General features: G+C 45.5%; 2 protein-coding genes across 2 annotated transcripts; one reads left to right on the top strand and one right to left on the bottom strand.

The window, feature by feature from the left end:
- Positions 1-13,864: 13,864 nt before the first annotated feature.
- On the bottom strand, positions 13,865-75,590 carry LOC137422939 (1-phosphatidylinositol phosphodiesterase). The gene is made up of 4 exons (XM_068109615.2): positions 75,536-75,590; positions 35,390-35,510; positions 34,368-34,418; positions 13,865-20,895 (listed from the first exon to the last, which is right to left on the bottom strand). The coding sequence occupies exons 2-4, from the start codon at positions 35,487-35,489 to the stop codon at positions 20,042-20,044; spliced, it is 1,005 nt and encodes a 334-aa protein (XP_067965716.1). The 5' UTR covers positions 35,490-35,510; positions 75,536-75,590; the 3' UTR covers positions 13,865-20,041.
- Positions 75,591-86,470: 10,880 nt separating this feature from the next.
- On the top strand, positions 86,471-117,026 carry LOC137422938 (LIM/homeobox protein Lhx4-like). Its single transcript, XM_068109614.2, has 6 exons — positions 86,471-86,537; positions 89,281-89,422; positions 94,191-94,362; positions 114,227-114,426; positions 115,699-115,859; positions 116,095-117,026. The coding sequence occupies exons 2-6, from the start codon at positions 89,365-89,367 to the stop codon at positions 116,227-116,229; spliced, it is 726 nt and encodes a 241-aa protein (XP_067965715.1). The 5' UTR covers positions 86,471-86,537; positions 89,281-89,364; the 3' UTR covers positions 116,230-117,026.
- The last annotated feature ends 27,153 nt before the right edge of the window (positions 117,027-144,179 follow it).

Here is a 144,179-nt window from a genome sequence, read left to right on the forward strand (position 1 = left end):
GGCGCAAAAGTGCACGCAATATAAGGTAATGCACACTGGGGGCACATGGGAACCAGGTGAGACAGGTACGTTCCTATCGTACGCCCCCCCCCCACCAGGTAACCTACATGGCCCCTCCCTTACCCCTTACTGTATCCACACAACACAACACTACCCATAAACATCTACTTTACAAATCAACAAACATCCCTACTGTCTTCCCCGTTCCTCCCATAAACCAAATTCGTCTTCTCTCCCTCCTAACCAATCAAATTTGCCATTTTCAACTCTCATCAAAATTTGCCATTTTCAACTCAACATCAAAATTTGCCATCACCAATTCATCATCAGTCCCTCCTAGGGAGGGAGAGATGGAATCACCCCAATGTCTCATCCACGTCGTGATGCGTCTCACAAATCCAACAGCAATTCTCATTTCTGCAACACAAACAAAGAAAACACAGGTGTGGAGTCATCATCATCACCACAGGTAAGTGGCTGCGTATGGTGCGACAGGTTCATCAATCCTAACTATTTCCTAAATGACTTTAACAACTTTACACTACCCGGGGTCTCTCTCCGGCCAAACCATTGGCCCTCTTACACTATGGGTTCTAAAAACCAATTCCCATTGACCAAACTGTGGCGCTCTTCAATTTGGGGTCTCACTCCCCCGATTCATCTCCCGGTGCCCTCGTACAATTTCTGGGCTGCGACGTGTACCTCTCCCAGTGGGTCTACCCACCTGCACACCTCCACCACTGCAGTTGCCTCCGAGCTTACCTGCTCCTTACCCTAACCTAACTACCAGGGGAAGGCCCTCTGGCTCTCTCCCCACTCCGTGCCCTCTCTGGCACTGGGCTGCCCGATCCACACCCGGGATCCTCAGGCACCCACTCACAACTACCGGCTCCCAGAGCCCACCTGCGGCCTCACCTGGCCGACATCCTCACAGTGGTGGAGTGCCCAACCAACTACACACACTAACAGGCTACACGCCCAGCCATTTCCACAACACTAATGCACCCATCCACAACACCATTCTGCAACCCCACCACAAATGCCAATATCCAACCACAATTTACCTGCACCCTCTACCTAACACTTACACTACCCGCCCCGGGTATCCGTGATGGGGGTCCACTCTTCCCCCATCCACACCTTCGCACCATGCACACCACTCCGTACCACTTACTCCAACTTTCTCCACACACCTGTACTTGCACACCTGTGCTCTCACACCTGGTGCCACCGGCACCCTTCTCTCCCCAAGCGCATTCGCGCTGATCCACAACACTCACTACTCATACACTGCTCCACACACCTGTCCAGTTGCACACCTGTGCAATCACACCTGTTCAATTCTCACACACACAGCATCATCTCAGCTAACTACTCCCTTCTGAAACTTGCGCTTCCCAGTCGTCCCTTTAAACTATTGCGCTCCCTCGTCATTATCATCCATACTAATCTACCTGCGTCCCCACTACAGGTATCAGTCACTAACTAAACTTAACGTTACCTAATGTCAATCTCTTCTAGATCCCTACACACCATATCCTAACCCACCCGGGCTAGTTTTCACTGCCATACACCCCATAAGCTATTGCTCCTTTGCCCCACTCATGGGAAGGATGGTGGTTTTGCCATCCCACCACATCGGGGGTCTCTCATTACCAATTTCGCTCGTCCAAATCCAACAATTCAAAAATTTTCCAATCACTGCCCATCATCTGCCAATCACTACTGCCAATCCTTTGCCAATCATCAAATTTTGTTTTTCTCTAATTTTGGGTCCAAAACACTAACCTCATCACCCAGTCGACTCACTAATACCTCTCGGTGCGCCAATCCCTGTCCAAAGCCCGGCTTCGTAAAGCCAAGCAATGGATGCTGGTTGTTTTGTGCCAGCGGCTGAATGCGTCCGGCACTCGGTGCAGGGACGGGGGCTTACCCGGGCCGAGATCCCACGCATCACCTCGGCGCGGAGCCATCCAATGTCCCGATCTCGACCTGCCGGCACGTCTCAACAAAACGTGGTCGCCATAACGACCCTTCCTATCGGGCTGCCAGCTCCGCCTAGTGGAGCACGGACGCGGCCGTCCAAAGCGAGGCCCAGCACGCACCGAGGGCCCGATTCGGCTATAAGTCGTTCTAAACTCTACCCCGTCTAACGTCGATGCTTCACCTGCATGCTTACACCCCGCAGCCCGTTCCTTGCTCACACATCCAGCCGTCTCCATGCTCCTCGTCGTACCTTTCCTTACACACCTCGGTACTCTCATTCCACTCACAGCCTTGGTCACACACCTGACCACCGAACATTTTGGCACACATTCGTTGGTCGCACACCTCACCAATACACCGCTTCGCGCCCCCTCCTCGGTCACCTCCTCTGTGACAATCACAGGTGTGCCCTCATTCGCACACCCAACCACGTGCCTCACCACCAACTCCAGCGTGCATTCCCACTCACGCTCTACCATTCCAGGTGCGCATCCTTCCATCCCAGGTGTACATCCTCGCTCACCTGTCACAACTAACTCACGCTCCATGTCACTCTCACTACTTTCACCTCCATTCCTGACAGCGCACTCACCCTTACTCTTGACAGCGCACTCTTTCCTCATGCACCTGTCCGTCACACACCTTTCTCGCGCACACTCTCCCGTTACACCCTCTGTAACACTCACCACAGGTGGACACTCTTCCTTACTTCTGACAGCGCACTCTTTCCTCATGCACCTGTCCGTCACACACCTTTCTCGCGCACACTCTCCCGTTACACCCTCTGTAACACTCACCACAGGTGGACACTCTTCCTTACTTCTGACAGCGCACTCTTTCCTCATGCACCTGTCCGTCACACACCTTTCTCGCGCACACTCTCCCGTCACACCCTCTGTAACACTCACCACAGGTGGACACTCTTCCTTACTTCTGACAGCGCACTCCTTCCTCATGCACCTGTCCGTCACACACCTTTCTCGCGCACACTCCTGCGCACACTCTCCCGTCACACCCTCTGTAACACTCCCCACACCACGCTTCCATGTGCTCCCTCGCACACGCGCTACGACCGACTCATTCTCGCCAACACCCTCACTCCTTGGCACACACTTTTTCCTCACACACCCCAGAGTCGGACTTTCTCGCACACCTCCTCTTTCGCACACCAGACCTGTCGCACACTTCACCAACGGCCTCTCACGAACACCCGGGTCCATCTCGACCCCCAAGCTCCTTAAATCCCCTGGCGCATCATACGCACGACCATATTGGTCACCACTTACACCGGGTCCTCTTCCTCTTCGCTTCTCCTCCATCACCTGCGAATCCCTCATCCGGTTAATGAGCACATCATCACGATCCAAACACAGACTTTGGACCAATTCTTTTATCTCCTCTTTTATCTCCTTGTTATCCCCTCTCCGTCGCTCCTTAATTTCGCTCACCCCCTCTTCCACTTCTTTCCGTGTCGCTTTCAACCCTCCTAATACCGCAGTGTTCCTTTGAACCTGCTCCACTAACTCCGTCTGTCCCACCGTCAGCTGCTCCACCTCCTGCGTCAGGTCCTCTATGCCCCCTTGTAACTTTACAGTCCCCTTTCTCACCTCCTTCTCCATGTGCTCCTTACAGTGCCTCACCTCCTCGCGCACTCCTCCGACCTCCTCACTCACACCTCTTCTAATCTCCTCTCCCTCTACCCCATTTTTCACTCCCTCTATCTGATTCTCCTGGGCAGCCATTCTATTTTCTACCCCCATTAACCCATTTTTCACCTCCTTTATCCCGTTGTCTAACCCCTCTCCGGTACCCCTCGCTTCGTCCCTCATTACCTCCAGTTGGCCCTCCAATCGCTCACTCCGAGCCCTCATTCGGTTCGTTATTTCTTCAATTTGGTTTCCCAATCGCTCACCCTGAGCATCCATCCGGTTCCCCAACCGCTCACCCAATCGCTCAATCTGGCTCCCCATACTCATCTGTACAGCTGCCTGTAACTGCGCAATGAGGGCCTGCATGTCAATCGGCTGCATGTTAAAGCCCGCTGATACAGCCGGCTCGGCTACCGCACGCTCGTGCGAGGCGCCTTTTTGCGCGCCCGCTACTTCGTGCGTGACGGCGCTATTTTGCGAACCTGCCGCCCTCACTGCTTCGCTCTCCTCTTGTCCCTCAATTTGGTCCTGGATCGACCCTACCTCACTCTCCTTTACCGGACCCCAGCCGTCTTGATCCGCCATAGCGCGACTTTCAAAACTCGGTTTTTATTTTTTTTATTTTCGTAAAACAAATTGAAATTTCGCCGTTATAATTTCGCGCGGGAAACGCGCTCCGAATCGATTTTCCCTCCCAAAATTTGGGCCTAACTAATTTAGTCCCGGGTTCGAATCCCACTCCTGACACCAATTGTTACAGATACGTCTTTGATGGTATGGTGGGCCGAGCGGGATGGCCGCCGTATCCGTACAAGTTACCCCGATTGCACCCGGGGTTGACTAATCGCGCTATGCTGGCTCAATAAGAAAAAGAAGACACCCGGCTGGATTACAATCACACAATACGACACCAGGGATACGGTTCTCAAAGGTTGTTATTACAATTGCGGAAGGTTTAGATTACAGGGACAAGAGGGAAACATAGGAAGGTGGGCACTTAAACACACTTATATTATCCCCGGACAGACGACAGGTAAACGCGGGACAAGGCTCACTCACACGGGGTTTGATGGCCAGGAAAGCGGGTAGCGATCGCTCCAGGTGCACCTGTGCTCAGGGCAGGATCACGTACGGTGGTGTCCAGAGATGCGTGCAGGTATCACAGCGCTTGTGGGTCGCGACTTTGGTCTCAAGCTGGGGAGGTCGCTCAGCGCTCGGGAGGGTGGCGTCTTTTCCTTCCAAGCTCGGGGCGCATCTCTCACGTCACGTCCGGCGCGGGGCCGCGTATATCCGGCGGGGAGTCACGCCCTCGCTCGTTAGCTCCGCCCCATATGGCATCGGCCCATGGCTTCTCATTGGGTGCGGGGGTTACCGGCTCCGCCCTTGACGAGGGGCCGACAGGGAGCCCCCTTCTGGGTAACCCCGTCGAGCACATGTTCAATGGCGGCCAACCGAGCCGGAGTGAGGACGCAAAGCCGCTGTTGTTGTGGTTGTTGTTGGAGCTTGAGATGATGGGAAGAGATGCGGGGAGGTATGGGAAGGTCCTAAACTCCTACTGGTGCCATATCATCACATTCTGGTGCAACGAAGAGTCATAATTAATGGAAACAAGTCCTTAACTGACATAGATTAAGAATAACTAGCAAGATGTCCTATAATTGTCTACGTGTGGTGCGGGGGACCTGGGCACGACATTTAATGGGGGAATGAAGGGGAAGATCGGCTCTAATGGGTGTTGTTTACAGACAATGGGACTAGGGAATGGGGTAAGGGGAGAGTTGGGGAGTATCGGAGAAGATAGGGGAATATTTACAAGCGGATATGGAGGTCAAATTCCATATTCGCAACAATATCTTAACGGAAAAGCAAAAGCGAATTTTTAATATATATGTCGACACGTTGCCGTCGGTGTCATGTTGGGCGGTGTATGATACACCATGACGCGATTTTAAAAAATATATCTGCATTTTCCCGCGTGTGTGGAATGTTCTCAATTATTGCTGACACCGACTCTAAAACCATCGATAAAAATGAAATCATATGGTGAGTTAGATTGGAGATAAAGGCGTGAGAGAGACTCAATGGCCTTGAAGTTACAGGCATTTGAGAATTCATTTCGTTCTATAAACGGCAACTTTCATCGGATTTTCTTCTCGTTTTTTTTCAACCGAGTCTAAAACTATGTTAGCGACTGTGACAAATGAAATGATATATCGAATTTAAAATAGATATCGACACATTGCCGTCGGTGTCATGTTGGGCGGTGTATGATACACCATGACGCGATTTTAAAAAATATATATCTGCATTTTCCCGCGTGTGTGGAATGTTTGTGGAAAATTAAAGATTTCAAATAAACCTATTTAAAGTGTATGCGCACATAACTAATAAAAAAAACGAAGAAATATCTCTCGGTAATTTCCTGAAACATATTTTACTTCCGGCTAATATGTTGAATGAAATAAAAACGAAGAAATATATGTCGGCATCATTGTTGACGTTTTTGTGACGACTATCATCAAACGAAATAGTAATATATCATAACGGAAAAGCAAAAGCGAATTTTTAATATATATCGACACATTGCCGGCGGTGTCATGTTGGGCGGTGTATGATACACCATGACGCGATTTTAAAAAAATATATCTCTGCATTTTCCCGCGTGTGTGGATTGTTCTCAATTATTGCTGACACCGAGTATAAAAGTAAAACCATCGATAAAAATGAAATCATATGGTGAGTTAGATTGGAGATAAAGGCGTGAGAGAGACTCAATGGCCTTGAAGTTACAGGCCTTTGAGAATTCATTTCGTTCTATAAACGGCAACTTTCATCGGATTTTCTTCCCGTTTTTTTTCAACCGAGTCTAAAACTATGTTAGCGACTGTGAAAAATGAAATGATTTATCGAATTTGATTTGAAATAAAACTGGGGGAGAGCAAGACACCACGGGCCTACAAAACAGGACTCAAAGCTATGCGAGTTAATAAAATGGTGGATATTTGTTTATAGCCACTCCCAGAATGGGTGGAGCTATGGGTGGAGCTACTCTGCAAACCGAGTAAGCCACACCCCGGACAGACACCCAACAGATAGACAGACAGACAGACAGAATCATCTACGGCTATTATAATATAGATGTATATACAACAACAATAGCAGGCATTTTAAGGCCATTTTCCCTGCTAGAGCGGGGGTTAGCCTTGCGGTCCCCATGACAATCTTCTCCATTTTCCCCTATTTTCTGCATCTCCCCTTGTTTAACTCCCTTGCCCACATTTCTTCTTCCACCACCTTTAGCCAAGTCTTTCTCGGTCTTCCCCGTCCTCTACTTCCTTCTACATTCATTTCCATCACTCTTCTCAACCAGTCACTTTCATCGTTCCTCAACACATGACCAAACCATCTCAACCTGTTCCTCTTCACAGCATCCATCACAGGCTCTATTCCCATCATCTTACGCAATTCCATTAGGCCATATTTATTTATGTATATCCTGTATATTTAATTTTAAAGCAAAAACTCTGGCACTTAGCTGGAATTTGCTTTGAAAGCCATTAATTAAATGTAATGGCTGATGCATATTCCAAGTTTCAGCTATTTTCAATGTATAGTCCTTGAGTTATGACCGCCAACACATTTTGGGTGGACGGACGGACGGATGGACAGACACGAACGTAAATTCGAGTGTTTTATTAATATAACTCAAGAATGCGGAAACGGACGTTGCTGAAATTTGGAACATGTTACCTCGATGTACAAAGCATTCACTTCTGTAATTTGCAGCCGATTTCGTCCTGTAGAAGCCGAGAAACGTATTTTCAGTCCCCATGTTAAAGCTGCATACAGAGAAACTGTACCATATATAAAGGGAGGGGTGCTTTGTGCCTCCCTCGATTTATTCTGTTAGATAATGGGAAATCGGCGTGACCCAAAGAGCACAATTGCATGGTCAGCGCAAGGACACAAGGCGCCCCGGGAACATGCCGATATATGGACATCTGTCGAGTTCAAGGCCATCGGACGGGATAGTAAGCAAGCTCATCTGTCCATGATGTGGAATTTTCCTTATTTTTCAGCCAATGGGCACGCTCCATCAATCATCATCTGTTAGGCTGCACCGGCCAATGAGTGTACGCCATGAATGGTTGGATTGGCTCCAGGGCACATAATAAAAGCACAGATCATGGTTCTTTGCTTCATGGGTCTGTGGTGTGCGGTTTTTGATGGTCCTTCACTTCTGGGTTGAGGGTTTGTGTTGATTCTGTACTGCTTGTACTCCTTCAGTCCCGGGGCCCGAGTTGGTTGGTGGCTCACTGCGGTTCAGTGTTGGAGAGTTCTGGAGGTTCGGGTTCGTGATACAAAGAGAACTTGTGTTGTGATCAGGAGCGAGCTCCATAGCGCTTAGCGAGAATTGGTTCATTCAACCGTTAGACGAGCAGAATGAGTCTCCACATGGAACGCCGACAAGCTCTGCTCGGCTATCGTGTCGACATTGTTGGACAGAATTTTGGTTTTCGCCCGAGTTATCATGGCTGAACAGTGTGCAAATACAGGATTTCTAAACAGGGGGAGGGTGTTGAGGACTTTCGTGAAGGGGGTGGGGGAGTTGAGTTGTTGTGGAGGGTGTTTGGAGGCTTGGAGTGGGGAGGACATTGAAACCTTTGGGTTGGAAGAGGGAGGTTGAGGACTTGGGGGTCTAGAGGGGAGGGGGCAGACCCGGAAGTCACATTTTACATTCCGTGGATGTTCCGCGGGTCTCTGCTGGTTCTTGGCTCAATAAAGCTTGTTTTGCAACAATCTTTTTATGGACAGTTAGTGATGAATCACCAATGCACGACTTTCAACATGACGTATGAATGCTAAACGAGGCCTTTTGCGCATGTGCTGTGTTTGCGTTTTCCTGCCATTACTAGCGCCAAATCTGTAATTCAAATCGTCTTTTGAATATAATTTTCATCATTTGGACAAAAAAGTGGCAATTGCAGAATGGTTATCCATAATTGTTCTGTTCTTGAATGCAAATCAGACTCGAGGAAATATAGGAATATGATAAGTATCTGTAGATGAGTGGTGTTGGGTTTGCACCATTTCCTAGTGGAGGCAGTGAATTTAACACAAACACACACACACACCCACACACACACACATACACACACACACACACACACACACACACACACACACGACTGATGCTTCTCCTTTCACCAATAGATGCAAAAATCTAATACAACTTGTGGCCCTGAAACCAAACAAAAAAAAAATATATATATATATATATTTGTAAGGGTATTCACAGCCCATACACCTCTCATTCCAACCCCTCCCTCTCCTCCCCTCCTCCCAAACATGATTAGTAGTAACTAACCCTGTGCACTGACAAGCCCCAGATATGGCCTTTCCATCGGTGCTAAGAAGCAACCAAAACAAATACGGTGGCTCCCTCTGGGAAGTCTACATGAATATTTGTAATGACGGCATCGGCTTTCCCATTGCAGACATCCATTAAATATATCACCAAACTTGCCATCTTCGCATGAGGTAATCTCGCAAGACTCAAAGTCCACTCAGGGCATGGATGTTCGGATAAGTTGGGTAGAACGTGCCGGTTCACAGCCCATCCACAAGCCTTGCACGGGCCCATATCTTGCACCCAGTTTTTGCAGTACGGGCCACAAGGTATCAACTTTTTGGACGAGTTGATCAGAAGGTTCTTCAACTTTTTCGTTGTGCAGATGCACACCCCTTTCTCGCAAGTCCGTTTCCGAGCATTTTCGGGATTAAAAAATAAGAAGCTTTGTTAGCCGTTTCATGCTACGATCCTTATCTGGCACACAAGAAATACTGTACGTTCGGCCACCGTGATGGACTTCGTTGATAGGGATTCTGTGCATATGCACCAAGCATTCTGGGGCGGATTACATCATTTTGAAAGCAGTGTATTCAAAAAAACCTTTTATTACCGTCGCCAGAGAAGAGGGTGTTGCATTTGAGTCTGTTTATGTTTGTTTCTTGCAAAATGGAAAAAAGCACTGTTTGGAGCGCTGTTTGAGGCTTGTCATGAAATGAAACCGAAATCAGGAATCATCTTGCACTGAACAACAGAAGAATTCACAGTGAATGCCCAAGTTGCACATAAAAACAATAATGGTGCAGAAAAAATGCAGTTATTTTAATTGTTTTTTTTACATATATTTTTTGTATACAAGATCGAGGCTCGTGTAAGAGCCAACATTAATCACAAGAAAACCAAACAGACACACAAACCATACAATAAAGGAAGCGGGAGAAGATGAGGAGAGAGAGGGAAGCACACAAATACAACAGCAGAGAACAGGGACATCGGAAGATCTGTAGGAGGGAGGGGCTTGGGGGGAGGAGGCATGGGAAGGAGGGTAGGGGGTGGGAGAGGTATAAAACACATGGACACTACGAGGACTTTCAGGAAAGAAGTTGGTATTTCAAAAAAGTTGATCTGGGGTGAATTAACGGGGGTAAAAAAGATCAAGGTTTTGGATGGGGGAAGATAAGAGATGGTGGTGAACAGCTGTTTTAAAGACCTGGAGGGAGGAGTGCGATTGAAGAGAGTGAGGGAGTTTGTTCCAGAGGCGGGATAAAAGAGGAATGAATGGGTGAAGGTGGGCAGAGAGTCTTGATTTTGGCAATTTCACCAGAAGAGGGTTGCTGGCAGATCTTGTGCGACCTGAAGGAATATTTTGGGGACAGAGCACAGATAGAGCTGGGGGAGCAAGGCCGGAGAGGAGTCGGTAGAAGACAGAAAGACCACCAACCTGCCTGCGGTGAGAGAGACAGAAAGGCCCTCGGAGTTGGCTTCATCGCGGGAGATTCCAATGATTCTGAAAGCCTTGGTTTCAACAGCGTGAAGCCGAGCTAGGTGTGAGGCAGGAGCACCAGCCCAGAGGGGAGGGCAGTACTCCATCAAGCTGTGGATGAAAGCTTTGTATGTGGTGAGGAGCTCAGGTGTGCCAAGGAAGGACTTCGCACGACGGAGGATGCCCAGTCGGCAACTGGCTTTGGAGGCCAGCTTGGAAATGTGGTTTTCTCAGGAAAGATCATGGCAGATAGTGAGACCCAAAAGCTTGAGTGACAGAACTTCTTGGAGAGGATTGTTGAGAAAGTAGATGGGAGGGTTGTCCAGTCGGTCTTTTCGGAGAGATATAGTGAGAGTGAGATTTGTGAGGATTGAAAGACATGTTCCACTTGTTTGACCAGTTTGTGATTTTGTCCAGGTCTGCAGAGAGTGAGGAGGCTGCAGACTGCCGATCTGAGGGATGAGGAATGGAGCGGCAGAGAGTAGAGTCATCAGCAAAGAGATAGAGAGGATTTCCCAGAGAGTCGGAGAGATCATTGAAAATCAGTGGGAGAGATAATCATCAGATCAGTTTTACAATATGTGCAGATTTATATCTTTTTTTTTGTTATTTTGATTGCTGATATGATTTGTATTTTCTTGTTGATACATGCTTCCAGAAATGCAAAATGTGCTGTACTATGATGCGTGTTCACAAATCGGAGATCTGTATGACATAGAAGTGGTACACCTGAACTTACATCCGAAGTTCATATTTCTAGATGTAAATGGTACTGTAGACATGCACTAACCTGGGTTACTTAACATGTATTGATTTGCATCTCATCCAGCAAGTAATTTCGAAGACTGAAGACAAAGATATGAACTGTACGAGAACCATATATTAGTAACGTATCTGGTATTAACACTTTCTGGAGTATAAGTTAAACTTTAGAGTTCTTAGATGGGATTAGATTCCTCAACATTAAATCTGTTGATGTTTTTGATTTTTCCACCTTGTAAACAAATTTGGATTTGGCACTGGTTGAGGATGCACTATTTATTGTTATTGATAATAAGGTTTTTAAACTGCTTTTTAAACTCCTCGTTAGCTCACCTGGAACACCGCTGATGGGATTGTGACCAAACTCGGCACTCTCTATTCACCTTCACTCCTTCATTCCTCTTTTCTCCCACCTCTGGAACAAACTCCCTCACTCTCTTCAATCCCACTCCTCCCTCCAGGTCTTTAAAACAGCTGTTCACCCCCATCCAAAACCTTGATCTTTTCTACCCCCGCGAATTCACCCCAGATCCACTTTTTTTTAAATACCAACTTCTGTCCTGGAAGTCCGAGCAGTGTCCATGTGTTTTATACTTCTCCTACCCCCCTCCCCTTCCCGTGCCTCCTTCTCCAAAGCCCTCTCCCTCCCACAGATCTCCCGATGTCCCTGTTCTCTACTGTTGTACTTGTGTGCTTCCCTCTCTCTCCCCATCTTATCTCCCGCTCCCTTTATCATATGTTTTATGTGCCAGTTTGTCTTTTTGTGATTAATGTTAGCTTTTACACGAGCCTCGATCTTGTTTACGAAAAGAAAAAAAAAACAAAAACGACATCAAAGTGGATCCAGGTTTGAACCCCCGTACCCCCCCCCCCCCCCCGGAAATAGGAATTTGCTTTTTCCTCTGAAACTACACACACTATTTCGATGAATCTTGAGCACAACCTTCATCACCCGTGTTTGGAGGGGAGGGCGCAACTTGCCGCAACAGCCTGATAGTGGGTAACAGTAGTAACGATGATAGGGTTCGGGCATATCTGAGTGAGTTAGAGTTGGAAAGTTGTTTTAGTACAAATGTGTATTGGACTCCCCAAGGAGAATATTTTATTGCTAACTCTGACATCATAGGTCACATGGTGCGGCAGTCATATTGGATTAAAAGAAAAAAAATTGGACATCCTTTAATTCTGAAAACCGCTCAACGAAAAAAATTTAAACTTGCCATATGTCATCAACTCCCCATGTGGTTTTAGGGTGAAAATGATGACATCATCATGAAGTGGTATTCCAGCCATAATTGGTTGAATTGAAATCTTTATCTGAAACTTAATATATCTGATCTATGGCCTGATGTGAGGGAAGAACTAAATTTATGACGTACATTACCCATGCCGAGAAACTATGTGACATAATCAGCTGCGTGGATGATACGGGTATATGGTCCATAATAGTGGCCTCTTCAGTTAACGATGGTGTTTTTGTTCAAAATGAACGTGCGAGTTGAAACTGTGTGCTCCACGAGTACCGGTCTAGTTTGAATAAATAATTTGAGACTTGTGCTCACTTTGCTTTTTGAAACACCAACAGCAGAGTTGAAGGCCAATATAGAGGCAGACTTGGACAAACAATGGGTGTGGGGAGGAATGGGGCAAGGAAGAGGACACATGGGATGGACAAGATGGATAGAAAAGGAAACTCCACTGAGGGAAAACTGGAAATTTGGAAGGAGGAGGGATTTGGGTGGTGTTAACAAGGGTAGAAAAGATCATGGTTTTGAAATGGGGGATGATCTGAGATGGTGGTGAACAGCTGTCTTGAAGACTTGGAGGAAAGAATGAGATTGAAGAATGAGTGGAGGCGAGCAGTGATCTTGGATTTAGGTAGTTTCAACAGAAGGGGGTTTGTGGTACACCATGTGAAATGGGAAACCTGCAGAAGCCTGGGGTGGGTGGGGGAACAAAGCACAGAAAGACCAGATGGTGCAAGACCAAAAAGGAGGTGGTAGAAGGCAGAGAGACCACCAACCTGTCTGCAATGGCAAAGTGATAGGCCACAGAGTCAGCATCATCGTGGGATATTCCAATGATCTTGAAGATCTTGGTTTTCACGGCGTCAAGCTGAGCAAGATGGGAGGCAGGAGATCCAGCCCAGAGAGGAGAGCAGTACTCCATCAAGCTGCGGGTGAAAGCCTTGTAGGTGGGTAGGACTTGGAGTTCAGGTGTGCCAAGGAAGGACTTTGTACGATGAGGATGCCCAGTCGGCAGCTGGCTATGGAGGCCAATTTTGAAATGTGATTTGCCGAAGAAAGATCATGGCTGATAGTGAGACCCCGGAGTTTGAATGACTGAACTTCCTCAAGAGGATTGTTAAGAAAGTAGATGTGAGGTTTTGCCAGACGGTCCTTTCGGAGAGTTAGTGAGAGAGTGAGATTTGTTAGGATTGAAAGACATATTCCAAGTGACCGTCCTTGTATTTTTGTCAGGTTTCCAATCATGATTTTAAGGATTCTTATGCTACAACAGTGTATACATTAATGGTTGCCACCATTGCTCGGGAAAAGGAAGTCCTTAGCAACCAAGTTTCACTTTTCTTTGTTTATAGCCATTACTATGTAATGCTCAATTTTCACATTTGGGAACATTTCATGAATGTTTATTAAACATGTTGAGCACATTTGTAAGTACAGTACTTCCCAGATGGAGACTGCGGATTTCAAAAATTAGACAAGAAAATAGACAACCTACTTTCTTGTGCCATCCTCATCCCATACCCAAAGCCTCCAGTCTTTAAAGACAACGTGCCACAGATTGTGGATGAAATGTCCTGAGGACTCCAAATTTTATTTGTGAGAGACGTAATTATTGGGTAGGTGAAGAGGTGGGAGTCAGCCCTTTCCACCTGTCTGACTGTTTGCATCCGCAACCTGCCTGTTGTGGCCAGGAGAAACTAAAATAAGGTTAAAAACTTCCCCGAGATGGTCAATGGAACCTGCGTTACCATGTTGCACCCCAGATTACATGCTATTCTGAATACCTTGAAGCACAGGCTCACTGCAATCCTAGCCTAATGCAGATTTTGAAAATTCCCATTATTTTAGGAGCTGATGGTAAATTTGAGGAAAAGTTGGAAAATTGTCACATCTTACGGTTTTGGGGGTACCGAATCAATTTCTGCCACATGCAAGTTTTGTATCCGTCACGGTTAACCTATTACAGGCCAAAAACAAAATGTCCGCCAAGTTATCTGAAACTACTGGCAGTGTGTTCAGTACAGTTGTTTTGAGATGATATGAGTATGGTTTCACCTTGGGATTACTATATGTTGTCGCAAACTTTCATGTTCGTGACATGTTAAGCCTTTGATTTGCATCCAAGATGTTTGCCAAAAATGTGGGACTACGGAATAATATAACCCAGATTATTGGATACCATTTTCAAAATGACAAGCTGCATGCAAGTTTATATTCTCATGTGTACATTGATTATATTGGAGGGAAACATGTGCAATTAGACAACACTCCAACCCGTGGATCAAAACTAAAGAAAGTTTCAAACTATGAAATTTTGAGTCTGCTGTTAAATTACCATTTGATCACCTGACTTCTTACATTATTGTTCTGTACTGCTTGATATTGTTATTGCCTTTAACAGGCAACCTTTATTTATTGTTAAAGGTTGTGCAAAATAAACTTTAAACAATAACATGTTTAAACTGCATGCAACTGCTCACTACACTATCAAGTCAACCATACACTGCTTTATTTTTGTAATACAGGTGTCAATGTCCATGGAGGAGCTAAAACACAAAATGGACCAGGACGCAACAGAATGAATAGAAGAGTGGAAAGAGGTGCGTGGGCACACACACCAACAGCAGGGTTGAGGGACGAAATAGAGAGAGAGAGAGATTATAAAATTCTGCTTTTCACAACCATCAAAACTCAAGTGGGTCATATTGTGGCGGCTCGCTGGCGCAATGACATAATTCCACGCACCAGTGGGTGTCGGCCACGCCCCAGGTGAGGCGTGGCCTCCGGATATACACACGGGCTCACAGCCCCGAGCACGGCAGTGCTGACGAGTGAGCAACGAATAAAGAGTTCGAGTTAACCCAAAGCGTTGTGGCCTACCTTTGTTTAACGTGTGTGCCCAGCACCACACTGGTGACCTCCAACTGGTTCAGCCGTTGCTGTTCCCCGAACGCGCCATGGCCATCAACGCTGTCGCGATCAAGCTCCCGGAGTTCTGGGAGGCCCAGGCCGACACCTGGTTTCTACAGGCCGAGGCCCAATTCCAGCTCCGGGGCGTCACGGCGGACGACACGAGGTACTTTTACGTGGTCGCTGCCCTTGGATCCGGCACGGCCGCCCGAGTCGTGTCCTTCCTCCGGCACCCGCCGGACGAGAGCAAGTACGCGGCGCTCAAGCGGCTTCTCCTCGACACGTTTGGCCTCACAGAGGCCGACCACGTTGACCGTCTTTTGGACCTTCCCGTCCTCGGCGACACACGACTGTCCGCCCGCATGGATTACATGCTGTCCCTGCTCGGCGACGGCCACGCAGATTTCCTTTTCCGTGCTCTCTTCCTCCACCAGCTACCCGTACAGGTGCGGCTCGTGCTGGCCGGTTCGACCATTACGGAACCGCGCGCCCTGGCAAGGGAGGCGGACAAGTTTTTCACAGCCCACGACGCACGGCCGGCATATAGCACGGCCGTCATGGATCCCGGCGCCGCGCACGGCGCAGGTTTGGCGGATCCGCGTTTGCGTTCGGATCCTCCCGAACACGGCGCAGATTTGGCGGATCCGCGTTTGCGTTCGGATCCTCCCGAACACGGCGCAGGTTGGGCGGATCCGCGCGTGGCCGCCGCCACGCCCCGCCCACCACCGTCGTCATGACCGGCGCGACAACCACCACCGGGCCAGACCTGGTGCCACTTTCATACCAGGTTCGGCCACAAGGCCAGATCCTGCCGCCCGCCTTGTACTTTTGGCAGGTCGGGAAACGGCCAGGCTGGCGCTTGCTTCCTGCCATGAGCGTCGGCCATACTGGCAGCCTTCTGTTCATAACAGACACCTCCTCGGGTCATCGCTTCCTGTGCGACACGGGAGCGCAGGTGAGCGTCCTCCCTGCCTCCGCGTCCGACAAGCAAGCTGAGGGCCGGGGCCCCGCTTTGCTTGCCGCCAACGGCACGCCCATCCGCACGTTCGGGAAGCGTTGTCTCTCGCTGCGGTTCGGGGGGCAGCGCTTTCAGTGGTCGTTCGTTACCGCTAGTGTCCCCATGGGCCTACTCGGGGCGGACTTCCTCTGTGCGCATGGGCTGCTGGTGGACGTGAGGCACAGACGCCTTGTCCAAGCCGAAACCTTCAGCTCGCTTGCTTGCGCGCTGAGCAGTTCGTTGAGCAGCTCCCTGGGCGGCTCACCGAGCGGCTCGCCAAGCGGCTTGCTGAGCGGTTCGGTCCCGGCGAGGTTGGTCTGCACGCTTCCGGCAGCGGACGAGTTCACCCGCCTCCTCGCCAGTTTCCCGGCCCTCACGTGGCCCACCTCCTCGGCGGTGGCCGTCAAGGACGGGGTGGAGCATCACATCCCCACGGTCGGGCCACCGGTCTACGCCCGGGTGCGCCGCCTCGACCCGGCGAAGCTCGCCGTGGCGCAGGAGATGTTCGCCACGCTGGAGCGACTGGGCATCGTCCGGCGCTCCAACAGCGCATGGGCATCGCCGCTGCACATTGTGCCCAAGCCCGGCGGCGGGTGGCGGCCGTGCGGAGACTACCGCCGCCTCAACGATGCTACCACCCCCGACCGCTACCCAGTCCCTCACATCCAGGACTTTTCCGCCCGGTTGGCGAAAATGTCCCTCTTCTCCAAGGTGGACCTCATCCGCGGATACCACCAGGTCCCCGTCAGGCCGGAGGACATACCGAAGACGGCCGTCATCACACCATTCGGCCTCTTCGAGTTTCTGCGGATGCCCTTCGGGTTGAAGAATGCGGCCCAGGCATTCCAGCGGCTTATGGACAGCGTCTTGCGCGACTTGGACTTCGTGTACGTCTACCTGGACGACATCCTCATCGCAAGCGCGTCCTGTGAGAAGCACCTCCGCCCTCTCCGCACGCTCTTCGAACGCCTGGGCCGGCATGGCCTGATCATCAACCCCGCCAAGTGCCGGTTCGGCGTCACCAAAATCGACTTTTTGGGGCACCGCGTCACCAGGCACGGGGCCATCCCCTTACCGGCCAAGGTGGAGGCAGTCAGGGGTTTTCCGTGCCCCCGCAGGATCAAGGGGCTCCAGGAGTTTCTGGGCATGGTTAACTTTTATCACCGTTTCCTGCCCCGCATCGCCCAGCTCCTGCGCCCCCTGCATGAGGCCCTCCGGGGGAAGCCGGGCAAAGGCGACGTGGCCTGGACCGAGCCGATGGACGCGGCGTTCGCGGGCGCGAAGCTCGCCTTGGCTAACGCCACCATGCTCGCGCACCAGGCGCCCGATGCACCGATCGCCCTCACCACCGACGCGTTGGATTACACGGTGGGCGCGTTGCGACAAATGGGTGCAGGGAGCTTGGCAGCCGCTGGCGTTTTTTAGCCGGCAGCTCCGCCCGCACGGACGACGGTACAGTACCTTCGACCGTGATCTGCTCGGGCTCCACCTGGCGGTCCGGCACTTCCGCCATCTGCTCAAGGGCCGCCCGTTTGCGGCCTTCGTCGACCACAAGCCCCTGGTCTTCGCGATGGCCAAGGTCGCCGAGCCGTGGTCGGCCCGGCAGCAGCGTCACCTCTCGGCCGTGTCCGAGTACACGACGGACATCCAGCACGCCGCGGGGAAGGACAACCCAGTGGCGGATTGCCTTTCCTGGTCCGTCGCCCACGTGGTCCACCTCGGGATCGACTATGCCCGGATGGCGGCGGACCAGTCCGCCGACCCCGCCGTCCAGGCTTTTCGGACCACCATCACGGGCCTCCGCGTCACCGAGGTACCGTTCGACGGCGCGGGCGCGGCCCTCTTGTGCGACGTCTCCCTCGGCAGGCCTCGCCCCATCGTGCCCGCTGGCTGGCAGCGCCGGGTTTTTGACGCCATCCACGGCCTGTCCCACCCGGGCACGAAGGCCTCCCAAAAGCTGGTCGCCGACAAGTTCGTCTGGCATGGCCTCCGGAAGGCCGTCCGCGATTGGGCCAGGACGTGCCTCGCGTGCCAGCGCGCGAAGGTTCACCGCCACACCCGGGCCCCGTTGGCCCCGTTTACGGTGCCCGAACGTAGGTTCGACCACGTTCACGTGGACTTGGTGGGACCTCTGCCCCCCTTGCGGGGTTTCACCCACGTCCTCACCATGGTGGACCGCACCACCCGGTGGCCGGAGGCCGTGCCTCTGGCAGCAACGACGGCGGCGGACGTCGCGCAGGCGTTCATTGCCACTTGGGTTGCCCGGTTCGGTGCCCCCTCGGACATCTCGTCCGACCGCGGCCCCCAGTTCACCTCGGAGCTCTGGGGGGCGGTAGCGCAGGGGCTCGGCGTCCAGCTGCACCGCACCACGGCCTACCACCCCCAGGCCAACGGCCTGTGCGAGCGCTTCCATCGCGCCATGAAGGCCGCGCTCCGGGCCAGCCTCCGCGATGGCGGCTGGGTCGACAGGCTCCCCTGGGTCCTGCTGGGCCTCAGGACGGCGCCCAAGGACGACCTGCGCGCATCCGTGGCGGAGTTGGTCTTCGGACAACCGCTGCGGGTGCCGGGCGAGTTCCTCCCCGACTCCACGGCACCATGGTCCGCGGCGCAGCCGCGCTCCGCCCTGCAGGAGACCGCCCGGAGGTTCGCCCCGGTGCCGACGGCGCACCACGGTTGCTCGCCAACGCACGTCGCCCCGGAGCTTCGCACGGCGGAGTACGTGTTTGTCCGCCACGACGCCCACCAGACACCGCTGCGGCCCCCGTATGACGGGCCCTTCTGTGTGCTGGAGACCGGGGCGAAGCATTTCACCCTGGACATCGGCGGTACTCCTGACCGCGTCTCCGTGGACCGCCTCAAGCCGGCCCACCTCGACTTGGACCACCCCCCCGCCAGCGGCTCTGCCCCCGCGTCGGGGCCGCCCCCGGCACCGCCCAACCCCACTGTCACGCCACCCCACTGCCCTGCACCCATCCCAGATGCCGCCAGAGACATCCCAGATGGCATCCCGGCATCCCAGACGCCGCCAGCCGCCAGAGGGCGCTACGGCCGGGTCATCTGGTTGCCCCGCAAACTGACCCTTCAGGTGCGTGGGAATTCTGGGGGGGCGCGTGTGGCGGACACGATGGCTCGCTGGCGCAATGACATAATTCCGTGCACCAGTGGGTGTCGGCCACGCCCCAGGTGAGGCGTGGCCTCCGGATATACACGCGGGCTCGCAGCCCCGAGCACGGTAGTGCTGACGAGTGAGCAACGAATAAAGAGCTCGAGTTAACCCAAAGCGTTGTGGCCTACCTTTGTTTAACGTGTGTACCCAGCACCACAATATCAACTAACGTGAGCTATCAATCTGGGTTAAATTTCCTTACTCATCTGGTTCTTCGTTACATGTGCACAGAGCCTGTGGGATTTGCGATAATAAGCTTAGAACCATCAAGACTACCTCGAGCCTTCAATGTGACTGAAATAAATACGGTATCCCTTTCGAGAGAAGCAAAATCTGAACTCAATTTATGATTATGCAGCAAAAGTTTCAGCAAGGAAGAAAAACAATCACACAAGTCATGTAATTAACCTTTGCAACAATCCGAATCATCATCTAAATGAAGTAATAAACATTTTGCATTGATGCGACAATTGTGAATGGCTATAACAAAATCAGTTCAAATCTATGATCATTTTGATGATCCAGGCAGCAGGAAAATCCATGATGATAGTTCCCAGGCGTTGCTTTTGGCTGCTTCTGTGGTTCAGAAAGTTAAAAAGGTTCAAGTTCATGTGTTCTGCCACTTGTTTTGGATAGGCCAGAACCCCTACTCCCGATGTGAAGGTCAAGTACATAATTTCCTTGTCGCCAACGATGGCATCTTCGAAGTGCTGTTCGACACCATCCCATTTACGGGGGATATCAAAAATCGTCGGGATCTTGTAGTCATCAGATATAGACATATTGTCTTCGCCATATCTGATCCCAAGCAGTTCACCATCGAATTCCTGAAGGATGACGAGTTTCCCTCGAGCCTCTCCGACGCTGGGAATGTAGTGATTCTTCCACACTCGGTTCCAGTCGCCAAACTCTTTCAGGTATCGAACTACAGTTTGGTACATTGTTTCCGTGTTTCCTTCTGATTTGTACTCCTCTTTCAATCTCATGAGCAGCACCTCCTTTGGGTGATCCTCCAAGAAGGCCATCGTCACGTTGACGACGTCACGGAAGCTTGCATGTTGGTAACAAACCCCATGGTGTATTGGAAGCTCGTTGTAGTAATGGCGTGCCCGGATGTCCAAAAAGCGCACCCCGGCCTCCAGATGTAACCGAAGAGTCCAAGACTGGCACTGGACAACAATTCCACCGTACAGGGACATCGTGTCGTGCGTTCCGGGAAGGGAGATCTCAGCAATGGACTTTTCATCCGAAATGTTCCCCATCCAGTTGGGAGTTGTAAATTCCGGCTTGTTTGTGTTGTCAAAGTAATGGTTCTGAGTCTTGTAAACGCTTGTGATCACGTGTTCTGAAAAGCAAACATGATTCATAGTGTCTTGATAATGAAAGAAAGTCCATCACAGAAGGTCTATCACAGAAAGACTCACAAGCAACAATGTGTTTGATTTTTCTATCACACTTCTGTCTTCCACACTCACCGCCCCCTTGCTCCCGAGTTGTACAATAAGCGTATTACCGGTGAGTTGTATACAGACAAATAGCAAAACAAGACAGAGCGTCGAACGATGCAGTCTCGCTGGGATATTTGTCTAGGGGCGACCCCTTTCACACATCAGACTTTTGTTGTACGCAGATGCAGATGCAGATACAGAGCAGATCTGTTTGGTTGTAGAAACATATGTACGATACTCTTAGACAATCCATCCCGTTCAAGCAACATCCTCACAATAGTGGTGAGTGCAATCTTCCAGCAGATTTGAAGTAGGCTATAGCATCCCGATTTTAAAATGCTAATACTAACATCTATTTGATATGTAACCGTTCTAAGTCACGGGTTACTGGGGTTAGGCATATATTGCAACGACCACCCGGTATCAGTTGGCCTTCTCGGCCATCTTGTGTTATTGCCGGAAGTCGCAAGGACCTTTCGCTACACCAAATCGCAAGGAATAAACCAAGCGGTTTACTCTCCCCAAAGTCGGATCAGCAATTTTATGTTATTTTATTCAACCTATCAAACAAATGGATGCACCCGGTTCACCAGTCATAGTTATTCCAGTTATTCCAAGAATAAGCCCATTTATTATCTATTGCCTAGAAAACAGAGAGTCGGTCTCATACAGTGTTCACTATTGCTCTTTTTTATTCAATGATGTCTCGCCTGCACTGAACGGTACTTCTCCCCTCACCCTCACACCCGCTGAACTCCAAAATCCTTTCTTCCTCCTCACAGTGACAGTGCCAAGTGTGATCCCCCATTTAACCCTTGAGCCTGATATTTCCTCTCTCCCCAATGAAGCAAACAGACAAAGCGGATGAGCAAATTGACGGTGCAAACTTCGCTCCTTCCTTTAGACCTAGGGTATCCACTGTCTTGCGGGCCAAAATGAAGGCAAAATCCCATGTTCTATGTCTACATTTCCAAGATGGCTGGAACGAAAGACCTACTGAAGATGCTTTGTGAGATTGTAAGAATACACTTTGTGGCCATTCATTTGATTTGAGGTTTCCTTCTTATGCAAATAAAGGGTTGGGCCCATAGTCATTCTTAATGACTTGTAACATGTGATGGGAAGAAGCTAATAAGTAGATTTGCATCATGGGTAGCCCAAACTAGGTAGAGTTAAGCTACAGTTAAAATATATTGCTCAGATGGGAGAGCTAAAATGAGAAATATGCTGATTGAAGCGTGAAAGGTGAGGTGTTTGTGAGGATGGAGAGTTGACCAAGGGAGAGGTAAGAAAAGGGAATAAATGGGGCATGAAGGTAGGTGGGGAGGGTCAATAATTATTTTACTTGCATGCATCCTGCATATCTTTGCTGTGGTCTTGGGGGAGGGAGAGTTTGAAAAATCTCTATGTAAATGTGCATTGTGTAACGCCACCTCCAGGTGGGAGAGAGTATTACAAGTCCCAACCCTTTACAGTGCTGCATTCCTTTCTCCACCTTTTCCAGTGCAGTGAGGTGTTTTAAATATCAGATCTCGTGAGATCTTGGTTAAGTAATTGTTCACAATTGTATTTTTGTCGAAACTGTATTTATCTTTTGGTGTATGTACCTATAGTGTGTCCTTCGGAAGATTCTCAGTGTTAATCTTTCAGAAATTAATCGTTTCTGTTTGCCCCGCGTGTGCGGCCTTGTAGCCTGAGGCTTGCCCCGTCGAAGTTTGTTCACTTAAGTTCCTTCCTTCGCTGTTTTTGCTTGGTTCTTAGATTTTTCCCTTCTCCCCCGTACTTCCCCGAACATCTACTCTTTGTCTAACGTTTTAAACCCCCCCCCCCCAAAAAAAAACCCAAAAAACAAAGAACAACAACAAAAAAAAAACATTTATTTCCCTATCTCCACGTGTGGTGTGTGCTGTTGTCTAATCGTGTGCTTCTGTCCACGTGCGCAATGTCGCCCCGCCCTCATTATCTCCTTGCCTTCCACCTTTTGCCCTGTTCACGTGACTCGTGGTTGTCCCTCTAGGCCCTCTCCCCATTGGTATTTTTGTGAATGTAAGATTGTTCGTCACGGTTCTGTTTAAATATGTTTAAACTTTCCCCTGCAGTGTTTTATTCAGTGGTATATTACAACACGCTGTTTTTCTTCTTATTTAAAAGGCTTTTTTCAATTTCCTCTTCAATTCATTCCACTTCAAAAAAATATTCAATCTCTTACAATTCTTCCTCACTACATGAAGTCCGGCAGCCCGGGGGGGTGAACCTTGCACTGGAGTACCTACAAAATGTTTTTTCAGATTATGCATCTATGGACCCTCCATATCAAGATTCCGAGTGATGCCAAGCTGGCATCATTGAGCATTTTGAGAAAATGGCCCGTTTCCATGGCAACCATTACTAAAATATAAAAATACAAAAACCCAAATATCTCAGGATGTAGATGAGCGATTTTCACAATTTTGGTGTCGAAACATATATTTGAGAGGATGGTCTATAGATTGGGGTCATGACCTTAATGTTTCAAGGTCAAGGTCATTGCGAAAATCCAAGGTCAAACTAAAAAATTGATTTGTTTTCTAGTAAATTGCCGTGAAATAGCGATTATTGGCTCCGAAGATTAAAACAGACCTTCGGCAAATCCTGACAAATTCAAGGGTTGTTTCATTTAGCTGCGAAATCACATTTCACATTGTAAGCCATTTTATAAATGCCAACTTTCTCATTATTGCCTAGCCTATAGACCGTCTATGTTCCTATGGCAAGGCCTACTTTCATGTAACATTTCTATTTCATCTCATTATTTACTAACGTTGGCCTTAGCCTAGGCCTAGGCCTAGAGACCTTCTACCTCGATAGGCCTAGAGCCGTGTTTCAGGAAGAAGAAGTCAAGAACACACATTCGACAGAATTCAGTCATTATGTTGACTGGTGTGTCAAACTGTGTGGGTTTGGTAAATTACGGCTTGTGATTTGTGACAACATGTAACGACAACCACTCCGATTTATTTCAGAGGCAAATCAGACGGGAGGGAAAAGAAAAACCCCAAGTTTTCTGGGACTTAGTCGTTCGTGTGGGAGAGCGCCGCCCCCCATCCCCGCGATCGTAACACATATATTGTTAATGCCATAAATTATGATATTGGCATATGTCTAATGCTCTGTCTCTCTTTTCTTTTCAGATGTGAATCATGGAGGAATGTGTCTTTTCCAAGGTGAATTCTTGCGGAAATCCGAGGAAGCCATTGTCTGATGCGACACCCCGGAGAATTGCTTCTATCGTCAATGCTAGTAGGATCAGGGATGATGGACTATATTGTCACCTGGAAGGAGAACTGGCTACAGATACGAACTTCAGCGTGAAGTTCCATAGAGACTGTGTCTTTTTCTGTCTTTTACGCCTGGCAGAAGTGTGCTGAAGAAGTCAAGCAGTGTGTCGCTTACATATTATTGGGCTATGTCCGCATTCATCCTGCACTGATAGCTATCCTTGTTTAAGGGAAGTGATTTCAGTTCTTGTTGTACATGCTTTGCAAGCCTACCGATAAAAAGTTCAATATCACCCTCATCCTCACTAGCTACCACTTTGAAGACTTCTTGAGCTCCACTACGAAACGCTAGAATACTTGCACAGCCTGCTGCTCTGAGAACAAGAAGCTCGTCGCCGAAATGGTTTGACAAGTCAGAGATCTGCGTCCTTCTGGAAAGAACTTTCCCCCCAAAATGTTTGTATAGTTTGTAAGTATCGATGGAATTTCTGATTTGCATTTTGTCCTCATTTATGGCTTTTACAACCTTAGAGAATGCTTCGTCATTGCTGTCGGATTCCTGGGCTTCACTTCTCCTTGAAGCGGCAAATTGGGTGGCCCTTGGAGCCATAAATGTTGTTCTGCAATCAAAATGGTAATGTCCATCGGCTGCATGCAAGTCACTAACAGCTCCCTCGACTCGCAAACGGACCTCACCAGCTAACCTATCTCCGCGTGAATCACAGGTATCTAAGATAATGTCTTTGAACGTTTTTTGTGCACCGCGTTCTGCTGTTCGACACAGCACAACAGGTCTCCAGCGAGAGGGATTTTTATTGTCCTTTTCAAGTTCACAAACTTTACCACAAAATATACAATGGCGGAGAAAGTCAAACGGAAGGAGTTCAGATCGCCTCAGCCTTTTTGCGTCATGACTGGATGAGTGTGCAGAAACAGCCCTCTTAGGCAATCTCTCGAGGTGATGTTTTGATGTATATGTTGATACACAGTCTCTATGGAACTTCACGCTGAAGTTCGGATCTGTAGCCAGTTCTCCTTCCAGGTGACAATATAGTCCATCATCCCTGATCCTACTAGCATTGACGATAGAAGCAATTCTCCGGGGTGTCGCATCAGACAATGGCTTCCTCGGATTTCCGCAAGAATTCACCTTGGAAAAGACACATTCCTCCATGATTCACATCTGAAAAGAAAAGAGAGACAGAGTGTTAGACATATGCCAATATCATAATTTATGGCAGTAACAATATATGTGTTACGATCGCGGGGGTGGGGGGCGGCGCTCTCCCACACGATCGACTAAGTCCCAGAAAACTTGGAGTTTTTTTTTTCCCTCCCGTCTGATGTTGCCTCTGAAATAAATCGGAGTGGTTGTCCTTGAATGTTGTCACAAATCACAAGCCGTAATTTACCAAACCCACACAGTTTGACACACCAGTCAACATAATGACTGACTTCTGTCGAATGTGTGTTCTTGACTTCTTCTTCCTGAAACACGGCTCTAGGCCTATCGAGGTAGAAGGTCTCTAGGCCTAGGCCTAGGCTAAGGCCAACGTTAGTAAATAATGAGATGAAATAGAAATGCTCCATGAAAGTAGGCCTCGCCATAGGAACATAGACGGTCTATAGGCTAGACAATAATGAGAAGTTTGGCATTTATAAAATGGCTTACAATGTGAAATGTGATTTCGCAGCTAAATGAAACAACCCTTGAATTTGTCAGGATTCGCCGGTCTGTTTTAATCTTCGGAGCCAATAATCGCTATTTCACGGCGATTTACTAGAAAATAAATCAATTTTTTAGTTTGACCTTGGATTTTCGCAATGATCTTGACATTGAAACATCAAGGTCATGACCACAATCGATAGACCATCCTCTCAAATATATGTTTAGACACCAAAATTGTGAAAATCGCTCATCTACATCCTGAGATATTTGAGTTTTTGTATTTTTCTATTTTAGTAATGGTTGCCATGGAAACGGGCCATTTTCTCAAAATGCTCAATGATGCCAGCTTGGCATCACTCGGAATCTTGATATGGAGGGTCCATAGATGCATAATCTGAAAAAACATTTTGTAGGTACTCCAGTGCAAGTTTGGGCCAAAATCCCAGTTTGGCTGCTGGACTAATGCTCTAAATTCACATTCATTCCACCCCTCCTCCATCGTTCTTAAACGGATCGCTAACTTGAAAATCACGAAAAATCCAATTTGTTATAAATGTTCATCTTTCATTAATCATCCACTTTCTAAACTCCCCCTTGCCCCTCCCCTCCAAATCTCCCCCCTTGCCCCTCCCCCTCCTAAACACCCCCCCTTGCCCCTCCCCTCCTAAACTCCCCCCTCACCTTCAAAACTCCCCCCCAACCCTTCCCCTCCAAATCTCCTCCCCCATACCATCCCTCTCCAATTCTCCCCCCTCCCCCTCCTCCTCAAAGCTGCCTCCTCCCCACTTTGTCTCCCTTCTATCTCATACCTCCACCTCCCCCAACCTTCTACTTTCCTCTGCCCCCCCCCCCCCTCTCAAACAACCCCTCACTGTGCCTCATCCCATCACCATCAAACCTTTCGTCCTCCTCATCCTTCCCTTTCTTGTAACTCTTCTGTAATCTCTGACACACTATCAACTGCTCTCCCTACCTCCCCCTCTCATCCTTCATCTGACCCTACCCCTTCCCTCCCCTGTCCTGCACCCAATGCCCCCCCTCTCTCCTAATTAACGGTATGGACCTCAAACATCCGGGGCCTTCGTTCAAACCTGATTGATCTCTCCATTCAGGTTGCGTCTGACAATCCAGACTTGATCTGCTTAACAGAAACTTTATTCCTTCAAGATGTCTCTGATTCCTTAATATCTCTTCCTGGTTACTCTCTCCTCCGGTATGATAGACCTGAGCCTCGTCCTGGTGGTGGGGTGGCTATCTTTATCAATAACTCTCTTCCTCACTCTCCTTGCCCTGCCCTCTCTCCACACCACCCCCAGGAGTACCTCTGGCTACGGCTTCCTCTCCGCTCCCACCTTTTGTTCATATATGTTCTGTACCGTCCTCCAAACAGTGATGACTCCATTTACATTTCGTTGTCTGACAACATGGACCAACTTCGATCAACTCATCCAAACTCTCTCTTCCTCATATGTGCCGACTTCAACTGTCATCATGCCAGCTGGCTGGGTGTGGGTTCCTCTCTTACCAGCCATGGTACCTCAGCAAAGGACTTCTGCGACTCATTGAGACTGACACAATCTGTCAATTTCCAGACCCGAATCTCAGTCAATGGAGTATCTTCTCTTCCAGACTTGTATTGGTTATGACAAATTTCCATGCAAATGTCTGCTGCTCTTCTTCTGCTCCAATCGGTTCTTCTGATCATATGCTTGTTAAAGTGGACATCTCTCTGGCCATTCTCAGAGAGCCTCCTCAGCGCCGACGAGTCTGGCATTTCACTCAGGCTGACTGCCACAGTCTGCAAGCAGCCATCAATCATCTGGACTGGTCTCCCATCTCTACTGCCTCTGACATCAACTCATCCTGGGAATTCTTCCAAAGCAAACTGCTCTCTCTCATGCACAGATTTATCCCATCTCGTCTTCAGTTGTCTTACCCTTCCTCCCGTCCATGGCACACTGAATCTTGTGGTGAGGCAGTGGCCCTGAAACAACTTGCCTTTGCCTCTTGGAAGGCAAATCCAACTGAAGGCAATCTCAGTTCCTTCCACCAAGCTCGGAACAAGTGTGTGTATACCCTCAGGAGTGCCAGGAAGCACTATCTCTCCACACTCAAGAATTGAACTCTCAAACCTGTCTCCGTCCTCCAAATCCTGGTGGTGTCTGGTCAAATCCGTTTCTGGTGTTTATTCCCCCTCCATCCCCTCCTTTACCTCAAATGGCTACACACCGCACGTGACAAAGCCGAATGCCTCAACACTGTGTTTGCCTCAAAAAAAATCTTGTGTCCCAAACCCATCTCTCTCTGTTCCCACCTCACCCAGTCAAACCCAACTGCTCCTGGATTCTGTGTCCTTCTCTCCTGACAAGGTGGAGAAGTTTTTGTGAAACCTCGACTCTGATTCTGCAACTGGACCAGACGGCATCAGCCCACTGGCATCATCCTGAAATCCTGCTCTCCCGCTCTATCTCACCCCTCTCTCTGTTCTCTTCACCCTCTCTTTTGCTCAAGGTCATCTGCCAGCATCTTGGAAATCAGCCAACATCACCGCTTTACACAAAAAAGGTGCAAAAACAGATCGTTGCAACTACAGACCAATCAGCCTGCTCCTAATTATCAGCTAAGTCATGGAATCCATCATTGCTTTGGATATCAAATCCTTCCTCTTCTCCAATGGCTTGATCTCTGATCATCAATATGGATTCAGACCATGTCATTCTACCCTGGACATGTTGCTTCTGCTGTCTCAACAATGGATGGAGGAGGTCCTCAATGCCAAGCAGGAAATCAGAGCTGTCTCCCTTGAAATATCACGTGCCTTCGATACGGTCTGGCACCCAGCTCTGCCCACCAAACTCTCCTCCTATGGTATCCATGGAAATCTCCACGCATGGCTTGCGGACTTCCTCTCTGGTCGTAGTCAACGTGTGGCCCTGAATGGATTTCTCTCATCTGCCCTTCCTGTTAAGGCTGGAGTTCCCCAAGGTAGTGTTCTGGGCCCTGTGCTATTTCTGGTCTTCATCAATGATCTCTCCGACTCTCTGGAAAATCCTCTCTATCTCTTTGCTGATGACTCCACTCTCTGCCGCTCCATTCCTCATCCCTCAGATCGGCAGTCTGCAGCCTCCTCACTCTCTGCAGACCTGGACAAAATCACAGACTGGTCAAACAAGTGGAACATGTCTTTCAATCCTGACAAATCTCACACTCTTACTATGTCTCTCCGAAAAGACCGACTGGAAAACCCTCCCATCTACTTTCTCAACAATCCTCTCCAAGAAGTTCTGTCGCTCAAGCTTTTGGGTTTCACTATCTGCCATGATCTTTCTTGGGAAAACCACATTTCGAAGCTGGCCTCCAAAGCCAGTCACAGACTGGGCATCCTCCGTCGTGTGAAGTCCTTCCTTGGCACACCTGAGCTCCTCACCACATACAAGGCTTTCATCCGCAGCTCAATGGTATACTGTACCCCCAGCTGGGCCGGTGCTCCTGCCTCACACCTAGCTCGGCTTCACGCTGTTGAAACCAAAGCTTTCAGAATCATTGGAATCTCCTGCGATGAAGCTAACTCCGAGGGCCTTTCACTCACTCACCGCAGGCAGGTTGGTGGTCTTTCTGTCTTCTACCGACTCCTCTCTGGCCTTGCTCCCCCAGCTCTCTCTGCGCTCTGTCCCCCAAATATTCCTACAGGTCGCACAAGATCTGCCAGCAACCCACTTATGGTTAAACTGCCAAAATCTAGGCTCTCTGCTCACCTTCACTCTTTCATTCCCTTTTCTCCCGCCTCTGGAACAAACTCCCTCACTCCCTTCAATCCCACTCCCCCCCTCCAGGTCTTTAAAACAGCTGTTCACCACCATCTTTTATCTTCCCCCATCCAAAACCTTGATCTTTTCTACCCCCGCTAATTCACCCCAGATACACTTTTTTGAAATTCCAACTTCTTTCCTGGAAGTCCTTGCAGTGTCCTTATGTTTTATACCTCTCCCACCTCCCCCCAAGCCCTCTCCCCCTCCACATTTCTCTCGATGTCCCTGCTCTCAAATGTTGTGTTTGTGTCCTTCCTCCTCTCTCCCCATCTTGTCTACCGCTCCCCTTATTTTGTGTTTTACGTGTCGGTTTGACTTTTTGTGTGATTAATGTTAGCTCTTTCACGAGCCTCGATCTTGTATGCAACAACAAAAAAAATAATTATAAGCAGTCGGCATGTTTTTGCTTCATGCACGTAACCTGGGTTAATGTTTTTTTTATTTTTGGAAGTGATTCAGGCAGCTAGCTGTCAGTTGCCTATACACTGCCCAAATAAATGTGTGTTCGAACTTGTTGCAACAAATAAAGGTGTGTTAGAACTTGTTGCATGCTGAGAACAAGATCACCCATAGGGCAGGTACACTGTTCGAAATAAATAATAGCTCTGATACAAAAACAATTTGAAAGCAACCCAAAATATTTTACAAAAATGAGATTTCTGTATTTTATTGTGATGTTTAGCATTGATGGATTGGACTGTTGATGATGTACAATAATTATTGTTATGAACTTTAGAATTGAATACATGTGTGATTATTTTATGGCCTTGGAGACATTGGCAGCCATACGAGTGGCCCTTGTGTTGTTTCTGCAAGGCTTCGGATGTCATGTCGGGCTGTGTATCCTTCGATGCTGATGTCCTCTGTCTAATCTGGCACGCTTTACGAGAAGACACCAAATAGACGTTTCTTCGTGTCTACTTCTGCGAATGCTTTGTCTTCTACTTCACAATCGCCTCTGTCATATAATACGTGCAACGGCCCAAACTGCTCACTGCACCATCAAGTCAACCATACACTGCTTTTTTTTTGGTCATACAGGCGTCAAGGTTCGTGGAGGAGCTAGACCACAGAATGGACCAGGACGCAACAGAATGAAAAGTGGAAAGAGGTGGGTGGGCACACACACCAACAGCAGGGTTGAGGGACAAAATGGAGGATGGCTAGGTAATTCTGTCCCCCTCCTGTCAATCAGCTTTTCACAACGACCAAAACTCAAGTGGGTGATGTCAACTAAAGCGAGCCATTAAGGGTGTAGTACTGGTGAAAAATTGAGAAAACTACATAGGTACCTTTGAGAGGCCTTTACACAAAAACAAAGTCAAGTTAATATCTAATTTTCCGTTTTTCTTGAAAGATATAATCTTGGCTTTAACTCAGACCAGTTTCAACGCTTCTTTGTCATATTACATGCATATAATTTGCATAAATTAGACCGTCAATAAAAAACAAGGAAAAACAAAGAACACATTTCTACTTCTATCTTCTATGTCACCTGTCATTCTTTTCACACAAAACTTGGTACATGTATTATACATGTGTTACTCTACTACCTGATGAGAGGATTTTGTGAAATTATGTCAAATGTTCACTAAGTAGCTAATTATGCCAATTACCAGATAAAACTTGGTTGTCCTTCAATAAATCCACAATGGCTACTCCTATAAACAAAAGCCTTCATCATTTTAAAGGAAGTGATATTCTGAATATCCTGTCCCAATTTCAGCCCAAAAGAATGATGCAAATTAAAGTTATAACAAATTTCATGCAAAGTATTATATTTCTTGTAAATTGCGTGTAAAGATAACAATAATTAGGGGTACTTCTATGACCTCTAATAGCATGGTTCTTGTTTATAAGACTATAAGGAAACTGTTCAGCTAAAAAAAAATAAAAAAAATAAAAAATCACCTGTTCACCAGTACTACACCCTTAATCAGGTTAAATTTCATCACTCATCTGATTCTTAGGTTGGGTGTTGGTGTTGGGCTAGCGTTGTTGGGCTAGCGGGCTAGTTGGGCTAGCTGTTGGGCTAGCGGCTAGGGTGCCGGCTTAGGATCCTAGGATCCTGGGTTCGAATCCCGGTCGATCGCTGAATTAATGCCAGGGGGGTTGACTCAGCCTGTCATCCTTCCGAGGTCGGCAAATTGAGTACCAGTTCACTGGTAATTCCCTGTTTGTCGTTAAAGGCGACAAAAAGGGTTGGCATCAGGAAGGGCATCCGGCCGTAAAACATTGCTTCAAAAAGGGGACCGAAAAACAACAACAACCACGGCTCCCGAAAAAGGCCAACCCCCGCTTTGCGGGGGAAAATGGCCTCTAAAGGTGGTTTTTTTACTCATCTGATTCTTCATTGATTCAGAGGATTGCTGGAATGCCTCCTGTTTAAGTGGAAAGTACATGAGAATGGTTGGGCCCATAGTCTGACTTGTAACATGTGATGATGATGAGAATAAGATAATAATCTGATTTGCATCATGGGTAAAACAAACTAGGTGGAATTAATCCACAGTTAAAAATTAGGAGTTAATAAAATTTGAAAACAATTAATTAATGATTTATCAGAATTCACCGACAGCATTTGAATTGCTGAGATACCATTGCTTAAACTTTCACACATGGAATCCAGACATGCATTCAAGTACAGTATGCAAAGAGGAAGGAAGTAAGTGGGTGGTGTTAGAAAAACAACTGAGATGAGGAAGAGAAAGAATTTGGGAGAAAATAGAAGTACATGGATGCGAGGGAAATGAGCTGCATGTGCCATACATGAGTTGGAGAAAGGAATTTTTAAATCCGGTCATTTCATGTTTGGAGGTTTTTTTGTGGAGCGGTTAGGTGGGTGAGTGGGTAAAGCGTTGTTGCATTAATCTGACTGATGTGGGTTCAAGTCCAGCCATGACGGAGTGACTGGATTGGACTGGACGTGACGTCATGCCTAACCTGTCCAGGATTGGTTCTTAGCCACAGACACATTCACTCGTCATGTGTGTGACGCTCTATGAAGAGTATGGACTTATACCACTTTCACCACCACCAAAATATTACAGTGCATTCAGAAATTCTTCCTCTTCTGGAAGTCTGGCGGACTTCCTCTCTAGTCGTAATCAACGTGTGGCCCTGAATGGGTTTCTCTCATCTCCTCTTCCTGTTCAGGCTGGAGTTCCCCAAGGCAGTGCTCTGGGCCCTGTGCTTTTTCTGGTCTTCATCAATGAACTCTCTGACTCTCTTGAAAATCCTCTCTATCTCTTTGCTGATGACTCTACTCTCTGTTGCTCCATTCTTCATCCCTCAGATCGGCAGTCTACAGCCTCCCCACTCTCTGCAGGCCTGGACAAAATCACAGACTGGGCAAACAAGTGGAACATGTCTTTCAATCCTGACAAATCTCACACTCTTACGATGTCTCTCCGAAAAGACCGACGGGACAACCCTCCCATCCACTTTCTGAATAATCCTCTCCAAGAAGTTCTGTCACTCAAGCTTTTGGGTCTCACTATCTGCCATGATCTTTCCTGGGAAAACCACATTTCAAATCTGGCCTCCAAAGCCAGTCGCCGACTGGGCATCCTCCGTCGTGCAAAGTCCTTCCTTGGCACACCTGAGCTCCTCACCACATACAAGGCTTTCATCCGCAGCTCAATGGAATACTGCTCTCCCCTCTGGGCTGGTGCTCCTGCCTCAAACCTAGCTCGTCTTCACGCTGTTGAAACCAAAGCATTCAGAATCATTGGAATCTCCTGCGATGAAGCTAACTCCAAGGGCCTCTCACTCACTCACCGCAGGCAGGTTGGTGGTCTTTCCGCCTTCTACCGACTCCTCTCTGGCCTTGCCCCCCCAGCTCTCTATGGGCTCTGTCTCCCAAATATTCCTACAGGTCGCACAAGATCTGCCTGAAACCCTCTTATGGTTAAACTGCCAAAATCAAGACTCTCTGCTCACCTTCACTCCTTCATTCCTCTTTTCTCCTGCCTCTGGAACAAACTCCCTCACTCTCTTCAATCCCACTCCACCCTCCAGGTCTTTAAAACAGCTGTTCACCACCATCTCTTATCTTCCCCCACCTAAAACCTTGATCTTTTCTATCCCCGCTAATTTCACCCCAATTCCCCTTTTTCGAAATACCAACTTCTGTCCTGGAAGTCCTTGGTGTCCTTGTGTTTTATACTTCTCCCACGCCCCCCCCTCCCCCCGCCTCCTCCCCCCAAGCCCTCTCCCTCCCACACATCTCCCTGCTCTTAAATGTTGTGTGCTCTCAAATGTTTGTGTGCTTCCCCTTCTCTTGTCTTCCGCTCCCTCTTTTTATATATTTTGTTTGTCTGGTTGATTTGTTTCTGAAGTAAATGTCAGCTCTTTCACGAGCCTCGATTCTGTATACAACAAAAAAAAAAAAAAAAAAAAGTATTCAGACCCCTTCACTTTTTTCACATTTTGTTATGTTGCAGCCTTATGCTGAAATCGTTTAAATTCATTTTTTCCCTCATCAATCTACACTCAATACCCCATAATGACAAAGAGAAAACAGGATTTTAGAAAGTTTTGCAAATCTTTAAAAAGAAAAAACTGAAATATCACATTGACATAAGTATTCATACCCTTTGCTATGACACTTGAAATTTAGCTTAGGTGCCTACCGTTTCTCTTGATCATCTTTGAGATGTTTGTACACCTTGATTGGAGTCCACCTGTGGTAAATTCAATTGATTGGACATGATTTGGAAAGGCACACACCTGTCTATATAAGGTATCACAGGTGACAATGCGTATCAGAGCAAAAACCAAGCCATGAGGTCGAAGGAACTGCCTGCAGAGCTCAGAGACAGAATTGTGTCGAGGAACAGATCTGGGGAAGCCTACAAAAAAATTTCTGCTGCATTGAAGGTTCCCAAGAGCACAGTGGCCTCCATAATTCTTAAATGGAAGAAGTTTGGAACAACCAGGACTCTTCCTAGAGCTGGCCGCCCGGCCAAACTGAGCAATCGGGGGAGAAGGGCCTTGGTAAGAGAGTTGACCAAGAACCCGATGGTCACTCTGGCTGAGCTCCAGAGATCCTGTGTGGAGATGGGAGAAACTTCCAGAAGGACAACCATCACTGCAACACTCCACCGATCTGTGCTTTATGACAGAGTGGCCAGACGGAAGCCAAAGTTCAATCTTGGTTTCATCAGACCACAGAATCTTGTTTCTCACAGACTGAGAGTCCTTTAGGTGCTTTTTTGCAAACTCCAAGCGGGCCTTCATGTGTCTTTCACTGAGGAGAGGCTTCTGTCTGGCCACTCTGCCATAAAGCCCAGATTGGTGGAGTGTTGCAGTGATGGTTGTCCTTCTGGAAGTTTCTCCCATCTCCACACAGGATCTCTGGAGCTCAGCCAGAGTGACCATCAGGTTCATCAGGTTCATCAGGTTCAGGATGAGGGAAAACTTGAATTTGAACGATTTCAGCATAAGGCTGCAACATAACAAAATGTGAAAATAGTGAAGGGGTCTGAATACTTTCTGAATGCACTGTATGTGGATGTCCCCATGAGAATTCAAAATGAACAAAAGTTTGAGAAAGGGAACGCAGCTTTATATAAGGAGTGGATCAGGGAAAAGTAACTCCTGATTTAAGCTTCACACATGTTGGTTATGGAAAAGTGAAAGAAGGATACATTACCCGGGTTATGCACTGCCGGTACACCAAGCGAAGATCCAGTAGTTATTGCAAGAACTACAATTGTAACCATCATGAATTTTCTCTTGCAGGACTGCTCCATGCTCTTAAATCCAAGGATGACCTGGAAATATCCAAGGAATTTCACTAATTAGTGACTTTGGTTTATTTTCACCATTTTTCTTTTGACATAGGCAAATCACCATTAGAGTTACACAGGCTGTCGATTCAAACTCGATTGTCCAATGTATTGGTGTTATGGTCTGACTATAATTCCACATTAATCACAATAAAATCCTGAATTATTTTTTTTAATACAAAGTTGAGGCTCGTGTAAGAGCTAACACATGAAACACAAAAACATAAATGGACACATAAAACATATAATAAAGGGAGCGGGAGACAAGAAGGGGAGAGGGGTGGAGAGAGGGAAGCACACAAGCACAACAGAAGAGAACAGGGACATTAGGAGGGGAGATCTGTGCAAGAGAGAGGGCTGCCCGGTGGGGTACATGGGATAAACAAGACGAAGCTCTGATTTTTTTTTTTACATTTCCCTCTGCGTTGCTTTTTTTATTTCTTTTTATTTCCTTCTTCTTCTTCTTCTTCTTCTTCTTTGGGCAGCCAGTATGATGCCAGTATGATGAATTATTATGATTATTTTTTTTGTTTTGTATTCAAGACATTTAAACAAAGGGTAAGAGGTTCGGCGTGAGTAGGGGGTGGAAAGAAAAAAAAGGTACTACTGCGAAAGATTGAACGTAAATAAATAAAAGAATGTCGAGGAGACTTGGCAGGCTTCACCAGGCCCATAACACGCCCGAACAATCCGACTAATCATACTAAAATACTACTACGGTTTTGAGATGTGTAAAGTGAGCGTAATAAAAGTTAAAGGTTTGCCCCCCATAGATAGTCACACGTGCAACATGTTGCCTCATTTGTAGTATAGTTATGTCTTAGTATATGTGAGAATAGTGTAGGAGCTGTGCTCCCACGTCAATCGGAAGAATGGACGCGACAAAAAGCGGGAATTCGTCCGAGTTTCTTTATTGTCACAAAACAACTCGGGTACTCTGAAAAGCCCGTTTATCGGGCAGCAATATATATACACACATTATCCCGGAGCGTTTGCCCGGGAAAGGCGAGAGGGGGCGTGGCCGGGCGTCCTGGCCGCGGCCTGGCAAGTCGAGGGCGGGCATGTCCGGGCATGCCCGGGCGTCCCGGACGCGGCCTGGCAAGTCGAGAGCGGGCGTCCCGGCCGAGGCCTGGCAAGTTGAGCGCGGGCCTGCCCGGGCATCCTGGACGAGCCCGGCATGGTGATCGCTCCGCATCCTTGGGAGGTGCAAGGCGATTGTGTAAACCCAGCGGTAGCCGCTACACACGTCCCCCCAGAATCGACTTGCACCGGCAGGGTCAATTTGAGGGGGGTCCTGATGACCTGGCCGAAGCGACCCCTAGCGGGTCGTGGGGGGGAGGGGGGGTCCGGTGTGGTGGTGGGCGGTCGAGTGGGGGGCACCGTGGACAGGGGGCGGCCTCGCCGCGGCGGAAGGGCCAACTGTGGCGGTTGGTCGATGTCCACGTGCGCCGGCTTGAGGCGGTCCACTGCAATCCGGTCCGACCTGCCGCCGATGTCGATGACGAACGACTTGTCGTCCCGTCGCAGGACCCGGAAGGGCCCGTCGTACGGCGGCCGGAGTGGCCCCCGATGTGCGTCATGACGCACGAAAACGTACTCCGCTGTGCGAAGCGCTGGGGGGACGTAGGACTGGGGGTCACCGTGGTGGGATGTTGGCACGGGGGCAAACCGTCGGGCGGCCTCCTGGAGGTCCGAGCGCTGGTGAGCTGTGGACCAGGGACTGGTAGCGTCAGGCACGAATTCGCCCGGGAAGCGTAGCGCCTGGCCATAGACAAGCTCGGCGGTGGATGCCCGGAGGTCCTCCTTGGGGGCCGTGCGGAGGCCCAAAAGGACCCACGGCAGCCGGTCGGCCCAACCGCCGTCCTGAAGGCCGGCCATGAGCGCGGCCTTCATGGAGCGGTGGAATCGCTCGCACAACCTGTTGGCTTGGGGGTGGTAGGCCGTAGTACGGTGGAGCTTAACCCCCAGGTTGTGGGCGACCGCGCCCCACAGCTCGGAGGTGAACTGCGGTCCACGGTCCGACGAGATGTCCGCCGGTGCGCCGAAGCGGGCGACCCAGGTGGCGATGAAAGCCTGCGCCACGTCGGCGGTGGTGGTGGAGACGAGGGGAACGGCCTCCGGCCACCTGGTGGTCCTGTCCACCATGGTGAGCAGGTGTGTGAACCCCCGTGATGGGGGGAGGGGGCCCACCAGATCCACGTTGACGTGGTCGAAACGTCGTTCGGGCACGGTGAAAGGTGCCAGCGGGGCCTGGGTGTGTCGGTGGACCTTGGCCTGTTGGCAGGCTGTGCAGGTGCTGGTCCAATCGCGGACGTCCCGTCGAAGGCCGTGCCAGACGAATCGCGCTGACACCAGCTTCTGGGAAGCTTTCCGGCCCGGGTGGGAAAGGCCGTGGAGGGAGGTGAAGATGCGGCGTTGCCAGGTAACGGGCACGATGGGGCGAGGCTGGCCTTGGGAGATGTCGCAGAGCAGGACAGTGTCCGCAAAGGGGATGCCGGCCAGGCGGAGGCCCGTGTCCGCCGCCCGGAGGGCTTGCACCGTGGTGTCGGTGGTTTGGTCCGCCGCCATAAGCGCGAAGTCCACGCCGAGGTGGACCGCGTTCGCACTGGCCCGAGAAAGACAGTCGGCCACGGCGTTATTTTTGCCGGCGACGTGCCGGATGTCCGTGGTAAACTCCGACACGGCGGAGAGGTGGCGCTGTTGGTGGGCCGACCACGGCTCCGTGACCTTGGCCATTGCGTAAACCAACGGCTTGTGGTCGACGAACGCTGTGAAGGGTCGGCCCTCCAGGAGGTGGCGGAAATGGCGAACGGCCAGGTGTAGACCGAGGAGCTCACGGTCAAACGTGCTGTATTTGAGCTTGTTCGGCCGGAGCTGCCGGCTGAAAAAAGCGAGTGGCTGCCAAACCCCGTTCAGCCATTGCTCATGTACGGCGCCCACCGCGTAGTCGGAGGCATCCGTGGTGAGGGCGATGGGAGCGTTGAGCACCGGGTGAGTGAGCAGTGTTGCGTCGGCGAGGGCCCACTTTGAGCTTTGGAAGGCCGCGTCCATTGCTGCGGACCAGACGATGTCGTGCTTGGCTGGCTTGCCCCGGAGGGTTTTGTAGAGGGGCCGCATGAGTTGAGCAGCACGGGGCACGAAGCGGTGATAGAAATTCACCATTCCCAGGAATTCCTGCAGGGCCTTTATGGAGCGGGGACGTGGAAACGTGGTGATGGCCTCGACCTTGGTTGGCAGCGGCACGGCCCCGTTCTTGGTGATGTGGTGGCCCAAAAAATCAACGGCCGTCGTGCCGAAGTGGCATTTGGCCGGGTTGACGATGAGGCCGTGCTCGCTGAGGCGCCCGAACAGTGTTCGGAGGTGGAGGAGGTGCTCGGCCCGGGACGTGCTGGCGACGAGGATGTCGTCCAGGTAAACGAAGAGGAACGGCAGGTCACGCAGCACGCCGTCCATCAAGCGCTGGAACGCCTGAGCCGCGTTCTTGAGGCCAAACGGCATCCGTAGGAATTCGAATAAGCCGAACGGCGTGATGACGGCCGTTTTAGGGACGTCGGCCGCCCTGACAGGTACCTGGTGATATCCCGTATGAGATCGATTTTTGAAAAAATGACCCGTCCTGCCAGACGGGCGGAGAAGTCTTGGATGTGCTGGATCGGATACCTGTCGGGGGTGGTAGCGTCGTTAAGGCGGCGGTAGTCGCCACATGGGCGCCAGCCGCCCCCTGGCTTTGGGACGATGTGTAGTGGCGAAGCCCACGCGCTATCGGAGCGCCGCACGATGGTGAGGTGTTCCAAAGCGTCGAACTCGGCTTTGGCCACGGCGAGCTTGGCTGGGTCGAGGTGGCGGGCTCTGGCGTAGACCGGCGGGCCCGTGGTTGGTATGTGGTGCTCGATCCCATGTCGTACTGCGACGGCCGAAAACGTCGGCCACGTGAGGGCCGGGAACTCCGTGAGCAGGCGAGCAAACTCGTTCGCCGCCGGGAGGGCGCATGCCAGCTCGGTCGGAGCGGAGCTGCTCAATGTGCATACCAGGGAGCTGAAGGTCTCGGCGTTGATGAGGCGACGCCGTTGGACGTCCACCAGCAGTCCGTGGGCGCAGAGGAAGTCGGCGCCTAGCAGAGCCATGGGCACGTTTGCGGTTACAAACGTCCAAGTAAAGCGTTGGCCGCCGAAGCAGAGGGTGACGTTGCGCGGGCCGAAGGTGCGGATGGCCGATCCTTTGGCCGCAACCAAGGAGGGGCCGCAAACCGCGGACTGCCTGTCCTGATCAGAGGCGGGTATGATGCTCAGTTGGGCGCCGGTGTCGCACAGGAAGCGCCGTCCGGACGCTTTGTCCGTGATGAAAAGTAAGTTGCCCGTGTGGCCGGCGCTCATGGCTGGTAATGAACGCCGGCCCGGCCGTTTCCCGGCCTGCCGAAGGTGCACGGGGGTCGGCATGTCCGGGCCTTCTGTCCGAACCTGGCATGATAGTAACACCACGCTTGGTCAGGTGGAGGCCCCGGTCGTCGTGCTGGAGGTGGTCGGCTCGGCGTAGCGGCCGCCAATTGCGTCGGCAGTTCTGTCGTCGACCGTGCCGGGTGCTCGGGCGCCATGGGCGTTGCGTCGGACGGCGGTAGGCCCCAGGTCGCTGCTGCAATGCGTTGGCCTGCCGCGGAGATCTTGTCGGCTTCCCTGGCGGGGGCGCGGGGAGCAGTGATCGTCGTGCTTGCCAGGGCGAGGCGTACCGGGCTAGGCAGCTGACGGAGGAACAGCTCCCGGAACAGGAATGCCGGAGAGTGCTCGCCGAGCAGCGAAAGCATGTAGTCCATTCGCTCGGACGGGCGCGTGTCGCCGAGCTCGGGCAGGTCGAGCAGGCGCCGTGCGCGTTCCGACGATGGGAGGGCGAAAGCGTCGAGGAGGAGCTTTTCAATCGCGCCGTATTTGTCAGCGGCTGGCGGGCTCTCGAGGAGGCTCAGGGCGCGGGCCGCGGTGGCTGAACCGAGCGCTGCTACCACATGGTGGAAGCGGGTGTCGTCGGCCGTGATGCCTCGCAGGGCGAACAGGGAGTCCGCCTGGGTGAACCAAACCACCGCGTGAGCCTCCCAGAAGGTAGGCAGTTTAAGGGCAACTGCCGTGTCCATGTCGGTAGGTCACCAATGTAGGAGCTGTGCTCCCACGTCAATCGGAAGAATGGACGCGACAAAAAGCTGGAATTCGTCCGAGTTTCTTTATTGTCACAAAACAACTCGGGTACTCTGAAAAGCCCGTTTATCGGGCAGCAATATATATACACGCATTATCCCGGAGCGTTTGCCCGGGAAAGGCGAGAGGGGGCATGCCCGGGCGTCCTGGACGCGGCCTGGCAAGTCGAGAGCGGGCGTGGCCGGGCGTCCTGGACGAGCCCGGCATGGTGATCGCTCCGCGTCCTTGGTAGGTGCAAGGCGATTGTGTAAACCCAGCGGTAGCCGCTACAGTAGGCCCCTTCCAGTGTTAATCCTGCGTTGTGTAAAGACAGGAGAATAGGTCCTACTTCGGCAAACCATTCCACCTCTGTGGGCGCAATCCAGTTTGTTAAGCATTGGTTGTTTATTAGTCGAGTTAACACGAGGTAGGCCTAAAGAGGTCGGGGCGGAGTCGAGGCAGAGCGGCAGAGGCGATGACAGTAAGCATGAGCCACCAATCAGAGCTCCGAGGTGGTGGCGTCAGAGGGCGTCGTGAGAAGAGTCTGGTGAGTTCCAGAAGGCTCGCGGGGCGGGGCTATATAACCCGATACGCAAAGCCCTCAACAGGACTTGAACAGGACTGCAGCGTTATGAAGGACTTGCAGAGGATAAGCGCGTTGTGAAGGACTCGCGTGCACACAGCAGTTGCAGAGGACTCGCAGAGGGGGACATGCGGCAATGAGGACTTGAAGAGGATCTGCGTCACTCGCACCGTATGAACTTGACTATCGCTGGAGGTACGTGGGCGCAGCCAGGGCGTTTATAACCAACTTGCGCGGTTCAGCCAAGCGAGTGAACGAAGCTGCGTAACCGCCCTTTGCCATAAAAGCCGTCCCTGCCGTTTGCCCCGATATATCACCCTTGCTTGAGAGACGTGCGGCGTGGCCTTGTCTTTGCCTACCTCCATCATCGCGGGACGTGCTGTGACCGAGGAGCGCCGGACGGGGCCGTTCCTGGACGACCAAGCCGGCGCGTTTGGCCTGAACATCATCCTGCCCATCTGCAATCCCCGTGTGAGTGTGTCAGATGGGCCCGTTGTCCTTGGGTATTAAGAATAATACTGTATAAGGATTTCCCTGTGTCTCTTCGTCCTGAACTGTAAATACGTGCAATAATCATCAAATCTATTTGTTCCTGCTTTTCTTCTGAATTCGATCGTTCCCATGATTTCTCCATTGACTAAGCGTGGCATGAATAAGATCGCTCCAATCGGGTTCCACTATCTATAAGGGCGCATATCACGTGTACGCAAACCGCTCGGCGTATCACCATCACACGTGGTTCGTGCGAGGCTTGTTTCCTCGCTTCCAGTGCAGCGCGAGTACATAGGTACGAGCGAGAATTTGGTCCCGAAACCCTATTTTGCGCTGTTCGGAAGGGACGTAATAGGTCTCGGGTCGCGCCAGGTCAGTAAAGACAAGGGGATTAATCCCCCCTTGATAAGGGGAGAAGGCCGGCGACAGATCCGCAACATTTGGTGTCAGGAGTGGGATAGGACCCGATGTGCGCTTCACGCACTCCAAATTACGAGCGACCAAAATTTCGTTTTAAAATCCAAAAATTTTAATTAGTGCCATGGCTATCCAAAGCGATCGAATGCCGGTGGGGGTAGAAATAAATGAAGAATTAATAACCCAGGACCGAGAGGGACAGTTGGTAGTAATGGAAGCAGAAAAGGGTGCGGCAGCTGGCAAAGAAATTGGCGGCGCCTCGCACATGGCAGCGAGGGCCGAGCCCGCGGTGCCAACGGTTTCGGACCTGTATGCACTCATGACGCAATTCATGGAAAAAATAAATGGGAAATTGGACGCCCAGGGTAACAAATCCACGAAATAAATAAAAGAAATGAGGGACTAAGCAAGGTGTCTATTTTGGGCGAATATATAAGGGCAAATTGATAGAAACCATTAATGCCCAAAAAGACGAAATTTGGGGACTAAATGATAGCATGGATAAAATAAATGAAAGAATGGATACCCGAGGGGAGTTAATCAAAGAAATAGGGAGGACATTGGGCGCAGGTTGAGCGGGGACGTCGCATTGGTACGCGACGAGGTAACGCGATGTGAGGAACGCAGGAAGAGCGAGCTTGGGCAGAGCGCGGCCGGGTTGACCGAGGGTATAGAAATCGCGACTCGGGGTGTAGAAAAGCCGACGGCCGCCGAATTGGAAAAATAAATTTTATTGGCACCGGCGGTCGTCGAGGAAATAGAAAAAATTAATGAAATGGTTTTAATTGAAATGAAGAGACGGCAGATTCAGAAATAGGAGATATAGTACAGAGGGAAGAAATGGAATGCACTCAAAGTCTGGATTTGCATTGTGATGTCGTGCTTCCTAACAAAAATGAAGGTTTGCAGGTGCTGGCGGAGAAGAGAATCCCGAAGGTGAGCAGGAGTGTGTATGGCGGGAAAAGATTTTTGGCGCACTTGGGATCGAGACAGAGCCCAGGCGCTCGTGGAAGGTCCGTGGTGCGATGTGTGAAGGTGACTGGCGCACGTGTACGAAAGAAGTGTGCGCCGGAGCGAAAGTGTGTAATGGAGTGTATGAGAGGCACTGGAGCGCCGCGTTGTGTGAGAGAGGAGCAGGTCGCGTGGGGTGAAAACGCGGCTCGAGCATCGACGCAGACCGGGGCAGCGTTTAGCGTGACGTATAGCCAACGCAAGCCCTCGGTGCGTGGTGTGCTTTGTGTGCAGCGGGGGATCAGTGGGGATCGTTGCCGTGGCGGTCTCGCAAGGATCGGCATGCACGATTCGTGCCGGGCACCGCCCTGTATGGTCGGTGGCGCGCCTTGGCGGGAAAGGCGATCGGCACGGTTCAAGGGGGAGTAGGAGAGGTCGGAGCTTTGCCCCCTGGCGGCCGCGGTACTCCGACCGTGGGCGGTTGGGCCATCGTGCATGGGACCGCAAGGCCCCGCACAGGGATGGAGCCCTGAACCTTGGCCCAACAAAACCTCCTCCCCTGAATCGAAAATGCCGGACGGACCCAACCTACAGGAGACAAACCACCCGCATGCATCGCTCGGCTTTTCGAAGCCGAGCTGTGCAAATGTATTTCCGCACCGAGAGGCTGAAGTGGCGTGGACGAATGGCCATAGTGTTGGCGAATGGTACCCGGCGTAGAGGAATGGTGGCTTTACCATTCCTCACACTTTGGGCACATGAGCACTAGATTATGGGGTGGCAGTGTAAGCTAGCCGAGGGCGGGCTAGGTTAATTGTTAGGGATTTAGAAATGACGGTAGAGGACAAGATTTAAGTAGTGACTTTTGTACAGGTAGAGGGGACGTAGTTAGATTAGCTGGTTGATAATGACGAGGGAGTGCTTAGTGTAAGGGAATACGGGGAAGCACGAGCTTTAGGGGAAGTAGTTAGTTAGATGATGCCGTGTGTGTGAGGATGGTATTGAGCTTGAGTAAATGAGGAGTTGGTTGGGGATAACCAGAGGTGGTGTATTGAGGACGAATGGAGTGTGTTGAAGTGAATTGACTTGCATGGTGTGCAAGTGGGGAACAGGTGTGTGAGCACAAGAGGTGTGCAAGAGAACTTGGTGTGTGTGAGATTATTTGGTGTGGAATGCTTGGTGTGAGATAGAAGGTGTGATATGCATGGTGCGAAGGAGTGAATGGGGGGAGATGGACCCCTTCACGGATACCCGGGGTGGGTAGTTTAAAGTCAGGTAGAGGGCTTAGGTAAATTGTTGGATATTGACACCTGTGGTGCAGGTAGTGGCAAAGAAGTGCTTGGATGGGTGCATGAGTATGTGAAATGGCTGGGCGTGTGGGCTTTGTTGGTGCGTATGGTTATTGGAGCACTCCGCCACTGGTAGTTTGTCGGCCAGGTGAGGCCGCACGTAGGCTCTGGGAGCCAGTTAGGGTCATGAGTAGTGTTCAACGGGGCCCGAGGATCCAGGAGAAGGACCCGTGTAGCCAGGAGGGCCCTTCCCCAATTTAGGTAGTCGCAAGGAGCAATGTAAGCTCGGGTGGCGACTTCAGTGGCGGAGGTGCGCAGGTAGGTAGACCTGCTAGTGGAGCCACACGACCCAGCCCCGAAATTGTGCAAAGGCACAGTGTGAAAAATTGGGGAGTGAGACCCAAATTTGGAAGGCACCAGGTGGTCAATGGGAATCAGGTTTTTAGAACCGCATAGTTTAAAGATGCCAATTGGCAGGGTATGACCCTGGGGTAGTATAAATGAGTTAATGTCATTAGTGTAGTTAGGATTTGAGGAATTCCCTTCGCGCCATCCACATTCATTCACCAAGGTGACAAAGCTCCGCACCCGCACCAAGTGAATGATTTGAGTAAGTAAGACGCATCACGACCGAAAGTGACAATGTGTTGGCTCCATTCCTTCCTTCCTGGGAGGGATTGGAAGACGAATTTGGCTTAGAGGGGGATATGGGGGACAGGACGTAGAGACGGATTTGTAAGTTGTAAATACAGGGAAGGTGAAAGGGTAGTGTAAGCTGACATTGGGGGGCACGAACGGTTAGGGACGAGCTTGCTCTACTCGCTCTCCCGCGCCCCTCATGCTGCATTACCTTGTTTTGATGTGTACCTATGCGCCCTTTCCTTTGCTGACTGTGCTTTGTCTTCCTCCCCACCCATGGAACCACTTTGGAGGAGGAGCTGTGCAGCAACCTCGAACTGTGCAGCTGCACCCTGTTACACATGTGCAGCTGCCCATGCCTGCACATGTGCAGCACCCCCGGCTGCACATTGCTACACCCATGCAGATGAACTGCATGGCACTTTGCTGCCGTATTCTTTATTATAGCTTTGCTGCACATGTACAGCATACTTGTTGCCACAGACTCTTTGCTGCACCACATTACACATGGACCACACATTTTGTGGCTTTACACTATGCTGCAAACTTACCTTGCATCTTCGGACCACGTATTTTGAGTGGCATCAATGCCACGCAGTTGGACCAGATAAGGTTGGCCCTGCCTGGCCGTGAATTAATAAAAACGAACACGGGTTTTTGTACATTTTATTCTTGGTTTGCCAGGAAAGAAGAACTTTAAGTTTTTATTGCACACAGAAGATGAAGCAAGAAGAAGATGCGGCCCAGCAGCAAATGGTGAACAGTGAACTTTTTGAACTGTGTTATGTGTCTTGGTGCTATGAGGTGCTCTTTCTCCCCTCCAATTTTCATTCAAAAAAAAAAACAACAGGTCCTGGGTTATAGAAATGTAAACAATTCGGTTTTGTGATTGTAAATAAGATGCTACCCACCGGCTTTATGTTTAGTTTGAAATTAATTCCGCAATTCGGTTAGCTGTGGGTGTGAATCTGATAGTTAGTTACACAACGCAGTAGGTGGGACATATCTAGTGTTGTAAAACTGTCACATACACGGGTTAGAGTAAATGCTAGGGGGACCCACACCTAAGTGTCACACATAATTAAAAGCCAGTCCCAAGTCTTTCTCAAAACCAGTCGTTCCCACTTGTGTGGGTTCGACTCGGGGATGAGTCTGACGAGGGAGGGGGGCAGTGCTACGGTTTTGAGATGTGTAAAGTGAGCCTAATAAAGTTTAAAGGTTTGCCCCCCATAGATAGTCACACGTGCAACATGTTGCCTCATTTGTAGTATAGTTATGTCTTAGTATATGTGAGAGTAGGCCCCTTCCAGTGTTAATCCTGCGTTGTGTAAAGACAGGAGAATAGGTCCTACTTCGGCAAACCATTCCACCTCTGTGGGCGCAATCCAGTTTGTTAAGCATTGGTTGTTTATTAGTCGAGCTAACACGAGGTAGGCCTAAAGAGGTCGGGGCGGAGTCGAGGTAGAGCGGCAGAGGCGATGACGGTAAGCATGAGCCACCAATCAGAGCTCCGAGGTGGTGGCGTCAGAGGGCGTCGTGAGAAGAGTCTGGTGAGTTACAGAAGGCTCGCGGGGCGGGGCTATATAACCCGATGCGCAAAGCCCTCAACAGGACTGCAGTGTTGTGAAGGACTTGTAGAGGATAAGCGCGTTGTGAAGGACTCGCGTGCACACGGCAGTTGCAGAGGACTCGCAGAGGGGGACGTGCGGCAAAGAGGACTTGAAGAGGATCTGCGTCACTCGCACCGTATGAACTTGACTATCGCTGGAGATACGTGGGCGCAGCCAGGGCGTTTATAACCAACTTGCGCGGTTCAGCCAAGCGAGTGAACGAAGCTGCGTAACCGCCCTTTGCCATAAAAGCCGTCCCTGTCGTTCGCCCCAATATATCAGCCTTGCTTGAAAGACATGCGGCGTGGCCTTGTCTTCGCCTACCTCCATCATCGCGGGACGTACTGTGACCGAGGAGAGCCGGACGGGGCCGTTCCTGGACGACCAAGCCGGCGCGTTTGGCCTGAATATCATCCTGCCCATCTGCAATCCCCGTGTGAGTGTGTCAGACAGGCCCGTTGTCCTTGGATATTAAGAATAAGACTGTATAAGGATTTCCCTGTGTCTCTTCATCCTGAACTGTAAATACGTGCAATAATCATTAAATCTATTTGTTCTTCCTTTTCTTCTGAATTCGATCGTTCCCGTGATTTCTCCATTGACTAAGCGTGGCACGAATAAGATCGCTCCAATCGGGTTCCACTATCTATAACGGCGCGGATCACGTGTACGCAAACCGCTCGGCATATCACCATCATACGTGGTTCGTGCGAGGCTTGTTTCCTCGCTTCCAGGGCAGCGCGAGTACGTAGGTACGAGCGAGAATTTGGTCCCGAAACCCTATTTTGCGCTGTCCGGAAGGGACGTAATAGGTCTCGGGTCGAACCAGGTCAGTAAAGACAAGGGGATTAATCCCCCCTTGATAAGGGGAGAAGGCCGGCGACAGATCCGCAACATAGAGTTACACAGGCTGTCGATTCAAACTCGATTGTCCAATGTATTGTTGTTATGGTCTGACTATAATTGCACAATAATCACAATAAAATCCAGATTTTTTTTTTTAAATACAAAGTTGAGGCTCGTGTAAGAGCTGACACATAAAACGTATAATAAAAGGAGTGGGAGACAAGAGGGGGAGGGGTGGAGAGAGGGAAGCACACAAGCACAACAGAAGAGATCAGGGACATTAGGAGGGGAGATCTGTGCAAGAGAGAGGGCTGCCCGTTGGGGTACATGAGATAAACAAGACGAAGCTCTGATTTTTTTTTTACATTTCCCTCTGCGTTGCTTGTTTTTTTTTTTCTTTGTTTTTTTTTCCCTCTTCCTCTTCTTCTTCTTCTTCTTCCTCTTATTCTTTGTGCAGCCAGTATGATGGCCAGTATGATTATTTTTATTTTTTTGTATTCAGGACATTTAAACAAAGGGTAAGAGGTTCGGCGTGAGTCAGGGGTGGAAAGAAAAAAAAGGTAATACGGCGAAAGTATGAACGTAAATAAATAAAAGAATGTCGAGGAGACTTGGCAGGCTTCACCAGGCCCAAAACACGCACGAACAATCCGACTAATCATACTAAAATACTTTTACGTTTGTGGGGGTAGATGGAGGAATCCCATCGTAAGGATAGAATTGTATAATTACAGCCTTGGCCAAAAATATTGGCACCTTTGCACTTTTTTCAAATAATGCACCATTTCTTCCAGAAAATTGTTTAAATTAAAAAATATTTTGGTATCCACAAATGTATTTCTTTGGTTTGCAGTGGAACAAAACCAAAAAAGCTGAAAAAATGCTAAATCTTAGCTTATTCCACACAGAAATCTTTAAATGGCCCGGACAATATTATTGGCATCTTTTAGAAGTTGTTAGAAATAATACGATTTCAAGCAGGTGATTCTCCTTTACTTTGGAATTGAACTCACCTGTGGTGAGTTGCAGGTGTCTGCAATATAAAAATCACTCATTAAACCAGTTTGAATAAAGAAAAGGAGTCATTCTGCTGTTCTGTGTCACTGTGTGTACTGCAACGAGCATGAAGAAAAGAAAGAAAACCAAGGAAATGTCTGAGCAGGTCAGACACAAGATTGTAGCCAAGCATGGACAATCTCAAGGCTTCAGGTCCATCTCCAGAGACCTTGATGTTCCCGTGTCCACCGTACGGAATGTTATCAGGAAGTTTAAGGCTCATGGTACTGTAGCCGATCTCCATGGACGTGGCCGCAAGAGAAATCTTGATCGAAGATTGCAGGGAAGGATTGTTTGAATGGTGGAGAAAGCACCATGATCAACTGCCAAACAGATTCAAGCTGACATTCAGACGCAAGGTACAACAGTTTCAACTCACACCATCCGTCGCCAACTCAATGAAAGTGGGTTCTATGGTAGGAGACCCAGGAGGAAATCACTGCTGATAGAGAGAGACACAAGAAAGCCCGACTGGAGTTTTCCAAAACACACATGAACAAGCCAAAATCCTTCAGGGAGAATATCCTATGGACAGATGAGACCAATTTAGAGCTTTTCGTAAAGCACATCATCTCTATGTTTACAGAAAACAAAATGAAACCTTCAAAGAAAAGAACACCTTCTCTACAGTCAAACATGGAGGAGGTTCAGTGATGTTTTGGGGTTGCTGTGCTGCCTCTGGCACTGGGTACCTTGAATGTGTGCATGCCATCATTAAATCAGGAGATTACCAAGGCATTTTGGAGTGCAATGTTCAACCCAGTTTCAGAAACCTAGGTATCCGTCGAAGGTTGTGGGTCTTACAGCAGGACAATGACCCCAAATACACTTTAAAAGGTACCCAAGAATGGTTCAAGACAAAACACTGGACTGTTCTGAAGTGGCCAGCAACGAGTCCAGATCTAAAGCCCATTGAACACCTGTGGGGAGATCTGAAAACAGCAGTTGGGAGAAGGCACCCTTCAAATCTGGGAGAACTGGAGCAGTTTGCACAAGAAGAGTGGGCTAAACTGCCAGCAGAAAGGTTTAGGAAGCTCATTCATGGCTATAGAAAGTGCTTGACTGCAGTTATTTTGTCCATAGGCTGTGCTACCAAATATTAAGTCTTGGGTGTAAATAATGTTGTCAATGCCATTTCTTTTTATTTTCTGATTTAAATGGATATACAGTGCATTCAGAAAGTATTCAGACCCCTTCATTTTTTTCACATTTTATGTTGCAGCCTTATGCTGAAATCGTTTAAATTCATTTTTTCCCTCATCAATCTACACTCAATACCCCATAATGACAAAGAGAAAACAGGATTTTAGAAAGTTTTGCAAATTTATTAAAAAGAAAAAACTGAAATATCACATTGCCATAAGTAATCATACCCTTTGGTATGACACTTGAAATTTAGCTCAGTTGCCTCCCATTTCTCTTGATCATCTTTGAGATGTTTCTACACCTTGATGGGAGTCCACCTGTGGTAAATTCAATTGATTGGACATGATTTGGAAAGGCACACACCTGTTATAAGGTCTCACAGCTGACAATGCATATCAGAGCAAAAACCAAGCCATGAGGTCAAAGGAACTGCCTGCAAAGCGCAGAGACAGGATTGTGTCGAGGCACAGATCTGGGGAATCCTACAAAAAAAAATCTCTGCTGCATTGAAGGTTCTCAAGAGCACAGTGGCCTCCATAATTCTTAAATAGAAGAAGTTTGGAACAACCAGGACTCTTCCTAGAGCTGGCCGCCCGGCCAAACTGAGCAATCGGGGGAGAAGGGCCTTGGTAAGAGAGGTGACCAAGAACCCGATGGTCACTCTGGCTGAGCTCCAGAGATCCTGTGTGGAGATGGGAGAATCCTCCAGAAGGACAACCATCACTGCAACACTCCACCAATCTGGGCTTTATGGCAGAGTGGCCAGACGGAAGCCTCTCCTCAGTGAAAGACACATGAAAGCCTGCTTGGAGTTGCAAAAAAGCACCTAAAAGACTCTCAGACTGTGAGAAACAAGATTCTGTGGTCTGATGAAACCAAGATTGAACTGTTTGGAGTAAAGAAGAAGAGTCGATGTCTCTCTCTCGCGTTTTTGCACAAGAAAGCGGTGCCATCTTTTCGACTTGGTGCTGACTGAGTTTGGTGCGAGTTTTTGGAGGGTGATGAGCTTTTGCCAGCGTCGGCTGCAATTGGGAGAGGTTTCGACTGTTGGTCTCACCATGAAGTTGAAGGCCGCGTAGTGCTCGTCCAGGTAGTAGAGGAGGAAGGAGGCAGTCCTCACTAGCTTACCACAGGCTCGACAGTGAGAGCCTTCGACGCACGGCATTGCCGCCATTTTGAGCTTCCCGCGAGGGAGGCTTTTGGCATCGGGCTTCAACGGCCGCGAACCTCCTCAAAAAGGTGTCATTTTGAGGCCACAGTTACACACATGAACAAGCTGGCACAAAAAGGACATTTTATTTTTATTTGATCATTCCCCTGTGTATTTTTGAGTCTGAGAATAGGATCCTCAAAGTAGGGAATTAGTTTTTACCAGAACTTTTATTTCGTCTTTAAATTTATTTTCATTAAATTATTTGGTGAATTTTCTGTCATCTTTACTTGTTTGTGGTTTCGATTTAAACCCGTGTTTTATCGTGACAAATACCTCGCATCTCTTCCATCCCGCATGCGCCAAAAATAACCGCTACGTATTCGGCTGGTCGCCTCCGAGTTAAAGCAGTTCAGTTATCCGTCATTCAGCGGTCCTAATCGCTGGTCACAGGACAATACGCAATTTGGCGTCTCTCTGTCTGTCTCATGATTTTTGACCGCGATACATTCCGTCGTTACTTTTCAAATCTCAACCAAACTTGACAGGATGACTAAGGGTTACACAATGAAGGCTGTAGCACATTCATTTGCCCCCCTAACAAAGGGGGTTTTCTCGGCCATTGCTGCCAATGAGGTTGCGTGTTGAGGAGTATATCCATGTTAAGTTAGTGTTACGGATTCGTCACTTCCGTTGTTGTGGTTTTCATCCACTTGAAACATTTCTGGTTCCATGTATTATTATTATTGTTCTTTGAGGGAAATAGCAATTATTATTGTCAAAATGTAAAAAGGTTAATGTTTTAAATGAAACAGGAACCGGATGGCGACGAAGAGGAAGAGGAGAGAAAGAAGGCGGAGCGAGTGAGTCGGACAAGAAAGCCGAGCTGCTCCGAGTTCTGAAGCGAACGTTGTCGAACGGGAGTCACTCGCGAACTTTCGTGTTTCCCGGGAAAGGGATTCCTGCAACAGAGTTGTCATTGCTGTGACCGATCAACCTGTGTGTCAGGTTTTTGGCGGTGGATTCCGAGGAGAATGATCGTCGGGCCGTTACGTCTCAAGAACGGGTCGTCGGCCATTTTGACTCGAGCGCTTCGCGCGTCGAGCAAGGTTTTTTTCCTTCGTCAGCCGTTTTCACCGCTTTCAGATGTATCCGGTGTGTGTGTGTGCACCGTGGCTTTTGAAGATTAATTTGCGGTTCGCTGACTGTGAGCCGTGAAAGTCCATACCCGAGGGTGTGATTTCCCAGTCGTCTGGAGGGCGCCTTTGGATTTCCCAGTCGCCTTGAGGGCGTCTTTGTGCAGCTTTGGCTGAGTGACTGTACTTTCCATCTGCACGGGATTCTTTTCTCGATTGGACATCGTTCTGGCGATCGCTGGAGCGAATCAACTTTGGCTTGAAGCCGGGAATAAGAGACATTGGGGAATGTTCTTGGTTCACTCACTTGGAGCACAGTGAGTTATATATTACGAAACTGATGGTACCATCATAGGACATATTGATTGTACTTTTGATTACTATTATTGTTGTATTGTTATTGTTGTGTGATCTTAATACAATATTTGTTTGTGAGTAACAATTGGGGTGGCTTCTCCATTGATCTTTGACATAGAGAATAACACATTTTTCTGCCGTGACTCCTCTCGGGGCTCGGAGGTACACCCTGACCAGGGGGTCGGGGAGGAGCACGTAACATTAGCTTTATCGTGGCATTTTCCCAAGGCCTCTTCGAATAACAAAACTAACGATGATAGCATAATAATGTTATTGCAAAACAATATTAATACTAGTAATCCCACCTCCCCAACGGGGTTTTCCTCCTTGAACAAACGTCGTGTCAACGTTTATAAATAGCTTATCCTGGCATTTTCGTGGGAGCAACGATCCAACGGCCTCGACCAGAGGTAAAAATATTATAAACCACAAACACACATGATTAGCTTTTTAAACAGTAGCTAATGCTGTTTATAACACTAAACAAAGAAATTTGGAGGAATCCAGACATCACTCAATGCTTATCACATCTCCGAATGCATCCAATCATAGATCTACTGTAGTCTATATACCCCACAAGGATTAATAACACGATCCTTCCTGCCGCTAACATGGAGTTCTTCTTCCAAGGCGTTTTTTAGGGTGTTTTTCTAAAGCCGCTTCTCATTACAAATGTAACAAGAAAAAGAGCAATCAGAGATTGCAAACCCTCGCCAGGATGTATTTTCAGGTTTTTAAAAAGGCTTTTGTGTTAAAGGCCCCTGTGCTGTCTTTCCCTCGCGGTCCCCCTGTACTGTCTTTCCCTCGTGGTCCCCCTGTGCTGTCTTTCCCTCGTGGTCCCACTGTGCTGTCTTTCCCTCGTGGTCCCCCTGTGCTGTCTTTCCCTCATGGTCCCCCTGTGCTGTCTTTCCCTCGTGGTCCCCCTGTGCTGTCTTTCCCTCGCGGTCCCCTGTGCTGTCTTTCCCTCGCGGTCCCCCTGTGCTGTCTTTCCCTCGCGGTCCCCCTGTGCTGTCTTTCCCTCATGGTCCCCTTGTGCTGTCTTTCCCTCGTGGTCCCCTTGTGCTGTCTTTCCCTCGCGGTCCCCCTGTGCTGTCTTTCCCTCGTGGTCCCCCTGTGCTGTCTTTCCCTCGCGGTCCCCCTGTGCTGTCTTTCCCTCGTGGTCCCCCTGTGCTGTCTTTCCCTCATGGTCCCCCTGTGCTGTCTTTCCCTCATGGTCCCCCTGTGCTGTCTTTCCTTCATGGTCCCCCTGTGCTGTCTTTCCCTCATGGTCCCCCTGTGCTGTCTTTCCCTCGTGGTCCCCCTGTGCTGTCTTTCCCTCGTGGTCCCCCTGTGCTGTCTTTCCCTCGTGGTCCCCCTGTGCTGTCTTTCCCTCGTGGTCCCCCTGTGCTGTCTTTCCCTCGTGGTCCCCCTGTGCTGTCTTTCCCTCGTGGTCCCCCTGTGCTGTCTTTCCCTCGTGGTCCCCATGTGCTGTCTTTCCCTCATGGTCCCCCTGTGCTGTCTTTCCCTCGTGGTCCCCCTGTGCTGTCTTTACCTCGTGGTCCCCCTGTGCTGTCTTTCCCTCGTGGTCCCCCTGTGCTGTCTTTTCCTCGCGGTTGTCAGCTCTTTCATGAGCCTCGATTCAGTATACAGAAAAAAAAATCAAAAACAAATGGCGGCCGAACCTCGTGACTGATGACATCATTATATTTTTTTCTAAACTAATTTATTCCTACATTATACTCAAAAAATTACATCTTGATCGGATGAAGTTTTGTACTTGTCGAATTATGATGTCATAATGGAAGTACCTATGACATCATCATTAACATATTTTATTCCGCATGGAGCGTTCTTTACAATGAGCCATGTCTCAATTTTTTCTATTCAGTGCTTTAAGAGATATAGAGGTGCAAAATTTTTCGATTTTTCCAAGATTGCGGCCGAACCACATGACCTATGATATCATAATTATCATAAAAAAATTATACAGGTGGAGTTGCACCTATGGTGAATATTTCCTGTCAATCGGACCAACGGTTGCAGAGAAAATCATATTTATTCTGTGTGGACAAACAAACAGACAAACTAGAAATCGGTCAGAGACTGAGGACATGCCAGAATTAAAAATATTGCGGCCGAACCACATGACCGATGCCATCATCATTATTTGTTTTCTAAACTAATTTATTCCGAGATTATGCTCAAGAAATTCCGTCTTGATCGGATGAAGTTTTGTACTTGTCGAATTATGACGTCATAATGGAGGCACCTATGACATCATCATTAACATATTTTATTCCCCATGGAGAGTTCTTTACAATGAGCCATGTCTCAATTTTTTCTATTCAGCACTTTCGGAGATATAGAGGTGCAAAGTTTTTCGGTTTTTCCAAGATGGCGGTCAAACCACGTGACCGATGACGTCACCATTTTTTTTTTCTCCACCAGTTTAGGCCGACATGGCGCTCAACAAATTGCATCTTGATTGGATGAAGTTTTGTACTTGTCGAATTATGACATCATAATGGAGGCACCTATGAAATCATCATTAACATATTTTATTCCCCATGGCGAGTTCTTTACAATGAGCCATGTCTCAATGTTTTCTATTCAACGCTTTCCGAGATATAGAGGTGCAAATTTTTTCGACTTTTCCAAGATTGTGGCCGAACCACGTGACCTATGACGTCATAATTATCATTAATAAATTATACAGGTGGAGTTGCACCTATGGTGAAAATTTCTTGTCAATTGGACCAACGGTTGCAGAGAAAATCATATTTATTCTGTGTCGACAAGCAGACAGAGAAACAGACAAACTAGAAATCGGTCAGAGACTGAGGACTTGCCGGAATTAACAATATGGCAGCCGAACCACATGACCGATGACGTCATCATCATTTTTTTTCTCCACCAGTTTATGCCAACATGGCGCTCAAGAAATTGCATCTTGATTGGATGAAGTTTTGCACTTGTCGAATTATGACATCATAATGGAGGCCTTGGGCCCAGAGAGTTAAAAATTGGGCACAGTCTATTCCAGGGCAACTAGATTATGCTCAAGAAATTTCATCTTGATCGGATGAAGTTTTGTACTTGTCGAATTATGGTGTCATAATGGAGGCACCTATGACATCATCATTAACATATTTTATTCCCCATGGAGAGTTCTTTACAATGAGCCATGTCTAAATTTTTTCTATTCAGCACTTTCGGAGATATAGAGGTGCAAAGTTTTTCGGTTTTTCCAAGATGGCGGTCGAACCACATGACGTCATCATTATTTTTTTTCTCCACCAGTTTATGCTGACATGGCGCTCAAGAAATTGCATCTTGATTGGATGAAGTTTTGTACTTGTCGAATTATGACGTCATAATGGAGGTCTTGGGTCTGGAGAGTTAAAAATTGGGCACAGTCGTCTATTCCAGGGCAAGGCAAATGTGTGTAAAGTATGGCGATTCTATGTGCAACGATGTAGACGTAGTACTGCGTACAAACAGGCAAACAGACAGGCAGACAAACAGACAGACAAACCAACCAACCAACATACTTGCCGGAATCTTTTCCGGCAAGTAACAAACAAACGGATCCAAATGCAATACCCTCTCCTCTGGCGAGGTTAACAAGAAAGAGCATTCAGAGATTGCAGACCCTCGCCAAGACGTATTTTCAGTGTTTTTTAAGGCTGTGTTAAAACAAATATGGCGGCCGAACCACGTGACCAATGATGTTATCGTTATTTTAAAAAAATCTCCACCAATTTATCCCTAGATGATGCTCAAGAAATTTCATCTTGATCGGATGATGTTTTGTACTTGTCCAATTCTGTCATCATAATGGAGGCACCTATGACATCATCATTAACATATGTTATTCCACATGGAGAGCTCTTTACAATGAGCCATGTCTCAATTTTTTATATGCAGCGTTTTCAGATAATGAGGTAGAATTTTTTTCGGTTTTTCCAAGATGGCGGCCGAACCACGTGACCGATGACATAATCATTATTCCCCCCTCCCCCCCCCCCCCCCCCCCCACCAATTTATCCGGAGATGAGGCTCAAGAAATTTCATCTTGATCGGATGAAGTTTTGTACTTGTCGAATTATGATGTCATAATGGAGGCACCTATGACATCATCATTCACATATTTTATTCCCCATGGAGAATTCTTTACAATGAGCCATGTCTCAATTTTTTCTATGCAGCGCTTTCGGAGATATAGAGGTGCAAAGTTTTTCGGTTTTTCCAAAATGGCGGCCATACCACGTGACGTATAACGTCATATTTATAATTTAAATTTTTTTAAAGTGGAGTTGCACCGATGGTGAAAATTTCCTGTCAATCGGACCAATGGTTGCAGAGAAAATCATATTTATTCTGTGCGGACAAACAGACAGACAGACAAACAAACGGACTCAAATGCAATACCCTCTCCTCTGGCGATGGTAATGATAATAAGACGATTGATAATGGCATAATAGTAATATCTTTTCCATGACCTGATCTCACATGTTATAGTGTCATGCATGTTCTGATCTAACATGTTATAATGTCATGCACAGTCTGATCTTTTCACTGACCCGATCTAACATGTTTATATCATGCATGTTTTGATGCTTTCAATGACCTGATCTAACATGTAATGTCATGCATGTTCTGATCCTTTCAATGACCTGATCTATCATGTTGTAATGCCATGCATGTTCTGATCCAACATGTTACATTGTCATACACACTCTGATCTTTTCAATGACTTGATCTAACATGTTATATATCATGCATGTTTTGATGCTTTCAATGACCTGATCTAATATGTGATGTCATGCATGTTCTGATCCTTTCAATGACCTGATCTATTATGTTATAACGCCATGCATGTTCTGATCTAACATGTTATCATGTCATGCACAGTCTGATCTTTTCAATGACCTGATCTAACATGTTTTATATCATGCATGTTCTGATCCTTTCAATGACCTGATCTAACATGTAATGTCATACATGTTCTGATCTTTTCAATGACCTGATATAACATGTTTTATATCATGCATGTTTTGATGCTTTCAATGACCTGATCTGACATGTAATGGCATGCATATTCTGATCCTTTCAATGACCTCATATATCATGTTTTATATCATGCATGTTCTGATCCTTTTAATGACCTGATCTAACATGTAATGTCATGCATGTTCTGATGCTTTCAATGACCTGATCTAACATGTAATGTCATGCATATTCTGATCTTTTCAATGACCTGATCTAACATGTTTTATATCATGCATGTTTTGATGCTTTCGGCGACCTGATCTAACATGTAATGTCATGCATGTTCTGATCCTTTCGAAGACCTGATCTATCATGTTATAATGCCATGCATGTTCTGATCTAACATGTTATAATGTCATGCACAGTCTGATCTTTTCAATGACCTGATCTAACATGTTTATATCATGCATGTTCTGATCCTTTCAATGACCTGATATAACATGTTTTATATAATGCATGTTCTGATCCTTTCAATGACCTGATCTAACATGTAATGTCATGCATGTTCTGATCTTTTCAATGACCTGATCTAACATGTTTTATATCATGTATGTTCTGATCCTTTCAATGACCTGATCTAACATGTTTTATATCATGCATGTTCTGATCCTTTCAATGACCTGATATAACATGTTTTATATCATGCATGTTCTGATCCTTTCAATGACCTGATCGAACATGTTTTATATCATGCATGTTCTGATCCTTTCAATGACCTGATATAACATGTTTTATATCATGCATGTTCTGATCTTTTTAATGACCTGATCTAACATGTTTTATAGCATGCATGTTCTGATCCTTTCAGTGACCTGATATAGCATGTTTTATATCATGCATGTTCTGATCTTTTTGATGACCAGATCTAACATGTTTTATATCATGCATGTTCTGATCCTTTCAATGACCTGATATAACATGTTTTATATCATGCATGTTCTGATCTTTTTAATGACCGGATCTAACATGTTTTATATCATGCATGTTCTGATCCTTTCAATGACCTGATCTAACATGTAATGTCATGCATATTCTGATGCTTTCAATGACCTGATCTATCATGTTTTATATCATGCATGTTCTGATCCTTTCAATGACCTAATCTAACATGTAATGTCATGCATGTTCTGATCCTTTCAATGACCTGATCTAACATGTTTTATATCATGCATGTTCTGATCCTTTCAATTACCTGATCTAACATGTAATGCCATGCATAATCCGATCCTTTCAATGACCTGATCTAACATGTTTTATATCATGCATGTTCTGATCTTTTCAATGACCCGATCTAACATGTTTTATGTCATGCATGTTGCGATCTTTTTAATGACCTGACCTAACATGTTTTATATCATGCATGTTCTGATCCTTTCAATGACCTAATCTATCATAAGTAACAGTAATAATAATTGGCAATATTAATAAGGATAATAACATGACTCCCCTTGTCACTCCCGAAGTAAACGAGTGTACGAACTAGTGGTAGAAAAGCAGCGAAGTAAACCTCATTTGCATATTCCCGTCAAAAGGGCATTCAAATGTGCGCGTGAAATTCAAACCGTCACCACCACCACCACCACAATCAGCCGCATCACCACAACTAACCGCTGCCAAACTACCAACCACCTTTGCACCACAATATAACAACCGCCTTCCTCCACAACAAGAATCAACAACCAACATCGCGCTTTTATTGATCACCACTGCCTAACCACCACAGCTCAACCACAATGCTACCACCAGCAGACATTCACCACTCACCCACCGCAACGCTCCACGATGCACGAACCTCCCTGCACCTTCAGCCCGCCATCGGCATCATCAGCCATCATCAGCTCGCACTGTATGGGAACGCCATGGTGCTTACGTGCACTGTATCGTGCGCGACCAGCAAGCCTCGCTCCAGGTAACAAGCCTAATTCCGTGATCAAAACGACCACACAAGATCGAAGCACAAACGGGTTGTCTTGGCCAACGGCCAATGGTCGCACAGCGACAAGACTAAAGAGGGTGGGGCGTGACCATTCTCCCTCCGCCAGCCAGCCACGCCTAGAAGGGGCGGGGCATAACCCCCGACCCTCGTCGAGCCCCTTCAGGCAGATAAAAGGATGTGATCAGTCAGTAGGTAGTCTGCGTTAAGCAAACAATGATCTGAAAAACTATTCCAAATTCTATGTAAATCTACCGTTGTCACTTCTTTTGACACAAAAACATAATCTAACCTTGACCTCTGTGACCCCCCTGCATTAGTCCACGTGCACCCTGGGTCTTCGCTGCACCAGTTGCGAAAACGCCTTTCAACTTAAAGATATCCAGTAACTCTATTATCCCTTTTGCCGCAACGCGGCGGCCAGAAAGTCTTCCTTTAAAAAAGTTAGGAAATCCTTGTTGCTTCAAGATGCTATCGGGTTCAAGAGAAGAATTGCTCAAGCTCAGGGGGCAATTAAACGTGCCAAGTCAGAGTCTTGGCGAGCGTTTTGTGCGTCTATTAATCCGGACACCTCCATTAGTTCTGTTTGGCGCAGGGCTAGAAGTATGTATGGTAGGAATGGTGGAGGGTGGTCGATAGCTTGGCTGGTCAGCAATAGTGCCCCTGTTTACTCGAGCCAGGAGAAGGCCTCTGCTTTAGGGTCCTTCTTTTCAGATCAGTCAGGGGATGATCCTGTCGACTCGGAGTCAGGTGAGGTCAAGCGTCAGTTTGTCTCCCAGCATAAAGACATTCTCTGGGATGTGAGCCCGGACAACTCCCCAGTCCCCACTTAACATGGATTTCTCTCTGGGTGAATTAAAGCATGTCATTTCTAAGTCCAAGAATAGTGCTCCTGGCCCTGATTCGCTCACTCACTCTATGTTCAAGCACATGGATGATAGTGTCTTGGAAGTGTTTCAAGTGTTGATCAATAAGGTCTGGGAATCAGGAAGGCTCCCTGGTGCGTGGAAGCATTCCATAATCATTCCTGTTCTAAAGCCTGGTAAGGATCCTACAGATCCATCCTCTTACCGCCCTATAGCTCTTATTTCTGTTGTTAGCAAACTTATGGAGAAGATGGTTAATGAACGCCTGATATTTTATTTAGAAAAGAATTAATCTGCTTAATAGATATCAGAATGGATTCAGGAGGGGTCGGTCCTCTTCAGATCAAATAGTCTCTCTGGCGAATGACATCAGGAAGGCTTTCATCGTCCGCGAGTCGGTGCTGGGGGTTTTCCTTGATATTCAGAAGGCCTATGATTCTGTCTGGAGGGACGGTCTTCTGTTTAAGATTCACCAGTTAGGCATCAGGGGCAGACTTTTCTGGTGGGTCCGTGATTTCCTGTCTGGCAGATCTTTTCAAGTGTGTGTTGGTGCTGCGCTGTCCTCCGTGTTTCTCACTAAAAGGGGTATTCCTCAGGGTAGTTGTATTAGTCCCACCCTTTTTAACATAATGATAAATGATGTTGCCTCTCTTCCAGGGGTGCGGGGCAATTTGTCTTTGTTTGCCGATGATATAGCTATCTGGGTTCGGGGCAGGAACTGTGCGTTCATCTCCAAGCGCCTACAGGCTGAGGTTGTCAGTATTGAGCAGTGGGCTGCAAAATTGGGTTTTGCCATCTCTGGGCCAAAGTCTAAGCTCGGAATCTTTACCCTCAAGAAACAGGTTGAGGACGTCAGATTAACAGTCAATGGCACGGCTCTAAAAGTCTCTCCGGTGGTCCCCTTTTTGGGGGTGATCTTTGATAAGGGCTTAACCTGGAATGCCCATTGTGCCAAACTTGTAGCTAAGTGCTCGAAGGGTCTCAACCTTCTCCGTTGTATCTCGGGAACTTATTGGGGTGCCCACCAGGATAGCCTCCTTATCTTGTACAGAGCTCTAATACGTTCGCACTTTGATTACGGGTGTCAAGCCTTTTGGGACATGTCCCTGTCCATCCGGAGGAGGTTGGAAGGAGTTCAGTCCAAAGCTCTCCGCATATGTCTTGGTGCCTTTAAAAGCTCTCCAGTGAGCGCTCTCCTGGTTGAAGCGGGCGAGTTGCCTTTGTCACTTCGATGGGAAGTGTCTATTCTCAAATACTGGTCCAAATGCATTTCCTTCGGGGTAAATCATCCTGGCAGTTCTCTATTCCTGGATTGCTGGGAGTATCATGCTCTCGGTAATCTCCGTCGGCCTCCCCCCTTTTGGTCTCAAGTGTGTTAGGGCGGTTAAAGGGTTGGGGTTGGACCTCCCCCCGGTTAACTCAGCCAATAAAGTGTCCCTATGGCCGCCTTGGACCCTCGTGGTTCCAAGAATTCACTTGGATTTACAGAGTATGACAGACAGGGACAATCCCGTCGTGACAAGTAACATGGCTGTTGAATTCATTCACAAGTTCTGGAGTCAATCTCTCCATGCTTATACAGATGGCTCCAAAGATCCGGGTCTTGGCCGTACTGCGGCTGCCTTCTGCATCCCTGATGTGAAGGTGACCAAGGCTTTCAGGCTTTCAGACCACCTGTCGGTATTTTCGGCAGAACTTTATGCAATTGTTTTGGCTCTTGAATGGATTATAGACTTTTATCCCCTCAGCGCGGTCATATTTTCCGACTCTCTCTCGGCACTGATAGCGCTTAGGTCGTTCCAGCCTGGCAGTAGGAACGAATTGGTTCTGGAGGTAATTCACCTCGTAAGTTTGGCCCATTGGAGGGGCACGGTCGTCGATCTATGTTGGGTCCCGGCCCATGTGGGCATTGCAGGCAATGAAGTGTGTGATCAGGCGGCCAAACGTGCCCTCAATCTGGACCTCGAAACCCGGGTTCCGCTAGGCCAGGCAGACCTCTCTAATTTAATTAAACAGAAAATTAATGTTATATGGCAAAGTCAGTGGAACTCCTCCCCTAAGGGGAGGTGGTGTCACAAGGTGCATCCATCGATCGTGTCCTTAGGGTCGTCTCCCCGGCTCCCTCGCAGGGAGCAGTCTATCTTATCTCGACTTAGAATTGGACATTGTTTTCTCAATTTTTATCTACACAGGATCGGGTGCCATCCCTCGGGGTGGTGTGACCATGTTTTTTCTTTTTGTCCGCGTTATAATAATGCTATATCTCGTCTTCAGCTTTCTGTCCGTGGAATGGGGATCACATGGTCAGGTCTGCCGGAAGCCTTTTGCTGGCTGGATCTGAAACATCCTGGGTTTTGTAGATCAGTTTTAAATGTTCATCAAAGATATGGGGTTAGCAGTGTGAGTCTCTAGTTTTTCTAGTGTAAACCTCCTGGTTTGGTTTTGTTTGGATGTTAGGGTGCATGGCGTATATAGAGCCTCGCGGCTCTGAAAGCGCCATTAAACCTTAAAAAAGAAGAAGTAGTTAGTCTGTCTATCTGGTTCTTGGTCCAACAAAGTTGTGTAGTTCAGTTCTTCAAGACAAGATAGCAGTCCGGGGTTCATCAGACAACGTTCATGAGGAAGGCAGGAGAACGAGCCATTATGAGAGTGCTCACCTGGGTGATAAACGTGCATGAGTACCGGAGCGGAACGAGCGCCAGGACAGGTGCCAAATCAGCAACCAACAAATAACCAGATAAACTGAAAGAGCTCAACCAGTAGCCTATCCCTATTACCCCTTCCATAGTGTGGGGAAGCAAAGGGCCAGACCCAGACAGCCCTCCATAGGGGTGAGATCGAGGTCGCACCAGTCTTACTCTCTCTCAACCCTTTCAAGTGTGATGATGAGTTGGCGCCAATGTTATGTTCTTATGAATGTAAAAGTGGTTTAAATAGTCAGGTAATAATTTACACCGTCTCCTTTGTTTTCTAAACGAGGGCATGCCCGTACTATATATATATCTAAAATTATATCCCCCCCCCCCCTCTATTTACATGAAATGGTTTGGTCCAAAGCGAACGGCTTGCGAGTACGGTGACAATCCCCCCCCTCTATTTACATGAAATGGTTTGGTCCAAAGCGAACGGCTTGCGGAGTTTGGTAAAGAAATCGCCATAGCGTGCACAAACGCGCAGGAAAGCGAAAGAATCGCAAAGTAGTTTTAATTAGTTTTAAAACATAGTTTAACGCCAACATAGTTTGCCAACGTGAAATAAATGAATACGCTCTCAAATGTGCCGTCCGAGGCAGAGTCTGTTCGCCACGTTCGGCACACGTGATAGCTCGCTGCTCTCTGATTGGTTGAATCGTTTTTTGGACATAGCTCGCTAACTACTTGTCCGATTAATATGAAACCTTGAAAAGGCACATCCTCGGGTCCCCAGCAATATACCTGGCAAGTTTAAAGTATATCGGACCCGTGGTTGTCGAGAAACAGCGGTCACAGACATACATACATACATACATACATACATACATACATACACACAGAGATTACTGGAATTATAGATAGATAATGTCGGACCCTGACATTCACGGGTTCTGCGTATTCACAGTTGATAAATTACGACCTGCTTCTACATTCGTGCTCCTGTGTCCCGCGTATTCACAGTTGATAAATTGCGACCTGCTTCTACATTCGTGCCCCTGTGTCCCGCGTATTCACAGTTGATAAATTGCGACCTGCTTCTACATTCGTGCCTCTGTGTCCCGCGTATTCACAGTTGATAAATTACGACCTGCTTTTACATTCGTGCTCCTGTGTCCCACGTATTCACAGTTGATAAATTACGACCTGTTTCTACATTGGTGCCCCCGTGTCCCACGTATTCACAGTTGATAAAATGTGACCTACTTCTACATTCGCACGCCATGTGTCACGCGTATTCACAGTTGATAAATTACGACCTGCTTCTACATTCGCACGCCATGTGTCACGCGTATTCACAGTTGATAAATTACGACCTGCTTCTACATTCGTACTCCTGTGTCCCGCGTATTCACAGTTGATAAATTGCGACCTGCTTCTACATTCGTGCCTCTGTGTCCCGCGTATTCACAGTTGATAAATTACGACCTGTTTCTACATTGGTGCCCCCGTGTCCCACGTATTCACAGTTGATAAATTACGACCTGCTTCTACATTCCTGCCCCCATGTCCCACGTATTCACAGTTGATAAATTACGACCTGCTTCTACATTCGTGCTGCCGTGTCCTGCGTATTCACAGTTGATAAATTGCGACCTGCTCCTACATTCGTGCCGCCGTGTCCCATGTATTCACAGTTGATAAATTACGACCTGCTTCTACATTCGTGCTCCTGTGTCCCGCGTATTCACAGTTGATAAATTGCGACCTGCTTCTACATTCGTGCCTCTGTGTCCCGCGTATTCACAGTTGATAAATTACGACCTGTTTCTACATTGGTGCCCCCGTGTCCCACGTATTCACAGTTGATAAATTACGACCTGCTTCTACATTCCTGCCCCCATGTCCCACGTATTCACAGTTGATAAATTACGACCTGCTTCTACATTTGTGCTGCCGTGTCCCGCGTATTCGCAGTTGATAAATTGCGACCTGCTTCTACATTCGTGCCGCCGTGTCCCATGTATTCACAGTTGATAAATTACGACATGTTTCTACATTCGCGGCCCTGTGTCCCGCGTATTCACAGTTGATAAATTACGACCTGCTTCTACATTCCTGCCCCCATGTCCCGCGTATTCACAGTTGATAAATTACGACCTGCTTCTACATTCGTGCCCCCGTGTCCCACATATTCACAGTTGATAAATTACGACCTGTTTCTACATTCGCGCCACTGTGTCCCGCGTATTCACAGTTGATAAATTGCGACCTGCTTCTGCATTCGCGCCCCTGTGTCCCGCGTATTCACAGTTGATAAATTGCGACCTGCTTCTGCATTCGCGCCCCTGTGTCCTGCGTATTCAGGACATATTTATGACCTGCTTCTACATTCACGCCCCCTGTGTCCCACTTATTCACAGTTGATAAAATGTGACCTGCTTCTACATTCGCACCCCTGTGTCCCGCGTATTCACAATTGATAAATTACGACCTGCTTCTACATTCACGCCCCCTGTGTCCCACTTATTCACAGTTGATAAATTGTGACCTGCTTCTCCATTCGCGCCCCTGTGTCCCACGTATTCACAGTTGATAAATTATGACCTGCTTCTACATTCATGCACCCTGTGTCCCACTTATTCACAGTTGATAAAATGCGACCTGCTTCGACATTCGCGTCCCTGTGTCCCACGTATTCAGAGTTGATAAATTGCGGCTTGCTTCTACATTCGTGCCCCTGTGTCCCACTTATTCACAGTTGATAAATTGCGACCTGCTTCTACATTCACGCCCCCTGTGTCCCACGTATTCACAGTTGATAAAATGTGACCTGCTTCTACATTCGTGCCCCTGTGTCCCGTGTATTCACAGTTGATAAAATGTGACCTGCTTCTACATTCGTGCCCCTGTGTCCCACGTATTCACAGTTGATAAAATGTGACCTGCTTCTACATTCATGCCCCCTGTGTCCCACGTATTCACAGTTGATAAAATGTGACCTGCTGCCACGTTCGTGCCCTTTTGTCCCGCGTATTCACAGTTGATAAAATGTGACCTGCTTCGACATTCATGCCCCTGTGTCCCACGTATTCACAGTTGATAAAATGTGACCTGCTTCTACATTCGTGCCCCTGTGTACCACTTATTCACAGTTGATAAATTGCGACCTGCTTCTACATTCGTGCCCCTGTGTCCCACGTATTCACAGTTGATAAATTGCGACCTGCTTCTACATTCGCTCCCCCGTGTCCCGCTTATTCACAGTTGATAAATTACGACCTGCTTCTACATTCGCGGCCCTGTGTCCCACTTATTCACAGTTGAAAAATTACGACCTGCTTCTTCATTCGCGCCCCTGTGTCCCACTTATTCACAGTTGATAAATTGCGACCTGCTTCTACATTCGCTCCCCCGTGTCCCGCGTATTCACAGTTGATAAATTACGACCTGCTTCCAGATTCCTGCCGCTGTGTCCCACTTATTCACAGTTGATAAATTGCGACTTGCTTCTACATTCGCACCCCTGTATCCCACGTATTCACAGTTGATAAATTGCGACCTGCTTCTAGATTCGTGCCACTGTGTCCCACTTATTCACAGTTGATAAATTGCGACCTGCTTCTACATTCGCACCCCTGTATCCCACGTATTCACAGTTGATAAATTGCGACCTGCTTCTACATTCACTCCCCCTGTGTCCCACGTATTCACAGTTGATAAATTGCGACCTGCTTATACATTCGTGCCCCTGTGTCCCACTTATTCACAGTTGATAAAATGTGACCTGCTTCTACATTCGTGCCCCTGTGTCCCGCATATTCACAGTTGATAAATGGCAAACTGCTTCTACATTCGTGCCCCTGTGTCCCACATATTCACAGTTAATAAATTGCGACCTGCCTCTACATTTGTAGCCTTGTGTCCCACCTATTCACAGTTGATAAAATGCGACCTGCTTCTTCATTCGTGCCCCTGTGTCCCACATATTCACAGCTAATAAATTGCGACCTGCCTCTACATTTGTAGCCTTGTGTCCCACCTATTCACAGTTGATAAAATGCGACCTGCTTATACATTCACGCCCCTGTGTCCCACGTATTCACAGTTGATAAATTGCGACCTGCTTCGGCATTCGCACCCCTGTGTCCCACGTATTCAGAGTTGATAAATTGCGACCTGCTTCTACATTTGTGCCCCTGTGTCCCACGTATTCACAGTTGATAAAATGCGACCTCCTTCTACATTTGCGCCCCTGTGTCCCACGTATTCACAGTTGATAAATGGCAAACTGCTTCTACATTCGTGCCCCTGTGTCCCACATATTCACAGTTAATAAATTGCGACCTGCCTCTACATTCGCTCCCCCGTGTCCCGCTTATTCACAGTTGATAAATTACGACCTGCTTCTACATTCGCGGCCCTGTGTCCCACTTATTCACAGTTGAAAAATTACGACCTGCTTCTACATTCGCACCCCTGTGTCCCACTTATTCACAGTTGATAAATTGCGACCTGCTTCGACATTCGCTCCCCCGTGTCCCACGTATTCACAGTTGATAAAATGCGACCTCCTTCTACATTTGCGCCCCTGTGTCCCACCTATTCACAGTTGATAAAATGCGACCTGCTTCTACATTCACACCCCTGTGTCCCACATATTCACAGTGGAAAAAATGCGACATGCTTCTACATTCGCGCCACTGTGTCCCACATAATCACAGTTGATGAATTGCGACCTGCTTCTACATTCGCGCCCCTGTGTCCCGCCTATTCACAGTTGATAAAATGCGACCTGCTTCTACATTCGTGCCCCTGTGTCCCGCGTATTCATAGTTGACAAATTGCGACCTGTTCTACATTCGTGCCCCTGTGTCCCACGTATTCACAATTGATAAATTGCGACCTGCTTCTACATTCACGCCCCTGTGTCCCACGTATTCACAGTTGATAAAATGTGACCTGCTTCGGCATTCGCACTCCTGTGTCCCACGTATTCACAGTTGATAAATTGCGACCTGCTTCTACATTCATGCCCCTGTGTCCCACGTATTCACAGTTGATAAAATGCGACCTGCTTCGACATTCGCACTCCTGTGTCCCATGTATTCAGAGTTGATAAATTGCGACCTGCTTCTACATTTGTGCCCCTGTGTCCCGTGTATTCACAGTTGACAAATTGTGACCTGCTTATACATTCGCTCCCCCATGTCCCGTGTATTCACAGTTGATAAATTGAGACCTGCTTCTACATTCACGCTCCTGTGTCCCGCTTTTTCACAGTTGATAAATTGCGACCTGCTTCTACATTCACGCCCCTGTGTCCCGCGTATTCACAGTTGATAAATTGCGACCTGCTTCTACATTCACGCCCCTGTGTCCCGCGTATTCACAGTTGATAAATTACGACCTGTTTCTACATTGGTGCCCCCGTGTCCCACGTATTCACAGTTGATAAATTACGACCTGCTTCTACATTCCTGCCCCCATGTCCCACGTATTCACAGTTGATAAATTACGACCTGCTTCTACATTCGTGCTGCCGTGTCCTGCATATTCACAGTTGATAAATTGCGACCTGCTCCTACATTCGTGCCGCCGTGTCCCATGTATTCACAGTTGATAAATTACGACCTGCTTCTACATTCGTGCTCCTGTGTCCCGCGTATTCACAGTTGATAAATTGCGACCTGCTTCTACATTCGTGCCTCTGTGTCCCGCGTATTCACAGTTGATAAATTACGACCTGTTTCTACATTGGTGCCCCCGTGTCCCACGTATTCACAGTTGATAAATTACGACCTGCTTCTACATTCCTGCCCCCATGTCCCACGTATTCACAGTTGATAAATTACGACCTGGTTCTACATTTGTGCTGCCGTGTCCCGCGTATTCGCAGTTGATAAATTGCGACCTGCTTCTACATTCGTGCCGCCGTGTCCCATGTATTCACAGTTGATAAATTACGACATGTTTCTACATTCGCGGCCCTGTGTCCCGCGTATTCACAGTTGATAAATTACGACCTGCTTCTACATTCCTGCCCCCATGTCCCGCGTATTCACAGTTGATAAATTACGACCTGCTTCTACATTCGTGCCCCCGTGTCCCACATATTCACAGTTGATAAATTACGACCTGTTTCTACATTCGCGCCCCTGTGTCCCACGTATTCACAGTTGATAAATTGCGACCTGCTTCTGCATTCGCGCCCCTGTGTCCCGCGTATTCACAGTTGATAAATTGCGACCTGCTTCTGCATTCGCGCCCCTGTGTCCTGCGTATTCAGGACGTATTTACGACCTGCTTCTACATTCACGCCCCCTGTGTCCCACTTATTCACAGTTGATAAAATGTGACCTGCTTCTACATTCGCACCCCTGTGTCCCACGTATTCACAATTGATAAATTACGACCTGCTTCTACATTCACGCCCCCTGTGTCCCACTTATTCACAGTTGATAAAATGTGACCTGCTTCTACATTCGCACCACTGTGCCCCGCGTATTCACAGTTGATAAATTGTGACCTGCTTCTCCATTCGCGCCCCTGTGTCCCACGTATTCACAGTTGATAAATTATGACCTGCTTCTACATTCATGCACCCTGTGTCCCACTTATTCACAGTTGATAAAATGCGACCTGCTTCGACATTCGCGTCCCTGTGTCCCACGTATTCAGAGTTGATAAATTGCGGCTTGCTTCTACATTCGTGCCCCTGTGTCCCACTTATTCACAGTTGATAAATTGCGACCTGCTTCTACATTCACGCCCCCTGTGTCCCACGTATTCACAGTTGATAAAATGTGACCTGCTTCTACATTCGTGCCCCTGTGTCCCGTGTATTCACAGTTGATAAAATGTGACCTGCTTCTACATTCGTGCCCCTGTGTCCCACGTATTCACAGTTGATAAAATGTGACCTGCTTCTACATTCATGCCCCTGTGTCCCACGTATTCACAGTTGATAAAATGTGACCTGCTGCCACGTTCGTGCCCTTTTGTCCCGCGTATTCACAGTTGATAAAATGTGACCTGCTTCGACATTCATGCCCCTGTGTCCCACGTATTCACAGTTGATAAAATGTGACCTGCTTCTACATTCGTGCCCCTGTGTACCACTTATTCACAGTTGATAAATTGCGACCTGCTTCTACATTCGTGCCCCTGTGTCCCACGTATTCACAGTTGAGAAATTGCGACCTGCTTCTACATTCGCTCCCCCGTGTCCCGCTTATTCACAGTTGATAAATTACGACCTGCTTCTACATTCGCGGCCCTGTGTCCCACTTATTCACAGTTGATAAATTGCGACCTGCTTCTAGATTCGTGCCGCTGTGTCCCACTTATTCACAGTTGATAAATTGCGACCTGCTTCTACATTCGCACCCCTGTATCCCACGTATTCACAGTTGATAAATTGCGACCTGCTTCTACATTCACTCCACCTGTGTCCCACGTATTCACAGTTGATAAATTGCGACCTGCTTATACTTTCGTGCCCCTGTGTCCCACTTATTCACAGTTGATAAAATGTGACCTGCTTCTACATTCGTGCCCCTGTGTCCCGCATATTCACAGTTGATAAATGGCAAACTGCTTCTACATTCGTGCCCCTGTGTCCCACATATTCACAGTTAATAAATTGCGACCTGCCGCTACATTTGTAGCCTTGTGTCCCACCTATTCACAGTTGATAAAATGCGACCTGCTTCTACATTCGTGCCCCTGTGTCCCACATATTCACAGTTAATAAATTGCGACCTGCCTCTACATTTGTAGCCTTGTGTCCCACATATTCACAGTTGATAAAATGCGACCTGCTTATACATTCACGCCCCTGTGTCCCACGTATTCACAGTTGATAAATTGCGACCTGCTTCGGCATTCGCACCCCTGTGTCCCACGTATTCAGAGTTGATAAATTGCGACCTGCTTCTACATTCGTGCCCCTGTGTCCCACGTATTCACAGTTGATAAAATGCGACCTCCTTCTACATTCGCACCCCTGTATCCCACGTATTCACAGTTGATAAATTGCGACCTGCTTCTAGATTCGTGCCGCTGTGTCCCACTTATTCACAGTTGATAAATTGCGACCTGCTTCTACATTCGCACCCCTGTATCCCACGTATTCACAGTTGATAAATTGCGACCTGCTTCTACATTCACTCCCCCTGTGTCCCACGTATTCACAGTTGATAAATTGCGACCTGCTTATACATTCGTGCCCCTGTGTCCCACTTATTCACAGTTGATAAAATGTGACCTGCTTCTACATTCGTGCCCCTGTGTCCCGCATATTCACAGTTGATAAATGGCAAACTGCTTCTACATTCGTGCCCCTGTGTCCCACGTAATCACAGTTGATGAATTGCGACCTGCTTCTACATTCGCGCCCCTGTGTCCCGCCTATTCACAGTTGATAAAATGCGACCTGCTTATACATTCGTGCCCCTGTGTCCCACCTATTCACAGTTGATTAAATGCGACCTGCTTCTACATTCGTGCCCCTGTGTCCCACCTATTCACAGTTGATTAAATGCGACCTGCTTCTACATTCACACCCCTGTGTCCCACATATTCACAGTGGAAAAAATGCGACATGCTTCTACATTCACGCCACTGTGTCCCACGTAATCACAGTTGATGAATTGCGACCTGCTTCTACATTCGCGCCCCTGTGTCCCGCCTATTCACAGTTGATAAAATGCGACCTGCTTTTACATTCGTGCCCCTGTGTCCCGCGTATTCATAGTTGACAAATTGCGACCTGTTCTTCATTCGTGCCCCTGTGTCCCACGTATTCACAATTGATAAATTGCGACCTGCTTCTACATTCACGCCCCTGTGTCCCACGTATTCACAGTTGATAAAATGTGACCTGCTTCGGCATTCGCACTCCTGTGTCCCACGTATTCACAGTTGATAAATTGCGACCTGCTTCTACATTCATGCCCCTGTGTCCCACGTATTCACAGTTGATAAAATGCGACCTGCTTCGACATTCGCACTCCTGTGTCCCATGTATTCAGAGTTGATAAATTGCGACCTGCTTCTACATTTGTGCCCCTGTGTCCCGTGTATTCACAGTTGACAAATTGTGACCTGCTTATACATTCGCTCCCCCATGTCCCGCGTATTCACAGTTGATAAATTGAGACCTGCTTCTACATTCACGCTCCTGTGTCCCGCTTTTTCACAGTTGATAAATTGCGACCTGCTTCTACATTCACGCCCCTGTGTCCCGCGTATTCACAGTTGATAAATTGCGACCTGCTTCTACATTCGTGACCCTGTGTCCCACGTATTCGCGGTTTTTCGTGGGCACAAAAAAGCTTTTCCGCCCACCCATGGACTTACTTGGTATTTGGTTATTTGTCCCTTTCACTTATGGGTGTGGATCTCAGGTTAATATAGTTTGTATTTTTGTGCAATAAAGGAAAAAGCCTGGTTCACAGAGACGATCACAAACTCTCAGCACGGGGAGAAGAGAGAGGACGGAAGACGATTATAGATGGGATATGACATGGGGAGTGCGGTTGCTTGGTTTCTTAAATAATTATTTTATCATTTATTTTTGATCGGAAACTGCGAGTGATTATTTAATTCTCATGATTCCGTTATTCTGCACACGATTAATGTGTAACCCACTCCCCTGTAATATGATGTAAATCTAGCGCCAATCAGGGAGGCTCATTCATGGAACGTAAGTAAAAAGTGAACTTTTATTATAGATCTAAAATAAAAATAAATTATAAGACAAGGCTATGATACCAGTACATTTAAAGTTATGGAATTTAAAACCAACGTCTATCTTTGTACAGGTATACAGAATATCATATCATCCTTCAAGCATAAACTCTGAGCAGTTAAAATAGCAAATATTTCCGGGATCAAGATGCGCTCTGGCGATCATACAGGATCGAAGTACAAACGGTTAGTTTTCGATAAAGTACAGTAACATGACACTCGCAGCAAAATAGTGAGCTAACCTTTTGGAATTTTATTTGTAAGCATTTTTTAAAATGTAATTATGTGCATATAATATTCGTGTTCGAAAAATTGTAACTTTTTTTTTTTTTTTTGTATACAAGATCGAGGCTCGTGAAAGAGCTAACATTAATCACACAAAAAGTCAAACCGACACATAAAGCACAAAAATAAGGGGAGTGGTAGACATGTTGGGGAGAGAGGGGGAAGGACACAAACACAACATTTGAGAGCAGGGTCATCCGGAGAAATGTGGGAGGGGGAGGGCTTGGGGGGAGGTGGGAGAGGTATAAAACACATGAACACTGCAAGGACTTCCAGGAAAGAAGTTGGAATTTCAAAAAAAAAGTGTATCTGGGGTGAATTAGCGGGGGTAGAAAAGTTTTTTTTTTCTCCTTTATGAACATTCTCCTTCATGAAAAAAACATTTCCCACTAGGCACGCATATGACACTTATAAAAGCATCTTCCACATGTCATGCATAAATAGCTGGACGTGTGCATAAACCACCCCCCACCACGCCCTTCGACATTTGTGGTTTTTCGTGAACATATTCGCGGTTTGCTTTTGACATTCACCGTTTTTGCAGGCGCATTCATGGTTTTTACTGGATTTGTCACTTTCCCTTATAAATCACGAAATGCTTGGAACCTATCCTCACTTTTTTCCATTGAAACAATGCCCCCACATTCACGGATTCAACATTCACAGCATTTTCCAGGAACATATCCCCCTCGAATGTTGGGGTCCGACTGTATTGCAGCACACAGATACGCCTATTGTTTGTTTATTCCGTACCACACAAATAGCTGTCTCTGCCCTGCTGTACTACCTTGTGAATAAACCCTGATTGTTAAACGTACCACATTCCTTTCCTTGCTCCAATGTAAACAATTACCCCCAATACACATTTATTTCTAATGTACCTGTGCATGTCATTACCTTCGTTCTTTTAGTATAATCCGTACTAGTTGTTAGCAAGGACATTTTTTCCCACCGATTGGCTCCATGTTAGCCGGTGTGTACTGGTGGTTTTGCTCGGCTGCACCTGATTAAAATAAGATAAGATCAGTACCCACTGAAAGCATTAAACTCTATTAGACAGCCACGTCACCCACAGGTAAGCGGTAATTAGACGGAGAATCCTGGGAGACCTGGTCGACTAATTGGCGTTCATGGTTGATTAGCAACCCACCAGATTACAGAGTTATCCGCGCTCAGTGGCCTCAGGTCCGGTAGTCCAGGAGAAACTGAGGATCCCCTTGTGGTAAACCTCGAAACCCGCGACCATAACAATATTTTAAACAAAACAAGAAGAAAAATACATAAAATGTCATAGCCCCCGCCATGGTATTAGTAATTTTGCTGTACGGAGTTAAACGTTGTCAGTTGGCCATCTTTGGTCGGATGGCAAAACAAAATCTTCTGCATATGTATACTCATGTATTGTCTTTGTGGCAAATTTGAAGACAACTGGCCCATGCAAGTCTGAGAAATGGATGGGGACACGTTTAAGTAACAAAATGGCCACCAGTCCGCCATATTGGAACTGATCTTTAAAAAATGGTATGCATATGTAAGCCATCATTCATTTATCTGTGTGCCAAATTTGAACAAGATCAGTAAATGCATGTCGGAGAAATAGTTGAGGACGTGTTCAATATCGGGGTTTTTTTTTTACAACTGAAATGGCCGCCAGTGTACCAGTCAACCAACTTTGATTAGATTGCAAAATAAAGTGAGTTGCACGTGTATTCCATCATGTACTCTGCTTGTGCCAAGTTTGAACAGAATTGGACCATGCATGTTCAATTAATGGTTGGGGACATGTATGGGTAACAAAATGGCTGCCAGTCGGCCATTTTGGATCTGATCTCGAAAACCAATGACATGCATATGTAAGCCATAGTTCATTATCCGTTTGCCATATTTGAACAACATCAGTAAATGCATGCCCAAGAAATGGTTGATGACATGTTCACCATTGGGTTTTTTATAACTAAAATGGCCGCCAGTCGGCCATCGTGAATCACATCCTGAAACAATGATGTGCTTATATGTATACCGTCATGTCTCGTCTTTGTGCCAAGTATGAACAAAATCGGTCAATACATCTCCGAGACATGGTTGCGGACACACGGAGCATGGACGGGCGGGCGAGAGCAAATCCATAAGCCTCCGTCTCGGACTAAGTCCAACAGGAGCTAAAAACTCCAGAGGACACTCTCTTGATTGATCCAGAATATTTTTTACAATGTCGGTGCTGATGCAGCAGTCTCTTAGCAAGGCTTATACTGAATCATTTGTTATTGCCTTCCCAGCAGTCGTCAGTCAGGGCAGGAATTTGTAACTTGTTCAGGGTGCCGGAGATAACTCGTCTTCGCTTGGCGAAATATACCGTTGGATCTTTAACGTCCGCCAACGACAAGACGGGTCATCCCACTTAACGTTGTTCTGACAGGTCGGGGGACAACACATTGATTCCTCACTCGAAACACTAGTGTGGCAGTTTATACCTGGGTCGAGATTCAAACGAATACATCTCTAAGCTATCCTGCCAGTCCAATAATAACTGTAAGCAAATTATAAAAAGTTTACTTTTTTCAAATGAAAGTGACAATTGTTCAAAGCATGTATAAAAGAAAGGAGACTGGATATGAAATGGAGACAAACTTGTGATAGAAGCACTGAATCAGTAATGCTCAGGGTAGTTAAACATCACTTACCACAATGGGGAACAGGCTGGTAACAGATGTTCTCCACTGCAGATGAACAGGCTTGTTATCTGTTATACCTGAACTTCCCGAAGTATAAGTATCTGAACTACAGCCGGATAAGGAGGAGCTGAATATTTAATAGTTGCTTGTCTTTTTTTTGATTGGTGCGATGAACTCAAGTAAGTGCATCAGGTTGTAATAAAAGTTCGTTCGTAATTTTGAGGCATATTGCGGTTATCAGAAGAGGTGGGCATTCCTTTGTTGGAGTTTGTCTCTATAAAACTTAATTATTATCTGTTCTTTCTGGGACTTTAAGTGTGGTCATTGTGGTGGTTCTGATCCCATATTATCGTACAATAAAATCCAGATTAAGTAAAATGTCCACTTTCTGGGTTGTTGTTATGGTCTCTGCTTCTTTGGAGTAGTTGCTATGGAATCATCTGGTTGTTTTTTGGAATCCATGGTTAAGAGAGGAGCACAGTTATAGTCCGGAGTAGTGTGGAAGCGCTTTGCGGGAGGGGTTAAGCAACAATGGCACACTGGTGCCTTGGCCGGGCAGTGATCGGGGTCGGTAGTGGCCAACTCAGAACTACAGGGAGACAAACAAATATTTATTATCTGAATATTTCTAGTTTCTTTGTTAACAACGTTTATTTTTCAGGGAAAGGGTATTTTTGGAGAAACGCCGTTACGGTAGAATGGGATTTAGCTGTATGTATATGTATGCGCACACGCACACACAAACACACACACAAACATAAATACACACACACACACACACACACACAGAGAAAAATACACATACAGAAAAACACACAAACACACACATACACACACACACACACAGAAAAATACACACACACAACAATACACACATACGCACACACACACACACAGAAAAATATAAACACATACACAAACACACAGAAAAATACACACACACACACACACACAAATACACACATACGCACACACACACACACACAGAAAAATATAAACACACAAACACATACACCACACACACACACACACACACACACACACACACACACACACACACACACACACACACACACACACACACACACAAAAACACACACACAGACACACACACACACAGACACCCACAATCACACACACACACACACACACACACACACACACACAGACAGACACCCACAATCACACACACACACACACAAACGCACACACACACACAAACAATCACACATACACACAAACACACACACACACACACACACACACAGAGAAAAACACACACACACAGAAAAATACACATACAGAAAAACACACAAACACACAAAAACACACATACACACACAGAAAAATACACATAAACAGAAAAATATACACACACAAACACACACACAAAAAATAGACATACAGAAAAATATACACACACAAACACATACACACAAACACAGAAAAATACACACATACACAGAAAAATACACATACAGAAAAACACACAAACACACAAAAACACACATACACACAGAAAAATATACACATACACACACAGAAAAATATACACACACGCACACACACACACACACACAGAAAAATACACATAAACAGAAAAATATACACACACAAACACACAGAAACACACACAAAAAATACACACACAGAGAAAAATATACACATACACACAAACACACATAAAAATACACACATACACACACACATAAAAATACACACACACACACACACACACACAAATACACACATACGCACACACACACAGAAAAAACATAAACACACAAACACATACACCACACACACACACACACACACACACACACACACACACACACACACACACAGACACACACACAGAGACACCCACAATCACACACACACACACACACACACACACACAGACACCAACAATCACACACACACACACAAACGCACACACACACACAAACAATCACACATACACACAAACACACACACACACACACAGAGAAAAACACACACACACACACACAGAAAAATACACATACAGAAAAACACACAAACACAAAAACACACATACACACACAGAAAAATACACATAAACAGAAAAATATACACACACAAACACACACACAAAAAATAGACATACAGAAAAATATACACACACAAACACATACACACAAACACAGAAAAATACACACATACACAGAAAAATACACATACAGAAAAACACACAAACACACAAAAACACATACACAGAAAAATATACACATACACACACACAGAAAAATATACACACACGCACACACACACACACAGAAAAATACACATAAACAGAAAAATATACACACACAAACACACACAAAAAATACACACACAGAGAAAAATATACACATACACACAAACACACATAAAAATACACACATACACACACACACAGAAAAATACACATACAGAAAAACACACAAACACACAAAAACACACATACACACAGAAAAATATACACATACACACACGCACACACACAGAAAAGTATACACACACACACGCACACACACACACAGAAAAATATACACACACAAACACAAACACAGAAAAATATACACACACACGCAGATAAACATAGAAAAATATACACACACAGATAAACACAGAAAAATACACACACACAAACACACAGATAAACACACACACAAACACAGAAAAATACACACACACAAACAAACAAACAAACAAACAAGAAGACGTCATGCGTAGCATGATACTTGCAAAATACCCCCCCCCCCCCCCCCAAAGTTTTCCATTGATACAGCAAATTGTCCATTTCATGAAGATTACAATTTACAATCTTGATCAAAACTCGGGTCAACAGGATGAAAATTGACGATTTTTCAGATGAAAAATGACGATTTTGGAAGGTTGACCTTGAGTTGACCTTTGACCTTTTGACCTCAAAACTAGTTAGTTTCCCTATTTAGTGACTCGATGTGCAAATGCTGTTCAATTTTCAAGTTAATCGGATGAAAATTAAGGATATTAAAAATTTGGCCTATGTTGACCTTTTGGCCTATGTTGACCTCAAAAATAGATGGTGGTTGAATTCAGTGACCATATATATAAATCCTCTAAGAAGTTCAAGTCAATCAAATGAAAATTGGTGATTTTAGAAATGTGGCCCATGTTGACCTTTTGGCCTATGTTGACCTCAAAAATACTTGGTGGTTGAATTCAGTGATCAGATATGCAAGTCCTCTTCAAATTTCAAGTCAATTGGATGAAAATTGAGGATTTTAGAAATTTGGCCTATGTTGAACTTTTGGCCTATGTTGACCTTTTGGCCGATGTTCACCTAAAATATAATTTGTGGTTGAATTCAGTGACCAGATATGCAAGTCCTCTTCAAATTTCAAGCCAATTGGATGAAAATTGAGGATTTTAGAAATTTGGCCTATGTTGACCTTTTGGCCTATGTTGACCTCAAGAATACTTGGTGGTTGAATTCAGTGACCAGATATGCAAGTCCTCTTCAAATTTCAAGTCAATTGGATGAAAATTGAGGATTTTAAAAATTTGGCCTATGTTGACCTTTTGGCCTATGTTCACCTAAAATATAATTTGTGGTTGAATTCAATGACCAGATATGCAAGTCCTCTTCAAATTTCAAGTCAATTGGATGAAAATTGAGGATTTTATAAATTTGGCCTATGTTGACCTTTTGGCTTATGTTGACCTTTTGGCCTATGTTCACCTAAAATATAATTTGTGGTTGAATTCAATGACCAGATATGCAAGTCCTCTTCAAATTTCAAGCCAATTGGATGAAAATTGAGGATTTTAGAAATTTGGCCTATGTTGACCTTTTGGCCTATGTTGACCTCAAGAATACTTGGTGGTTGAATTCAGTGACCAGATATGCAAGTCCTCTTCAAATTTCAAGTCAATCGGATGAAAATTGAGGATTTTAGAAATTTAGCAAATTTGGTGACCTTTGGCCTATGTTGACCTTTTGACCTATTGACCCAAAAACAATATGCTTCTGGCTTTTGACCAACTCTACCGTTTGGTGAAGTTTGGTGAAGATCGGTTGAAAATTGTGACCTGTAGGGCGGTGACAAACAAACAAACAGACAGACAAACAGACAGACAGAACCACAAACACAACCGACCAATATAGCTACTTGAAAAATCTTCGATTTTGCAAGTAACAAAGACAAACTCACATACTCGTCTGTTCGTATGGAGCTCAGGACTGAGGAGTAGCATCATTGGCTGAGGGCACAGCTGTGTCGTTGATGTAGTGTCCCATATAGTGTAGGGAATCGATTTGTAATTTGTTCATGGTGCCGGCGATAACTCGCCTACTCTTGCATGGGATCTTTAACGTCCACCAACTAATGTCGGCAGACGGGAAGTCCAGTTCAACGTGCATACGAGAGACGGCAGACACGTCGATGAATCACTCTACCTGTGCAACATCGGGATGAAAGATTCCAGCTGAGTCGGGATTCAAACCCAGGCTAGACAGCTCGAGGCAGGTGTGCGACACCTTCGGCCATCCTGCCAGCCCACACACCAATAAAATACGTCATAAATAACCTTGCTTCAAGTTAATTTGTTTACCCACCTGGAGTTATCCCACAAGGTCCTAATATTACAGGTTACAATTTACCTGTCATGTCGGTCCAACATGGAATATTTTAACCTTGGTGAGCGTTATTGAATTATTTGGGTTTGGCAGACAACTATAACTTTAAATGAGATTATGGAAAGTTCTAGAGTCCACAAGGTACGTTGAGTCTTCTTTTCAAATCAGAGAAGGTGATCTGCAACGAGCTGCTCTTTCTTCTCCTCTGTCTGCACTCCGAAGCCTCGCCTCGTTTGTCCGCCTCTTGACTGCCTGGAAGTCAGCAAACATCACTCCAATCCACAACGAGGTGTAAAGGAAGATTCGAGAAGTAAGCAATGACTTTCAGTTACACGTCAACCCTGGTGGGTGAGTCGGGGTTGCGTTCCTGGAAAATGTGACTTAAACCGAAACAACTAAAAGCGAATTCATTTTTTCCCAAAGGAACAGATGTATATGGGCTGGTTACATTCCTTGGGACAAAACTGGGGAATATGTCCTTTAATAAAAACAATGTAAATTTATTTATTTATTTATTTATATATATGTGTCAGAATTTTGAACGAGGTACAAATCCCCAAAAACACACATTGATTGCTTTAAACCTATATAACTTTGTCCCAAATGTTCTGAATTAGTACATTTCGGTGTCATCTTGTAGAAGACAATCACGGCTTTCAGAAAATGTATAGTTTTATATACTTTTCATCAATTATCTACATGTTATAAGCCTCTGAACCTCAAAAAATGGTGGAAAAGGGCATTTTTTTTTAGTATTTCGTTACCCTTCAAAGCCATGCATTCATTATAAAAGCCTTTTTCAGATACTTTTCACAGCTGGAATAAAAGTAGATCTATATAACTACTCTACGGAATGTGTTTTTGTGTTACTCATGTCAGTTCCTGAGTCACAGCTCCTCCTCATATAGGATGAAGCAGATGAACCGTAACGTAAGAGATATTTATATAAGCCCTGTTTTACACATATCAGGGTGTTCCATAGTTCTTCTTTAGGGCGCAACAAACAGCACTTATACGTATGTATTAACTCTGTAAAAATCATTGACCTCCTTTGTTTCTCTGAGACACAACAAGCTTGAGTGTGAATTTAGAAACCATAACGGTCTCTTACGTTACGCACCGGTCATGGTCCCTGTAAGCCAGGTAAGTGCATATCGAAGTGAAATATACCATCAGACCATCACATTAGCTTGAATTCTATGCCATTTCAAAAGATCGGGACGCTCCTGGTGCGTTAAGTACGCAAAACTAGCCGAAACAGCATCTTCGGGAAGAAGAGGAAGGAATTCATATATCCTATTTTGGTCTCTTACGTTATGCTAACAAGGAAGGGAAACTTTGACCATGAATAAAAACGGAACCTCTGGGCCGATCGGTGTCACTTTGGCTGCGTTTGATAGCCCAGGCTTAGGGCTTTAAGGATATCAAGGTGATTTTTATCTATTCCCCAAAAAAAAATTTGACCCCTCGGAGGCCCAAATGTACCTCGTTCAAAATTCTGACCCATATACACATACATAGTTGTCATCATGTGTCAGTTATGACTCGTTCAAAGTGTTACAAGAACACTCTTCGACGTCACGATGTCGACTGATATGCCTCCGCCCACATTATTACATCATAATAATACTTGTACCAAGTTTGATTTAACTCCATTCAGCTGTTCTCAAGTTATCACATTCTTACATGACATGGCCTTTGGCCTTTGACCTCAGGCCCCAACATCGAATCAGTTAATCTTTACATCATTGTAAATTCCTGTACCGAGTTTGACTTAGATTCTTTCAGCTGTTCTTAACTTATTGCAGTAACGGAATAATTGTAACTTGATATGACCTTTGGCCTTTGACCTTGGACTGCAAAAGATAACCAGTTAATCTTTACATTCTTATACATACCTGTACTAAGTTTGAATTAGATCACTTCAGCGGTTCTCATGTTATAGACCTATTACAGACTTTGACCTTTGACCTCTTGGCCCCAAATTTGAATCCGTTTGTCTTTATATCATTATACATACTTGTACCAAGTTTGAATTAGATCACTTCAGCCATTCTCAAGTTATAGACCTATTACAGACTTTTACCTCTTGACCCCAAAATCTAATCAGTTAATCTTTACATCATTCTACATAATTGTACCAAATTTGGTCAGAATCCCATCACTGGTTCACAAGTTATTGCGGTAACAGGATTTTCACCTAACATGACCTCTGACCTATGACCTCTTAACCCCAAAATCTAATCAGTTAATCTTTACATCATTATAAATACCTGTACCAAGTTTGACTTGGATCCTTTCAGCTATTCTTAACTCATTGCAGTAACGGAATAATTGTAACTTGATATGACCTCTGACATTTGGCCTTTGACCTTGGGACTGCAAAATGTAACCGGTTAATATTTACATCATTATACATACCTGTACCAAGTTTGAATTAGATCACTTCAGCCGTTCTCAAGTTATAGACGTATAACAGACTTTGACCTTTGACCTCTTGGCCCCAAATTTGAATCCGTTAGTCTTTACATCATTATACATACCTGCACCAAGTTTGAATTAGATCACTTCAGCCATTCTCAAGTTATATACCTATTACAGACTTTGACCTCTTGACCCCAAAATCTAATCAGTTCATCTTTGCATCATTCCACATAATTGTACCAAATTTGGTCAGAATCCCATCCACTGGTTCGCAAGTTATTGCGATAACAGGATTTTTACCTAACATGACCTCTGACCTTTGACCTTTGAATTTATGACCCCAAAATCTAATCAGTTCATCTTTACCTCATTATATATACCTGCACCAAGTTTGACTAAGATCCCTTCAGCCGTTCTCACGTTATCGCTGTAACGAAAACCTAGGACGGACGGGCCGGACAGACAGACAGCCGGACGGACAACCTGAAAACATAATGCCTCCGTCGACTTTGTCGGCGGTGGCATAAAAACGAGTTTCAGCCACATATGAGTTTGCCCATCCTGTGAGACGCAATGTGCCATTTATCACTCCTAAATGTAATAAGCGTCTTTGGGCTTCTTGAAAAGCGCTATATAAAATAAATGTATTATTATTATTATTATTATTATTAAATAGCACCGCGAAGCAGGCGGAACCCCTCAGCCCATGCATGGTGGAAACCAATTTCAAGATGGCTGCCGTGGCGGCCATATTGAAAATCGCAGCGCACCCATTTTCGAAAGGAACCTTCCTCTACTCAACCCCAACAAAGACTGCAAAAATGGATTTAATCGGACAAGCCGTTCTTGAAATTGACGGAAACCAAAAGTTGAAGGACGCCCGCCTGGCTGCCGTGGCGGCCATATTGAAAATCTTTTTTGGGATTATGACCTAATAAACAAAATACACCTTTTGATGATAACTTGATATAATTTCGATCGATTTTCATGATGTTGAGTTCTGTGGATAGATTGTAGGTGGGGACACATTTTCTTAATTTACACTCTGCCCATAAATATCAAAGGTCAAGTGGAATACTGCTCTCCACTCTGGGGTGGTGCTCCTGCCTCACACCTCGCTCGGCTTCACGCTGTTGAAACCAAAGCTTTCAGAATCATTGGAATCTCTCACGATGAAGCTAACTCCGAGGTCCTCTCACTCACTCACCGCAGGCAGGTAGGTGGTCTTTCTGTCTTCTACCGACTCCTCTCCGGCCTTGCTCCCCCAGCTCTCTGTGCTCTGTCCCCCAAATATTCCTACAGGTCGCACAAGATCTGCCAGCAACCCTCTTCTGGTGAAACTGCCAAAATCCAGACTCTCTGCTCACCTTCACTCTTTCATTCCTCTTTTTTCCCGCCTCTGGAACAAACTCCCACACTCTCTTCAATCCCACTCCTCCCTCCAGGTCTTTAAAACAGCTGTTCACCACCATCACTTGTCTTCCCCCATCCAAAACCTTGATCTTTTCTACCCCCATTAATTCATCCCAAATCCACTTTTCTGAAATTCAGACTTCTTTCCTGGAAGTCCTAGCAGTGTCCATGTGGTTTTTACCTCTCCCACCCCCCAACCCCCCTTCCCACACCTCGTCCCCCCAAGCCCTCTCCCTCTCACAGATCTCCCAATGTCCCTGCTCTCAAATGTTGTGTTTGTGTGCTTCCCCCTCTCGCCCCATCTTGTCTCCCGTTCCCTTTATCTTGTCTTATGTGTCCCTTTGGTTTTTTTGTCATTAATGTTAGCTCTTACACGAGCCTCGATCTTATATACAAAAAAAACAAAAACTGGGGCAGCCGAAAAAAGAATATGGCCATCATTGGATTGCGGGTGCTGGTCTTGATTATGCAATCAGAAAAGGTATCAAAGACAAGGAGGAGGAACTGGGGTTCTAACTATAACGAAGAAAAACTCAAACCAGATCATGACAAATCACGAAAACATCCTCGTATGTTGTGAATTAAATGTACCACCCGTTCCATAAAATGACTTTAATTTTACCTGGAAGGTATGCACTCATCTTATCACAGTGGTCTGACACCCGCATAACAACTCTCGGTAAGAAAGTCCAATTGTCCCTGTGATTTGCACAAATCGAAGAAAACTTGATCCGGGACTTACGACATATTGATAAGACGTAGTAACACAATTAACCCAAACAATGGCAGTTCCATCTGCCTGACTATAGATTGCTCCAGTGGGTCCCCTGTCCATTTGCCAAGGAATTCGGTCAATTTCAACTGATTTCCTGAACAATACGAGAACAAAGGAACTCAATCTCTTAAAAACGCCAATACATTCTTGTTGTCTTCGAACTGAGCGAAGGAATCATTTATTTCATTATTTCTGATGGACATTTATGCCATTCGGGATCAAATGGCCCCTACTCAAAGGAAGGTAATGTGACAAAATGGTGACATAGAAGACCCCCAGATGTTGTCATTTCATTTGGTGTCCTAGAGATTGCCATCTGATTGGCGACAAAAAGGAAAACGCAGGAAAATGTCTGTTTGGCCCATCATAAGTTTGTCTTTCCCCAAACATCCTGTACCTCATTCGTAAAAGGCAAACGCGTGACGTCAAATTTTTGTTGCATTTTGGCAGTTGGCATGTGACGTCAAAGCAGGACAGGTTGCTGTGTTTCGCCCACCCCGGTCCCGAATTCCTATTTTCCTCATTGTTCATTCCTTATTTTTGGGGTCCAACTGTTGCCCCACTATCGGTAAGTACGCTGTTGTTTTTCCCTCCGCCACCTAAGGTGGATGCAGGTTATGTTTTCACCCCTTTCTGTTTTGCTACTTGGAAAAAAACAATTTTTTGGATAGGTGTGTTGATCACTTTGGTTTGGTTGTTATTTGCGAAAATCGAAGATTTAAAAAGTATTGTTATGTCGGTTGGGTAGGCATATATAGATCCAGATAGATCTGCATAGGTAGGTGTTTCATCTGTCGGGATAGGGAATCTCGATGTAATAAGTTCTGTTAGCCCGAATGTCAGATTAAATGTATACCTGTGATCATACAAGGATGATCGGGTGATAGGTAGAATAGGGATTAGGCTAACTCCCCGGTATGTCAAACCTCTGTGATTTATCCATTGTCCCTTATGGCAACACATCACATGCATTAGTTAGATCCATTAGTGCACACACTAATTAAATCCCCCTCCGCCACAAGACAATAAAACTGAGCGGAAGAGCAAGCAGGAAGTGACCGCGTACTACGGCGCCATGGCAAACACACATGGACCAGGCAGGCAATAGCCACGCCCAGGCAGGCAATCGCCATGCCTAGAAGGACTCTTGATTGACAAGGGGGAGGGCGAGCAAAGAGCAGGCCACCGATTGGCAGGGTAGGGAAGGACATGTGATTGGTCAGGGGAAGGGCAGAAAGCATCCCCGTGATTGATGGAAGGAGCGACACACTGATTGGCCACCGACGCATGGCATGACATGACACCCTCTTCTGCCCTCACTTCTCGTTCCCGTTTGGACCTTGGTTATTGAGCGCTGACGATCATCCTCCCCTATTGTTCATGCTCCTGGTGCCTGCGTGTTGTGCTGTGTGGCGCGGGATGGACCATGCAGCGAGGGGTGTTCGCGCCAACGCCCGAGCGGTTCACGCCAACCGGAGCGCGGTCGGATGACTGCGCTTGGAGCTGACCATCCTGGACAATTCCTGATGACCACATCCAGACAGATAAGCACAAACGCGCACACAACGGTTCCTTTGATTCATCCTTCCATTGTGTGTATTTGAAGTCTGTGAGTGGGATCCCAACCTAGGGGGTTTAGTCATTACCGGCGCGTTCTTTTCCTGTCCCGACACCATATTAAATAAACCCTTGTATTATTTTCCCAACCAACTTTAATTCCGTTTTCGTTTGTGTGTTCTTTTCAAAGGGTGAAGACATCGTCGGACCATCAGGTAAGCCGCGGCATTTTCCCCAAACCCCCCTGCTCGCGTATGATCCACCATTAAATTGGAAACGCCTCGTTAAGCTCGATTCCATCCGTGGATGCTCTGTCTTAATAGAGTCGTCCACAGGACAGTATATTGGTTGATCCTGTGCATTATTACTTGCCGGATTTTATTCCGGCAAGTATGTTGGTTGGTTGGTTTGTCTGTCTGTTTGTCTGTTTGTGTGCAGTACTATGTCTACATCATTGCACATAGCATCGCCATACTTTACACACATATTTGCATTGCCCTGGAATAGACTGTGCCCAATTTTTAACTCTCTAGGCCCAAGGTCAAGCTCAATGTCACCCAAAACGTGAAAATCATGACCGAAGCGTAAAGCCGGGGCGAGGCGGAGTGATACAGTGGAAGGATTTCATGGTTTAAATGAAGCCGCGATGAGGCGAATTTTCATTGGGACCTTCATATTGATTTCGTTACCTCCGCCACCAAAGGTGGATGGAGGTTATGTTTTCACCCCTGTCTGTTTGTCCATTTGTTACTTGCTGGAATAGATTCCGGCAAGTATGTTGGTAGGTTGGTTTGTTACTTGCCGGAATAGATTCGCCAGAATAGATTTTGGGTGGTGAGGGGGCTTGAGGCTAGATTTTAATCTTACAGCCGCCATGTTGGTGCTCGCCGTCACTGCGATGCGAAGTGAAAGACACCTCAGAGCTGTCACATTCACAATCGCTATGTCGTATGTACTCCCGATACGTGTTTCCTTCATTGTAAAAACTACCAAGTCAACAGTTAAAAGGATTTTGAGCCGATAGGTGTTACGGCCTTCGCAAGAACGATGGAGACAGCGATCTGTTAACTTATACACCGCCCAAATAGCTATGTGGAATTCTTTCATGTGGAGATTACACCCACGTCGTTTGAACTTTGGCAGAGGTCATTATTTACTTTTAATTATCCAAAATGGCCGATAAAAAGTACATTTCGGCAAGTCCTCGGTCTCTGACCGATTTTTCATTCTGTCTGTCTGTCTGTTTGTCAATCGCCTATAGGTCATAATTTTAAACCGATCATCACGAAACCTCACCAAATGGTGGAGTTGGCCATAAGGAAGATGCCTATTGATTTTGAGGTCAAAAGGTCAACATAGGCCAAAGGTAAACCACTTTTTCCAAATTTCTAAAATCCTCAATTTTCATCTGATTGACATGAAATTTCAATATAATTTGCATATCGGCGAACCGAATTCAACCAACAACTATTTGTGAGGTCAACATAGGTCAATAGGTCAACATAGGCCAAAGGTCAACCCCTTTTTCCAAATTTCTAAAATCCTAAATTTTCATCCGATTGACTTGAAATTTCAATATAATTTGCATATCGGTGAACTGAATTCAACCACCAACTATTTGTGAGGTCAACATAGGCCAAAAGGTCAACATAGGCCAAAAGGTCAACATAGGCCAAAGGTCAACAACCTTTTCAAATTTCTGAAAACATCAATTTTCATTTGATTGGCTTCAGATTTGAACAGGATTTTCATATCAGCTTGCTGAATTCAACCACCAATTATTTTTGAGGTCAACATCAGCCAAAAGGTCAACATAGGTCAAATTTCTAAAATTATCAATATTCATCCGATTGACTTGAAATTTGAAGAGGATTTGCATATTAGCTCACTGAATTCAACGACCAATTAATTTTGAGGTCAAAAGGTCAACATAGGCCTAATTTATAAATTTGAGAGATAGGGACAAAAACTACATATATCATGATATCTCAAAAGGTTGTAGACGAGTCATGAAAAAACTAGGTGGATTTGAGTTGGTTATGTGACAAGAACAAACTCATTCGATTTGGTCCAGATCCAGCCTATCAGTCGGATACATAATGTAAAATATTCAGCCTGGCGGAGGTATGCGCTCTACCGAGTTATGTTCTACTTTGTTCTGTTTTGCCAAGTGTCGCTCTATGCGTAATTTTTCATTTGGCTGTCTCTTTGGCTGTGAACAGGATATCTCAAAGTTGTGGACGGATTTTGGTGATCCGGCTCAAATAATTTTTGAGTGATTCTTCACCATTGAGAAATTGGGCAAAAACGATATATAGCACGGTATGTCAAACATTTATGGACGGATTTGGCCAAAACTTGGTGGACAGGTTGGGTGTGTGACAAGACCGAATCCATTCAATTTGGGTGAAAATTCGAATCCGAATCTGGCTACAAGGATTTAAAAAAAAAATTCAAGTAACTCCTCATCATTGAGTGATAGGGGCAAAAACGATATATATACACGATGTTTCAAAAAGTTGTGGACGACTTTTGATAAAACTTGTGGATGAGTTGGTTAGGTAACAAGAACAAGCCAATTAGATTTTGGTTCAGGTCCGAATCCAGATCTGGCTTAACAGTGGGATAGAAAACGTAAACTGTGGAGCCTGATAGAGGTATGCACTCTACCGAGTGTCATCCCCTCGTTCTTAGATGAGCCTCAACCTTGCATAAAAATGAGAAATCGAATGTTGAATTGCCGGTGCGTAAACTGTGTTCTCTACACATACTTTGTCGATTTATCCGTTTTATCAAACATTTATTGAAGTTAATATATTGTTATTAAGGATGTTCATTCGGAAATTGCGTTTCACAAGTCAACTCCATTTGAGATGTCCAGCGAGAAAAAGGATAAGTGCCTCAAATAGCCTCAAATAGCTCTTCATGGCCCATTGCTCCACCCTCCTTCTGCTAAAGCACGAGTGGAGTGGGGGGAGGCGAGGGGGCACTCACCTGCCAAACAGAGGCTTCTGAGCAGAGATGGAGAAGCCTTGAAGACTGATGACGATGGCAGGTCGAGATTATGGTGCGACTGACATCGTGAGAATTGCCTTGACCGGTAAGACAACCCTTTATTTTATTTTCTCTCTTCTCCCACAGATATATATATATATATATATATATATATATATATATATATATATATATATATATATATATATATATATATATATATATATATATGTGCATCTCATGTATCCTTTTCATGTATGTTTCTGCTTGTTTTCTAATCTTTTGGTTAATTGGTTTCCTCACCCTGTTTAATACTCACACTTTATACCTTCAGTCCCTCTTTATGACCATTTGCTCTCTTTTGCTCTCTTTTGCTCTCTTTTGCTCTCTTTTGCTCTCTCTCTCTCTCTCTCTCTCTCTCTCTCTCTCTCTCTCTCTCTCTCTCTCTCCTGTGAGAGTTTTCATCCATTTAAATCAAACCTTTACCTGATTATCATTCTTTTTCAAAATTGTTAATATCTATGCAATTTTCTCTCCAAGAACCACACATGAAACCAACAGAATCATAAAAAGGCAAACAACTGTAAGTTTAAAGATTTTAGTCCATCGAGACCATTCCATTTTTTGCTGTTGTAGTTTGTGTCTTGTGAAAATATTGCCATGTACTAATTTTGTAAGAAATTTTGGAGGAATGAATATTTCAATGTACTTTTTGTCGCTCGTTTGCATCATTGATTGGTATTGTGGCTGTGCCCTTGATGTAGGTTAGAGCAGGATTTTGGAATTTGTTTTTATTACCGGCGATAACTCAGCTATTCTTAATAAAAGACAATGTGGGACTTTCAACATCCACCAACTAACACTGGCAGATTTTAACATCCATCCGAGGGACGGCAAATGCATTGATGCCTCACCCTGCATGCGAAACACCAGGATGACATTTCATAGCTGCGCTGAGATTTACTTTCATTTTAAAGTGGCACCGACAGCTTTATGATCAACTTTTAAACATCAACGAGATCTCCAACTACCATCAGGCCTCTTCATTTGCAGTACTGACGCCGACCCAGTCTGGGGTGAATTGATGTGATATTTAGCCAATAGGAAATTTCTTCGAATGTATATATGTATTATATACATATATATATATATACATATATATATATATATATATATGTATATATATATATATATATAGACAGACTTGGCATTTAATATGGAATATTTTTTTTGTGGGGGTGAACTTACTTTTCAAGATGACTTAGAACCAAAAGTTCATTGGAATTATGTTGAAATTATTCTAGATTTTGTTAATGTGACCTTTAAAAGAAACAAAAACCACATTTGATATTTCGAAGCAAATAAATTGATCCTTGAAAGTGATGTAAACTGATATCGAACTCAATTCACGGACAGTACTGTGTTAAACTTCTGTACGTTTTCCAGAAGTATCTCTTTATTTTGCACATTAGCCAAAAAAAAATTCAACAAAAACAACAGCTAAATTATGACTGGTATTACGGACAGTAAAATTACAGTTCAGTACTTCGTGTAACCCCCACGAGCATTCAGGAGAGCACGTACACGTCGAGGCATGCTGTTCACGAGATTTGCCAAGGTTTGGACAGGAATCGCTTGCCATGCAGTGACAATAGTCTGCTGCAATTCACGCACAGAGGGAGGCTGCTGGTCCAAGTTGTTGATTTGACGCATTAATTCTGCCCACAAGTTCTCTATCGGATTCATATCCGGGGACATGGCAGGCCACTCCATATGCTCTACACCACGGTCAGCAAGAAAGTGTTGGATCATGCGAGCACGATGAGGCCGTGCATTGTCATCTTGGAAGACAAAGTTTCCTCGAAAGGCTGCATGAGCAAATGGAAGCAATGTTTCTTCCAGAATGACCCTGTACTTGAACTGGTTCAGGTTTCCATTCAGAACAACCAGGTCAGTTTTGCCCCCTGCATGAAAAGCAGCCCAAACGGTCACCCCACCACCTCCAGCTTGGACTCTTGGCACTATACAATATTCGTTGTGGGCTTCATGCACTTGTCTGTGCACTCGGACGCGGCCATCTTGACGATAGACCAGAAATCTAGACTCGTCACTGAAGGTCACGTGATTCCAGTGTCCTGGCTGCCATTGACGGTGCTCTCTGGCCCACTGCAATCGGCGCTGGCGGTGTTGTCTGGTCAGGCATGGCTTTCTCAGGGGACGCCTGGCACGATAGCCTGCTTGAACCAGTCATTGGTTGACTAGCCTTCTGGATACAGGCACATTTGTCAGTCGTTGCCACTCAGCCCTAAGCTGATTAGCTGACTTGGTACGGCCATTGCAGACTAACCGGTGCAGCTGGCGATCATCTCTCCTTGTGGTTCTGCGTGGACGTCCTGGCCTCGGTATTGGAGTAGGGACACCCCTCTGAGCATTTCGTTTCAGGATCTTTGACACCTGACCTTGAGTGACGCCATACTGCCGAGCAATAGCACGCTGTTTCATGCCAGAATTTCGTAAAGCCACCACTCCATGACAAACAGCATTGTCAAGTTGACGGACCATCTCCAGAGGAAGCCGCAATAACTTTTGTCGACGTGCAGCAGTTGTTTTCCACTAATACAGAACGCAACAACCCTTATATACCCGATTGTGAAGCCAATCGTCAAATGTACCTGTCCTTACATTTTGTCACGCCACCTGTGATATAATCCTGTTATTGACTTCTTGCTGCGAAAGACAATCAGTGACATGGTTCTTTCAACAAAGACGTCACCGAAGGGTAAAATAAACTCACCAGATTGATATACTGAGTTCAGAAAGTAAACCCAAGTCAAGAAAAAAAAAAAATTCCATATTAAATGCCAAGTCTGTATATATATATATATATATATATATATATATATATATATATATATATATATATATATATATATATATATATATATATATATATGTGTGTGTGTATATATCTTCTTTATCTTTATACATAAAATAAAGTTTTTGTTTGTTTCTTTGTTTGTCTACACGCGCTAATCTCCTGAACGGTGAAAGATAGGAGGAAACCTCTAATACAAAAAATGTTGGGACGGGCCCCTAAATCAAACGTCCACAAAGAAATCGGTTTAAGAGTGCCTTAAATGCACGTTTCCCACTTGGCCCGTTACCGGATTTTGTCGCAAGTTGTGACCACAGTGCGGTCATTCTTGTTGTTTCATACCTTATCTGCTGCATTGTTAAATTGTTTTGAATTTTGTCCACTCCATATTATTGTCACGCGGACCCTTCGGTTAATACCAGGGCTCGCGGATAGACCAGAACGGATTTACTTGAGGCGACGACCAAACACGGATTCGGCTATAAAACGCAGGAGGAAGAAGGAAAGTGGAAAGCTGCGGTAAAAGCGCGTACCTGTGGAAGGCGAACCGACGGCAGCTGCAGGGAAATTAATGTACTCGACACCGAATTAGAATGTACAAAAATAAAGATTTTATTCCCGGCACCCGATAACAATGAAACGCGACGGTAATCAAATAAAAGTCCTAATTTGGGATCCCACACACCGCACTTCAAATGCGCCACACAGGAATGGATTACGAAAGGAAATGTCTCGTCGTGTAATGTTCTGTGGTGCGTCCTTATCTGTCTGTGGTCTGGCGTTCCCAAGCTCCGCTGCACACCACCAGGTCCCTCGCTCCAACACCACAGCACCGTGAAGGCCCGAGCCAACGCCCACTCCAGGCTCCTAGTCGACCGCCCACGAGGTCCGTGCACCACTCCAAGCTCCAGAAGCACCGATCGCACATGAGGCCCCAAAGCACCAAAAGCACCACTCCAAGCACCACGCAGATGGTGCACCAACGACCACCAGGACCTCTCAATACCAAGAAGGACCGCAAGAGCTTCAAACACACCGAGACAGCCAGAAAGCACAAGGGTTCGAGCTGGACGTGCAAGAGGGCGAGAGGGACGTGCTGCGCAAGAGAGAACTCGATGTGCAAGAAGGAGAATGTTGTTCGGCGCGCCCCTATATAACCTCCGTTACGACGTCAGCCTTGGCGCGCCACCCAATCAGCGCCTTCCACCGAACCTCCTAGCGCCTTCCCTCCAATCACAGGCCCCTGTGGCGTGGTCACGCGATGTTGCTAGGCAAGTTCGAGATGCGACCGGCGGTAGCCATCATCGGTGGTGACCTGGCCTGGTTTCCTGTCCGTTTCCTTCCAAAGTCCTTGTCAGGGAAGGGAATTTAATTAATGTGTGCACTACAGGGCCTGTCTAAGTGTTTATATGGGTATGCATTGCCATAAGGGACAAAGGTTTGATTACCAGGTGTGACACACAGGGGTTTATCTTAATCCCTATACTATCAAACACCCGAACATCCTGGTATGTTCACAAGCAGACATCTTAACCCGACAACCCAGACTAAAACACAGAACTTATTACAGGTAGATTCCCTATCGCGACAGACGAAGCATGTTACCTATTCAGATCTACCTGACTCTAGATATTGCTTTACCCTACAGACATAACATTATGTTTCTCCTCTGTCATATTTATGTTTATACACTGCTTATTTTATTCCTTGGTTTTGATGTGTTACAATTTAGCTCTACCTTTCACAATAGCAGTTCAGGAATCCATTTGCTCATACCATACTGTTCTTCCATCGTATATCTGTACTTGCTCGTTTTGTTTATATCAATTGTTATGAGCAATTATTTTACTGTGGTTAAAATAACAGCAACTGAATTTGAAAATTTAAGCATTCTGGCCAGGATGTCATATGTGATGAGTCAAACGCAATGCATTTTGTGTTTAACAAAAAACAACCTTTTTCTGTTAAGAGTCGTCACTCTACTTGTGGTGTTCCTTAGAACAGCCAGCATGTGCCGGATGTGGAAAAAGCATCGAGGAACGCATCTTCCTGAGTGTTGCTCAACGTCATTGGCACACCGGTTGCCTCCATTGCTCAGAATGTATGTCACTGATCACCAGCAGATGCTTCAACCATGATGGGAGAATCTACTGCAAGGAAGACTTTTATAGGTATGGAGTCTTCAATCTGTTATAACATACCGGGTGTCCATAAATTACCATACCAAATTGAATCCATAATCAAATAAAATAGCCCCGAGTGGGCTGATGGTCATCTCTTGAGGTTGTAGTTCAGACCTCTGCTCATTTTGGAGGACCCCCTTGGGAGCCCCCCAGATTCCCCGGGAGGTCCCTGATATGAAGTCGATGAATCTAAGACTGTGCAATCTTGCGGACCATCGAACGACAGAGCTGTATCGGGTTGCAGAGAAATCGGTTGGTAAATAAGGGAGGAGTAGGGATCCGAAATTTGTGGGTTAACCCCCGCTGGGAGCCCCCATGATCCGAAATCGAACCCCCAGCGAATGTGTGGGATACTGTGTTGTATTCACGTGTCAAGTTTCAGAGCAATCATCTGGGTGATAAGGGAGGAGTAGCAAAAATAGCAAAAAATTTAACGGACAGACGGAAGGACGGACAGACATCAGGACATCACGACCCATTTTATAAGTTTATCTCTTTGACAATCGAGATGAAATGACCTAAAAGTAATGAAATGGGATACAATGATGCAGCTTGTTGTAAATATCGATTTTACAATGAAGCAACAATTTGGCCCAGAATAAAGCAAAAATTTGATTTTGTTCATACGTTGAGGAAGCCAACAAATAAAGTTCACAAAGCTCTGAAAACAGCAAATCAAAAGTTCAGTTACCACTCTAGCAGTTTCCATGGATAATGTAACTCAGTTATGATGCACTGTAGTACTATAATAGTGACGGTTGAGTTCAGCATAACAGTTTTGGCTGAAGGTTTATTAAGGAAGCCTTCTGGTGGACATCATCCGATATAATAATACGCTTACTAGTCCCCTACCGGTTTTGCCAGAGGGTACTATATGGTTGCTCTCGGCCTCTTTGTCTATGTCCGTCCATCTGTCCGTCCCACCTGTGGTTTTCCAGAGAGGTGTCACGTTAATTTTTTAATAGCGCATTAAATGTGTGGTTCCCAATCGCACTGTTCATTTTTACGGAGTGCTTTAAATGCGCGTTTCCCAATCGCGCTGTTCATTTTTAAAGAGTGCTTTAAATGAGCGTTTCCCAATCGGCCCATTAAAGTGCCGGATTTTGTCGCAGTTTGTGACCACATTGCGGTCATCCTTGTGTTACGTGCTCCTCCACAAACCCCGGTCACGGTGTACCTCCGAGCCCCGAAAGGAGTCACGGCAGAAAGATGTGTTATTCTGGGTGTCAATGACCAATGGTGAAACCACTCCAATTGTTACCAAAAAACAAGTATTGTATTAAGGTCACACAAGAATAACAGCACAAGAACAATAGGAATCAATTGTACAACAAATATTATATCATTCCTATGATGGGACCATCAGTTTCTTACAATATAACTCACTGTGCTCCAAGTGAGTGAAAAGAACATTCCCAAAGTCTCTGTCCCGGCATCAAGCCAAAGTCGATCCACGCTCCCGTGATCGTAAGAACGATGTCATATCGAGACCAGAATCCAGTTCGGCTGACAGTCACGCTGCCAAAGATGCGCAAAGGTGCCCTCAAAAGGCGACTGGGAAATCACACCTTCGGGTATGAACGTTCAACGGCTCCCAAATCGGCGAACCGCAAATTCCCACTCGAAATCCACGTTACACACGCAAACCAGGTTAACGACTGGGTGCGGTGAAATGGCTGGAGCGCGGTGAAAAGACTGAAGCGATGCGAAAAGGTGGGAGCGAGGCAAAATGGCCGACGGGCCCGTACTGGAGGCGTACCTGCACTCCAACGATTCTCTTCGGAATCAAGCGCAAAACCCGACACACAGGTTTATCTGTCACAGCGATAACCACTCTGTCACAGGAATCCGTTTCCCAGGAAACGCAAAGTTCGCTCGTGACTCCCTTTCACCGGCGTCTCCTCGACCTCAAAGCAGCTCGGCTTTCTTTTCCCGACCTCTCTTGCTCCGCTTTTTCTTCCTCCTCTTCTTCTTCCGGTTTTCTACCGATCCGGTTTCCGGTTTCTTTTAAAACACTAATTTTTTTACCTTTTGAAAACAGTTATCTCCATTTCACTTAAACAACAACAATAATAGTACATGGAACCAAAAATGCTTACAGTGGATGAAAACCACAACGACGGAAGTGACGAATCCGTAACACTTGTTCTTTCATACTGTACGTGCCGCAATGTTTTCTTGTTTCATACTTTCATTTCATATTGTTTCATACTCCCTTTCATATATGTTTTGCATTTTGTTTTTATTTTTATTTTTCTTTACAAGATCGAGGCTCGTGTAAGAGCTAGCGTTAATCACAAAAAACATAAACGGACACATATAACATATAATAAAGGGAGCGGGAGACAAGATGGGGAGAGATCGGGAAGCACATGAGTACAACAGGGACATCAGGAGATCTGTGGGAGGGAGGAGGCAAGGGAAGAGGGGGGGATGAGAGATGAGAGAGGTATAAAACACATGGACCCTACCAGGACTTCCAAGAAATAAGTCAGTATTTCAGAAAAGTGGATTTGGGGTGACTTAACGGGGGAAGAAATGATCAAGGTTTTGGATGGGTAAAGATATGAGATGGTGGTGAACAGCTGTTGTAAAGACCTGGAGGGAGGAGAGGGATTGAAGAGAGTGTGGGAGTTTGTTCCAGAGGTGGAAAAAAAGAGGCAGGAAAGAGTGAAGGTGAGCAGAGAGTCTTGATGTTGGGAGTTTCACCAGAAGAGGGTTGCTGGCAGATCTTGTGCGACCTGCAGGAATATTTGGGGGACAGAGCACAGACAGGAAAGGGGAGCTAGGCCGCAGAGGAGTCGGTGCAAGACAGAAAGACCACCAACCTGCCTGCGGTGAGTGAGAGAAAGGTCCTCGGAGGCAGCTTCATCGCGGGAGATTACACTGATTCTGAAAGCTTTGGTTTCAACAGAGTAATGGAAAGCCCTGGTTGCAAAGCCAGCCAGGTGTGAGGCAGGAGCACCAGCGCAGAGGGGAGCAGTATTCCATTGAGCTGTGGATGAAAGCCTTGTATGTGTTGAGGAGCTCAAGTGTGCCAATGAAGGACTTCGCACGACGGAGGATGCCCAGTTGGCGACTGGCTTTGGAGGCCAGCTTGTAAATGTGGTTTTCCCAGGAAAGGTCATGGCAGATAGTGAGACCAAAAGCTTGAGTGACAGAACTTCCTGGAGAGGATTGTTCAGAAAGTAGATGGGAGGTTTTTCCAGTCGGTCTTTTCGGAGAGACAAAGTGAGAGTGTGAGATTTGTCAGGATTGAAAGACATGTTCCACTTGTTTGACCAGTCTGTGATTTTATCCAGGTCTGTAGAGAGTGGGGAGGCTGCAGACTGCCGATCTGAGGGTTGAGATATGGAGCGGCAGAGAGTGGAGTCATCAGCAAAGAGATAGGGAGTATTTTCTAGGGAGTTGAAGAGATCATTGATGAAGACCAGAAAAAGCACAGGGCCCAGAACACTACCTTGGGGAACTCCAGCCTGAACAGGAAGGGGAGATGAGAGAATTCCATTCAGGGCCACACGTTGACTGCGACCAGTGAGGAAGTCTGTAAGCCAAGCGTGGAAGTTTCCATGGATACCATAAGAGGAGAGTTTGGTGAGCAGGGCGGGGTGCCAGACCATATTGAAGGCACTTTATATGTCAAGGGAGACAGCTCTGCTCACCTGTTTGGTGTTGAGGACCTCCATCCATTGTTGAGACAGAAGGAGCATGACCCGAGTAGAATGACCTTGTCTGAATGCAAATTGATGACCAGAGATCAAGCCATTGGAAAAGAGGAAGGATTTGATATCCGAAACGATGATTGATTCCTTGACTTTGCTGAAAATTGGGAGCAGGCTGATTGGTCTGTTGTTGCAAGGATCTGTTTTTGCACATTTTTTGTGTAAAGCGGTAATGTTGGCTAATTTCCCAGCTCATGGCAGATGACCTTGAGCAAAGAGAGGTTGAAGAGAACGGAGTGAGGATGTGAAAGAGCGGCAGAGCAGGATTTTAGGACACGTGGGCTGATGTCGTCTGGCAGAGCAAGATTTTAGGACACGTGGGCTGATGTCGTCTGGTCCAGTTGCAGAATCAGAGTCGAGGTTTGACAAAAACTTCTCCACCTTGTCAGAAGAGAATGACACAGAGTCCAGGAGCAGTTGAGTTTTACTGGGAAAGGTGGGAACAGACAGAGATGGGTTTGGGACACAATATATTGAGGCAAACACAGAGTTGAGGCATTCAGCTTTTTCACATGTGGAGTCAGCTGTGTAGGCGTTTGAGGTAAGGGAGGGGATGGAGGGGGAAACAAACACCAGAAACAGATTTGCCAAAACGCCACCAGGATTTGGAAGAGGGAGACAGATAAGAGAGTTCAATCTTGATAGAAGAGAGATATTGTTTCCTGGCTCTCCTAAGGGTAGACACACACTTGTTTCGAGCTCTGTTAAAGGAACTGAGATTTACTTCCGTTGGATTTGCCTTTCATTACTCTTTTGACTTTTGTCCACTCCATAATATGTTTCAGTTCTGTCATATTTATGTTTATACCGTACACTGCTTATTAGTGTAGCAGCATAGCAAACCTGTTGTGCATTTTGTGATACAAGCACCAAATTTGGCACAAATGTACATTAATATGTTGCGAACATTTTCAGATATTGGGCCACTTGAAATTCCGTAATTTTTTTTTTCAAATTTTTTCAAATTTCGTAATTTCAAATTTTTCGGGTGACACCGTCACAATTTCGGTCTTCGAGGCCGGCCGATATAGTGGGGCGGCTTAGCCCAAATATTCAAAAGAATTGTGCATTTTGTGATACAAGCACCAAATTTGGCACAAATGTACATTAATATGTTGCGAACATTGTGTGGTCAGCAATGAAGACGAGAGTCTGAATTACATGTATGCAAAAGACCTTGTGAACCAGTGAAGCAAATACACGGGTAAGCATGAATTAAATCTAGGGCATGATATAATTTCCATGATGTTTACCTCTACACTCAATGGTGGAAGGAGGTAATGTTTTTATCCCAGCTTGTCTGTATGTCTGTTTGTCTGTTAGTCCACAAAATTCCAGACAAAGCTTGTAGTAGTGGTAGTTGTAGTGGTAGTGGTGATAACAGAAATTGTTATATAGAACTGAACTTATATTATTATTATATGCAGAAAATAACTTCATTTCTATATGCCCTGCAGTGGACAGGTTAATTGGTTTATGCACTGAAGGGGTCACCCTGGTGTGCACTGCTGTGTTCTGCCTCACTGAGTTGTTCAGGTATGATGTACTCAGCACAAGCTTCCGGTCGGTCCGGAGGTGGGGGTGCGGGGCCTGTCACGGAACGTCAAAACAAACGGCCTGCCGGGGCCGCCCAAAAGTCGGGCGTGAGGGGCGCGTCCACTAATGGAACGCCTCTCGCTTCCCAGATCGAGGGCCACGTGGTCAGGAGAACCTCGTCCTTTCCGGTCACATTTTGCCTATCGGCCGGCCTCGAAGACCGAAATTGTGACGGTGTCACCCGAAAAATTTGAAATTACGAAATTTGAAAAAATTTGAAAAAAAAAATTACGGAATTTCAAGTGGCCCAATATCTGAAAATGTTCGCAACATATTAATGTACATTTGTGCCAAATTTGGTGCTTGTTTCACAAAATGCACAATTCTTTTGAATATTTGGGTTCAGCCGCCCCACTATATTTATTCCTTGGTTTTGATGTGTTACAACTTTAGCTACACCAAACTACTCTACCAGGTACCATAATACCCGTTTCATTATGAAGGTATTTATCCGAGGAGTTCCTGTTGTGTATTATTTTTTCATTACGAATGACCCTGTGTTTTCTTTCGTGGCAGGAGCCTGATGTGAGTGTTCGCTCACCCCGGGACCGAGGTAAATGGGACGAGAACAAACGTCTGACGCCGCGTCTCATAGAGTTTACTTGACCAATAGTTTTACTGAAGTATCTCGAGATGACGGCATGTCGTGAGATTTTGAATTTAAAGTGTTATTCTTATTCCTTTTGCACATTGTTCTTAACTAGGGCATGCCCGTACTATATCTATATCTAAAATTATATCCCCCCCCTCTATTTACATGAAATGGTTTGGTCCAAAGCGAACGGCTTGCGAGTGGTGACAATCCCCCCCCTCTATTTACATGCAATGGTTTGGTCCAAAGCGAACGGCTTCCGGAGTTTGGTAAAGAAATCGCCATCGCGTGCACAAACGCGCAGGAAAGCGAATGAATCGCAAATTCGTTTTTATTAGTTGTAAAACATAGTTTAACGCCAACATAGTTTGCAAACGTGAAATAAATGAATACGCTCTCAAATGTGCCATCCGAGGCAGAGTGTGCCCGCCACGTTCGGCACACGCGATCGTTCGCTGCTCTCTGATTGGTTGAATCGTTTTTTGGACATAGCTCGGTAAGTAATTGTCCGATTAATATGAAACCTTGAAAAGGCACATCCTCGGGTCCCCAGCAATATACCTGGCAAGTTAAAAGTATATCGGACCCGTGGTTGTCGAGAAACAGCGGTCACAGACAAACGTACAGACAGACAGACAGAGATTACTGGAATTATAGATAGATTGGACGTGTGTGAACACCATGGGGCGAGGTCTCTCAAGATCTTACCCTTCACTTTTCTGAATATGGAGGAGAGATCTTCTTCGTCTTCTTTTTAAGTTTTATGGCATTTTCAGTGCCGTGAGGCTCTGCAGGGTGACTCATAAGTCCCAGGACACAGTTTGAGCTGCTTATTTATACAATATTTGTTCATACCATCTACCCAGGTGAGCCAGAAGGCAGACCATCGCATGGCATGAACTGAAACAATGCAATCGGGAAGCATTTGGCACCGTTCACCATATTTTGAATCGGTTTTCACATGGTACGTGGAGAAAAATTATGTAATTGTGCCGTGACAATGGCGGACGTCAAACGAATGCATTCGATGTCTAAGAAGGTAGGACTACAGTATTGTAATTGTTGTATTGCTTTAATATGTTATTATTACTCCTGTTATTATTACCTCCGCCACCAAAAGTGGATGGAGGTTATGTTTTCACTCCTGTCTGTCTGTTTGTCCGTTTGTGAACAAAATATCTCAAAAGGTTGTGGACGGATTTGGACAAAAGTTGGCAGAGATTTGGCAGGATGTGACAAAGACGAAATGATTAGATTTTGGTGAAGATCCGGATTCGGATCCGGCTACTAGAAATTTTAAAGTGATTCTTCACCATTGGGAGATCGGGCCAAAAACGATACATAGCAGGATATCTCAAAATGTTGTGGACGGATTTGGACGAAACTTGGTGGACCGGTTTGGTGTGTGACAAGGAAGAATCGATTCTATTTTGGTGAAGATCCAGATCCAGATAGTAGAATTTTTAAAGTGATTCTTCACCATTATGGCCAACCAGGTGGAGGTATGCTCTCGACTGAGTGCCATTCTAGTGTATTACTGTTATCTTACTATAATTCACCAAATATCCGTCCGTCTGTCTGTCTGTCTGTCTGTCTGTTCGAAGGTACCGTAAAAACTGCTGAACCGATCGCAAAGATATTTTGGGTGGATAATCCTGGGATCTCCAGGAGTAAAATAGGCTATTTAGTTTTCCCAATTTCAGCTTTGGTCTCCAGTATTCTCAGGTTTGGACTCCCGCATAACATTCGCGTTCGCATGATGTTCATTGTTCTCATTGTGACGATGTTGTTTTCCTGGGTGCGCGCACAAACGGCTGCACCGATCGCTGCACAGCTGCACCTGCCACGATCAGTACACGGGTTGAATCGCTGCTTGGGAGAATTCTAACCCATTTCAACTGAAGGAAACACGTGTCGGGAGTACATACGACATAGCGATTGTGAACACGATTTATCGATCACGATTCATGATCACGATCATCACGATCATAGTGTATCGATCAATGTGGGACATTTGGTGAATTATAGTAAGATACTGTTTATATTTTGATGATTTGCGTGTGATATGATTTAACGGTTGTTTATATGAATCATTTAAAATAAAAAAAGCCTTCAATTTCTGATATTTTACCTTTTTATTTGGGCTTCCCGATTGAAGCCCCGCCCGTAGGGCGGGTACCGTTGCTAACATTCGCATTCGCATAACGTTCATTGTGATGATATTCTCATTGTGACGATGTTGTTTCCCCGGGTGCCGCACAAACGGCTGCACCGATTGCTGCACGGCTGCACCGATCGCTGCACAGCTGCACCGATCGCTGCACAGCTGCACCGATCGAACTTGGTGACCTCGGACAAAGACCTTTTATAAGGACACGAGTTGTTAGAGGACACGGGAGTATATACAACATCGGGAGTACTAACTGCACGAGTCTTCAGTATCAAGCTTAAATCTCTCATGGCGGATCTGAAGAGCAGAATGCTTGGAGAAGTGGTGGGCTACTTCGGCCGGGAGGAGGATCAGAAACGTGGACTCGCACACTGCCACATCCTGCTGATACTTGCTCCTGCATGACGTTATTTTCCCGGGTGCCGCACAAATGGCCGCACCGATCGAGATTTAACGGATGTTTATATAAATCGTTTAAAGGAAAAAAGCCTTCAATTTCTGATATTTAGCCTTTTCATTTGGGCCTCCCAATTAAAGCCCCGCCCATAGGGCAGGTACCGTTGCTAGTTACTGTCATATGTTATTACTCCTGGGATCTATGACTCGCCCTGTATATACGCCATGTGCTCAGACATCACAGCGGTGAACGGAGGAGCCTTTAGTAATCTATAGCTGAGTTTCTTCGTAATGCTTTTCCGAATTTGAAGAAAAAGAACTATCAGGAGCAGAGTTTCTTTGTAATCTAATGTTTTCCGAGTTTGAATAAAAAGTTTCTCGTTTAGTTTGAAGACCTGGGAGTAGATAGTGTTTCCAAGCCAGGACACGTTTCAATAGGCCTAAACAAAATGGTGGTTTGAGAACCTAGTTATGTCACAGAAGGCTGACCAAAATGGTGGACCACCATTTTGGTAAGGATTATTTTTTGGGTTGTTGAGCACCCCGTTAATCATCTTCAAAAAGAGTTTTTTTAACACACTGAAACCCCCAGTTTTCATTCATGCACTCTCTTGGAGTTCAAGAATTATGCATGCAACGTTTGGGGCCGCTAGGTTTCATGGCTTTGGAGTTACTAGGGCATGCCCGTACGTGGGTGCCCGTTCCTTGCCAAAAAAAAAAAAAAACGCTACCCGTACGCTCTACCCCGCCCGTACGCCCGTACGCCCGTAAACAAAAAAAACAACGCTCTTCGCTTCCGCCCTTCGCTCTGGGAGAAATAATGCGCATAAGAAATCGAGAGATTATTATTTTCTCCGGAAGAAATCGAATTACGAACCGTAATGGCGCACGCGCTCGGCTCGGCTCGCAACAACGCGTTCTGTGATTGGCTGCCGGAAGTGAAGTCTTCACTGTCCGGAAGGTCGCAAATCGCAGTTACGATGAATCGCAAATTAGTTTTATTTAGTTTTAAAACATAGTTTAACGCCAACATAGTTTGCCAACGTGAAATAAATGAATACGCTCTCAAATGTGCCGTCCGAGGCAGAGTCTGTTCGCCACGTTCGGCACACGTGATAGCTCGCTGCTCTCTGATTGGTTGAATCGTTTTTTGGACATAGCTCGCTAACTACTTGTCCGATTAATATGAAACCTTGAAAAGGCACATCCTCGGGTCCCCAGCAATATACCTGGCAAGTTGCAAGTATATCGGACCCGTGGTTGTCGAGAAACAGCGGTCACAGACAAACAAACACACACACAGACACACACACACACACACACAGAGATTGCTGGAATTATAGATAGATGGAGGAGACACACACATACACACACACACACACACACACACACTGCCTTTTATTTTTATAGATTGTCCACATAAAACATGGAAATTTTCCATCCACTGATAATTAAATTAAAGAAGGGTGCATCACATCCTTATCGCATTAGCATTAAACATGTGAATTGAATTAGGCACAAGTTATAGTCCAAAATGACAGGAACACAAAGGTGAATACCTGAATGATTAAAACATGCTTACATAGTTCCTACCTTGTTCCTGTTCCAATTCGTTAAGAATAATGTTGAAAGTAAATAACGATGGGACATTAAGTTCACAATCTCTTCCCCCTTTCTTCCCGTTGTTAACAACATTTCTGTTCTCATTTGTTAACAATGGTGCCTGTGGAACACAGGCTGGGGGTATGTTATACCCCTCACCCTCCCCTCCTGCTCCCTCCTACTCTACCCTCCACTCCTGCTCCCTCCGGCTCTCCCCCCTCACCATCCTCTTGTTTCCCACCCCCACCCCTGTCTGTCTCTCCCCCTCTCTCTCCCACCCTTATCCCTCTATCTCTATGTCTCTCCCCCACCCATCTCTATCTCCCCACCCTTATCTCTCTGTCTCCCGCACCCCTCCCTGTCTGCCCCACCCCTCTCTGTCTCTCCCCTCTCTTCTCCACCCCTCTCTGTCTCCCCAACCTCTCTCTGTCATTCCCCCACCCCTCTCTGTCTCTCCCCTCTCTCTCCCACCCATCTTTGTCTCCCCACCGCTCTCTCTCTCCCCACCCCTCTCTCTCTCTCCCCACCTCTCTCTCTCTCTCTCTCTCCCCACCTCTCTCTCTCTCTCCCCATCTCTCTCTCTCTCTCCCCATCTCTCTCTCTCTCCCCATCTCTCTCTCTCTCCCCATCTCTCTCTCTCTCCCCATCTCTCTCTCTCTCTCTCTCTCTCTCTCTCTCTCTCCCACCCATCTCCCACCCAAGATTTTCTCTAAAGTACTTGCTAATCGTATGAAGACTGTGATCAGTTCAGTTATACACCCGGACCAGACCTACTGTGTGCCTGGAAAATCTATTTATGATAATATTTTTTTGGTAAGAGATATTATTTCATGCAATAAGTTCCTGCGTGACGATTTTGGGTTGCTGTTTCTTGATCAAACTAAGGCCTTCGATCGTGTTGACCACAAGTACCTTTTTTCTGTCCTGAAAGGAATGGGGTTTGGTGAAACTTTCACCTCTTATGTGAAACTCCTGTATACTAATACTCAATGTATGATGAAGATCAACAATAGGTTATGCTCTCCCTTTCCTTTCCAACGGGGTATTCGCCAAGGTTGCCCCCTCTCTGGGCTTTTATATATAGTCGCCCTTGAACCACTCCTTCGGTCTATTAGACAGCAAATACCTCAGGGAATGAGAAGCATAGAAGGAGCAGAATTTGTGCAGACGGCTTATGCTGATGATGTCTGTGTTTTGATTAGAAGCTCCAATGATGTCTCTGCTTTACAACGTTGTATGCGAGATTTCTCTGCAGCCTCTTCCGGTGGGATCAATTGGAATAAAAGTACAGCATTATGGTGTGGCAAAGGCAATCTCTCTTGTGTATCACCACCCTCACTCCCACACAACCTGGTCTGGAGAACGGACGGGGTTAAATATCTTGGAGTGCATATCGGTAATCGTGAAACAGAAATGAAAAATTGGGAAGGAGTGTTGGAGCAAATTATGCACAGATTGAAAGCATGGGAAGGTCTGCTGAGGTCCATCTCCTATCGAGGCCATACCCTTGTCATAAACAATCTGGTTGCAACAAAATTATGGCACAGAATTATTGCTTTACAGCCATCAAACCAACTAATTATGGCTACTCAGCGAATGCTAGTAAACTTCTTTTGGAGTGGCTACCATTGGCTGAGGCCTGAGATATTGTACTACCCCCGGAAGGAAGGTGGCCAGGGCATTGTTGATATCTCTGGTCGGGTTGTGGCCTTTCGGCTGCAGTCTCTGCAGAGACTACTGTTCGCTGAACAGCTGCCCTGGCGGCCCTTTGCATTTTTTCTGTTACAACAGGCTGGTAGACTGAGATATGATCGGCAGCTTCTTTTGATAGACCTCGAGCATATAAATTTTGCCTCTCTTCCGAGATTCTATCAGAGTTTATTGGACACTTGGAAAAGGTTTGACGTCCACCGCTTCCTTGAGGGCTATAATTGTCGAATGTTCCTTCAAGAACCCCTTTTCTTCAATAATTTTTTTCCTGGTATCCCTCATAGCCATGCCCTGATTAAAAAATGTATCCAAGGAGGGATTAACAAAGTATGTGATCTGAGAGATTCATCTGGAGTTAAGTGGAAACCTGCTGGTTTGGTGGCAACCTCAGTTGGATCTCGGTCTGTCCGACTTGTAGACCAAGTTGTACGTATAGTCATTAGAAAATTTAGACAGCTAAACATCGGCTGGGAAGGTGTTGGTAACATTGAGGACTTTCGGTTAGGTTTCCCTGAAATCAAAGTGCTCCTTTCGTCTTCTCTTCAGCCGGAGATTGAACATACCCCCCCCTTTTCATCTTGTAACTAAGATTGGAATCCGTGATCTCTCTCGACAAAATAAGAATGTACCCCTCTCTGGGAGAACACGAGTAGCTTTGTGGTCAGAGCGGTTAGGGTTGGGGTCTCCTTCTACCCCCCTTTGGCCTCACATGTACACCTTACCAATACATGGTGTGTTAGCGGACATACAATGGAGGTTAGCACACTGGGCGCTTCCCTCCAATATTTTTGTCCACCGTATTAACAGCTCACTGCCGGAAACTTGTCCTTTCTGTGACCAGAAGGAGGATTTGTTTCATGCTTATGTACAGTGTCGTAGACTGACATCGCTTTTCTTGTTCCTTGAATATCTTTTTCACCAATTGTCCTTCCCTTTCAATATGCATATGTTTATATTTGGTGTGTCTTTCAGGCCCACATGTAGAGATGTGGGTGTTCTTCTCAACTTTTTGGTTGCTGTTGCAAAATATGCGATATATAAATCTCGGAAAATTAAAATAGATAACGGCTATGGCTCTGATGCTATTTCTATTTTTAAAGGGTTTGTCTCAACACGACTCAAGCTAGAATTTGATTTCTTTGTCAGTAATGGAAACGTCCAACTTTTTGAGAGAAAGTGGTGTATTGGCAATGTTCTGTGCTCAGTCGATGATTCAAAAGTGGTAATTACTTTATAATTCCTGATTGATTTGACTTTTTTTCTTTGGAACTGATTGCTTGCATATATGTTTCTTCCTGTGTCCTTGAATACATTTCTCTCTCTCTCTCTTAGGTTTTCACTTAATTTGCTCTTGATGTATTTATAGCTCTTGCGTGAGCATTTCCTTTAAAATTGGTTGTGGTTTTGTTTGTGTCTTCCCCTTTGGTTTGTAAAATATATATTTTTGTATATTTGCTGGTTTTCTTTTAAATACCCCTTTGCTCTTTTTGTGGTGTCTTCATGATCCTTATGCAATTTCTTTAAACTGGTTGCTGTGTTTTTTTTACAACTGCTTTGTGAAATGTGTTTTTTTACAACTGCTTGTGAAATGGCTTTACATTGTTTATAATAAAAGGACACAAAAGTCAAGTCTCTCTCTCTCTCTCACCCCCTGCTGGCCGTCTGTTGTTGGGTGTGGCAAGATGGCGTGTGCTCGTGTTTGTGTGTTGTAGCTCCTGGCTCGTGTTGTTTTCGTCCTCTCCCCACCTCCCTTTTTACCTTTCCCTTTCCTTTGTTTTTTTTTCCTTTTGTCGTGTCTGTTGACCTTTTTCCTCCCTTCCTGCTTCGTTACCACCTGTCCCTATTTTTCCCCTCCTTCGAGACAGAGAGAGGGAGAGCCAGCACGGTGAGGTTTGTTTAAACCATGTTTTTTCCTAACGTGGTTTAAACCGTGCTTTCGTTTTTAGTTATTTAATATATATTTTTTTCCATTGTTTTTTTTAGGATTATACAAATATCTATTTGCTTTCACTTCATTTCTCCTTTGACGATATGGCTAATAGGAGTAGCCAAAGGCCTGCCGATCGTGTTACCGATGAGGGTTTATCGCGTAAGCGCGGGCTGTGCCTTGTCCCGCCGGAGGGAGTTGAAATGGATGACATTTTGCTCGCGATTGGGGATTTGATCGACGTGAGTAACATTCGTGCCGCGTCCCGTATGAATCACAAAATTGTGGTTTTTGTTTCGCAAATAAGTCTGGCCGATATTGTTGTGCAGAACGGTTTGACCTTGGGAGACGATCTGTTTGTTCCTGTGTCGTCGATGGACACGCCGGCAGTTAAAGTCATTATGAGCAATGTTCCGCCTTTTCTAGGTAACGAGGAAATCCTACACAAGCTAGGTGAGTTTGGCACTGTCGTCTCTCGAATCATTAGGGTTCCTCCACGTACGGGAAACGGCAGGTTGAAGCACGTACAATCATTTAGACGTTTTTGTTTTGTTGTTTTAAAAGACGCAGCGAAGCAGTTGAGCACCTCCCACACCTTTAAAGTCGGCGAACATGAATATAGAATCTTCATGGCGACCGAGACCTTGATCTGCTATGGATGTGGAGCACACGGACACACTAAGCAGTATTGCCCAAACACCAAGAAGACGTACGCTACAGCAGCTGGGTCGGCCCCCCCTGTGACTGATGCAGTGCCCCCCGTTCATGAGCCTGGTGGGGTACAGAGATCCACACCAGAAGACCAGGGTGTGGCAAGTGGTGGCGGTGTTGCTGAGGTTAGTGCAGCAGGGGAGCACCCAGTCGATGTGGACAAGAGGCTGCAACCTCAAGATAATATGGTTTTTGAGGAGGCATTGATGAAAGGCACCGAGGCTAAGAGGAACCTAAAACGTACCTTTTTGAGCGCCGAGGTGGAAGACAAAGGTAGCAAAGTGATACTCGTACAAACAAACAGTATCTCAGACTATCCTGATGATTCTCGGCAAGCTGGGCAGGGTGGTGACGAAACAGAGGAGAGTAGGACTTCACCCGTTGCTCTTGTTGAAGAAAATCAATGCACCAGTATTGGTTGTGATGATGGGACCATTGTCCCTTGTGACAACGAGCAGTCCCTGGTCCTGAGTGACAACGGTTGTTGCCCACATCTGGTTGAAACGACCAAGGATGATGGTCCAAGCAGACCTATAATAGGCAGCAGTGGTGGCACAGATGTGCCCCTGGTGATGCAACAAGAAGACTGCAGTGGTGATGACACAGAAGGTGTGCCTGCTCCTGACACACAACAAAGGAGTTTCAACGTTGATGTGGTTAGGGAGCTGGATGAGGAAGCTCAAAGCCTTGTGTCTGTGAATGATCATCAGGGAGAAGAACAGATGGAAGCAACAAAGGAAAACGTCATCAGTTTCCTAAACGAGACGTTTAGGCAACGCTACGTTGTGATCAAAGACCATTTTCCCGATGTGAAAACTTTCATCAGGGCTGCAAGACCCCTCCTGCAAAGAAATGACCCAATGGAAATCTCGGAGGCCCAATTTCAGCGTCTTCGGAAAGCGGTCACAAAGGCGAATAAGGAATTGCAGGCGGAGGGTGAGTTACCTTTGTAAATGGCATTGTGAGAGATATGTATCGCATCCCTGAATATCAATGGGGGTTGTACCCCCTTACGAAAAATTCAGACAATTCAGGCGATGGAGAGGGTGAAAGCCGACATCATCCTGATACAGGAGACTCATGCTACGAACACCCTGGTTGCTGAATGGGGAAAACTTTATCGAGGGCAGTGGTGGCTGAGTGGTTTTACCACACCCAAAGCTAGTGTTGCCATCGCCTTGAGTGATAGAATCCCTGCTCCGAAGATTGTCTTTAAGGAAATTTATAAGGGACATCTGATAGCGGTGGATTTCTATTGCAACACGCAAAGGATCATCATTGTGAACGTGTATGCACCGAGTGAGCCCATGGAAAGAAGAGTGTTCTTTTCCACTCTGCATGACTTTGTAAAAGGACTGGATACAACCGCTTTCATCTGTATTGCTGGTGATTTCAATTGCACTATCAATCCTGCCGTAGACAGGACCGGTCATGAACCCCATCCGGCTTCTACGAGGATTTTGGAGAACATCATCAAAAATCAGCATTTGAAAGATGTTTGGAGGTTGCAACACCCAACTTCACGGTGCTATACGTGGTGCAGATGCCATGATGGGAGGATATCAATGGCAAGGCTAGACAGATTCTACGTGAATAAGCCAATGCTAAATGTGATGGCCACAACACAGATACTCCCAACTGGTTTCACAGACCATTACCTGGTTTCAATGGGTTTTAATTTGCCTCTGGCCTCAGGTGGTAGTGCGTATTGGTCACTTAATACCCACCTGCTGAATGATATGAGATTCAAAGAGGCTTTTCGAGCCGTGTGGGAAAGAATTCGGTCCTCCAAATTTGAGCATGCTAACCTCCGACTGTGGTGGGACCTCGCGATGGGTCAGGTCAAATCGTTCTGTCAACAATATAGTCTTTATGCCACTAAATTGAAAAATCTCTCGATTGATTCATTAAAGGCTGAAATTGCAGCCCTGGAGGAAAACATTAATACGGCTGGGAAAGACACTACAGGTGACCGGCTGCTATGGACTAAAAAGGCAATGTTGACTGAACTGGTACGGCAGCGAGCAATGGGCACCCTGGTACGCATGAGAATGAGTTATTTAACATTTGATATGCCAAATAAGGCCTTGTTTGGTTTGAAGAACTCTGTCAAAAAATCACAACAGATTCACGGGCTACGTGCTGCTAATGGGTCAATAGTGACCTCCCAACAGGAGATTAAGTCTGTTTTGAAGGGTTTTTATACAAACTTGTACTCCCCCCAGAGCATAAGTAATGAGACCTTGCAGGAGCTGACTACTGGGCTTCCAAGACTTGAGGAAGACCAGCAATGCACATTGAACATGTCAGTTTCGGCTGCTGAACTTGAAACTGCTATGCGGAGCTTGAAGGATGGTAAAGCCTCTGGGATTGATGGTTTGCCTGGAGAGTTCTATAAGACTTTTTGGAAACTTGTGGGACCTGACCTGCTTGAGGTATTTGATGAATGCCTTCATGTTGGAGAGCTTCCCCTGTCCTGCAGAAGAGCAGTCATGTGCCTGTTGCCAAAGGCTGGGGACACTCAACTAGTCGAGAACTGGCGGCCTGTCTCATTGCTGTGTGCGGATTACAAGCTTTTGTCGAAGGTTTTAGCAAACCATTTGGGAACTGTGATCAGCTCTATTGTGCACCCTGACCAGACCTACTGTGTACCAGAAAGGTCAATTTATGACAATATTTTTCTGATAAGGGATATTATTTCTTGTAATAAGTACTTGCGTGCCAGTTTTGGGTTGTTGTTTCTTGATCAAACAAAGGCTTTTGATCGTGTTGATCATACATATTTGTTTTCTGTTCTGGAGCGGATGGGTTTTGGCGAAACTTTCATTTCCTATGTTAAGCTGTTATACACTAACACCTTCTGCATGATGAAAGTAAACAACAGTTTATGTCCCCCTTTTCCTTTCCGTCGGGGTATCCGTCAAGGTTGTCCCCTTTCTGGACTTCTGTATATAATTGCCCTTGAACCACTCTTAGCATCCATCAGGCAGCGAATAACTCAGGATGTGGGAGCCGTTTTTGGTTCAAGATTTGTGGTCACAGCTTATGCTGATGATGTATGTGTTCTGATTAACGGCCCAAGTAGTGTTGCTGTGGTGCAGCGTTGCTTTATAGACTACTCTGCGGCCTCTTCCGCCGAAGTAAATTGGGGCAAGAGTGTAGCCTTATGGTGCGGTTCAGATAACCTTTCTTTAACACTGCCACCGTCACTCCCACATAATTTAGAGTGGAAAACAGATGGGGTCAAATATCTTGGTGTCTATCTCGGCAACCAGGAAGTAGAAATGAAGAACTGGGAAGGAATGATTGAACAAATTACACACCGGTTGAAACGATGGGAAGGACTGCTGCGATCTCTTTCTTATAAAGGCCGCACTCTTGTTATAAATAACTTGATAGCAGCAAGATTATGGCATAAACGAATTGCCTTGCAGCCACCCAAGGAGTTGATACCAGCCATCCAGCGGGTTTTGGTTAATTTCTTTTGGAATGGATACCACTGGCTTCGGCCGCAAATACTGTACCATCCTCGGAAGGAGGGTGGACATGGAATTGTGGATGTGTCCACCCGGCTAATGGCTTTTCGCCTACAGTCTGTGCAACGTCTGTTGTATGTTGAAGAGCTGCCCTGGCGCTCATTTGCGTTTTTCTTGTTGCAACAAGCGGGAGGCCTGTGTTATGATAGGCACTTGTTCCTGGTGAACCTTGACCGTGTCAGCTTAGTTTTAATCCCAACTTTTTATCAGGGTTTGCTGAGAGTTTGGAAAGGTTTTGGGGTTCATCGTTGCCTTGAGGCTTATAGTTTCCGGATGTTTATCCAAGAGCCTATTTTCTATAATGGGTTTTTTCCATGCATTCCTCATAGTCCGACTTTGATTAGGAAATTTACTCAAGGAGGAATTGGCAAAGTTTGTGACCTGAGGGATACATCTGGGACAAAATGGATGTCTGCTGGCAGGGTGGCGACCATTCTTGGTTTAAGATCCGTGCGTATTGTCAGCCAAATTATACGCATCGTCAAGAGGAAGTTTAAGGAGTTAAATATTGGCTGGGAAGGTATAAACAATGTCGAGGATTTTCGGCTGTCTTTCCCTGAAATTAAGGTGCTCCCAGCTCTCCAGTCGAATGGTGAACTTGTATCTCATTTTCATTTGGTAACAAAGGCGGGTATTCACAAGCTCCTTCGAGAAAACCAAGCATCACCCTTCTCCGGAGTGGTGCGAGTGGCCTTGTGGTCAGAAAGGTTAGGGCCAGGGTCTCCTGCCATGCCACTGTGGCCTAATATGTACAAACTACCTATTTACGGGTTCCTCGCAGATATCCAGTGGAGACTAGCACATTGGGCTCTCCCTACGAACACCTTTGTTCATCACCTTGACAGCTCAGTGCCAGTAGCATGCCCCTTCTGTGTACAGAAGGAGGATCTCTTTCATGCCTATGTGAAATGCGAAAGACTAATACCTCTTTTCTCGATTCTCACACACCTTTTTGATCAGTTGTCTTTTCCTTTTACTTCACACTCTTTTATTTTTGGTGTATCTTTCAGACCCTCCTGCAAGGACTCTGGTGTTCTCCTAAACTTCTTAGCTGCTGTAGCAAAATATTCAATATATAAATCAAGGAAAATTAAAATTGATAATGGGCATGGATTTGATGTTGTTCCTATGTTTAAAGGGCTGGTGTCTGCAAGAATAAGGTTAGAGTTTGATTATTATGTGGCGAATGAAAATGTCAAACTCTTTGAGTGCAAGTGGTGTATTAATGAAGCCTTATGTGTTGTGAATGAATCGTATTTGGACTTTTCTTTTTAATAGTAACATTAAGAACTGTTGTTTTTTTTCTATTTTTTTCTCTCCTGTAAAAATGTAACTTGACCTGGTGTGTTTTTGTGAAATAAATGGTGTTGCAAATTCAATTCTCTCTCTCTCTATCTCATCCGATTGACTTGAAAATTAAACAGCAATTGCATAGAGCCTCATTGAATTGGGAAACCTACTATTTTGAGGGTCAAAAGGTCAAAGGTCAACTCTAGGTCAAACTTCTAATAGCATCAATTTTCATCTGAAAAATAATCAATTTTAATCCGATTGACCCGAGCTTTGACTAAGATCATCAATTTTAATCTTAATCAAATGAATTTGATGTATCCATGACAACTCTTTTTTGGGGGAGGGGTGGATTTGGCAAGTATCGTGCGCTGCATAACGTTTTCTTGTTTGTTTATTCTTTAGACGTTTCCCACCCCTAATTCGATTTCCCCCAAATTTCCTGCACCAGATTATTATCACATGCAGAAGGTCAACATCACAAATACAATATTTCAATTATTAATCCAATTGATGTAAAAAAAAAAAAAAAACGTCCACACTGCAGTTATCCATGTCTTCCAACCATGATGTGTAATTCACTTCCTCTTCTCCTAATAGGCGATTCGGTCACAAGTGCACAGCATGCCGGCAATTTGTGTCAGCTGACGAGGAACTACAATATGCTCAACAATATGTCTACCACCTTCAGTGCTTCCGCTGTTCCAGCTGCCACCATACTCTCGTTACCGGTGACCGCTTCTTCCTTCTACAACATGGGCGACTACTCTGCCAGCCTGATTACCAAACACAGCTACATGGTGATTATGAGTTGTTACTTGGCAAAAAAAAAAGTTTTTGGATAAGTATGTTGATCACTCCGGTTTGTGTGTTTGTCTGTCCGCTCACTTATACTTGCCTACAGGTCACAATTTTAAACCGATCTTCACGAAACTTCACCAAATGGTTGGGTTGGTGTTCCGACAAAATCCTATTTCATTTTTAGGTTAAAAGGTCAAAAGGATTGACTTGAAATTTGAATAGGATTTTCATATCAGCTAACTAAATTCAACCACCAACTATTTTTGAGGTCAAAATAGGTCACAAGGTCAACATAGGCCGAGGGTTGACCACGTTTTTTCAAATTTCTAAAAACCTCACTTTTCATCCGATTGACTTGAAATTTGAATAGGATTTTCATATCAGCTAACTGAATTCAGCCACCAATTATATTTAAGGTCAACATAGGCTAATAGGTCAACATAGGCCAAATTTCTAAAATTGTCAATTTTCATCTGATTAACTTAAAATTTGGAGACTATTTGCATATCAGCTAACTGAATTCAACCACCAATTACATTTGAGGTCAACATAGGCTAATAGGTCAACATGGGCCAAATTTCTAAAATTGTCAATTTTCATCTGATTAACTTAAAATTTGGCGACTATTTGCATGTCAGGTCACTGAATTCAACCACCAATTATATTTGAGGTCAAAAGGATGCTCTACTGAGGGCCATTCTACTTTGTTCTCTTTTGCCAAGTGTCGCTCTAGGAGTGTTTTTTTTTCTTCAATCACCACATTTAATTGCCCAAGGAAGCTGAAATTTTCACGGATTGATGAGGGTACCCTGAAGGTGTGTATGTGCAAGTTTTGTTTGATTACATCAAGATTTGAATTTATTTATTTTATTTATTTTTCCCATCTCGGCATTTTCCTCTCTGCCCGCATTGTAGTCTGTGGACCTTAAAGACACCATGGTGTCCTTTGCAAAGAGTAGGCGAGCTATCACTGGCACCATGAACGAATTCCAAATTCCTGTCCTAACCTACCGATGACACTGCATCAGTGGTACAGCCTCATACTCAGCCAATGATTCTACTCCGCAACGTTGTGCTGCATACTAAAGAAGAGTAAGACCTGCTATGACAGTATGCCCAGACAACCTAGACTTGATGGGATCAAAATGTTAACACCAGGAGTAAGAATTTTCATAAACTACTGGAGGTATTTACTTTGTGAAACTTAAACACCTGTCACTGAGATCCTTGTTCCATGCCTAAGCACTGTGACGTGTGCTGGATGTGTACAGGACTACAGAATGAGGCCTCTACAATGAAACGACCTCGTACAACTATTTCAGCAAGACAGCTTGGGATATTGAAAGATGCATATAGAGTATCGGTTAAGCCGACTCGCCATGTTCGGGAGCGACTGGCATTCGAAACTGGACTGGAAATGCGTGTGGTTCAGGTTTGTTACTGTTGCTGGGTGCAGACTCTGGAGATAGGACTTTGGGCAATTATTAGTTCATGAATTATCTTGATAATATTATCTAATACCGTAAATGGATGTGTGTGTGTGTGTGATACTTTTTGTGTATATTAGTTTTGTGGATAATTGATCAACTTTCGCCGCCAAAAAGGCAAATCGCTGGGTAATACGCATTTAACAACATAACATTTGTCTTCACATTTCATCTCGACAGGTGTGGTTCCAAAATCGAAGGGCCAAAGAACAGAGACTGAGAAGAGATCTAGCACGTTCAGCTTGCATCCAGATTCCACAATCTGCACCAGGAAAACGTGGACCGTCCGTCCGCATCCGTCCGCACCGAGTCTGAGAGATCGGCGGTTCAAATTCCAGCCGAGTCATACCAAAAGTGCTGCTTCCTTGCTTGATGTTAAGTATTTAAAAGGATAAGAGCATGGATAATCCCCTTAGGTTGGCACCCAAGGGGATGAGGAAAGTCCTCCTTCGGAAATGCCCCGCTGAGTGCGGTAAGAAAGGTGGCGCCATTGTTGTGGCGTCACTGGCACCCAGAGTGCCCCAGGAAGTGACGACACTTCCCTCAAGCTCATTGGCTGTGTTTATCTCATCTGACAGTCTTGTGGTGTGTCTCGTGTATTCTTTTTTATATCCATGTCTGTGTGGCGGCTCCACTACGAGCCTTATTTCCTGTAAAAAAAAGAAAAGAAAGTCTTCACTGATACCTGGGGTGTGTTCCAATACCAATCAGCTTGTATAGCGCTCCCCAAGTTGTTTAAGCACTCCAACAAAATGGTTGATAAGGAACGGCTGGCTTGGCAAGCGATAGCTGATTGGCAATGGAACACATCCCTGATGTTCACATTCACTTCCGCAACAAAGACACGTTCTGAAAAACATGAAACTTGAATACACAGGACTACTGTCTCTTTAAACTTAGTAGTCCAACAGACTATATACAACCACAATTAGATTCGATATCACCACAAAATCTGCTCACACTGTACGAAAAGGCTTTACTCGAAGGAATGTGCTGTGCCAGAACGTTAACCCACAATGTCTCTTTTCATCATTCATTCATCCTTCCTGCATATCCGATATCCAACCACGAGATGCAAATTGAAGTGTTCATTGTATTAAAGAAATGACGTCAAACATTCTGTTGTCAGTTTTTACTCTTCACCCATCAATTGGTGTTGGGCTAGCGGCTAGGGTGCCAGCTTAGGATCCTACGATCCTGGGTTCGAATCCCGGTTGATCGCTGAATTAACGCCAGGGGGGTTGACTCAGCCTGTCATCCTTCTGAGGTCGGCTAATTGAGTACCAGTTCACTGGTAATTCCCTGGTTGTCGTTAAAGGCGGCAAAAAGGGTTGGCGTCAGGAAGGGCATCCGGCCGTAAAACATTGCTTCAAAAAGGGGACCAAAAAACAACAACAACCACGGTTCCCGAAAAAGGCCAACCCCCGCTTCGCGGGGAAAAATGGCCTCTAAAGGTGGTTATATATTTACCCATCAATTGTACTGTATAAGACATACTGACAGACATGGCTAGTTCTAAAGTATAACTCCTCAATAGTCAAAGCTGAAATTTGTAGATTTTACGGCTAAATTTTTACAGAACATATCCCTGATAGACATACAGACTTGGCATTAAATATGGAATATTTTTTTTTCTTGACTTGGGTTTACTTTCTGAAGTCAGTATATCAATCTGGTGAGTTTCTTTTACGCTTCGGTGATTTATTTGTTAAAAGAACCATGTCACTGATTGTCTTTCGCAGCAAGAGGTCAATAACAGGATAATATCACAGGTGGCGTGACAAAATATAAGGACAGGTACATTTGACGATTGGCTTCACAATCGTGTATACAAGGGTTGTTGCGTTCTGTATTAGTGGAAAACAACTGCTGCACGTCTACAAAAGTTATTGCCGCTTCCTCTGGAGTTGGTCCGTCAACTCGACAATGCTGTTTGTCATGGAGTGGTGGCTTTACGAAATTCTGGCATGAAACAGCGTGCTATTGCTCGGCAGTATGGCATCACTCAAGGTCAGGTGTCAAAGATCCTGAAACGAAATGCTCAGAGGGGTGTCCCTCCTCCTATACCGAGGCCAGGACGTCCCCGCAGAACCACAAGGAGAGATGATCGCCAGCTGCTCCGGTTAGTCTGCAATGGCCGTACCAAGTCAGCTAATCGGCTTCGGGCTGAGTGGCAGCAACTGACAAATGTGCCTGTATCCAGAAGGCCAGTCAACCAACGACTGGTTCCTGGCATTTCTTGTGCCAGGCATCCCCTGAGAAAGCCACGCCTGACCAGACAACACCGCCAGCGTCGATTGCAGTGGGCCAGAGAGCACCGTCAATGGCAGTCAGGACACTGGAATCACGTGACCTTCAGTGACGAGTCTAGATTTCTGGTCTATCGTCAAGATGGCCGCAACCGAGTGCGCAGACAAGTGCATGAAGCCTACAACGAAGATTGTATTGTGCCAAGAGTCCAAGCTGGAGGTGGTGGGGTGACCGTTTGGGCTGCTATTCTTGCAGGGGGCAAAACTGACCTGGTTGTTCTGAATGGAAACCTGAACCAGTTCAAGTACAAGGCCATTCTGGAAGAAACATTGCTTCCATTTGCTCGTGCAGTCTTTCGAGGAAACTTTGTCTTCCAAGATGACAATGCACGGCCTCATCGTGCTCGCATGATCCAACACTTTCTTGCTGACCGTGGTGTCGAGCATATGGAGTGGCCTGCCATGTCCCCGGATATGAATCCGATAGAGAACTTGTGGGCAGAATTAACGCGTCAAATCGACAACTTGGACCAGCAGCCGCTCTGTGCGTGAATTGCAGCAGGCTATTTTCACTGCATGGCAAGCGATTCCTGTCCAAACCTTGGCAAATCTCGTGAACCGCATGCCTCGACATGTACGTGCTCTCCTGAAGGCTCGTGGGGGTTACACGAAGTACTGAACTGTAAATTTACTGTCCGTAATCCCAGTCATAATTTAACTTTTGTTTTTGTTGAAAAAAAAATTGGCTAATGTGCAAAATAAAGAGATACTTCTGGAAAACGTACAGAAGTTTAACACAGTACTGTCCGTGAATTGAGTTCGCTATCAGTTTACATAACTTTCAAGGATCAATTTATTTACTTCAAAATATCAAATGTGGTTTTTGTTTCTTTTAAAGGTCACATTAACAAAATCTAGAATAATTTCAACATAATTCCAATGAACTTTTGGTTCTATGTCATCTTGAAAAGTAAGTTCACCCCCACAAAAAAAAAATTCCATATTAAATGCCAAGTCTGTAAAAGGCAGACAAAGTATTGTTGCAGAATCAGGGTTCGGGGTTTACCACGAAGTGGACGTCTTGGATTTCTCCCGAATTCCGACCCTGCAGGCCACCGCGCCATGGACAAGTCCACCGCCTGTCGGGCTGGCAAGCAACTACGGACGTCCAATGTCCGTCGATTAATACCGTTAAACCTGGTAGGATCCTCACTTTTTTACAAACACGTTACCTGGGTTGGCGATGCCAATTGGGGCACGTACCCTCAGTGCATACTCATTTATTTATCATGTACGGCTGAGCAGAACCATTAAGTATGCACTGGCTAATTACAGAGCCAATCTGTGGGGCATAACTTCCCATCTATCTAATGTTACACACTAAATTGAGCCAATAGAATGAGATAAAATGGGCAGGAAGGAAACAAACCGTTTACCAAGTGAAGCAAACATGTATTTACAAAGTACAATAATCAGTCATGAAAGGCACATTGTACAGCAAACATCCAAGAAAAAGGCACAAAAGAATAGATGTAACCATTAGCACTTAATCCCCTTCTACAATCTTATCTTAATTAGCTACACACAGGACATGGTGTCAGCAGAATCATACCGAGGAAACATAGATAGGAAGAAAAGAAGATAGACGTAGGTCGTAGAGCAAGGCAATTGTTCATTCAGCCTTTGACTCACCACGGCACACGTCGACGGTCGATGGACGTGAGCCAATCCCGAAATGGGAAACGAATGAGGAATACGGGTAAGGAAAGCAGAAAGGTGTGAATGCAGGTCAGACAATGTGGGTGATGTATGCTTTGAGGAAAATTTGAGGTGCGTATGTAAAGCCTAGCCTGGAAGGGTCAAGAGGCAAGTCACCAAAAGCTCTTTATAATTGTGATGCTCTTCTTAAGTCCAGCTAGATGAATTACAAATTATAGTAGGGATAGCAAGAGAAAGAAGTGTATGTCAGTATGGAGCTATCTACCAGTTGGCAATGGGGACCACCGGCATGCTCACTGTCATGCCTCTGCCTTTTGCTCGAACACTCTCGCGCCTTCTATGATCTATGAACTCGAGTTCTCCCAGCACCATCTGGCGCAGCGCCTCTGGGCTTCAACACAACCGGTCCTAGCTCCAGCACAGACTCCAACGGTGGTCCCTTTTGATGGCACTAACAGGCAGGCAGGTTGTCTCGGGGACCTCAGGGCGTTTCAATAGCGACGATCTGTCTGGCAGCGCAGAATGCCTTTTAAGCAGCTTGAGTTGGTGGAGACTTAAGAGATTTGAGTTCATGGGGAGGTGGAGTTGCTGGGGTAAAGGTCATAGCTTGCCCTTTGACAAGCAACAGCACATTCTCATCGGTGTGCTCACCAGCCAATGTCTCATTTTGTTGTCACTCATCCTCGAGTTGGAGTCCTCCCCCAAGTCGAATCTGCTTCTTTCTTAACATGTTTTCCCATACCAGACATTCCCCCTCTGTTCCTTCCCACTCCCTTCGGAGAAGCACCCCTCCCCTAACTTTTATTCCACTCTAGTGGTAGCAGAAGTCATGTGGAATGAGAGAGTGGGCAAATGAGGATTTTTTTTTTGCTTCCTTTCTTTGTTCTCCAGCTTTGATTCCTCCTTAATTTGTTTTGAAATCTTCCTTCTTGACTTTTGTTTCTGACTCTTGTTTTGATTTATTGTTCTTTGATTTCCTGCTTTTTGATGAATAGTTCATTGATTTCCTGCTTTTTGACTACTTTTTCCTTGATTATCTGTTCTTTAATTTCCTGCTTTTTGACTACTTTTTCCTTGATTACCTGTTCTTTGATATCCTGCTTTTTGACTACTTTTTCCTTGATTACCTGTTCTTTGATATCCTGCTTTTTGATGTATAGTTCTTTGGTTTCCTGCTTTTTGACTACTTTTTCCTTGATTACCTGTTCTTTAATTTCCTGCTTTTTGACTACTTTTTCCTTGATTACCTGTTCTTTGGTTTCCTGCTTTTTGACTACTTTTTCCTTGATTACCTGTTCTTTAATTTCCTGCTTTTTGACTACTTTTTCCTTGATTACCTGTTCTTTGATGTCCTGCTTTTTGATGTATAGTTCTTTGATTTCCTGCTTTTTGACTACTTTTTCCTTGATTACCTGTTCTTTAATTTCCTGCTTTTTGACTACTTTTTCCTTGATTACCTGTTCTTTGATGTCCTGCTTTTTGATGTATAGTTCTTTGGTTTCCTGCTTTTTGACTACTTTTTCCTTGATTACCTGTTCTTTAATTTCCTGCTTTTTGACTACTTTTTCCTTGATTACCTGTTCTTTGGTTTCCTGCTTTTTGACTACTTTTTCCTTGATTACCTGTTCTTTAATTTCCTGCTTTTTGACTACTTTTTCCTTGATTACCTGTTCTTTGATGTCCTGCTTTTTGATGTATAGTTCTTTGGTTTCCTACTTTTTGACTACTTTTTCCTTGATTACCTGTTCTTTGATTACCTGCTTTTTGATGTATAGTTCTTTGATTTCCTGCTTTTTGACTACTTTTTCCTTACCTGTTCTTTGATCTCCTGCTTTTTGATGTATAGTTCTTTGATTTCCTGCTTTTTGACTACTTTTTCCTTGATTACCTGTTCTTTGATGTCCTGCTTTTTGACTACTTTTTCCTTGATTACCTGTTCTTTGATGTCCTGCTTTTTGATGTATAGTTCTTTGGTTTCCTACTTTTTGACTACTTTTTCCTTGATTACCTGTTCTTTGATTACCTGCTTTTTGATGTATAGTTCTTTGATTTCCTGCTTTTTGACTACTTTTTCCTTACCTGTTCTTTGATCTCCTGCTTTTTGATGTATAGTTCTTTGGTTTCCTGCTTTTTGACTACTTTTTCCTTGATTACCTGTTCTTTAATTTCCTGCTTTTTGACTACTTTTTCCTTGATTACCTGTTCTTTAATTTCCTGCTTTTTGACTACTTTTTCCTTGATTACCTGTTCTTTAATTTCCTGCTTTTTGATGTATAGTTCTTTGGTTTCCTACTTTTTGACTACTTTTTCCTTGATTACCTGTTCTTTAATTTCCTGCTTTTTGATGTATAGTTCTTTGATTTCCTGCTTTTTGACTACTTTTTCCTTGATTACCTGTTCTTTAATTTCCTGCTTTTTGACTACTTTTTCCTTGATTACCTGTTCTTTAATTTCCTGCTTTTTGACTACTTTTTCCTTGATTACCTGTTCTTTAATTTCCTGCTTTTTGATGTATAGTTCTTTGGTTTCCTACTTTTTGACTACTTTTTCCTTGATTACCTGTTCTTTAATTTCCTGCTTTTTGATGTATAGTTCTTTGATTTCCTGCTTTTTGACTACTTTTTCCTTACCTGTTCTTTGATCTCCTGCTTTTTGATGTATAGTTTTTTGATTTCCTGCTTTTTCATGTATAGTTCTTTGATTTCCTGCTTTTTGACTACTTTTTCCTTGATTACCTGTTCTTTGATTTCCTGCTTTTTGATGTATAGTTCTTTGATCTCCTGCTTTTTGATGTATAGTTTTTTGATTTCCTGCTTTTTGATGTATAGTTCTTTGATTTCCTGCTTTTTGACTACTTTTTCCTTACCTGTTCTTTGATCTCCTGCTTTTTGATGTATAGTTTTTTGATTTCCTGCTTTTTGATGTATAGTTTTTTGATTTCCTGCTTTTTGATGTATAGTTCTTTGATCTCCTGCTTTTTGATGTATAGTTCTTTGATTTCCTGCTTTTTGACTACTTTTTCCTTACCTGTTTTTTGATTTCCTGCTTTTTGATGTATAGTTCTTTGATCTCCTGCTTTTTGATGTATAGTTTTTTGATTTCCTGCTTTTTGACTACTTTTTCCTTGATTACCTGTTCTTTGATTTCATGCTTTTGGATTACTAGTTCTTTGATTTCCTGCTTTTTGTTTTCTTGTTATTTGAATTCTTGTTCTTTGATTTCATGCTTTTCATTTTCTTGTTCTTTGATTTCATGCTTTTCATTTTCTTGTTCTTTGATTTCATGCTTTTCATTTTCTTGTTCTTTGATTTCATGCTTTTCATTTTCTTGTTCTTTGATTTCATGCTTTTCATTTTCTTGTTCTTTGATTTCATGCTTTTCATTTTCTTGTTCTTTGATTTCCTGCTTTTTGATTTCTAGTTCTTTGATTTCATGCTTTTTTATTACTAGTTCTTTGATGTCTTGTTCTTTGATTTATTGTTCTTTGATATCCTGCTTTTTGATTTCTAGTTCTTTGATTTATTGTTCTTTGATATCCTGCTTTTTGATTTCTAGTTCTTTGATTTATTGTTCTTTGATTTCATGCTTTTTTATTACTAGTTCTTTGATGTCTTGTTCTTTGATTTATTGTTCTTTGGTATCCTGCTTTTTGATTTCTAGTTCTTTTTTTTCCTGCTTTTTGATGTCTTGTTCTTTGATTTATTGTTCTTTGATATCCTGCTTTTTGATTTCTAGTTCTTTGATTTATTGTTATTTGATTTCCTGCTTTTTGATTTCTAGTTCTTTGATTTCATGCTTTTTTATTACTAGTTCTTTGATGTCTTGTTCTTTGATTTATTGTTCTTTGGTATCCTGCTTTTTGATTTCTAGTTCTTTGATTTATTGTTCTTTGATTTCATGCTTTTTTATTACTAGTTCTTTGATGTCTTGTTCTTTGATTTATTGTTCTTTGGTTTCCTGCTTTTTGATTTCTAGTTCTTTGATTTCATGCTTTTTTATTACTAGTTCTTTGATGTCTTGTTCTTTGATTTATTGTTCTTTGATATCCTGCTTTTTGATTTCTAGTTCTTTGATTTATTGTTCTTTGATTTCATGCTTTTTTATTACTAGTTCTTTGATGTCTTGTTCTTTGATTTATTGTTCTTTGATATCCTGCTTTTTGATTTCTAGTTCTTTGATTTATTGTTCTTTGATTTCATGCTTTTTTATTACTAGTTCTTTGATGTCTTGTTCTTTGATTTATTGTTCTTTGGTATCCTGCTTTTTGATTTCTAGTTCTTTTTTTTCCTGCTTTTTGATGTCTTGTTCTTTGATTTATTGTTCTTTGATATCCTGCTTTTTGATTTCTAGTTCTTTGATTTATTGTTATTTGATTTCCTGCTTTTTGATTTCTAGTTCTTTGATTTCATGCTTTTTTATTACTAGTTCTTTGATGTCTTGTTCTTTGATTTATTGTTCTTTGGTATCCTGCTTTTTGATTTCTAGTTCTTTGATTTATTGTTCTTTGATTTCATGCTTTTTTATTACTAGTTCTTTGATGTCTTGTTCTTTGATTTATTGTTCTTTGGTTTCCTGCTTTTTGATTTCTAGTTCTTTGATTTCATGCTTTTTTATTACTAGTTCTTTGATGTCTTGTTCTTTGATTTATTGTTCTTTGATATCCTGCTTTTTGATTTCTAGTTCTTTGATTTATTGTTCTTTGATTTCATGCTTTTTTATTACTAGTTCTTTGATGTCTTGTTCTTTGATTTATTGTTCTTTGGTATCCTGCTTTTTGATTTCTAGTTCTTTTTTTTCCTGCTTTTTGATGTCTTGTTCTTTGATTTATTGTTCTTTGATATCCTGCTTTTTGATTTCTAGTTCTTTGATTTATTGTTATTTGATTTCCTGCTTTTTGATTTCTAGTTCTTTGATTTCATGCTTTTTTATTACTAGTTCTTTGATGTCTTGTTCTTTGATTTATTGTTCTTTGGTTTCCTGCTTTTTGATTTCTAGTTCTTTTTTTTCCTGCTTTTTGATTTCTAGTTCTTTGATTTATTGTTATTTGATTTCCTGCTTTTTGATTTCTAGTTCTTTGATTTCATGCTTTTTTATTACTAGTTCTTTGATGTCTTGTTCTTTGATTTATTGTTCTTTGGTATCCTGCTTTTTGATTTCTAGTTCTTTGATTTCATGCTTTTTTATTACTAGTTCTTTGATGTCTTGTTCTTTGATTTATTGTTCTTTGGTATCCTGCTTTTTGATTTCTTGTTCTTTGATTTCATGCTTTTTTATTACTAGTTCTTTGATGTCTTGTTCTTTGATTTATTGTTCTTTGGTATCCTGCTTTTTGATTTCTAGTTCTTTGATTTATTGTTCTTTGGTATCCTGCTTTTTGATTTCTAGTTCTTTTTTTTCCTGCTTTTTGATACCTTGTTTTTTTGATTTCTTGTTTTTTGATTTATTGTTCTTTGGGATTGCTGCTTTTTTATTTCTAGTTCTTTGTTTTCCTGCTTTTTAATACCTTGTTTTTTTGATTACCTGTTCTTTGATATCCTGCTTTTTGATGTATAGTTCTTTGGTTTCCTGCTTTTTGACTACTTTTTCCTTGATTACCTGTTCTTTGATATCCTGCTTTTTTGATGTATAGTTCTTTGGTTTCCTGCTTTTTGATGTATAGTTCTTTGGTTTCCTGCTTTTTCATGTATAGTTCTTTGGTTTCCTGCTTTTTGACTACTTTTTCCTTGATTACCTGTTCTTTGATATCCTGCTTTTTGATGTATAGTTCTTTGGTTTCCTGCTTTTTGATGTATAGTTCTTTGGTTTCCTGCTTTTTGACTACTTTTTCCTTGATTACCTGTTCTTTGATATCCTGCTTTTTGATGTATAGTTCTTTGGTTTCCTGCTTTTTGATGTATAGTTCTTTGATTTCCTGCTTTTTGACTACTTTTTCCTTGATTACCTGTTCTTTGATATCCTGCTTTTTGATGTATAGTTCTTTGGTTTCCTGCTTTTTGATGTATAGTTCTTTGATTTCCTGCTTTTTGACTACTTTTTCCTTGATTACCTGTTCTTTGATATCCTGCTTTTTGATGTATAGTTCTTTGGTTTCCTGCTTTTTGATGTATAGTTCTTTGGTTTCCTGCTTTTTGACTACTTTTTCCTTGATTACCTGTTCTTTGATATCCTGCTTTTTGATAATAATAATAATAATAATAATGCATTTATTTTATATAGCGCTTTTCAGGAAGCCCAAAGACGCTTTGACAGAGTGCAAAACATAACGCATAGCAAAACATAAAGACAATTGCAAAAAAAGAAGAATCAATAGGGAAATATTCAAAGCACAAAGGAGGGAGAAGGAGAGGAGATAGTCAGGGGTTAGATGCTGTGGGTTAAATGTTGAATGCAGTGTTGATGTATAGTTCTTTGGTTTCCTGCTTTTTGATGTATAGTTCTTTGATTTCCTGCTTTTTGACTACTTTTTCCTTGATTACCTGTTCTTTGATATCCTGCTTTTTGATGTATAGTTCTTTGGTTTCCTGCTTTTTGATGTATAGTTCTTTGATTTCCTGCTTTTTGACTACTTTTTCCTTGATTACCTGTTCTTTGATATCCTGCTTCTTGATGTATAGTTCTTTGGTTTCCTGCTTTTTGATGTATAGTTCTTTGGTTTCCTGCTTGTTGATGTATAGTTCTTTGGTTTCCTGCTTGTTGATGTATAGTTCTTTGATTTCCTGCTTTTTGACTACTTTTTCCTTGATTACCTGTTCTTTGATATCCTGCTTTTTGATGTATAGTTCTTTGATGTATAGTTGGGATAATTAAGCACCTTTTACTCTGCCTTTGTAGGTCAATTCTTGACCTGTCCATTGCAAGCCTTTTCTCAAGGGAGGAAAACACATTTTGCCAGAGGAAAGAATATATAAATAATTATATATTCCTCCACAATTCCTCATTTTTTTCTTTTTGTTTATATTAAACATTAATCTAAACATCAACCTATTTAATATTCGACCCATAAATTTGGTAATCCAATTTTCCCATACATAAGGCATAGACCATCATTCTGGAAGAATATGATCACAAATCATTTCTCTTTCCATATTAATAATGCAATTCACTTCATTTGCATAAAGCATACAACAATTCACCTTTACCAAAACACAATAATTTCAGTTCACCATTAAAATAATAAAACATCTGCAACATTTGGCAATACGTTTTACTTCAAAACAAATGTTGACTTTTTGTTTGAAAAGAAGGGGCTGATCACTCGTGTTTAAAATTCAAGTATGAAACATTATCTTCTGATGTCTTCATGGCCCCTACACTATTTTGCGTAGGATTTTCTGCTGTAGTGATAGCTGGGCAGAGTCACAAACTGACCCTGCTTTGCATGTAACATTCTTGCCACTATTGCTGTGAGACACAGTAGATCTGAACAAGGCCTTCATCCAATTGTCGTCAACTTGCCTCCTCACACATCATGAGTATGGAGCAAGTGTTGATGTGATGTTGGTTTGACCAGCAAGATGTGGAACAGGGATGCCGGATGCATCCGCAATGATGATGTTGGGACCATGGTACTCAAGTTGTCCATGGTCCATACCAGGAGCAACCAGCAGACTTGTGCACAGCTGTTGTGAAGAAAAGGCACAGCCGCTCGCTTGTAGCTCCATGCTGGCTCCCCGGAAGTTGGTGAAGTAATAACACCCGTCACAGCATCCCGTGGAAGTTGCAGGTAAACTGTCGTCGTCCTGCCATTGCTGACGTAATGAATGTAGGTGAACAAAGTAGGTGATCGCCCTTCTTTCATATGTTGCAGTGTGATCCAGGCCAATGATCACATAAGTCTCCCTTGGTGAAGGGAAGCATCCATCTCCAAGTTACAAAGGAGAATGTCTTCATCATTCTTTGAGAAGGAGGGTGTATGCCAAGATTAACTTCTTTTTAGCCACAAATTTCTTTTTTGAACTTCTTTCCAGATGTCGTTATCACTCCATTTGAAATGGGACCTGGTCTTTCCTTTACTCAGCCACATTTATATCTGCTCGCCACACAGATTGAATCAGATGTGGTACATTGTAACATGAAATCAGTATATTTTAACTAATCATGTATATCTTATAACAGCTTCACACAAATAATATTCAAATCAGGTATATGTTTTATACTACTAAACTAAGAATAACATCCACAATTTCTTTCAGGTTCATATAATTCAAAAATTAAACTCATGCAGTTATTTTAACACTACTCAAATAAATAAATGCATTATTAGTTGAGTGTATATAAGTAAAATCACAAACAGGAATATCTAATTCCCAACAAATCTTGCAAACAGCAAACTATGCATAATGTATTATTAGCATAGTCCTCCCCACATTTTTTTAAATTTAATTTTATTATAAAATAGGGTAATTTATGGTGATATGAGTTCACTAACTTGTAAAACGGACACAATTCTCCATGGTTCGTTATGCCCTTATCTTAATTCCACTGTATGCATTTGCAACATTATTTGATTCAATCTTTTAATCTCAACATTCATGTTGCCATAAAAGTCTTCCTCTCGTGGTTCCACATATATATTTCCTCATTTGTTGCTTCATTTATTTCTGCACGTGGTGCTTCATGCACTATCATAGTGTTATTCGTTATCTTATGCAAACCCACCGTCACTAAGGCTTTCAAGCAAGCCAACACTAAAACTATTGCCAATCTAACTACTAATCCAACAAACAAGTATTGGAGTATCTTAGCTGCCACTCCTCCGAATGTGTTTTCCAACCATGCAAAGGCACCCCCTGTTACATAATCGTGATATCTTGCTCCCTCTTGTCTTATTGTATCGGCTATGTTATAAATGTCTCCCGAATTATCAGGTATATATGTACAACAATCTGTACCAATCACTGCGCATGTACCTCCTTTTTCCGTTAACAGCATATCTAATGCCATACGATTTTGTAATGCCATGGTTCTTGTTGCTGCCAGCTCACTTGTAAGGTTTGTTAATCCACTAGCTGTTTTATTTGCCAATGTTTCTATAGCCAATGCCATTTGCCGTAGCTCATGGCCTGCCTTCCAGGTTCCATAAAATGGAAATACTACCATTCCAACCCATGCTCCCATACTAACAGTTCTTTTCTGCCTAGAATGCAGGATACGCATTGGTGACGTTGTCACCAAGCGCATGTGTGGAAGTACAAAACCAAGAAAGCATGATCCTGACCATGTCAGTGGGAGATACGCATACGCCTTGTGTCCACATATAAAATATGTATTATTATAGGTCCATGTAGTATCTGTCATCCACGTTCCTTCCCAATACAAATATATCATCTTTAAGCTAATGTCCCTTACTGGGACAAGCAATCTTATATAGCCCAACTCGTAACTATAATGGTGGCAGGTGGAGTTTCCCATAAACTTATTATTCTCTTTGGTTCGATGTCGTATGAAACATAGGAGCCCTTTCATTTGTTGTTGAATAGTTACGGAAGGGGGCATAACTTAATTGTTATATTTAGGCCTATAACTGTTTGCAAATTCCTCACATTGATATCCCCCTTTTTCCCAATCAACATCCCCTAGCATCATCGCCATTGGTAAATAAGGTATTGTTGCTATCAACCGCTGTGGGAAGCGACTACATAATTCATCCCAACCAAAAGGAACTGCCTCCAACGGTACTCCGTTCTCACTAGAATGTGGCATTTGTGTGCATATCCAACAATTACTTTCATTCGCTATTTCAGCCCTTGTGTGGGCTAAATGTAAAAAGTATTAATCCCGTGTAATCCATTGGGTTCTAGCGGTGTGTCCCTATCTTCCATTAAACTTCTCCTTATCTTATGTCGTACTGCATAATCATATATTTGTATGTCGGCCACCAATGTTGCATTCTGTGCTCTCATTAGCCCGAAGTAATGCATGCAACACAGAGTCCCCACCACTAGAGAACTCATTCCTAGGATAAATATCACCATTTTCAAGGAGTATCCAAAGTAGAAGTCTCTGTTTTCCCCTGATTTGTCGGCTTGTCTTGATAAGGTCTTTGCCTTTGTCCCACCTGTATCCATCTGTAAAACATGTGAGCTACCCCTTGTATATATGTTCATACCTATAACATAATTATATGTCAACGACATTCAACATTATAAACCAAACTCCCTAAAAGGTAAATAAAGAAACATCCCTTAATAAGTAACATAAATCTGATTATTTGCCTTTTTCTGATCCCCCTATCTCCCGGGGTCCATATTTGTTTCTATTCTTATCAACTTCCTATGATCCGTCAATTCGTTCCATAATACTGCAACCAAAGGTTTTTAACAAAAGTTCTACCAAACTTATTTCCAATGTGAACTTAAAATACTAGTAAAACAATCAAATTCAAAGAATTAACTTCAACGGGTCAGCAAATTCATTTTATAAACAGATCCAATTTTCTCCCCTACTGCTATAAGGAAGACCAATAGCTCTTATAAGTCTTTATAATATCTTATTTAATCTACCCAGTATTGAAGAATTTATTTACTTTTCATTCACTTTTTGGTTACCAGTAATGTTGTTTAGACTCCATAACGTAATTTGATAAATCCCATGTGTACAGCTACCACTAATGGAAACCCCTACTTTGTAGAAAATATCCAAATAAGTGGTTTTACGCCCCCTTGCTCATCCATTCTATGCACCTAGTGAATACTACTAACACCTGTATGCCAATATAGGTGTGCCAGATTAACAAAATATGTTGCAGATACACGTAACATCGCATCCTGAAGTTAAATAACGTAACAGAGCATTCATGTCTGCCCCTTGGGTTTAAGATGCACAATGCATTCCGTCAATTCAGCAAAATGTTCTTTACTATCTGCCCATATCATCTATGCCTAAGATATATCCATACATACAGCACAACTTATATGCTGATAAAAGTCCAGTTTATATATGTCAAAATCCATGAGCAGAGTACTCTGGGAAGTCAGTAGAAGACCTCTTCCAAATTTGGCTAATTTTGTACTCCCTCATTTTGTTACGAAACTCATATGCATAAATAGCTTTGATCCTCATATAAATTCTATCAACAACGGAATCCCAAAACTACACAATTTTAGTATCAATTAATGGCTGCTCATAACCCAGCACAACAAATCGTCATATTCCATCTCCCTTAACAGAAGGGACAATTTTCATAATCAAATTATATTTCTATTCTGTGTTACGAATCCTCTGGATATGCGATCCCATCTACCTGAAGCTATCTATCTCCAGACAAGTACATTGTCGGTTTCAACAATCTTGGAAGATTGACACACAAAAACAAAAACACACACATTAACACACAAACGTACACAAACCCAAATAGTATGCATATTTGTTTGCGTTGGAACCATCATTAACAGATCAAACTATGTGTCAATTTTATTTCAATTTCGTAAAATTTGTCCCAAACATGTATTGTCGGAAAACCCCGATAACGTCACATTGAAATTACCCTTCGGCTCCCACAATAATGTATCCAAATTTGACAATACATCTATTTGCATGTCAGTCGATCACTGACCTGGCAATCATACAAAAGAATAGTCCAAAATGCCCACGTTACAATCATGTAACGCTTTTTTTTTTTTTTGTATACTGAATCGAGGCTCGTGAAAGAGCTAACATTTATTTCACAAACAAATCAACCAGACAAACAAAATATACAAAAAGAGGGAGCGGAAGACAAGATGGGGAGAGAAGGGGAAGCACACAACCACAACATTTGAGAGCAGGGAGAAGTGTGGGAGGGAGAGGGCTTGGGGGCAGGAGGTGTGGGAAGGGAGGGGGGGGGGGGGAGGGTGGGAGAAGTATAAAACACAAGGGGACCGAAATTAGCGGGGGTAGAAAAGATCAAGGTTTTGGATGGGGGAGGATAAGAGATGGTGGTGAACAGCTGTTTTAAAGACCTGGAGGGTGGAGTGGGATTGAAGAGAGTGAGGGAGTTTGTTCCAGAGGCGGGAGAAAAGAGGAATGAAGGAGTGAAGGTGAGCAGAAAGTCTTGATTTTGGCAGTTTAACCATAAGAGGGTTGCAGGCAGATCTTGTGCGACCTGTAGGAATATTTGGGGGACAGAGCCCAGAGAGGGCTGGGGGGGCAAGGCCAGAGAGGAGTCGGTAGAAGACGGAAAGACCACCAACCTGCCTGCGGTGAGTGAGTGAAAGGCCCTTGGAGTTAGCTTCATCGCGGGAGATTCCAATGATTCTGAACGCTTTGGTTTCAACAGCGTGAAGACGGGCTAGGTGTGAGGCAGGAGCACCAGACCAGAGGGGAGAGCAGTATTCCATAGAGCTGCGGATGAAAGCCTTATATGTGGTGAGGAGCTCAGGTGTGCCAAGGAAGGACTTTGCACGACGGAAGATGCCCAGTCGGGGACTGGCTTTGGAGGCCAGATTTGAAATGTGGTTTTCCCAGGAAAGATCATGGCAAATAGTGAGACCCAAAAGCTTGAGTGACAGAACTTCTTGGAGAGGATTATTCAGAAAGTGGATGGGAGGGTTTTCCAGTCGGTCTTTTCGGAGAGACATCGTAAGAGTGTGAGATTTATCAGGATTGAAAGACATGTTCCATTTGTTTGCCCAGTCTGTGATTTTGTCCAGATCTGCAGAGAGTGAGGAGGCTGCAGACTGCCGATCTGAGGGATGAGGAATGGAGCGACAGAGAGTAGAGTCGTCGGCAAAGAGATAGAGAGGATTTTCAAGAGAGTCAGAGAGATCATTGATGAAGACCAGAAAAAGCACAGGGCCCAGAACACTACCTTGGGGAACTCCAGCCTGAACAGGAAGAGGAGATGAGAGAAACCCATTCAGGGCCACACGTTGACTACGACCAGAGAGGAAGTCCGCCAGCCATGCGTGGAGATTTCCATGGATACCAAAGGAGGAGAGTTTGGTGAGCAGAGCAGGGTGCCAGACCGTATCGAAGGCACGTGAAATGTCAAGGGAGACGGCTCTAATTTCCTGTTTGGCGTTGAGGACCTCCATCCATTGTTGAGAAAGCAGAAGCAGCATGTCCAGAGTAGAGTGACCAGGTCTGAAAGCAAATTGATGATCAGAGATCAAGCCATTGGAGAAGAGGAAAGATTTCATATCTGAAGCAATGATGGATTCCATGACTTTGCTGATAATTGGGAGAAGGCTGATTGGTCTGTAGTTGCTGGGATCTGTTTTTGCACCTTTTTTGTGCAAAGCGGTGATGTTGGCTGATTTCCAAGCAGATGGCAGATGACCTTGAGCAAAAGAGAGGGTGAAGAGAACAGAAAGAGGGAGTGAAAGAGCGGAAGCACATGATTTTAGGACCCGTGGGCTGATGCCGTCAGGACCAGTTGCAGAATCAGAGTCGAGGGTTGACAGAAACTTTTCCACCTTGTCAGGAGGAAAGGACACAGAGTCCAGGAGCAGCTGGGTATGACTGGGTATGGTGGGTACAGAGAGGGATGGGTTTGGGACACAAGATTTAGAGGCAAACACAGAGTTGAGGCATTCAGCTTTTTCACGTGCGGAGTCAGCCGTTAAGCCGTTTGAGGTGAGGGAGGGGATGGAGGGGGAACAAACACCAGAAACAGATTTGACCAGACGCCACCAGGATTTGGAAGAGGGAGACAGATAAGAGAGTTCGGTCTTGAGAACGGTGAGATATTGTTTCCTGGCTCTCCTGAGGGTGGACACACACTTGTTTCGGGCTTTGTGAAAGGAAATGAGATTTCCTTCCGTTGGATTTGCTTTCCAGGAGACGAAAGCAAGTTGTTTCAGGGCAACAGCCTCACCACAAGATTCCGTGTACCATGGACGGGAGGAAGGGTATGACAACTGAAGACGAGATGGGATAAATCTGTGCATGAGAGAGAGCAATTTAGTTTGAAAGAATTCCCAGGATGAGTTGATGTCAGAGGCGGTAGAGATGGGAGACCAGTCCAGATGATTGATGGCTGCTTGAAGACCGTGCCAGTTGGCCTGAGTGAAATGCCAGACTCATGGACGCTGAGGAGGCTCTCTGAGAATGGTCAGAGAGATGTCCACTTTGACAAGCACATGATCAGATGAGCCGATTGGAGCAGAAGAAGAGCAGCAGACATTTTCAGGGAAGTTTGTCATAACCAAATCCAGAAGAGAAGATGCTCCGTTGACTGAGATCTGGGTCGGGAAATTGACAGATTGTGTCAGTCCCAGTGAGTCGCAGAAGTCCTTTGCTGAAGAGCCATGGCTGGTGAGAGAGGTACCCACACCCAGCCAACTGGCATGGTGACAATTGAAATCACCACATATGAGGAAGAGAGAGTTGGGATGGGTAGATAGAAGTTGGTCCATATTATCAGACAGCGAGATGTAGATGGATTCATCGCTGTTTGGTGGACGGTACAACACACATATGAACAAAAGGTGGGAGTGAAGGGGAAGCCGTAGCCAAAGGTATTCCTGGGGGTGAGGTGGAGAGAGGGCAGTGGAGGGCGAGTGAGGAAGAGAGTTTTTTATAAAGATAGCAACCCCACCTCCAGGACGAGGCTCAGGTCTATCATACCGGAAGAGGGAGTAACCTGGGAGAGATACCAAGGCATCAGAGACATCATGAAGGAGGAAAGTTTCTGTTAAGCAGATCACATCTGGTTAGAAGCAACCTGTATGGAGAGATCAGTCAAGTTTGAGCGAAGGCCCCGGATGTTTGAGGTCCATACCGTTAATGAAGAGGAAGGGGGAGCATCGGGCCCAGAACAGGGGGGGGGGGGAGGGGTAGGGTAAGATGTGGAAGAGGAGGAAGAGGTAGGGAGAGCTGTTGAAGGTGTGTCAGTGATTTCAGAGATTTCAGAATAGCTTGGAGAAAGGGAAGAATGGGGCGGACAAAAGGTTTGATGGAGATTGGGTGAGGCACAGTGAGGTGTTATTTGAGGAGGAGGAAGAGCGAGGCAGAAGGTTGGGGGAGATGAAGGTGAAAGTTGGAAGGGGGAAGAAGCAGGGAGGATGCTTTGAGGAGGAGGGGTGAGAGGGGAGTCTAGGAGGGGAGGAGCGAGGGAGAGTCTTGGAGGGGAGGGGTGTGGGGGGAGTTTAGGAGGGAGGGGAGGGAAGGGGCAAGGGGGGAGATTTGAAAGGGATGGGTGATGGGGAGGATTTGGAGGGGAGGGGTGAGATTGGATTTTGAAAAGTGTACGATTCATGGGAAACGAACATTTTTTGCAAAATGAGTTTGAGACCTTCGAGTCAAAAATATGTTTGAGGACACTGAAGGAGGGGTGGAGTTCTGGATAGTTTAGGGAATGTAGAAAGGAGGAACTGTAAGAGATGGTATTATATATATTTTTTGGAATGAATAGATTTGGTGAGCAAGATGAAAGCATCCTTTTGTAGGAAAAGAAGAAAACTGTGTTATAATATATGAGAGAAAATAGTTGTTCACAGGAGAGATTATACATTTCTAATCACGTGATCGCGTGATCGCGAACGAAGAACGAACGAACAAAAAAGAACAACAAATAAACGAATAACACCTGGGAAGGAAATATTTTTTGGGGTTTTTTTTTTTTTTGAGTAGACATATTAAACAAGGAGGTATGGGGTGAACGACTGGGACGAACCAGAGAACGAAAATAAATGCAGCGCATTCGACGAATCGCTGAGAGAAAAACAAAACCACAAGGTCGGAGACGGTACGGTAGCCAAGCCTACGAGTACTAGGCCGCAGAATACTCGATACGCATTAACCGACGATTGTGTATACATGTACGAAAAATTAGCACCGAAAATTTTCCAAAAGATACGCTATAGGTACATACACCGAAAGATAGATACAGTCTCGACAAAAACACAATTGAGAAGGATCACTTAGCTTCGAAAGCGTGAGCGCATGGAACAGCTTCGAAAAGACGTGACCTCGCCGTGATCTCAAATCACCGATTTCAAGCTTATCACTTGGCGTCCCAAAAATTTAGAAAGCAATGTTCCACACCTTTAAAAATTTAAAAAAATTGTGTTACCCAAATGCTCCCTAAAACCACATTTATAATTCGCAAATGTGAAGCTTCCAGAATGAACTCTAATTCTGGATCACTCTTCACTCTAATTCACTGGATTCACTCTAATTCCGGATCTTTTAATTCATGTCCCAAAATATCCAGTTTTGGCATCTGATCAATTAATTATTAAGTCGCTACCAAGCAAAGTAAAAGTCATTCTTGCTCTGAAAACGTTTCAGACTTTGCAGACACAAGAAGCGTCAACAGTTATTCATGTTTGTTTAACGATTTAATCTGTTGAGGCCAGTCGTCATTTTGGGATCTGCAGCGATGAAGGCCTAATCGTTATTTAAGGTACCTGTATGCACTGGTACCCTTAATCTCGGTCCTCCCTTACGAATTTGTCCCCCTTTAACATATGGACATCGTCTTCTCCAATGTCCCATGTGTCCACAATTTAAACATCGATTTCTGTCATTGCTTGGTCTGTCCATCTGTTCACTTGTTTTTCTGGGCTGTATCTCTGGGTCTCTAGGTTGCCACCCCCATCTCCGGGTGTCCCCCGAACCAGAGTCGTTTCCTATTTCATTGTTACGTTTTTGCCCAGAAAACCTATTGCGTTGATTTGTAGTCATCAGGGCTTGTGTCTGTAATTGCATCAATTTTTCGGCATTTACAGCACTATTCCTGGCCTGAATTCGCTGATGATGCAAGGCATAATTCAATATTTCGTGCAATGGCTTGCCTTCCCAAGCAATACACTGTCTTTCCACTTCACTCTTCAATTTTGGCAACAGACCATTTATAAAAAGAGGTTTGACGGCATTGTCAATTTGTGCCCGGTCTATTCCCGAATATAGTCGGAAAACATCTCGCAATCTGTCCAAATAATCGCTGGCATCTTCGCCTGTTTTCTGCTTGCATGTAACCGCTTTGTTCTAATCCGTCACAGGTGGCAATTTTTGTATGGCCTCTATCAATCTATTCATCTGTAATGCCTTAGCTTCCGTGGGCATGTCCAACTGTCCATCTGCCGCATTGACCCAGTTTGCCTCACGCATTAAGTCCCTCAAAGTGGTGGTATTGGGAATTAGCCACCTCAAAAGTATTTCCATGTCTCTTGCAGTAGGCAACTGAGTTTCCACAATCAATCGCAGCTCCTCCGCGAATTGAAGTGGATCTGTCTTGATTGATGGCATACTACTCTGCAATGCCTTCAATTGATGTACCTGCCATGGTCTATACATCAGATCTGGGCGATCCTGATTCGCCCCTGGAAATTGCCGCTGAGGAAAATTCATAACGGCACATTGCTCCAAACCTTCCTGTGAGAGAGTCAAATTTTGATTGTTCACTATCCAATCACATTGATCGTTGGATTGATTGGCATTCATCACAGGACCCTTACTCCTTGTATTGTGAAACGGAGAGTATAATGCAGGTGTGGCAACTGGTTGCATCGCTTGCCCACTTTGAGTCGGTGCTTGTCTCCGGTTCTGTTCCTGTCCCCCAATTGCACCCACTTCGGAAGTTACCTCAGATGGGTCACTTCGTTCCCCTGTTCTCTGTTGACTAGAACCGATCGCTGCACTCTGTTCTGGTCCTTCGGCAGGTACAGGTACAGGTACTACCTGTGGGTGATATACAATATTTCTCCGATAGGGTGGAGGAGTTTCCTCTTCCCGTTCATCTATCACGTATGATCTTGCTTCTGGGTATAATCTGGCCTGGGATCGCTTTCCGTTGCTAATGTCAAGAGGCATCTGAGTGGATACCTTGCCCAACCTGTGTTGTATTTGCTTCACCTCCTTTTTCAAACCCCCCATTTGTGTTGTGGCCTCTCTCTCCCTAGACTCAACGTCCCAGTAATAAAATGGTTTCCAATCCACCTTCAACTTCTGTCTCCCTCGTGCTTCCATTTCCTCTCTGAGTGTTTCCAATGTGTTCCTGTCAAAAGTGCCATCCATGGGGAATTCCTGTTTTCATCCTGTCGTCCATTCATGCCAGGATTCCACATCTTTAAGGGCCTCTGCACCATATTGCTGATGCATGTAGTTAATACAAGCACCTCTGACCTCTGTGGGACAAGTCCAATTGACCTTGCTTCTCTTTGGAGACTTCATTCCCCATCTCACCTGTGTGTGAGTAACACTCTATATGCACTCAATGTACCAGACAACTACCAAGACTACACTTTAGATTACACTTGTACCCCCTATCGACTATATTTACTGCAAGAAAATCACTAAAATTTGTTCCACCTTATACAGAGTAACGTTGCATGCACGATTTCCTAGCTTATTTCCTATAAGCTTGACTCCGTAGTCTCCCAGGAAGTGTCTCACCACCTTTGCAATTGATGACTTCAAGTGATTGCCAGAGAGTCTCCCTGCTGTGGCTTGTCCACACCCCAATCACCGTGATCGGTGTTGTAGTTGGGTCAAATGGATCAGTAAAAATGGGTCAGCAGGTTTGTCGTCCTGTTGAGGGGGAATCGAACAGAAAATAACCACATATATATAATATCTATATAAACTCACCACCTTGCTCTTTTTCAAGGTTTTCTTCACACTAATGTCTCACAAATATCCCAAAACTTCTTACTTGAGACTTCATCTTCATCAATCAATCAATCAATTAAATCAATTCATCAATCTTCATCAATAAATCACATTAATCAATCAGATATCTCTATACATAAGCCATTCCCAATGTTGCCAGAACAGTTCCATCCACTGATGGAGATATATGATCATTGATCGTCACCTTTGACCTATACCTTTCGTCAATTGACAAATCACCGTTCTGCCTCTGGATCATATCTGACCTATTGTTCAATCTTGTCTGGTCAATATATCACAAATTCAAGTTTAGCAACCACTGAAGGTAACCCAACCCTCCATTTGTGAAATAGTCAGCCAAGATCAATCAAACAGGTATGAGACAGGTCACTGAGAAAATGTCCCAATTTAAATGGTACCCAAACTTCTTGACAATTAAAATTTCATAAAACTCCTGAAGTGTTCTACCAATAAATGACAATGAAATCACACCATTTGCCAATTGGAATCCGAGCATGCTAAAATTTTGACACGTCATTTAACCCTATGATTTGTCATGCATCCCATTAATCTTACAGGGCTCAAAAGTTGTCCTTTAAGCCCGTGCAATCATTTTACACCGAAAACCTCATGATTGTAGTCCTGTCAATCATAACATCATGATTTTAAACCATCATCATAACTATCATCACTATTTTAATCATGGTCATATCATAATCATCTATTTGAAAAACAAACATTTCCTGCATCACCACATCCATGTGGTATATATAGTCAATAATAAAAAATAAAACTGCGTATAGCAAAAGGCCACCTCCTGACCACGTAATATACCTATTGGCAAGAAGTCACAGTAATATCGAATAATCATTTAAAAAAATTTAAAAATTAAAATCGCGTCTAATTCGCCTACCGCTTTGTCGTACCAAAAATCGTAAGATATTATACGGCAGTACACCATATCAGTGGTTCTTAGTGAAAGCCCAGCACCCTTACTAAGGAAAAAACTCTTAGTGGTTCTTTGTGACTATTTCACGGCACCCTTGCTGAAAAATGTGTATACATCGGTAGTACACCAATACAGGGCTTTGTGCATCTTTAAATGCTCTGTGGATTTCGCCCACCGACCACACTTCATTAATACAATAAACATTTCTTCCGTTCAACAGAACAAACATTTCTTGTATAAGCATGTCAAAACAAAAAGAAGAAGAAGAAGCAGACTCACTTTCAAAAAAAGCAATTCTTTATTGAAAAAGAAAGAAGAAGAGAAAATTAAATGAGAGCTTGACATAGAAACAAGCCACAATTAGGGGTATTAATACTGTGCGAAATATGACACTCATTGTCATTTTCCTAAAGATAGCTGTGTATTATTGGTCGCACTCATTACTTTAGTGTTTTATAACTGTGTTTTTCTACAAGGCTTTCAGAGATTTTTATGTTCATGCTGTCCCCTGCCTTGGTCTATCTGTGCGAACCGTTACACTCATAATTTAACCATTTGAACTGTGTCATATCATCGCACTCATAACTTTAGCACTATGGGCCATGGTTTGAGGGAAAGGGGGAAAAGAAAAAGAAGTGAGGATAAAGGACTTTCATTCAAATCAGAAAATGAAAAAAAAATGAAAAAAGAAATTCAAAAGAAATCAAAAAATGAAAAAAAAATGAAATGAAAAAAATAAGATGAAAAAAATCACAATCATCTCCCTCAAAAAATCATCACAATCTGCTGATATCAATGCTCCCTTCTTAAGAATGTACTCTTAAACCAATCTAAAAGACAAACAAGCATAATCCCTTTTTCAATTTGGTCCCACTTCAATTTTGAAAACTAACTCAAGGTTCAGCCATAAGGTTTAACTGATTGAAAATATTTTGGAAATTCACAAACTTTATCAAAGGAACCATAATGTGTGGTTCCAAACTCATAAGTACAAAACCCATCAGCCAAAAATAATCCCAATAAAATTTTTTTTAGATTTTAGAATTTTAGATTTGTCCAAAAATAATCCCAATACAATTCAATAAAAGACCATTTAGCTCCATACTGCCAGATTCCCCATTTACAAGTGGGAAACACCATTTCGCCTCTTGGGGGCCCTCCAAGACGCGAGACTGCTTCCCACTCATCCTATGACCTCCATCAAAAGAGGATATTACATTTAAACCCATATGATTGTCTGTCTGCACAGAACAATTTCGGTGTGTTCTACATTTGTTGATATGAATAACAAAAAAAAACTGCCGTCACAGGTGTAATACCACCTGTGCAAGTATATAAAATCTTAATCATGTCGGTGTAGCGGTTACCGCTGGATGCACACAATCGCCTTGCACCGGCCAGAACACGGCCAGACGCGCCTCTCCCGGGCATGCCCGGACTCACTGTTCCCGGGCACGCCCGAACCTACCAGGCACGCCCGGTCTCGTCTTTCCCGGGCATGCCCGCTCTCGCCTTTCCAGGGCTCGCCCAGAGCGTCCGGGCATGCCCGCTATCGCCTTTTCAGGGCTCGCCCAGAGCGTCCGGGCATGCCCGCTATCGCCTTTCCAGGGCTCGCCCAGAGCGTCCGGGCATGCCCGATATCGCCTTTCCAGGGCTCGCCCAGAGCGTCCGGGCATGCCCGCTATCGCCTTTCCAGAGCTCGCCCAGAGCGTCCGGGCATGCCCGCTCTCGCCTTTCCAGTGCTCGTCCAGGGCGCCCGGGCACGCCCAGCCTCGACTTGCCAGGCCGCAGCCAAACACGCCCGGGCAGGTCCAGACTCGCCTTTCCAAGGCTCGCCCTTGACACCCGGGCATGCCCGGTATAGCTTTTGCCGGGCAAACTTCCCGACATAAATGTGTATATATATTGCTGCCCGATAAACGGGCTTGTCAGAATACCTGAGCTGTTTTGTTTCAATAAAGCAACTCGGACGAATTCCGTCTTTGGTCGCGTCAATTCTTTCGACTCGCGTTGGAGCGCAGTTTCTTCATTGGTGACCTACCGACATGGATACGGCAGTGACGCTTAAACTGCCTACCTTCTGGGAGGCTCACGCGGCTGTTTGGTTCGCTCAGGCGGACTCTCAGTTCGCCCTGCGAGGCATCACCACGGACGACACCCGCTTCCACCATGTTGTGGCGGCGCTCGGTTCCGCCACCGCGGCCCGCGCCTTGAGCTTCCTCGAGCACCCGCCGGCTGCTGACAAATACGACGCGCTGAAGACACTCCTCCTTGACGCTTTCGCCCTCTCACCGGCAGCACGCGCATGGCGCCTGCTCGCTCTGCCTGAGCTCGGCGACACGCGCCTGTCCGAGCGCATGGACTATATGCTCTCGTTGCTCGGTGAGCACTCTCCGGATTTTCTGTTCCGCGAGCTGTTCCTTCACCAGCTGCCTCACCCAGTACGCCTCGCCCTGGCTGGCACGTTGATCACGGATTCCCGCGCCCTAGCCAGGGAAGCCGATAAGATCTCCTCGGCGGGCCAGCACATCGGCGCGGTTACCTGGAGCCCGCCGCCGTCCGAGGCGACGCCCACGACGCCCGAGCGCCCTGCGCGGTTGGAGGCCGAACTGCCGGTGCAACTGGCGGCCGCCACGCCGCACCGCCCGCTTCCGACACGACGGCCGGGGCCTCCACCTGACCGGGCGTGGTGTTATTACCACGCCAGGTTCGGACACAAGGCTCGGACGTGCCGGCCCCCGTGCACTTTCGGCAGGTCAGGAAACGGCCGGGCCGGCGTTCATTCCCAGCCATGAGCCATGTTGCCACTCGGGCAACTTGCTGTTTATTCGGGACAAAGCGTCTGGGCGGCGTTTCCTGTGTGACACCGGCGCCCAACTGAGCGTCATACCCGCCTCCGAGCAGGACAGGCGGGACGCCGTTTGCGGCCCCTCTTTGGTCGCTGCTAATGGCTCGGCCATACGCACTTTTGGCCCACGCGTCGTCACCCTCTGCTTCGGCAGCCAGCGTTTTCAATGGACTTTTGTGACCGCCTGCGTCCCCATGGCTTTGCTGGGCGCCGACTTCCTCTGCGCGCACGGGCTGCTGGTCGATGTCAAACGTCGTCGCCTTGTCAACGCCGAGACCTTCTGCTCCCTGGCGTGCACGATGAGCAGCTCCGCGCCGACCGAACTGGCGTGCACCCTCCCGGCAGCGAACGAGTTCGCTCGCCTGTTCGCGGAATTCCCGGCCCTCACGCGGCCGACGTTTTCAGCCGTCGCGGTGCGGCACGGGATCGAGCACCACATACCCACTACGGGCCCGCCGGTTTACGCCAGGGCCCGCCGCCTCGACCCGGCCAAGCTCGCCGTGGCGAAGGCCGAGTTCGACGTGTTGGAGCACCTCGGCATCGTGCGGCGCTCCGATAGCGCGTGGGCCTCGCCACTGCACATCGTGCCAAAGCCGGGGGGTGGATGGCGCCCGTGTGGTGACTACCGCCGTCTCAACGATGCTACCACCCCCGACAGGTACCCGATCCCGCATATTCAGGACTTTTCCGCCCGTTTGGCAGGACGGGTCATCTTTTCGAAAATTGACCTGATACGGGGCTACCACCAGGTACCTGTCCGGGCGGCCGACGTCCCGAAGACGGCCGTCATCACGCCGTTCGGCCTGTTCGAATTTTTGCGGATGCCGTTTGGCCTCAAGAACGCGGCCCAGGCATTCCAGCGCTTGATGGACGGTGTGCTGCGCGACCTGCCGTTTCTTTTCGTCTATCTGGACGATATCCTCGTTGCCAGCACGTCCCGCGCCGAGCACCTCCTCCACCTCCGAACACTGTTCGGTCGCCTCAGCGAGCACGGCTTAATTGTCAACCCGGTGAAATGCCATTTCGGCGCGACGACAGTTGACTTTTTGGGCCACCGCATCACCAAGACCGGGGCCGTGCCGCTGCCGACCAAGGTCGAGGCCATCACCACGTTCCCGCGTCCCCGTTCCATCAAGGCCCTCCAAGAGTTCCTCGGCATGGTGAATTTCTATCACCGATTCGTGCCCCGCGCTGCTCAGCTCATGCGGCCCCTTTACGAGGCCCTCCGGGGCAAGCCGGCCAAGCATGACATTGTTTGGTCCACGGCCATGGACGCGGCCTTCGCCAGCGCCAAACGGGCCCTCGCCGACGCAACGCTGCTGGCTCACCCGGTGCTCAACGCGCCCATTGCCCTCACTACGGACGCCTCCAACTACGCGGTGGGCGCCGTCCATGAGCAATGGGTGGACGGGGTTTGGCAGCCACTCGCTTTTTTCAGCCGGCAACTCCGGCCGAATGAGTTAAACTACAGCACGTTCGACCGCGAGCTGCTCGGGCTATTCCTGGCCGTTTGCCATTTCCGACACCTCTTGGAGGGCCGCCCGTTCACGGCTTTCGTCGACCACAAGCCATTGGTCTACGCAATGGCTGAGGTCACGGAGCCGTGGTCGGCCCGCCAGCAGCGCCACCTCTCCGCCGTGTCGGAGTTCACCACGGACATCCGGCACGTCGCCGGCAAAGACAACGCCGTGGCCGACTGTCTTTCTCGGGCCAGCGCGAACGCGGTCCACCTCGGCGTGGACTTCGCGCTCATGGCGGCCGACCAGACCACCGACGCCTCGGTGCAGGCACTCCGTGCGGCGGACACGGGCCTCCGCCTGGCCGACATTCCCTTCGCGGGCACCGTCCTGCTCTGCGACGTCTCCCAGGGCCAGCCTCGCCCCATCGTGCCCGTTTCCTGGCAGCGCCGCATCTTCGCCTCCATCCATGGCCTTTCTCACCCGGGCCGGAAAGCTTCTCAGAAGCT

The sequence above is a fragment of the Myxine glutinosa genome, chromosome 3 (assembly GCF_964187855.1).
Source record: "Myxine glutinosa chromosome 3, kmMyxGlut1.1, whole genome shotgun sequence".
NCBI classification, from domain to species: Eukaryota; Metazoa; Chordata; class Myxini; order Myxiniformes; family Myxinidae; genus Myxine; species Myxine glutinosa.

Bases quoted from the DNA above. Each gene is read 5' to 3' on its own strand.
- LOC137422939 (XM_068109615.2), bottom strand. From the start codon at position 35,489: ATGGAGCAGTCCTGCAAGAGAAAATTCATGATGGTTACAATTGTAGTT. The intron at 34,419-35,389 runs GTAATGTATCCT...AATTTACCACAG, and splicing joins ACCGGCAGTGCATAACCCGG to GTGGACTCCAATCAAGGTGT. The intron at 20,896-34,367 runs GTAGGCACCTAA...TTTGCTTTTCAG, and splicing joins AAAGATGATCAAGAGAAACG to AACACGTGATCACAAGCGTT.
- LOC137422938 (XM_068109614.2), top strand. From the start codon at position 89,365: ATGACGATGGCAGGTCGAGATTATGGTGCGACTGACATCGTGAGAATT. The intron at 94,363-114,226 runs GTATGGAGTCTT...TTCTCCTAATAG, and splicing joins TGCAAGGAAGACTTTTATAG to GCGATTCGGTCACAAGTGCA. The intron at 114,427-115,698 runs GTGATTATGAGT...GGATGTGTACAG, and splicing joins TTACCAAACACAGCTACATG to GACTACAGAATGAGGCCTCT.